Source organism: Struthio camelus, chromosome 5 (genome assembly GCF_040807025.1).
Source record: "Struthio camelus isolate bStrCam1 chromosome 5, bStrCam1.hap1, whole genome shotgun sequence".
NCBI lineage: Eukaryota > Metazoa > Chordata > Aves > Struthioniformes > Struthionidae > Struthio > Struthio camelus.
In genome coordinates, this window is record NC_090946.1 from 51084492 (window position 1) to 51228670 (window position 144179).

The 144179-nt window shown below is 35.8% G+C and overlaps 1 long non-coding RNA gene across 1 annotated transcript; it reads left to right on the top strand.

Moving 5' to 3' along the window:
- The first annotated feature begins 3927 nt into the window (after positions 1-3927).
- LOC104145939 (uncharacterized) lies at positions 3928-92356 on the top strand. Its single transcript, XR_694491.2, has 3 exons — positions 3928-3996; positions 7461-7504; positions 91779-92356. It is a non-coding gene; the product is annotated as an uncharacterized lncRNA (long non-coding RNA).
- Positions 92357-144179: the final 51823 nt, after the last annotated feature.

The window sequence follows — 144179 nt, forward strand, 5'->3', positions numbered from 1 at the left end:
CTTCTTAATAGCGGGGGTAGCAGTCATATCCCCATGACTTTGCTGGTACTAAAGGTTAGCATTCACATCATCAGCTGAAGCATAAATATCTTTCCATGTTGAATAATATTGTCATAAAAGTCTTGCCAATGAGTGTGTAATTAGCAAAGAGTTTTAACAGATCTAATGAAAAGGTCATATGAATAAGCTGTTCATAATCTGTATTAGAACAATCAAATGATAAAATGTAGTCATAATGATGATAAATTAGGTATATATCACCCATTTTAGACGGAAATGTGATTCTCAATAGCACAAATAGTAAAGAAAAAGCGAGAACATGAAAAGATGCTCCTGTAGTTTTAAAAACTAACTGGTACTATTCAAGAGAAGTGAGTAAAGGTGCCAGAGCTTGCCTGGAGCTAGAATTCTATACAGCTGTTTTTTTGTTTTTTTTAATTAAATTTTTCTGTGCCTATCTGCCCACATTAATTGCAATTCTATAGAGTGCTGAAGGCACTATACATAATAGAATGAATAAAGCTTGAAAACTTATCTTCCTCAGAAACTCATTCTCTCTGGACCCAATACCAAAGTCATTGCAATGGCATTGGAATTAGGCCAGGATTTTGAGAATGGTTGTCCTGCACTCCATTTTGAGGATTTGTTTAGCTTAGGCAGAGAGTAGACAGCCTCGTGGGGCTCAAGATCCAAGGTTACGGAGTTTACTGAAAGTTCTCCCTTCTGTGGGATCCATGTGCTTTTCCTCCTCCTTTGACTTTTCTCACACTTCTCAGAGCAATATTAGTAATCTAACTCGGATGAAAACTGTCACACAATTTCCTTGCTCTGTCCTCCAAGTTAATACCTAAGATAAGTTTACGTATACCACTCCTAGAGTTTTTTTTTTTTCTGGCATGCCATAGATGAAGCTAGGGGTACTCGCTTTCCTGGCCATCGTTTCAGATGCTCTAAAGAAAAGTTATTCACTGGTGAAAATAAGGAATAGATGACTTTATATGCTTTTTCCCGGTTGATTTGAAAAGACCTGTGCAGATAATACCTCCCTCAGGTTTATCAGCTATAGTCCTAGCAGGCAGCAGATACCGAATATTTTGGGCAAAGTCAGCCTGGGCAATGATGAGAAGAAATAGTCAAAATAATCATTTTATTTTTCAAAACAATTTTTTTGCCTGTATTTACGTCTATTTCTGTTCATTGTCCAGAAATCATTTTGCTAGCAACAATACACTGAGAGAGCAAATTTTAGGTATATATTGCAAAAAGCACACAGACTTTCAAAGCAAACTTGCACACATGCACACTTCAGCCAAACGTATTTCTTATTCCATCTGCTGTGTGTGTTGCTGTACAACTGATCTGGGGCCTGTTTGAGAGTCTCTTGGCAATAGTAGAATTTTAGCAGTTATGTTCACCTACAAAGGGAGCAGACATATCTCTAACCAAGGAATTTAAATGTACAATTCTTCCAACTAATTGCTTGTGAATGAGTTACAGATCAAGAATAATTCACAAACCTTATTTCACAGATAATGATAAATTCTAGAAAATTGCAGTCAGATCACATATAATTCCTGAGTGGAAGACGACCTGAAACAAATCAGTGAACCAATTTGTTCTGATTACTTTCTCAAGCCTCTTTCTAACACATCTGAAATCTGTTGAATGCTAGTATGCAACATGCAGATATAGCTATGGTAAAAGCTGCATCCAGTGTTTGAAAGATAGCTTTGGTCATGGTTTAACGTCCGTATGCTTTACAGCTGAAAGAAAAGGAAAATCACAGAAAATCAGAACCACAGAAGAATGTGGTCCTCGGCATACTGAAGACAATTGCTTAACTTTTCTGCTTTTTAAAGTTACCTACATTGGCAAGGAAACAAGAGACGGTTTGGTCCATATGACAGAAGAGCCAGGATCTGACTCACTATCTTATCTCTCATTGTAGTAAACTACCTAAAGAACAGAAATTTGATTGCATTTCATCAGCCTCAGGTTGCTAGTCAGGCTAAAAACATAAGACATGGCCACACCACTGTTTCTAGATACAATGTCTTTCAACAAAAACAGCAAAAGACTTACAGAGCAGTCAATTTCAAACCACCACATTGAGCTGAAGTAAAACTCCTTTTCTTTCCAAAAGTTCCCAGTGGACAGAAGATACCCTTTGAATTCCACGGTCATCTCACAGACCTTTGCATTGTAAGACTTTTTCACCCAAGACATCTGGCTATTTGGATGAAATTCAAAAAGAGGCTTATGCTTCAAAGAGTAGGAAAGCTGACTTAAGCTTTAGAATAAATACCTAAAATTTCTTATCTTTTCATATTTGTCATATGTTATAATCCTTGCAAGAATGGCCTCTGCAATAATAGGAAAAAAAGTCTCAGGATTGGCTTGACAGACTAACAAAGGCACAGCATACATAAATGCTGGTTAGGGGACAATTATGGGGGTTTTAAGCTTTAGAAATGATAAATCCTCATTTATATTAAAATGTACATGAATTTCAAATTGGAGTATTTCATGGCATTTAGAAGACCTGCTTCTGAGAACTGACTTAATCTCTAGCATATGTGAAATAGAAAGTTCCTCCTGGTTCCTTCCAGGGCAAGGACAGAAAGTTCTTACATCCAAAATTTTTTTTTTTTTATTAGATAGTCTATTGATGGCAAAACTTATTCTTAATTAATTTTTAATATTCTTAATGCATACATCAAAATAGGCTGCTCTTTCTTCCAATTTTGTCTTGATAATGAAATTGCCAGCAACAGATCTCTGGATGGAGTACTGTGGAGGCATTTCTTACTGAATCAGTAGTTTGGCTATACATGCAATGTTTAATACACTAGAATTAAAATATAACATTTTCCTCCCTATTCACAGAGTAAGTTAAGTCTCCACATTAAAACAGAACTACTTCAAAATAACTTTTTATGCTTTCTTCAGATAAAATACTATTTATTTTAAAAGAAACTTTTGAAAGAGATTCAGTTTAGGAAACTCCCCTCTTGAAAAATCTCACTCTTCAAATATTAGTTCCACAGGCTCACTTGAATTCCACCTTATTCCCATGTTAATTTTCTTTACAGATCACTTTTCATATCTGTCACTCCGATTCATAAGGAACTGCTGTTTTTATACATCATAGCTAAATAACTCCTTAACTCCTTGGGATATTGTCCAAATAGAGACCTCTACCTTAATGCATTTGCTCTAAATCCTACAATTAAGTTACCTTGAAGTTAACCTGCAGAGCCAGCTAAGAAGCCTTGGAGAAATTCACGATTCCTGTGAGAAAGCAAGGTGTGTACTCCTCCCCAGCATGATCTTGATTTACCCTTACCTTTCTCTGTGAGTGAGGAGGATGCTGACAATTTAGCCAGCGAAAAACTGAGTAGGTATTAGAAATGAACTTCAGTAACTTTAACTTTTATGTCACCATATTTATATTTCTTTTCCTATTTATGACAGTTTTTATGCAAAACTATTTAAAGTTTTACTCTGATCATAGCAGATATAATTTGCTATAACCTTTGAAATACCTGAGTATTCTTAAACCAATAACATCTTTATCATTATTATCATTTTTAATCTGAGACTGCAGTTATTCTACACTGTCAGTAGATTTTTCAAAATACACATTGTACATTAATATTCATATGCCATGATGCACTCCCCGCAGCCACCAACAGAATCTACAGAAAAATAAACACAGGAAGGAAAGCAGAACTGTTCTCTTTTTCTGCATGTTGCTACTCGTCCATCACTCATTAAAGAATTAATTAGTAATATTTTTCTGGCAATTTTTTTGTGATGTACTTCCATACTTTAGGTTGCTATCTATAATTATATAAGAAAATGAAATTTTCTTATGACGTTTTTCTTTTGTAAGTAACATCTCACTAAAATACCACAAAGAGGTGCTGTAAACCCACAGTAGCTATTGAGAGTAACTGCCAAGAACAGATAGGACTGCTGTACGCTCGCCTTAAGGTAGGAGCTTCTGATTTTAGTACCCTTTCTTTTTTCAAATATTTTTCGTAGCAGTCTTTGCAGTAAAACTTGTGTCCAGCACTCTGAACTTAAAATAAGAAGATTCATAGCTGTTACCATATGAACAAATGAGGTGAGGTTTGTCTGACGGAATAGACTTCAGTAGAATACTCAGCTATCCATCACCTCATTTGTCATAAATAATCTACTCGATTGAATAGTATACCATTTTCCCTGCAGCTATAACTATGTAACAAGTGAATTGTTTGGGACTATTTAGCAGAGGTCTCTGTCCTGACAACTGTGGTGCATGTGTTTAAAATATCGTTCCTGTGAGTTATTCTGAGGACCGCAGCTGCCTTATTTGCACAAGTAAGGATCAGCATACGTACAAGTGTTCACAGAATCAGCACTGAAGAAATAGCAGTTCCCCTGAGATCTGACTTCTTAATCTTCCTTTAATCCAATTGAAATTAGTTTGCTAATCTAGGATTAGTTTTCATGAATTGTTTGAATCTTAACACTATTTTGATTGTCAGATGACAAGTTTGGCTGAGACATAGAACTCAGCACTGGATTATTCCTCATGTGCGTTATATTTCACATTAAAACCAATGGGAATGAAAGCTGACTGCACTCTCTGCAAACAATATATGGCTTTGATCTATTCACAGAGTCACAGAGTGGCAGAGTCACAGAATAGATGAGTTTGGATTCAGTCAAAGGAAGATTCACCTGCTGTAGTGGCATCATGCGGGTAATCTTAATGTAGGTCTGCAATTACATGGAGGCTACAGAAGGTGGAAAATCTGAAATTCTGATTCTGCTTGAAAACTGTACCTATACGCTGCAGAAGGATTTTTTTATTCATTTTGAGTTTGAAGAAGTTTGGATCTGAATCCAGACCAAGGTTTATAGTTCAAGTTTATTTGGAAAGACTATCTGAACAGCCCCATGTTTGGTCTTCATTTATTAATACAATTTATAAAGCAGTGCACATAAAAATGTGTATGTCTCCTGATCTATGTTCATTTTACCTTATATAGGCTAAACTTTGTTTATTTCACTATACTGGTAACAGTCTCACTAAAAACCTCTTTATGTATGAAGAGATATCTTTAATTTTCATACGTATCTGGATTCGAACTTCAAAATTCAGATTTGTTTTTGTACTCAAATGTGAAATACTTTGGTTACTTCGGGGCACTGCAGACTTGGAATATTTCAAAGATGATTTACATTTTGGTTCCAGGTTATTTCTGGCATAAAAGATGAATTCTATGTTTTGAAAGCTTACCATCTACAAAAATTAATATTTATACATGTTTAAGAAAGAAAAAACCTTCCAAAATGATGTTTCTGCCAATATGATCTATATTTAATAAGTGACTTTTCAAGCAGGTTTTAGTTTTACTTTAGCAGGCTCTGCCCATTTATAATTGAAATATCACTTGTTCTTGTCAAAGTCTGCACAGTGCTATAATTCTTTTTAGAGCTATACAGCTATTGAAACAGGCAATTTGCTCTTGGACCCCTAGGTAAGTGGGTAATTCAGCTTGGATTCATCAGCCTAAAACACAAAAGCTTATTATACAAGTTATATCTAAACACAGGGTAGATGAAGTATAACTGTTTAGAGACGTGAAAAGTTAGATTAGAGACTCCAAAACACATTTTGTCACTGAAGTGAATGAAGATAAACATTATCCTTTAATACAGTTCTCAGACTATATATGTGCCTCATATATATATATACAGGTGAACACACTGTTTTAGCATTTTTGCCTAGTTACCCTGATCAGGTTCCTTGCTAAGTATCTTATTAAGTATTTTTTCTGTTATCTTTTATGTACAGATGCTCACTAACTTGAGGATCTTTAAAAGCTGCGGTGAATACTATCTGGCTATAGAAAGCTTAGGCTGCTATCAGCAGTACTGCATTGCCTGAAGTTGCATTAAGCATAGCCTCATCAGCATTCAGCACCACTATCAAAGCACAAAGCCTAGAAGTGGGAAAAATACCACAGAAACACAAGAAGAGAAGATGAAAAGAGGCCAGTGAGCAGAAAGAAAAGCTCCTTATGTCTCTTCTGAAGGTTCTTTTTCTAATGGATCCCCCTCCCAAGCAATGTTGCAAGTGGCAGGTGATGTGTTCTGCAAATAGATCAGCAATGCCACTTATAAAATCACACCTTTTTGGCATTCAAGTGTCAAAGCCATTCAGCTGGTAGCCAGGCTTTACCCAAGGCTGTATTATAGAAAAATAGTCTATGTTAGATCATCTAGCAGCAATTACAGTAAAACACCTCTGGCTTGAGCCAGAATCACTGTTGCTTCCTAGAGTGAATTCTCAGCCACTATCCTATTTCCTTCCTTTTTCACTCCCAAGTGTCAGACTTATTTGACTGAAATTATTTGGCTGGGCTGAGCTTGTTCCATAACTTCTCCAGAAACTGAAGTGATTGTTAGCTCTCCAGCACTTCTCAAACACGAAGAAATCTTAGTGAAAAATTGCAAAGATTTATATCAGCCTATGTTTTGAAAGACATTGCAAAATGCATTAAATAAATGATGAGGTACCCACTGTTAGATCTGCTCTGGTCGTGAATGTAATATTTTTCTTCTTTCCCTTTTTCCTTTCCCAATAATAATTGCTGCAGCAAGCTGTAAATGCAGTGAAATCCCCCTGCCTATCTATGATGGAGAGAACAGAGGAAATGATTTATGGTATGACGTTACTGTGCAAAGCTCAGATGCAACCATCAAATCCGTATAGTTTCAGAAGCCCCTAGCAAGAAAGAAAGCAAGGGAGAAAGACAGAATTTTCACCTTCTCATATGTGCAAAATGTATAAAGGAAATTTGAATGTGCACACATACTGTAATGGAATATTCAGTCATGTTATTTGAACTATTTGTACGTCATATTAATTATCTAAGGTATTTATATGACCTGGTACTGTTCTGTGTGTGGTAGATACTTCTACCTGTCATGTTTTGGGCGACTCCATGAATTATTTTTCACAGGCTTTCCCTAGATGCTGTGAGGAAAACTCAGTCTTCTTCCGTGAAGCTTTCCCCTGTGGTGTCTTTAAGGGTTCCAAGTGCTGGTGAACAGAGCTACCAGTTCGAGAGAAATTTGAGGCAGTCATTGGAACACAAATGAGCTTGCTACACGGTGACTGAATTATGTACAGAGGCTGGCTGATCGTATGAAGGCTTGTAGCTGTAACAAATAGAGGCTGGGGAAGGTTCATTAGGAAAAGTGGAAGAAAGGATAATAAAAATATTCATGTAGAATGAAAAAAAATGAGGACCCCTCTAGCCTTTTTTCTCTCTAGTTTCTCTGCTGCCTTGTAGGCCTAATCACTTTCTTCACATCTATAATGACATCTCTTTGCTGTTGATGGTAGTGTGTTGAAAAGATGTTGCCTTTACTCTTACCCAATTCTTCATTCCACCAAGGTCTGACATTACTTGGAAGGCAGAGAAAAACCTCATTGATTCAGGTAAGCTGCTTTCACATCTATAATAACAACATGTTAGAATTCTCTGATTTCTCATTATGTCAGCAAATGTAAAATGTTCTAGGAAGCTACAGATCAACGCCTCATCAGGGAAAGCATGTTTGCCTAGTCTTCCAAAAAAAAAAAAAAAAAAAAACCCTGAAGGAAGTACCAGCAGTTTTCTAGGAGAATGAATTAAAATATTGTTCCATCAGTTCAATGGGGCCTTTAAAGCTTCAATTCAGTTTTACTAGCAGAAATAAAGCCAGCTGAAAGACCAATCCGAGGATGGGGCTTATGCTAGAGCTTTGTGATGTTTATTTTGTAATTTTCTAGTCTCATTTAAATAACTGATTCAAATAGACATGGTTTTTCTGACTCCAAACCATCCCCTCCCTTTCACTGTCAAAATATAATTTTCAGTTTTAACTCAGGCTCTAGCCATTTACAGTTGGAAGAATGAAAATGACTATTGCCATCATTCTCTCGTAACAGTTTATATTAAAAAGTTTCCTCCTGGTCTGTGCACACTTTACCCATCTTAACTGCACTCTCTGTTGGTAAAGGCATAGGAAAAGATTACACATACTGAAGTGTTCTCTACCAAGACTAAAACATATTTAGGAAAAAAAATCCAGGTTTACTGTCAACTTTGCAAAATGTAAGAAATGTAATGATCCTTTTGAAAATTGAATGTTATGTGGTTCCATATTCATGTGTCCTGATTTTTTTTAAATGGAAGCATTATTTTCTCAGATGTTGAAGTGTCATTCATATAACTTTTACATCAGCTAAAAAACAACAATCAAGCAATTCCTGATTTGCTATTTCATATTTTAACATCCATATATTTGCCTTTTCACTCTCTGCAGAAATTGATACATGATTATTTTTAAATTAGTTTAAATTAGGTACGGAATAAAAAAGAAATAGGATTGAGAATTGTATATTTTAAAAGCTTTAGATATTTTAGCTGATATTTTGAGTTTGACACAACATTAACGACTTATGAATAAAATATAACTTCTTATGTGATCTGAAGTCTTATACGCATGTGAGGTCTATATACATGTGAAGTGTCCACAAGTCAGTGGGAATATATGAAGCACTGATGCAGGAATCAAATTTCAGTATAGGAATCATGCGCAGTAAAAGCTGTTCAGATTAAAAGCTAATAAAAATTAAGTCTAAATCGGTTTTCGATTTACTTAGAAACTGCGTTTTACTTCCTGATAACAGTAATTCTTTGATCAGTTATGACATATCTTATTTTTATGAGTTATCCTCTGATTGGTTGAATGATAAAGGAAGATTGTTCCCTTAACCAAACAGAATACTGCTATTTAATACTTTTCCATTAAGCAACTTATTCCTACCGAACTAAGATCCATTAGAGAAAATTATTAAATCTGCATGCATCATTTGATATAACAGAAATGAAGTCCCAGTAGATGAACACTTTCTTAGGAGCAATGTTTCTTAGTGTGCCTCAGCTTTTACATTCATTAGAGGTTTGGCAACTCTGCCTAGATATTTTTTTTAACAACATGCTAACACCCTCCTGTGACAGTGTCTTAAATTAATTCAGCTTTTCCCGTGAATTAAAAAAAAATGTTATTAATGAAAATATAAACAGAAAGAAGCAGGCTACTAAATAAATGAAGATGACCAACACATTTTCACTTTCACCAATGTGCGAATAGCATCCAGTTAGGTATAGCTATTACCTACCAAAATTTCACCAATGTGTGAATAGCATCCAGTCAAGTATAGCTATCACTTTCCAAAATTTCACCAATGTGTGAATAACATCCAGTCGGGTATAGCTATCACTTACCAAAATTTCCACTCCATACTCAGAACAGGTTTATGCTTCAACAAGTCAGAGCTATCTGAAGGGACAGGAAGGGTAATATGCTCTTTATGATGCCTTTCCAGTTACTCGAGTCAGCATACTGGAAATGGTACCTGTGCCTCTACAACAGTAGTTCAGAGTGTTTTTAACTAGCTCAGACTGCTGATTTGTAGAGAAGTAGGACGAATCGTTCAGGCATGTCCCATTTCTAATCATAGATATGGATGTTAGAGCTGGCTACTCCCACTCTTATCTGAGCCTTCCAAGATTACAATTAACTGAGACTATTCCTTCCTGGATCCAGGAATGCTAATAGGAAGGGGAAACTGTCTTTAGAGTCCAGTCCTCCATAATGGAGCCCTATTAAAGTGTGGAAGCCAGGTGTAAAAAAGGACTTTCTTCCCAGGCCAATAACGTATGAGTTTCTATGTGAAATTTCTATTCTGATTCTGATTCTGATTCTTGCACTTATCTTATCAATATTGAACTTCAATATTTTCCAGCAAATGACTAAACAATATGAATAACATTTGTTACCTGCTAAAAATAATAGTTCAACTTCTTTGTTTGTTTCTTTATTTGTTTTCTCTATCATGCATTGATTTGTGTATTACTATAGATATAATTCAATGTCTCTTTTGAAAATAGCTATTTTCATTCTTGTGTATGGATTAGTAACTTTACCCTCTTCAAATTGCAGTTCTAAGCAAAGAGAAGGAAACCACATAGCTTTGTGCCAGCTGCTAGGATCTGAGGCACCATTTCAGCATTGAGTATAAAATATGATCTATTTGCAGTTAGACTATACAATGTGTTATGTAAATGAATCAACAGCGCTTTCGTTAGAAAGCCAAGTAGACAGGCAACCAGCTTTTAAATGTTCCAAAATAGTCTAATGGTTTTAATCATTCTAAAATAAAAACCATACTTTTTCAAGCATTGCATATGAATGGAGAAAGTAAGATGAAGAGGAGCAGGAAGAACTTAAGAAGATCACACATTTCCTGCTTCTGTCCAGGCTTGCCTAAATAAGGTCCTGATTGTCTCTTTGAAATACTGGCACAGTATGAGAACCTGTTCTTGGCTTTCAGGTTGTAGGCACACTGCACTGTGTATCTTACGCATAGGACTTCAAATGCAATAGCAGATTAAAAAAGGCGAGTGGCAATGCAGACACGCTTATCTAACTGAACTCTCTGGATCTCTCAAGTACACTAATTTTTATATGGGAAGTTAGATCCTGTGAGAGAGAGATCCTGCTGTGAGAGAAGGTGAGCTGCCAGGTCGAAATAACAACATGGATAATATTAATGATGAAATAATAGGATTTAGATGATATAAGGCATAAGGGTTAAAAACAAAAGCCAGGAATACTTAATACTGTTTTAATTTGCATATGTATTCTATGGAGGTTATCAAGGCCTGATGAACTGAACTGCAGTCAGAAAATGCTTGTATTGATGGGGTGCTATTTTATTTAATATTGCTATATCTAGTTAAATTAAACCACATAGCATTTATTGCTTCTTCCCTGAGATTCTAGACTCTTTTTGACAAAGTGAACAGTATCCAGGATCTTATCTACCAAGGATTTAAATGATCGTGTTCTGATGTGGAAACAGGGTAGGTAAAGTATTCAGGATACTCCAAGCAATCTCTGTTCCATTAGGAGAAGATAATGTGTCATTGCTCCACTCCACTTTGTCACTTGCTTAGGTAAGTGTGTTTGATGTTAAAGGATAATATACAAATCAGATGAATTATGTATCTGCACTTCATGAAGAGGAAAAAGATCCTGAGTGATAATGCATAGGCCATAGAAATTAAATATTCAAAGTAAGAAAGTTCTAAAAGCCAGTTAAGCATTTGCTTTAATCTGAAGGGTTTTTTGTATCAATACAGTCTTCTCCCTTTTTAAGTTTTTGTTTTATTTTGCTTTTTGCAAAACCTTACATAGAATATATAAAGCAGATTATTTCTCAATCTCACATATTCTTACTATTAAGGAATATACTGAGAAATGCCAGACAATAGGTTTTTCAGGAAGTCTCAGGCTAGTGTACGTCAGGGTAAGTTTACTTTAAGACTATGCCTTTGCTGAATGCAGAGGTCCAGATGAGAAATTTCTGAGTTGATACTGAATAAATTGGCCTAAGTATCACGAACAGCAGAGCTATAGCAGAGTGACGCTTCAGATGAGCTATTTCCCTTCTCAGCAGGGTCAGTTAACTGATGTGTAGAGTACAGCAACTAAACTACTCTGATACTTAAGCTGGCACATTTATAGCTACAGTGGTATCTTTCTCTACACTGCATTGCAGTGAGGAATGTAGACATACTTTAACTTGAAATATGATTAAAGGGGCTGTGATCTAGCTGAGAGTTGCCTGAAGAAGGGGAGGTTCCCTTCACTTCCCTAGTTGCACTGGTTAATGTTATACCAAGCATGCATAGTGACTGGCATAAGAACTACCCTGATTGCTTTTCAGTCAGCTATGAGTTTCCCTCTACTAGGAAAAATACACGCTGACCACATTTATCATCAAATGGTGGAGGGAACAAAAGTCTGGTTATTCATGTGCTTACTATACTACTCTGTGATTTGACATAGTATATTACCTAGTGTTTACTTTATGGGTGGTTTAGTTAATTTCCCTTTCTCAAGATAAATCCTAAGGGAAAGAGTAAGGGGGAAACTTTGCGTAGGTTTTATCAAGTTCATTCCTTTCTTCTGATACAGTTCACAATAAACCTAAAAAAAACCTTCCAACGCCATAGATCAGTAATCTGTGGAAAATGGGTTTACAGAATAATATACTTATTTATACTGACCACAATACTGTAACACATTCCAACCTTAGGGAGGTTTCCTCTCTTTTCTATGGCCTGAATGCTAAAGGGTCCTCATTTACGTGGAATTAGCTGACATTTCCTTTTGTACTCAAACCCCTATGATTTTTTTTTCCCATGAAAAGTAACAAATCTCAGTATGCAATCTGGTCTTTAATTTCATGGGTTTGTTTTCAACAGTCATATGTTGAAAAAAACAGCTATTTGTAAAAGATTAAGAATACACAGCATACACAGTCAAGACCATTTTGCCCCAAAATTTCAATTTAAGGTAATATAAGGCTGTCATATCTTGCCTCTACCTCTGGTTAATCTCTGCTTAGTCTGGTGTTCCATTAAATTGGAACTAAACTGTTTGTTTTAGTAACAACACAACTTTCACCTCTTCTTCTGTGGAAATGTCTAGAACCAGACATTTCAAGGATAGAATATAAAAATTTGCCATTATTAACATGGAAGGCCACAATTTAGAATGAGGGAGACTGGGAACATAAGATTTTTACTACAGTAGCTGAAAAATTCAGAGTAACACAATCTTTTATTGTTGTTGATATTGGTCCATATCATGCTGTTTACCTGAAACTCATGGTATGCAGATTTCTATGATTTATTGCTAATCATTATTGAAACTCATGCAGTGGCATGCTTTTATATTGTCCTTTATGATCTCTAATAAGATATGCTGCCTCTCTCCATGAGTTTACCATCTAAGGGATTGGGTTCTGCAAACATTTGTCACTAGTGAGGTTCTAGGGTCACTTCTATTTCCCTGTTGTTATACTTAAAGAATAGACATCTCAACAGAAAAGGACTCCAGTTAGCAGTTAAAAGAAAGAAAACCTCAATATTCAGGCTCAAAACCATCTGCTGATTGAAAGACATTGGTGAGGTACACAAACTGTCAGCAGATCCTGTTTTAGGAGGGAGATGAGCATATACTATCGGGAGAAGCATTTTTTTTCAGTCACTGAAGTTAGGAAGTTGAGACGTTAAAATGGAGCCATGGTCCAGGGATTAGGGAAACAAAAAATACAGTGAAAGGATATTTTGAAAACACAGCTGGGACTTCACTTGGACTGGTTTCAGCTATAAAGATTTTTAAGAAAAAGAGAAAGACAATATTTTTGTGTCTCTTTTGGTGAGAAAAAGGGAGACATCATTGAAAGATCAGCAAGCATAATACAAATCTATAAACTGGACAGGATACTAGGAACTGAGAAACACTGTGGATGCCTCAGAATTTAAAACTTGTATTTGATACTATTTGGTTCCTCAATTCAAAATCTTTTAAGGATTCAAAATTCCCCCATCTGGTATCTTTCCTAAATCCTGAGAGCAGATGTTCCACAATAATTGTTATGTTTTCTTTTATTCATGATAAAAAATGAGCCCAAGTTAAGAGAAAAAGATGAAAAATATGGCATATAATGAATACAGATGCTCTTTATTTCCTGATTTTTATAGAGCAGCTAAAAGCTCCCTTTCTTCAAAATGGAGTAATGACACTAGTTTCCCTTCTCAAATCCCTCCGCCCCCACTAAACACTGAAGATTAATTTAAAGAATTAACTATGACACTAAAACTTGCCTACAGAAAAAAGCTAAATGTTTTCTTTACAATAATGGAAGAGATTCATTAGGCTATTATTTTAATTCAGCGCAATGCTGGAATTTTTGAAGTTGACTGCTGAAGGACAAATGTTTTATTTGCAGTATTTTTACTTTTCTCAAGTTCCTATTTATGCAGAGAACTGCATGGGTAATGATTTTTCATATAGATATATTCAGAGCCAATAAATATTTTTTAGAAGGCTGGCTGTATAATGAGGAGGACTTTTTTTCTCTGTTTTGTAACATGATACCAAGTTTTGCCAGTTTGTCATTTTATAATATTTTGCTTGGAGGTGATTTATTATATTTCTTCCTCTCTTTTGATTTCAACATGAATATTTCTTAGGTTTAATATATATATAATATTTATACATTTTAATAATTATTTTAAGAGTTTTTTTGTTTGTTGTTATTGCTGAACTTTATTAGCTACAGTTAGTTCTGTTTTAGGCTGAATTCTGAGCATAATTCACCAACCACCTGAGAGTAATTAGATTCGTGAACATTTATTTTCTGAATACCATCATAAGTAGATTTCCATGGTGTTACTTCTGATTTGCACTGATATAAATGAAATTTGAAATCTCATTCATTTTCCCTGAACAATTCAGTGGAGAGAACAGAGAAATTTACTCTGCATATTGATCTGAAATTTGTTATATTCAATTCTTTCAATTTTCAAGTGCACTATCTTTCAAATATTTGGAAATGAGGATGAAAGAATATTTCTTTGAAGAAGTAGAAAGCCAGAATTCTTTATGGGTTCCTGTGACAGTTGATCCTCTAGTTGATTCCTGTATGAGCAGTCCTTTTGCAATGGCTGAATTCTGCTGAATGCTTTAGTTCTTAAAGAAAAGTATCCGTATTTTTTCTTCTATTTACTAGGTTGCTTTTATTGAGTAGAAAACTCTTCTGGAAAAGCTTGATGTTAAATTCCGACATTGTAGCTTTTAGAGCACCATCCAACATGAAAAAAAAAAGAATGTATGACAGTTGGGAGCACAGCTAAAAGAACTTATTTAGGATGGTCTCCGCAATCCACAATATGGTTTGCTTGCATATAAAAAGCACATTAAGTAAAACAGGATTGAAATATCCACTTTGGATTAAGTTTTACTCCATCAATGTTTAGAGCGTCATCAAGCTGCACTCTCTCTAAGTTTGCAGGTGTCAGCAAACTGAGGGACCAGTTGATACACTTGAGGGCAGGGCTGCCCTTCAGAGGGAGGACCTTGAGAGGTTGGAGGAACGGACTGACAGGGGCTCTACGAAATTCAAAGAGAGCAAATGTGAAGTGCTGCACCTGGGAAGGAAGAATCCCTTGCAGTGATGCAGGGAGAGGACTGACTGGCTGGGGAGCAGCTCTGCTGAAAAAGATCTAGGTGTCCTGGGGACAGCAAGCTGCACAGGAGCCAGCAGTGTGCCCTGGCATCCCGGGCTCTAACAGCAGCAGAACCAGTAGGTTAGGGAAAGTGATTATCCCCTTTTACTTTATACTCATTAGACCACACCTAGATACTGTCTAGTTTTGTGCCCCCCCCCACCCCGGTACATTAAAAAACTCCAGATGGCCATCAGGATGATCAGGTGGCTGGAGAACTTGCCCTGTGAGGAAGGGCTGGGGCAAGGGGACTTGTTCAGCATGGAAAAGAAACAGCTTTGGGGAAACCTGCCAGCAGCCTGCCAATACTTCTGAGGAGGAATGGAGTAGGAGGCTAGACTTCTGCAGAATTTATTTCCAGTTGGAGGGCTCATAATATGACACCAATAAATTTGTACAGTATGGTTTGTCTAACATAATGCATAGAATAATATTTATAAAACTATTAGATATAATAATAAACTTAATAATAAACTTTTAACAATCTTTGTTGATTTTGACATAGTTCTAATGTTTGAGGAAGTGTTTAGTTATTATTTTGGAGCTTCTAATTTTCATTTCTAAGAAGTCAGTAACAACCCAAAGTAAAATAAATCTGATTCACAGAAGCCTTAGTGAGACTGTTTTCTATGTATTAAATAGTTACGTATCTCTTTTCCTTGGTACCTTTCAGCAGCAAACTGTCTTCCAGTGTAGCTATTAATACTTTTGAGTAACCAAAAAAAGAACTTAAACTAGATTAAAAAAAAAAAAACAGGCTTTCCGTACCCACTATGTCTTCATTTAACATTCCTGATGTTAATAAATTATTTCAATGAATTGTAATAACAGTAGATTTCTGTACGACAGGAGCAAATTTTCATTTAAAGTAAGATCATCCATTATAATCAGAGACAGGGTACTTGAACTGAGATCACCATTTTGTTAAAATAAAAAATAAGGGAAGTGGCATCTTTAATAGAAAATGTCAGATGGCTACATGACAAGTGATGCATATTTAAAACACTTTCTAGAAATCATATATGCAATTTTGGATTTTAGAATTTAAGAAACACTTTATAGCTTTTTAGTTGGCATTGGACCCTACATCTTTATTTGAGATACCAGAATCTATAAACCAACTTCACCGTATGCTTTATATGACAATAGACAACCACTGAAACAAATTTGCACTTAAAATATAAACTCTAATTGTAAATGTAAGTGGGCAGCCAGAACTTATATATACTATAATTCATTCTAGGGACTCCACCAACATAGCAAATTAAGAAAGAGGACTTTGAGCTGTCTATGAATAACAGTTTGACTCTTGGACTGAAATATCATAACCTTGTGCTCACTTGGAAAGCAATAATAAGTTTAAAAACACACACTAAATAGAACCTCCATTATTTGACACAGATTTGTAAAAGAAAAATTGCTGTCTCAAACAGATGCTTTTGACATGGTTTTCAAAGCCTAGCACAGCATTTTATAGTTATGTGTTCAGGATTATGGAAATGATACATTTAAGATTTAAAGTCACAACAAGCTTCTGGAGAAGCAAAAAAGGGGTAGAAATATTTACCAACTTTTTTTTTAATTCTACTATAATCATATAATTCTACTAATCATATTATACTATCTTCTACTTATGTATTACCTGCTAAAAGCCATACAATGGAACACCAAGAATCGTAACACCTTATATTTTTTTTTAATTTGATTTATTTCCTGCCCACATAGAAAAACATTTTGTTTTTCATTTCAGTGCCCGTCCTCATTAAATCAACTGACAGGATCTTCCTCAAACACCATCTACAAAGTTATCACCTTCCTTTGAAAAGAAAAGTACTATACACTGAAGATGATTGATGATTATTTAGATGATTAATTGTGCCTTTTCTGTTCACTGTACTTTCCAGTATTTATTTGGTTACTAGAGAGTAAAAGAGAACCAGTGATAATTCCAGAGAAGCTCACAGAATGTATTGCCTCCTCTTTCTTCCCAAAGAAGTTGTTAAGGGGACACTGTAGAAAGACAGAGATACAACACCAGAGCCCAATAGTATGCATTAAAGCTTTCTAAATAAATTTAAGAACGAAATAGATAAAGAGGTTTCAAAATGGTATAATCTCTCATTACAATCTATATAGGGGAGCTGGGTTGTGGCAAATACATAAAGTACCTTATAGAAAATACTAGATCTTGAGTACAACAGATCGGTAATCCCTGTACTACAATAGAATTGCTTAAAATTAGAACTAAAGAAAATTGTAGAATGGTGACAGTAGGTACATATAGCATGATAGAGAAAATCAACACAAAAACCAATGCTTCTTAATTTTATGGAAAGTTTTAGAGCATATTGACAAACAGATGCTAAAAGAAACAAAATACATTTTCTGATTTGGCTATTAAAGGAAGCCTTGAGTAAAGACTCTTTTAGCAAAGGTTGCTAAAGAAAGTCAGGAGTGCCTACAAGAAGTGAAGTTCCACCATGGATTATGTTATATTACAGAAGCAAAAGGCCAAAGAGTTGGTTGTGGTCAACAAGAACTACAGCAAAGGTCAGAAAATTATCCCTGTCCGTGCAGGAAGGTCATATCAGCCTGAAAGCATGTGTTTTTCCCTAATCCCATCTAATTAAGGTCTCTTCAAATACTATATAGGGAATTATAAATATTTAGCACGTTTGCACTGCTTCTCTGTACTGATGCTAAAACTTGTAGGAAAGTGATGTGAGAGCTACAGCTGTTAGAATACTCTCATTTCTCTGTTTTTGCATGAAAATTTAAAGTTGTAGTTTGGGTTAAAATGAAAGCAAAGAAAAACAACAGACTGGAATGATTCAGATATGTAAGCCCATCTTTGTCCATGAACTGTTTGGAAATCTAACCCAAGCTCAGGAAGAGATTTTCAGTAACCTGAGCTCAAATTTCAGGTGAATAGTGAGACAATAGAACAGGCAACTACAACTCCATAAGATGTTTGGCCAGCCTTTCTTTCAACAACCTCATTAAAAACTCTCATAGTATTTTCTTTTCCTAATCCAAGATTTTTCTCAGCTTTTACTATTGAACTGAGGTTTGAATTACTCAGAAACAGTTCTGAAACCTGTGTAAAAAATGAAAAACTTAAAAATACCACATTGCTCATGTTCAGACAGTAACGCTAAAGTTTCACTCTATTATGCTTCCAAGATTAGAAGATCTAGATAATTCATTCACTCAACATGACAATGCTCCATAGAAATATGTAATACTATGTCAGTCTTTGTTTACTAATATAAAGCTCTGATTCAAATATTTTTGCTGAACATACCATAGATAAATGTATATCAGGTACAGAAGTACAGAGTAAAAACTTACCATGATATTTAACCACAGAAATGTGTTCCTGGTACTAGCACTAAGACAGGAAGAAAATAATTTATTTGGATCTTATGAATACAGTCCAAAAGCTATGCTAAACCTTTATATCACTTAGGTGTATGCCCCACTGGAAGCATAAATCACTGCTGCCAAAGCTCTCAATTTCTCATTCCCTAATCCTAATGCTTCTGAAAAATTGGCTCCTTTCTTTTGGCACTTCTGTCTGTTGATGGGCATGCTGTTGATTCTATATCTTCCAGGCTGTGAGCTTCTCTGAAAAACCTGGGGAAAATCCAAGAATACATAGGTTCTTTGCACTCAAGAAGGGAGAAAATAATTTGGTGTCATATGCACATTCATCCCTGGCTTTCTTTGTACATGGGGTTGCAGTGTTTGGTGACCTTCCCTCTGCACCAGTAGTTCCACTTTCTCAACACAGAGTTGGATAGCACTTTTTGAGGTTGATTCAGGTTACTTAAGAACACTTTGACAAACCTGCAGTCCAGCGGTAAGATCAAAGGAAGATGGGATCAGTAATTAAAACTCTATTCAGAGCCATCCTGGGCATGAGAGGGCCAAAGAGCAAATAATTCGATGTTGCCATATGTCCAGGCCTCCAGCACCTGGCTCCCCTACATGAAGAGAATTTGAGAGATGGGATGGGTAAAATGGAACTCTGCCTGTCAGATTCTTCTTGAAAAACATTTCTTATCTTAAAAGTCTAATATCCTTAGGTATTAAAATATTCCAGTATGAGCATCTTTAATCTTGGCATATTTCCCTAGATTTCAAAAACTATCAGTGTTGCATTTACAGCCAAAATCAAACAAAAATTCATCAACAATAATACATTGTTGATCCTATAGCCTACAGGTAGTGCACAATAAACACGAAGCTAGAAATAAAATATTATCTGAACATATACTGTAGAGTCAAAGCTTCATTACTGCTTATTGACATATAGAGAAGAAACTAAGCAGCTAATAACACCAAATATTAAATATTCCTTTGTTTTTATGCTTTTCTACTTTCAATCTATAATTTTGGATTGCTGTTTAGAGCTGTACCCATTCATCTGACTAGAATTTTCCTCTAAACATATTTTGTCAGATTTACAATTGATATATCTCCCTCTGCTCCCAAATCTAGCTTCTTACAAAGTCCTGTCTTTTTGTTCAAGTGAATTAAGCTATTGTTTATTAGGCTTAGGGTGGACCTCACCAATATGTATAAATACCTGATGGGAAGGAGTAAAGAAGATGGAGCCAGACTTTTCTTAGTGGTGTCCAGTAAAAAGACAATTGGCAATGAGCACAAACTGAAATACAAGAAATTCCATCTAAAAATAAGAAAAAAAAATTTTTTTTATGGTGATAGTGGTCAAGCACTGGAGCAGGTTGCCTAGAAAGGCTGTGGAGTTCTATCCTTCTTGATACTCAAAACCCAACAGGACATGGTTCTGGGTAACCTGCTCCAGGTGACCCTGCTCTGAGCAGGAAATTGCACTAGACAATCTCCAGAGTCCCTTCCAACATCAGCAGTTCTGTTATTCTCTGAGGGTTGCCAGAAGCTATTGCACCAGGCAATGAAAAATGTGTAACACCTTTCAGGATTTGGCTATAGTTGCTTAAATGAGACACACTTTATTAGCATCTTAAACTAAAAATGACTGCAATTCATAAGTTATCTCCTTTCTAGCCAACAGATTTTGCTGAATCCCCAGTTCAGTACCTTGGAAGACCTTGTTAGAATAATTAAACTGCTAAATATTAGTATCTACTTTTAGTTTTTGTTCAAGGTTACAAATAAGTAAAACTAAGTTTCCTTATCTAGGACTAAAAATATAATATTTCTATTAAGCTCACAGAGGGAAAACCTCTTATCTAAGAGCATCAACTTCCTTGATGTTTCATAAACACAACTGCTCAACTGTGTTTTATAGTCACTTCTCATAGTTGTATACAGTGACAGATTATCAGAAACAAATTTCTTCCAACCATATTCTTCTCTCTGACAAAAGAAGTGTCAGAACTTCCAGATGAGGGTTTTGGTCTTGGTAGTTCAGATCTAGAGGATAAGATTTCAGTTGTAATTTTACCATATACAACTGAAAAGGTTCATTCATTACATTTGCAGAGTACTAAGAATATGTTTTTAGAGAATACAGTATAAAATATATTATTGAATATATCAGTTAGATTTTTAAAGTTGACTGTTATTCTGCATTTTGTAACATCCACCGATGTGATGGAGAGGAGAGAGAACTCCTGGCTGTTATATGGTGCAATTTCAGTCACCTGTGTTACAAATATGTTAATTACTGCCATCTGCAAATAGATTTGACAAGAAAGGCAATTGCTAATGACTTTAAGGTCTAACTGAAATTCTCCAAGAAGGATCTATACATGCAAACAGCTCCAAAGGAGATGTTACAGTTTATAAAACTGATTAGCAGATTAAAGTGTTTCCTGCCATTTCCTTGACATGGTAGCCCCTAACAACCTGTACACAACAGTAGAGAATGTTACATCAATAATGTCTGTATTTAAAAAGCTAACAAAGCTCTCTAAATCATACTTGATTCAGAAAACACTCCTGTGCATATATACATTCGTTTTCCTGCACTTGCTCTTCCTTTCAAGGGCCTTTACAGAAGACACTGAAAAGCATTCTACTGAGGTATAATTTCTACTCATCGGTTTCCATTGTCTTTATAGCACAGGGCATTTGCAATGGAAAGAGGAGTTTTATTTTTTGTTGAATAATCCTCGTCCAAAACTATAATTTTCAGTGTCATTGCAATAGTTTGTCTAATAAATTATTAAAATTTAGAGTCACACAGGTAAGAAAGAAGATATCACTGAGTGCATAGTCTCAGCCATACTCAATCTGGAGAAGAGAAGACTGAGGGGGGAATCTTATCAATATGTATAAGCGTCTGAAGCGAGTGTGTCAAGAGGATAGGGCCAGGCTTTTCTCAGTGCTGCCCAGTGACAGGACGAGAGGCAATGGGAACAAACTGAAACACAGGAAGTTCCGTCTGAATCTAAGGGACAACTTTTTTACTGTGAGGGTGCCTGAGTACTGGAACAGTTGCCCAGAGGGGTGGTGGAGTCTCCTTCCCTGGAGATATTCAAAACCTGCATAGACACAATCCTTTGAACTAGATGATCTCCAGAGGTTGCTTCCAACCTCGACTATTTTGTGATTCTGTGATTCTGTGATAACACAAGCAATTCATTTCACCTATTTTCCCAAGGATGGATGCATCTTAATTGAGTTTTTTTCAGATACAGCTTCCTAAAATTCTCCCCATTTTATCCAAATTCATTATGAGATGGGGAGTCTGCCACTTCACACCTGGTAGCACAAAATTCCTGTTGAGACCTCCTCCTCCCCACGAGACCACCATGAAATGACTTCCTTCTCGTTTTACTCAACGAGATTCAGTTTCCAGTTATGTTCTTCTTATGTCTTTAAGCATTAAAGACCTGTTAACTATTTGAGCATCTTATCCCTTGTGTACAGTGTAATCAAGTTACCTCTTAGCCTTTTTGATGAATGAAACTTCATTTTTATTTTGGATGAATTAGGTCTAGGTCTTGAGCTATTTTCTTCAGCTCCTGAAATCTCCAGCTTTCAAATGTCCTTTTAAAAGCTGTAGGCTTTACAGCTGCATACAATATTCCACTTAGGGTTAAGAGGAATCAGGGAATAGAACACAAATACAGACAGGAGAAAGGCTAAAGATTTTTAAGACTATTTCTGTTAAATATCTTGGGAAGTAAAAGAAAAATTCTTAACCACAGACAATTGTTTTCCCAAGAAACAGTATTTGCAGCTGTGAAGGTGTTCCCTCTTCATCTTTATGATGTACTTCCTGGAGGATACACTTAGAAAGTATTCTGCAACAGTTTTTAGGATTGCAATATGTCTTTGATCTGAGTGCATGCAAAAATTACTTTGCTGCAAAAATTAGAACTTTTTTCATATGTATTTGATTGACGTTTCATCACCCAAGTATCTGGAAGAAGAAATTTTATGGATAGATGTATATTTATCTGTAACAGCCTAGTTCATTTGACCTTTCTGCTTGGGCTGGAAGTCTCTGTGTATGAATTCATATTCATCAAGCCGATATTTCTTTGGAGTATTTTTGACTCAGAGAGTTCTCAAAGGTTAATGTTAGCCTAGGTAGGTCTTAAATTGATGCCAAAGGCACTTTTCTCCTTTCATAGACCAAAGAGGGAAACGAGGGAACTTAGTCTCACCAGGCTGAGGTATGCCATTTTGAATATCCACTTGAGTTACTGTCTCTGTGAGTCATGAGTGGGAATGTTTTTTTATGGTTGTGCATCATAATTTTTGAGGGCTTGGAAGACAAAATAAGTTCTAGAAGAAAAAAGGAAATAAAAAGCTCAAGCAATTGAATTCTCTTGTGTCTACTGTTCTTTTTCTGTGATTTTTGTGTCAGGGAACATAATACAGTGAGGTTTAAATAACTAATTACATATCTGGAGCAATAAGTAACAGGACGAATTTCAGGATAAGTTTTAGAATTGAATCTATCAGAAGTTCTGTACTAGTCACAAAAAATTAAGTTTTTGAAGAGTTTGGGCTTAGAAAAGAGAGAGGCTTGCACACGCGGAGACTATATTGGAAAGGGTTTTATGTACTGAAACTAAGGATAACACACAAACACTGGTTGTTAAAATAGCGAAGAGACTAAAAAATTAACCTTAGGGATCTAAGAGAATGTTTCTATAGCACATTGCAGTATCAAGAAAAATGGCATTTGTACAAGAGGCACTAATGTTACCTTAGGTCTCAAAGTTTTGTACCCATATCGTTAGAGTGCTGTGTCAAACAAATTAACCCTGGCCCTCGGGTTATAGCATCAGCTTAATCAGCTCCATTATTCTGCATATAACTGCTACTTATGAGACCTATATTACTGTACTTACTTGCTCTTCTATTTACCATATGTCACGTGTAAACTCACCCAGTATGTTAAAGTGTATGCAGTTCAAAAATAAGGCAAGAGAATTAAAAAAAGTTAACTTTGAATCTTAGCTTTTTTCTTTTGAAGTCATACTTTGATAATAGAGGTTGTATTTTAAGTAGTTGTTGTTATCTATTTACAGCAAATCCCCCAAATGCTGTAACCATTAAATATTATCAGTCTGGATACTCCATGGATTACTGACACAATTTACGATAGCAGCTTACATTTTGAATAAATAGCACTTTGGAACCTAATAACACAACGGATGGATGTTACAGTGTCATGATTACAGGCACTCAAATTATTCACTGCAAACAATGCAATTTTTTTTATAATCAATTTACAGCTCTTACAATGTGCAGCCTTGTTTCCACTGAGAATCAAGAGTGGGAGAAGCAGCCATTTTTTAAAAAAGAGAGTTCCTCATGGAAAGCTCAGTTAAACCGTGAGCTGTCAGTTTAGTCTTAGTTCTGGATCCCCCATTTGACACCTTAACAATATAAATCATGGCTATTGTCAGTAGAGTAGCATTAGAATTCCTCATGATCAGAATGTTTTACTTGACTGTAAACTACTGTGTTTTCTGTTAAGTTTCAAGTTAGTTTTGGCTCTGAAGAGAGTAAGCTTTACTAGAAATGTGCCTATGTCCTGCAGATGAATAATAAATCACTAGACGAACACAAATTTGGAGTAATGTAACTTACATCAGAATCTAGGCCTTAATGTAAGTTTGGTGTGTGGTTTTTTTCAGGTTTCATTTGAAGAATTTTTAAAATCATTAAGTGGCTCCTAATCCATTTAATTTATGATGATTCCATTTTCACTTCTTCAGATAGGATTTGCAGTAACTATCTAAGACCTCGTTATTGTTCAACAGTTCCCTTGCATTTTATTTTTTTGCATATTGTAACTATGGATAGCATTAATTGTTCACCAGATCATATTTATTATTTATATTTTCTTCTTCGAATGTCTATTACATATTTTCCATATATGGCATATAATCTTGTTTTATGTGGTATCTCAATCGGCTTCTTATTTTTTAGTGCTATACAGTGAATATATAAAAAAATTTCTTAAATAAAAGAGAATTTGAATTTAGTGGTTTTATTGTTAGTGGATAACATTAAAAGTATGATAAAAATATGTTCTGAACTGTTAAGAGCAAAATGTTTGAAAAAAAGAATTTGAAAACTTTACTTTATTAGGTTTAGTAGGGTTATATGTTAACAGAAATTTCAGTAGCTTATTCAGGATCAGACTATTCGTCTTCGCTTGAGTATAGTATGGTGTTTCTTTATTTTTGCATGCACAATGAGTACAGATAAAGGAGCTCTTTTGATTTGTTTTCTGCCTCAGAAGGTTGATCCAAGGCCAGATCCAGTGGAAATGCTCCTATTGACTTCAGTGGCTTTGGATCAGACCTTAATTCTGCTGGATTGGAAACCAATACATCTTTCTTTGTAATTCCCCTTTTCCAGTTTTATTTAGAAGATTTTATTTAACTTAAATTCTTTTCCTGTTTCAGTTCAGGAAATGGTTCACATAATTCAACCTACTTCCTATGCAACACATATTTTACTATAAGCTGCCAAGATAATTAAATATTCCGTATAAATTTAGGCACTTAAAATGACAAAAATGTTGCTGATAAGAATAATGGAAGGAACAGAAAAGCAGAAAAAAATTACAAGGATAATTCAAACCGCTTCATCTGTAAATAATGAGAATTTAATGAGGCTCATATTCAAAAAGGCTCTCACTTCTTAGTGCATAAAACATTCATTTTTCACATTAATTGTCTTTTCAGTAACATTCTCAGGACACTACTTGGAGAGAAAAGGTTAAGTGAATAGAAGTAGTTATCACACAACTCTTTTTTTTCCCCTTCTTCTGGTTTTGAAAAGAAAAATCAACTCACCTATATATTGCAGGTGTGGTACCAAAAGGAAGATGTCATCATGTCTGATCTTTCAAAGAATATTGCAAAGTTCAGGGGACTCATTCCCTTGAAATGATACGCTGACTCCCTTAAGTACAAACCTAAAACTCTTTGAAGTCTTGTGATATAGAACATGCCTTTAGAATACTTTTTGTAAAATATCAAGATGTAGAGCCAACAGACATAAAGAAAAACAAATAAGAAAATGACATTATGGCATTAGTCTATACTAGGTTGACAGTGTTCCTTCAGGTCAAAATTTCACAATAATTGGGAAGGAATTCAAGCTGACTATTAAAATGATTGAAGCACATAGTAATCACCTCCACTGAAAGTCTTGTTCCATTTCTGCTAGGCATTTATTGAGATGAATTGTCATCTAGAGGTACTAGGCTTTCTCCATTTACTATAGGGTATCTCAATAGATAGTTTAAATAAAATGGCCACCTTTTAGAGAGAAAAAGTTAGGTGAGATAAGTCCCACCCCGAAACTATTTCAACTGTGTGGAATATCTGCTAAGAGCTTATTAAATAAGTAGGAACATAACAATTATATATGGTTTTATGAGAAACTAGAACCTTATTTACTTGCTTATGGGACATGAGAATGTTTGCGTCAGGAGGATATTAATTACATTCAACTCTGAAAGTATTTCTTCTGCTTTACATTTGCTGCTCAGTATTCCCTGTCAGCAAACTGTGGTATCTGAAGGATGAGAGAAAAAACTGTTTTGCGGCTGGGGAAGATTAAAAAACAACCAAACAAAAGCAAAGGAACAAAAATTCTAGGAATTATAATACTGAGGAAAAGATAGATTCTAAGATTAATAACAAAGCTAGAGGAGAAAGAGAAAGATACGGTGCAATACTGAAAAACAGATATGGGGGTCCTGTTACATAGGTCTGAATAACAACTTCAGTTACCTATAGCGGATACGGATAGTACAGTGCCATAGACACTGAGGGTTGCAATTGAGAGTCCCCAGATGGCTCTGAATGCTCAAGCAAAAGGGAAAGATTTATTAAAAGGATTAGGGTAAATTAGGGAAATGAGGCAGAAATAAATGCAAACTTCAAATAATAAAATCTTTAAAGATAGTGCAAAACATTTTAGGGTCTCAAATACAAAAAAGGATAAATAAGAAACAAGAAGTTACCTAGTAATTTTAAGAAGCATCAAAAATAATCTGCATGTTATCTCTTATATCATAAAGATGTAAAGGTCATTTCAATCAATATTCTTGTTATGACAGACAGTGTTGTTCACAGTTAATTAAAAGTATCAGCAAGGCTAACGCTAGCAGGTGTGGAATTATATCCTGAAAACAAAATGAAATCTGGCAAACTATGGTGGTATGAGTGAATCAACATATCATTTCTATAACTGTTAAAAGGGCTGAACGCCCTGTCACAAGAAAGAAGGTTTTACAAGCAGTAGAGAAGACATATTTACTATTGTGCTATTACAAGAAACACATTTACAGACCGCTGATTGAAATATTTCAGAACAAGATGAGTAAAGAACCATATTGTTCCCCAAGACAAGTGAGTAGTGAAGGAAAGGGAAATTTTGTTATTTGAACATAATCCTTTGTCCTAAAGGACAGATTTTGAGCAGATTAAATCTATAAAAAATCACCTTTAAAAAGAAAATGAATATTAGTAGCTAAAGCCAATCAGGTTTAAACTGCTTATTTTTTAAGGCTGTTAATGAAGGAACGATGAGGATGTTATATAGATGGACAGAGGAGGAATGTTAGTGAGATCATAACCTTGACTAGTTAAGACAATTGACAGTTACATAGATTGCCATTTTGTAAGAAGAACATGTTCCGAATGACTCTTGAAAGTTGAAGAACAAGATCATATGACTACATTTTTTCTTCTGTACCATATATTTTTGATTAATTTGTTTTCTGTCTCTAGTTTTATGTTTAGTCAGATTACCTCAGTGCCCATGTAAATGTTCAATCTGTTCAAACATTCACTAATGTATATCAGGTGTAGATACTGAGAGTCAAAATACAGAACGGTAAGTATCACTATACTCTGATTGACTCTGACTCAATGCTATGACCTCTTCTGGCTGAAAGAGTTATGCACAAGTCTTCAGAAATCTCTACAGGAAAATACTAAAGACACTCAAATAGTAAAATCTGTCATAAGATGATGTCAAGGTAAAAATTATTATAATACTTAAGCTTCCCATAAAAAAAAAAAGAAAGCACTAGCTTCTTTCAGTTTGGGATTATAATTTAATAGTTTAAATGTTTCAAAATAACCACTGGAGGTAAATTGTGTCCTCCCAAAAATGGTAAGGGAGAACAACTTCAGTTTGTATAAAAGTATTAGGTGAAGAGTTATTACTCTAGCTCACAGCTAGAAAGCTGAAGAGAAAATGAACAGTATTGCATAATATTAATCTTAACTCAGTTAATAAGGAGTAGTAGTAGAGCTCCTTTATGCCTGGGATAAAACTAAAAAGCAGAAGAATATTTTTGTTATAAATCAACCCTTTGTCATTTATGAGGAGGAAATGCAAAATTCTCAGCTAAACCTGCTACAAGGGGAAAGTAGACATCGTCATGAGAAATCTGGAGAAGTCTAAGGTAACTGATCCAAATGTTTTCATTAAGTCTGTAAGGTACTAGTAAAAGCCTTGCATTAACTGACCTTCTTGGTGTCTACAAAAGCACTGCGCAAGAAGTAAAAAAGCCATGATAGCTGACAATTGCTCATTGTACAGATTTACTTCTGCATACAGTATTGATGGAAAGATTTTTGTTAAGTTGTTGGCAGACAGAATAGGGTGCAGATAATCACACATCAGACAGGATTTATTGTACGAGGACAAACTGCAATGCCTTTGATTTGGTATGTAGTATGTATAAAAACAGGTTGCAGTAGTATCTTACATTTGTGAATGAAAATGTCATTGATTGAATAAAATGGGAATAAAGACACTAATTTAGCACAAACTATTTTGGAGGCAGGTTTAAAAATTGTATTCCTACTTTAAAAATGCTTAAGAAACAATAGTTCTGGGTAGGCAGTATAACTACCACTAAAATGAACACTTCCTTACTACCTTCCTATTCCATTATTTACCTATCCGCATGTTAGGTAGCACTTAGAGACTTGGCAAGCTGTTCTCATGAACTCCATTTGGAAAATACATATTGGTATTATACAAGCTTTTTAAGATAGAAGGTCTCACAGTTCCCCGATACAGCAGCATGCTGTCATACAACACATTCAAAGGATTTTTTGTTTTGGTGCTAAAGTGTATTCAAAAGCATGGATTGGTATTAAATAAGATCCATTTTAGGCAAATAAATATGAAAAAAATTAGTCTTACTAACCACCTTTAATCATCTTTAATTAAAATAAAGAAAAAATATGTTTTCCAGAGGTTAAATTACCTTCTCTTGGAGTTTCATGCTAGCCTGGAGGTAGGAAACAAAAACAGAACAAACTCCTTCCCTCTCTCAAAAGAAACCTTGCCCCCTGCCAAAACCACAACAACAAAAATGGGACCTAAAAACCACATTCCAGATGAACTCTGCTATCTGACACAGGTATATTTTTACACAGTTTCCAATATCAAACAGAATAGAGTGCATAAACCCTGAAGAAGTTTACAGAAAAACATTCACGAAACGTGTCCAAACCGGTTTGATGGAGACACATTTCCCTATCTGTCACAGCAAACACTTGTGAACACTGCATAATTAACAAACAAACAAAGAGCCAAAAACCGGAACAATTTTGATTCAGGAAGCCCCAACCTATCAGCTACATGCAGTTGCTTCTTGTTTTGTGCTTATGAGAACTTCCTCACCTCTTTGTTTAGATCAGGTGAGAGCCTCCTCTCCTTGCAATATGAATTAGTCACTCAAGCTACAGAGCCCAGACATACGACTGAACAGCAATGCAGTTTGTGACAGATGTGGTTATGTTCAGGAATCATTCCATTATCTTGATATATTAGCTGAAAAAATCCCAGTAATCTGGGACTTTATGGAAAACTAATGATTATGTATCAGAATGAAAGAAATACCATGAAAGCATTGAGAACACATCAGGGAACCTACAGCCACAGAGAAAAGCAGTTAAGAAGTCAAAGCATACTTTTAGGTCAAAAAGGATTTTAAAATTGTCATTTTTCATTACAATTTGTGATAGCACAAGTCATCTAAAACCTGAATTTGACCTCAGAAAGCAGCTTTATTGGTATGGGGTGTAGGGATTGAGCGTAACATCTGTTAAATACAAGCAAGTGAGAAGCAGCAACTACTTACCGTTATGTGTGGGCGGACCTGACATCTCCAGTACTGACTGTTTTGGTTTTGTTACAAGGCACACTGATTTTATTTTGGGTTAAGTAGACTTGTCATTACTTAGTCCCATAGCTTTTTCAAAACTGGCAGAAAACAATAGCAATGCATGATGAGTGAACTAGAAAGACCATGAAAGCTTCACCTAATCTTTCTCCTCCGAGTCCATCATGCTTCAATGATGACTCACTTATGACCTAAATGACTCACTTATGTCCTAAAACTGCTGAGGTTATACAAAATCTGTTTTTCTACTCTTTCCAGAAGCTCTAAAGCTATTCAGCACGATCAGATGGTAAATGTTAATTAAACATTTAAAAATGTATTGAACTTTTGTGTAATGCACATCTGCAGCTTCTTTTTCTTTCCTGTCTTGTGTCCGTTCATATGCAATGAGTAGACACAGACAATCTTCATGCCTATTAAGTATATGGGCACAGTTGATGCCATACTCCTTAATTCACTTGTACGATCTGCTTTTCCAGTTTTAGTAGGATCATACTGTTTCCTGAGTACCTGTGAAGCTTAAGCCTTTTCTTTACATAATGATGTTTCATGCGGATCAATTGCTTCTTGAGATGAGTGAACACGCTGTGTGAAAGAGAGACAGAGATGGAGTGGGAGGACAGTAGACAAAGATAAAAAAAAAATTGAACAGCTGCTAATTGAACTTACAGAAGAAGGCAGATTTATTATAGTTTCCAAATACTTATCATTTATTTAAATTCAGATTTTAGGTTATGCTGGATGGCTTAAATTTGTAGTGGAATATCAAACTTCTTAACTTCAGTTTTATTGGATCTATGTGATCTAGAATAGCAATGGCTGAATTTCATCATCACCTACGATAATTCCTAGAACTACAGCTCTTAAAGCCAGAAATAATCTTCCTGATCAATCAGTCTAATATCCTGCATGATAAGGGCATAACAAGGGAAACTCAAATAGCAAAACATATGTCTAGCTCAACAGCTTGTATTTCAACCAAAATAACAGCTAATGGACTATGTTAACATGAACAGAAGTGAGTTAGATAGAATTTACTATGTGTTCATTAGTGGTTGCCTTTTCTTTGATTCACAGTTTCTATATGAGGAAGCGTCCAACATTACAAAACCTACTGCTCCATTTTGTCTATTGTTGATGCAGGCAACTGGTGTCTTTATTAGTAGATTCAAATGGAAGATCAAGGAATGAATAAGCATGTAAAAATGAAGTGCTTTCTTGTTCCTTAGCTTTTGGGTGCTAATTCTGGCTGCTAGGGCAATGAACTTTTTGTATTAGTCTCTACTGTTGAAAATGTTGGAAAAAATGTTAGAATATTATTTGAATCTGATAAGTCAGAGGGGCTAGAAAAATTTGATGCAAACATACAGGAAGTTTAAGAATAAATAGCTAAGTTAGAGTCAATAAGTTACCAGGACTGAACACAATTTACTGAAAAGCTGGAAAACTTCAGTTTGGTGAGGAGAAAGTTGAGGGGATATGAATGATGTTCGCAGAACACATGAAGTAACTCTTCACCAGATCACACAAAACAAGACAGATGGGACACTCAATGAAACTGGTAGGAGATAAGATAGATAAAAGAAAATACTTCTTTAGAAAGCAGGTAACTATAAGTGAAAATTGTGCTGCAGGAGGCTGGGGAGGCAGACAGTGTCTGCAGGTTCAATAGAGGATAGTAGAAATTTGTGAATTCGGGTCCAAAACGCAGACTACAGGGCCCAGTAGAGATGTACACTTTCACATTCCTATTATAGCAAACTGTATACAGGGACTTCAGGAAGGTGATTGCTGGCAGAAAGTGATTAGTCTCCTGTCTTCTTACTTTCACTAATACTAGAGTCAGAATACTGGGCTATACGGATCATCAATCTAACTTAAGTAGACCTTTTTAATTTTTTCTCTGATCCAAGAGATGATCTTTAGAAGGCCTACTTGAAGCACATTAGGTATGTGAAAAAGAGACTGGACACAGCCCTAGGATAAAGCAGAGGCAGCATGTTCAAAGGGATAATATCTACATTGGGCAGGCATGAAAAAATTAAGCCTCAAAGCTTACAAAAAGCCTTCCAACTGCTAGCCTGGAAAGTGAATAGCTCTGGGACTTTTGAAGCCCAGGGTCTCAATTTTATAATCACCATGCAGCCCAGATACATACAAAAGGTTTGACTGGGACTGTTCCAGAGGAAAATTTGAAAATAAATCTGTTTCTAATGTTACTGACAGCTATAGAGAAGCATTCACTGTAGATACCAAATCCCTTTGCGTTGGAAATATTGCAGCTCTCTTGCATTCTTTATTTGTTTTCTCTCAGCACACTTTGTAGCTTGATAGCTTGATCTCTAGCACGTGTTCAGTAAAATGCAACAGGGATTCTAATGGCTTATAAAAAAAATTAGTAGCTGATTTTTGAAGAAAATCTCCAACTTTTCTTCAGAGGTCAGATACAAAGGTAACTGGTGCTTTTGTCGAAGTAACTAATATGCCACTCATATAAGAGCCGTGTGTTTTTCCAAGATATCATAATTTTCTTACCCATGCATTATTTTCAGTACCCGCCCTATATAGTCGAACATGTACCAAATCCTGTGACCAACAGTTTCAGCGCATAATAGTCCATCAAGAACCAGAAGTGGGTTATATAGGGCAGCTGAGCCACTTCAATATGTGACTCTTCTGTTTTCTCAGTCTGTTGTGCAAACAGTGGCTCTGTCCTTTGCAGCATTTAAGCAGCTCAAAGGGAATAAAAAATGAAATAGTTCAATCTAATACTTTAGTATGTTGAGTCAATGATAGATGAAGATAGGTTTATTTATGAATTTGAGGCTAGTGTTCAAATCTTAATTAAGATCTTAGCAAGAAAAAATCAGTTTGGCTTGGCTGTCTGTTTCTTACTTTATTTTAGACATAAAATGGATGTGTTAGAAAAGCATTCAGGCATGCAGGGAATACAGTATATTGTTTAAAGATGGTAGAACTTCCTCTGTACTGTGTAAGAGATGCTTATATATCTCTACTCTACCATTCCTGCTATGCCTTTGAGACAGAATCTGGCTCTAAGTCTTCTCCTAAGATAAGGTTGCTTCATCGATTCCAGTGATTAGTCTCTTTACTTTTCTTCAGCATACAGGACTAGAAAGGACTTGGGTTATCAATCCCAGGCCCCTGCTGTCATAAGCAAACAAATGATCTAATTCCTTTCTTACACTTGTCTAACTCCATCTCAAAAGGAGTTTCTTGCCCCACTACTCCTACTAGAAAGCTGTTCCAGAACCTGGTTAACTTGCTTAAATCTGTTAGTTTTTTTGAAATTAATGAATTTGTAACAACATAATATTGAAGGAGGATAGTGTCAGTGAATCAGGCTAAATTCAAGAGCCTTATGACTTTGCCCATGCTAAAGAATAACATACATACAGAATGCAGCATAGTATCACATCACACATGGTTTAGGTTGGAAGGGACCTCTGGAGATCATCTAGTCCAACCTCCCTGCTCAAGCAGCGTCCTCTGGAGCATATTGCCCAGGATCACATCCAGACGGGTTTTGAATATCTCCAGCAAAGGAGACTCCACTACCTCTCTGGGCAACCTGTTCCAGTGCTCAGTCACCCTCACAGTGAAGAAGTTTTTTCTCAGGTTTAGATGGAACTGCCTGTGTTTCAGTGTCTGCCCATTGCCTCTTGTCCTGTTGCTGGGCACCACGGAGAAGAGGCTGGCCTCATCCTCTTGGCACCCTCCCTTCAGGTACTTGTACACATTTATGAGATCGCCTCTCAGTCTTCTCTTCTCCAGGCTGAACAGGTCCAGCTCTCGCAGCCTTTCTTCATAGGAGAGGTGCTCCAGCCCCCTCATCATCTTGGTAGCCCTCCGCTGGACTCTCTCCAGCAGTGCTATGTCTCTCTTGTACTGGGGAGCCCAGAAGTGGACACAGTACTCCAGGTGAGGCCTCCCCAGGGCTGAGGAGAGGGGCAGGATCACCTCCCTCCACCTGCTGGCAACACTCTGCCTCATGCACCCCAGGAGACCAGTGGCCTTCTTGGCCACAAGGGCACACTGCTGGCTCATGCTTAACTTGTCCACCAGCACTCCCAGGTCCTTCTCGTCAGAGCTGCTTTCCAGCAGGTCAACCCCCAGCCTGTACTGCTGCATGGGATTATTCCTGCCTAGGGGCAGGACCCTGCCCTTGCCTTTGTTAAACTTCATGAGGTTCCTCTCCGCCCACCTCTCCAGCCTGTCCAGGTCCCTCTGAATGGCAGCGCAGCCCTCTGGTGTGTCAGCACCTCCCCCCAGTTTAGTATCATCAGCAAACTTGCTGAGGGTACACTCTGTCCCTTCCTCCAGGTCATTGATGAATATATTGAACAAGACTGGACCCAGGACTGACCCCAGGGGGACATCACTAGCCACAGGCCTCCAACTTGACTCTGCGCCATTCACCACAACCCTCTGAGCTCGGCCATCCAGCCAGTTCTCAAGCCACCTCACTGTCCACTCCTCCAACCCACACTTCCTGAGCTTACCTACGAGGATGTGATGGCAGACAGTGTCAAAAGCCTTGCTGAAGTCCAGGGAGACAACATTCACTGCTCTACCCAGCCAGTCATTCCGTCATAGAAGGCTATCAGATTGGTCAAGCATGATTTCCCTTTGGTGAATCCAGGCTGACGACTCCTGATCACCTTCTTGTCCTCCACATGCTTAGTGAGGACCTCCAGGAGGAGCTGTTCCATCACCTTTCCCGGGATGGAGGTGAGGCTGATAGGCCTGTAGTTTCCTGGCTCCTCCTTCTTGCCCTTTTGGAAGACTGGGGTGACACCGGCTTTCTTCCAGTCCTCAGGCACCTCTCCTGATCTCCAGGACCTTTCCAAGATGATGGAGAGTGGCCTAGCGATGACATCCGCCAGCTCTCTCAGCACTCACGGATGCATCCCGTCAGGGCCCATGGATTTATGGATGTCAAGTTTGGACAAAAGATCTCTAACCTGATCCTCCTCAACCAGGGGAGAATCTTCCTTTCTCCAGCCTTCCTCTCTTGTCTCCAAGGTCTGGAATTCCTGAGGACTGGCCTTAGCAGTGAAGACTGAAGCAAAGGCAGCATTCAATAACTCTGCCTTCTCTGTATCCTTTGTGACCAGGGCACTCACCCCATTCAGCAGCGGGCCCACATTTTCCCTAGTCTTCCTTTTGCTATTGATGTATTTGAAGAAGGCCTTCTTGTTGTCCTTGACATCCCTTGCCAGATTTAATTCCAACTGGGCCTTAGCCTTCCTCGTCGCATCCCTGCACGCTCTGACAACGTCCCTGTATTCCTCCCAAGTGGCCTGTCCCCTTTTCCACATTCTGTACACTTCCTTCTTCTGCTGGAGTTTTGCCAGGAGTTCCTTGCTCATCCATGCAGGTCTCCTGCCCGCTTTGCTGGATTTCTTACTCAGAGGGATGCACCGATCTTGAGCCTGGAGGAGGTGATGCTTGAATAGTAACCAGCTTTCTTGGACCCCTCTTCCTTCTAGGGCCCTACCCCACGAGATTCCCCTAAGTAGGTCCCTGAAGAGGCCAAAGTTAGCTCTCCTGAAGTCCAGCGTTGCAATCCTACTTATTGCCCTGCTCCCTCCTCGCAGGATCCTGAACTCCACCATCTCATGGTCACTGCAGCCAAGGCTGCCCCCAACCTTCACATCTCCAACTAGACCTTCTTTGTTCGTTAGTACAAGGTCTAGCAATGCACCTCTCCTCGTTGGTGTCTCCACCACCTGGGTCAAGAAATTATCATTGATGCTCTGCAGGAACCTCTTTGACTGTTTGTGCCTAGCTGTGCTGTCTTCCCAACAGATGTCAGGGTGGTTGAAGTCTCCCATGAGAACCAGGGCCTGTGATCGTGAGGCTACTTCCAGCTGCCTGTAGAAGGCCTCATCGATGACTTCTTCCAGCTCAGGTGGCCTGTAGTAAACACCCCCACATTGTCACCCATGTTTAATCCTTACCCATAGGCTCTCAACTTGCTCTTCATCCACCCCGAGGCAGAGCTCCACACATTCTAGTTGCTCCCTCACATAAAGAGCAACTCCACCACCTTGCCTTCCTGGCCTGTCTTTCCTAAAAAGCACATAGCCATCCATGACAGCATTCCAGTCATGTGAACTCTCCCACCATGTCTCTGTCACTGCAATGAGATCATGGCCCTGCAACCGCACACAGATCTCTAACTCTTCCTGTTTATTCCCCATGCTGCATGCATTGGTATACAAGCATTTCAGAGAGCCAGTCAAGCACGCAAGCTTCCCAGAAAGGTTCAAGAGGATCCTCCATAGCCATGTTGCATGCTGTCTCCCCTGGTTGTATGCACCCGCTGGAGGCATCCTGACTTGAGCGGTGTTTTACTGACTCCCCTGCCACTATACCACTCCCCTTCCCCCATCTTTCCTAGTTTAAAGCCCTCCTTACCAGGCTGGCCAATCTGTTGGCAAAGACGCGCGTGCCCCGCTTGGTAAGCTGGATCCCGTCGCTCCCCATCAGCTGTTGATCTTCAAACAGGGTCCCATGGTCATAGAAACCAAACCTGTTGCCAACACCAGTGGTGCAGCCAGTTGTTAACTTGGAAAACTCATCTACTCCTCCTCCTGTCCTTTCCCCTCACAGGCAAGATTGAGGAGAAAACAACCTGGGCTCCCAGACCCTTGACCACCATTCCCAGAGCTCTGAAGTCCCGTTTGATGGTTTCCAGTTTGCCTTTCGTGTCATTAGCGCCGACATGGAAGATCAGCAGAGGGTAGTAGTCTGATGCATGGACAAGCCTTGGCAGACTTTCAATGACATATCTTATCGAGCCCCTGGCAGGCAGCAAACCTCTCTGAACAAGAGATCAGGTCGGCAGATAGGTGCCTCTGTCCCCTGCAGCAGGGAGTCACCCACAACAATCACTCGCCGCTTCTTCTGGCTGTTTCTGCACAGCACAGGGTCTGCCAGGCCAGTTGCCTCCCTTGGAGCCAAGCCCAGCTCCTCCTCAGCTTGGAGGGCGCTAAACTTGTTCTTCAAGGGTAATTTTTGAGGAGGAGCAAGAGCCTTTCTCCTTCTACGAGAGGTCACCAGCTTCCAGCCCTCTTCAACAGTGTTATGATGCACCTTTACACACGGTGCTGAGCCCTCTGACAACTCCGCTGCAGTGGGGGCAGGGGACTCCTGGAGCTGAACAGTCTCCGAGAATACCCTGTCAATCTCCTGCTCATCTTCTTGGATGCTAAGCAGCCTACTAACCTCCTCCCGTAACTCCTTTATCTGGTAACGCAACTGGTCAACCACAGCACACCTCACGCAGGAGAGCTGACTGTCAGCCCAGGCCCCACGGAGAGGCCCCAGGCACTCCCTGCAGCCTGACACCTGCAGAGCTGCATCTGCTGTCTGAGGGTCTGTCTGGGTTGAAGCCTCAGACACAGCCGATGCAGCACCTCCAGCAGCCACTGGGGAACGTGCTCTGCGGCGTGTCATGACCATGCCCCGGGGAAGGACACACCACTGTGCAAAATGGAGAGGTGCCTTCTGGCGCCCTTCTGCACAAACTGCTGCACAAACTGCTGCCTCTGTTGGCTGCGCTCTGGGAGCTGTGCTCTAGGCCTGGCTCTTATATAGGCCTCTGCCTAGCAGTACATACAGTATCTCAAAAGCCCACAGTGCAATAACAACTTCATTGAGATATTATGATTAAGATCAACTTTACAATCTCATTTTGAAAATCCATTTACTCTAGGCCTCTTCCAGGATATATTATTCAGTGATTTTATTGGTTTATGTTTTATGTCCAGTAGGCAGTGGTGTGTGAACTACTGGAGCTTCTTTTCAGGTTTAGGAACAGCTTCAGTGAGAAGATTCATTTCAAGGTTCATTAAGAGTATATTTTTATTGTTGCAAATTAGTCAACAGCCTTCTCTTTTTAAGCATTAGCTGAAACTTTGAATCAGCCAGTAATGTGTAATTTTTGCAGCAGGAAAGTCAAATTTTTTTACATTCTAAAGCATAGCATTGATTCTGTACTGAAATGTCTAAAAGGGAACATTAGATCCCAATTCTAAACAATTATTGTGTGTTTATGCCATTTGCTGAACCTTAATCCTTAAGCATTAATTGGCAAAACTAAGATCTGAGTATTTTACTGGTCAGTTCTTAGGTTGCATATACACTTGTTTTGGCAGTAAGCTTATTTTTAGATTTTTTTTTTTAAGTGAAATAGTTACCAATACCAATATACTGATACCAATATAACTCCTAGTATGAGTAAATTATATTCTTGTAAGAGTACTTTATAATGATATCATTATTTTTGTGTAATAGGAGAAGTAAGCTTAACTAGTAACACAATTCGTGTAGTAATAATTAAAACAGTCCTTATTCCTCCTTCTTACTGAAACTAGCACCTTCAAATCAATGCCACTGTACATATAATCCCTGTATTGCTTGATGTATCTGTGCTCGGGGATCCTACTGGATTAACTATACTGGTGTGGTTTCTCTGACATTTTTCATCTTACCCATGAGCCCTATATATATCTCTTTCCTTCTGCATGGCGTTGTTAGAACTTTACTTACAATGGGTTATGTGCAGCAGAATTTCTAATTCAGCCAGTTAGAATACGGATAAAAATCAGAATATGTAACAATATGTAAGATAGAATGCATACAATATACCTTATGATTTTCATATTACCTTACTGTTTCAGACAATCAAATATCTTATGCTTTCCTTCATTTCAACAAACACCAATATTTTAATTTTCTAAAATATTTTATATCCATTACTCTCATATATGTTTGTCTTGTAAGATTTCATGCCAGCTTCACTGGGATCTGATGTTCAAAAATGATAATTTGTTCATATTGGAGACTATTTAGACATTTCAATGGTATTTTATGTTTATAGTCAACATTAGTTCAACCGTTTTTGAAAAAAGCATCTTTTATTTAAAATCAAAAAATAAAATCATTTTCTGAGATCCTTTTATTAACTGGGTGAATCTCTTTGGGGCAAGAAATGTTAATTTGTCAATATTACTATCATGTCCACCAGAAGGCTACAAGTTTGAATGAATGTGCGGCTGCAGCTGTGAAACACATGGTCAAACAAAAATCTATGATTGTCTGGATAGTGTAATGTCCTACAACAGAAATTTGACACATGGTCGTGACAAAGGAAATGGAGGAGAGCAGAGAGAAGCATAATCAAACATTAAGTAATATATGAAGACTATCCTATTCCTACTTTCTCTGCTTAAGTGTTAATAAATAATGCTGAAATTCCTCTCCCGCTTGAGTTTTATGAGTTGCTGTTGTGGCTGCTCATTTACATGTGGGGCTTAGTCTGCATTGCTTATATGGTAATCAAATAACCCCACAATCAGTTGTTAGTCATTCTTATTGTACCACTGTGACCTATTAGAGCTGTGTCACCAAACATTGGACAGTATTAGGATTGTTATTTAGTCACTAAGAAAAAGTTCTTGCTGCTTGTTTAATTGACAGCTTGAAGCATAAATTTTGTATAGCTGGCTGCTGCATATAAAAGGCCAAACTTATAATTCACTTCACACTATTGCCTTTGGATTTATTGGTTCTCTTTGTCGTCCTTGGGGAAACACTTTGAACGCAGGGAACTACAGTTATAATAGTTCGAAAGAAATCAGTGGTTCCAGGAGAGGTGATCAAACAGTAAATAAAATCACCATTTAGGGTTGTTTTCAGAGTATGCCTTTATGTGTGCTTGGAATTGCGTCTGAACAAAGCATTAAACACAAATTAAGATTTGAAAACACCCAGTTTCCAATGTAACATACAAAACAATTTAACTCCTTTGCCAAACTCCACCCTGAGGGTAATGGTGTGTATCAAAATATTACTTGGCTAGGCTTTAATTTTTGGCAAAAAAAAATCTTCTACCAAATTGTTCTGTTCTGCAGCATAGCAGCTCTAATTTATAATCTGTGCTTCAGTAGCAAGAAGCTTTTTGTCTTTCCCTACCCAATTTAACATTTATATTTACTTTGTTCCCACCCCTCTTTTATTCTAGTTACTGTGGCAACTGCGTTTTGAAACACCTTTAAGCAAAATTGGGGCTTACAAAGGGCATTGGACAAGAAATAGCTGAAAAAAGAGCTTTCCTATGAGTCTATTGGACACCATGTATAGGGCATCATAATATAATGCTGAGCTCATAGACTATATTTTCTACCCAGAGACCTCTGGGCAGTTTGCACAGAAAGGGATGCTTCTGATTTGATTTTATAGTTGGAGGAAAGAAACAGAAGTGGAAAAATTCACATACAGTATGTTCTTGAGCACAACAAAAAGAAATCAGGTTTCCTCATGCTGCTTTTCTATGCCCTGGACCAAACTGGCTTTGCATGTTATCTTTGCAATTTTCCTTAGAAGTATCTGTTACATACCTTAGTCATGGTTTGGAGAGACTTTCCAGCAGCTAGGCTGGAAAATGTGGTAATCCACTAGCAAGGGGAAAAGATATGATATGGGTAATCTGTCCACTAGGAATTGGAATTAAAACAGTAATTCAGTACTTGCAGAGTACTGAACAATTTAATTTGGCAATAACTTCTGGCTTTTGTCAGGATTGCTGGATTAAAAGCAGGACTATTTGGTGACTTCCCAGCATATAGCCAGTCCAGTGTCATTCATCTGACTGCACCTTTGCTCACTAATAGCTGCATTATCACACATGTTCACTCTTCATTGTCATATGCAATACCATCGTCTATGACTTTTTATCAGGGCATTGTCATGAAAAATAGTGCACGTCCTCAAGACCAGATGAGTGATTATGTGTAAACTATGCATTATCTAATCTGTAGCACAGAGGAATCTAGGGTCACGCAAACGCCTGTCTCTTCAAGGAAGCAATAGAAGCAATTTATGCTCCTGCGCAGCATTTCCTCTCTCATCAGTGAGGCACTTACCATTTCCCTTGTTCTTACAGGCTTTTTTTACCCTTGTTACACAGTTTATTTTATTGCTGGTGTATTGCTTGAAAGGGAACTAGCCCACAGTCTGTGCACAAGGGAGTAAAATGCAATAGTAATTTGAATTCTTTCAGCAGATTAAGTGGATTTTTGAAAATAAATAAATTATCTAATTAAATTCAACGCTTATGGATTTGAAAATTTTACAAATCTATTCATTCATGAGCAGATTCCAATTTTCTCACAGTCCTGTGTCTGTGATTCCTGATCTGATTACTGATAGAGGGAAGCAAGCTTCCTGAATACCTTCCATTTTTGACATAATTATGTTTTCTTATTTGTTGTTATTTGCCGTTATTTGCCACCTTTTCCAAATCTGCTAAGATATGCCTTCTTCCTTATGTCCTTTTATTAGTATTCTGTGTAAAGTACACTCTTCATTACTGCAGATAGTGATGATTTATCTTCATATATACTAGCTGTCACCTGGGAATTTTAGAGTGATCTAGTTCAGAGATTCTGAAGCAGCTTGCTCGATTCTCATTTTCCCTTGTTTTTGTTATTGGCAGTATATCTGCCCTGAAATTCCTTTTCTGCCCTTTTGTCTGGGATGCTTTCGGATACTGGAATGCTAAAGGGACTTACTTATGGGGAAGGAGGAATAGAAGCATAAACCTATTCTAATAGAAGATCCAGTTTATTCTTCACATATCCCTGTCGTTTTATTGATTTACTAAACAGAAAGACTAATCCAAGTTTACATCATGGATATTTTCTCTGGTTTCACAGGAATTTTCCATCCTCCTCCAAGATTAAACAAAACCATTTTGTCTTGGTATCTACCAGGTACAGTGACAGTTAAGTAACCACCAACCAATCAATTTTATTGCAAAACTAATTTTTTACTTTAAACAAATATCACCATACTTCGTTGACACAATTAAATGATTTCAGTGTTATGCCATATATCTAGCATGCACTCTAGGGAGCAGGTAAAAGCTACTGCAGAAATCATGACACACGTGCTTCCGCATCAAATTAAATATTTTCCCCTTAATCCTAACACCAGCAGCTGTTAGGTACCATGGCTTACTGCATATGGCCTATATAATGAGACAGATTCAGGCAGTTCAAGTTCCTCTGCTGAATGCTGAATAAGGCTGTTCTCTCCAAGGACATCAAGACATATTGCTGTTGAAACTGTCCTCCTCATGCAAATGAACAGATTTAGCATTCAGGTTTTACAAAAAGGAAAAACAGCATAGTATTTTTTATTACTAGGGGAAGAAAAAATAAATCAATTTCGTACATGAAATGCAGGAAACCTCCCCAGAGTTTGGTGTAAGGATCCTTGCTTTCTGTTATAATTGTCCGAAAAGGAGTTAAATTAGTTCTTTACAAGAACTAAACAAGTTCTTAGGAAGCCTAAAATTTGAGACAGTTATTCCTAACAGTTGACACAATGTCCTGAAAGAAGTATAATAGGCATTTATTGATTGTGCAAAAGAGCAGAACTGTCTGCAGGTGGTTGATACAGCTAATTGACCCTTGGTATTAAAAGCAAAAGTAATCTGGTTCCAGCTCCATTTTACTCATCTCCCTTTTCATTGCTCAGTAGACTGTAAGGTTAAGGGAATTTTTTTCACACTGCCTGACAGCATGAAGACAGTGTTTCCACATTTGAACAATCAAATCCTGTTAAAAGGATTTCAGAAACACCAGTTAAAACACTTCAATAAAAAATAATCTGAAAATATGATCTATAATCCAGAATAGTAAAAAAACAAAGCAGATCCACTGACTGAAGCAATGTGATTAATACTTCTCTACTGTAATGCCTGTCATCGGACTTCATTACAAGTGTGGGAAATAAGTGGAGGGTCTTTTTGATCATGTTTGGGTTTTGCATATTCAAGTAGATTAGTCTAAATGGAAAGAATAGTACTATTGTGTTTGTGTCAAGCTGGGTGAAAATTAATTGCGGCAGTATAACCGAAGTTGCTTGTGCCTGTAGGGCCAAATCCTCTCCCTCCTCAGCCCAGATAAATGACTTGTTCAATGGAGGTCAAGAATGAATTGAAAGTATTTCTACAGACCACGGAGCACCCATAAAACCAGAATACAGCTGCTATGCTACACCTGTGCTGTCTTTTGCAGCTGCTCTGGCACGTATCTCACTGTAAGAATTTTCCCCATATGCTAAGATATACAACTGTCACAGAGCTTCTAGCCTTTCCATTGCTCTTTTACATAGTGATGAGACTTTCAGATAACAACTATAAACCTCCCAGGCTGGCTCCGGGATCCTGCTCATAAGGTGTCCTGCACATCAAATTTTACCACAACTCTGCTGGGTTCAAAGTTTCCATTGATCTTTCTTGGTTTAAAGAAATGAATTCAATAAAAGAACATGTCCATGATTGGCTAGAGGGACTTTAAACTCTCTGTATTGGTGAAGTTCAAAATTGTTGCAGCTCCTTTCTCTACTACAATTGCATCTTCTAGCCCTAGGTACAAAAATTCACATGCAAAGGATGTTTCTTGCTTTATGCAAAATTTAAATATATCCAAAACTTCATTATTTTGTTTAAAGCACAATTGGTTCAGTTCTGCAGTGTGGTTGCTGTGAGCAACTGCATGGAAGAGCCAATTTATGTAAAAATCATGAATTTTCAAATGTCTCTCCCAGTTTATAGAACATATTTTGAGATGCACTTCACGCGGCATGAATTTGCAAATTGCTCTATGAAGTGGAACCAAATGAGCAGACCTCTGTTTAAAAGTATGTTTTGTAAGTATAACAATGCAATAAAAGTGATATTATCACACATTCAACAAGGTAAAAGATATATTTATCTGTCGGCTTGCCATTTTTGATTCCAAATCTCAATTGGGATTGACAATCAATAATGAATAACAAACTTCAGTAGCTCTGGAACTCTAGTAATAAGATATTTGACCTTCGTCCCATATATCAAATAAACATAATCTGTTTTACATGTTAAGATATTTAAATCAGTTCTGTTGGTCATGGTGTCACAAAAAGTGGTAGATAACATTGGCTTTTCTATAGACATTTCAGTTCTTTCAGGCATTTCTCGACTTCAGTCCAAGAATAGTAAATAATAAGAGGAAATATTTAACCATATATGACATTATGTTCAAGCTTAAAAGTATAAGCAAAAATACAAAACATATCCCTACCTTCCCCACCTCTGCCCCAACACACTCTCTGTGTTTTTTTGTGGGATTCAGCTAAATCTTACTTCATCTTAGAAATATACATACTCAGCCTCCTCAGCATTTACTTTCTAAGATTAGTGGATATCAGTGGATATTTTTGAGTACATTTTTTTTTCTTTTTTGGTAATAATTTGCACTATTTTGGACAAATGTAACCTTCAGATGCTAAACTTTACTGTGTCTAATTGCATACCCTTATACCTTCTGTTGTGGTATTGATTTTGATTTGTTCAGTATTTTCCTCTTATGCTGATATATATATTCTAGCATTGCAAGATTATGTTTTGGCAAAACACATTTTTACTTAAGGTATCGTGGTCTTGACTGAATTTCTGAATCTTGATTGAATTTAAGACCTCACAGCTATGTTCTGGCTGAGTTAGGTAGCTGGAAGCAGGTTTTTGCAGTGCCTATGTGTGAAAGTGGAACTTAACAGCACCTCTTTTTTTTCTGACTTTAGCAACAATTCCACACAAACAAAGGCATGAATGTTGCACAGTTTGGACCTATCTAACTCCAATACTTCAACCTATTAACATTTTTTAAAACACTCTAATACTTAAAGTATTCTTTAAAGCCAGTGGGAATTCCTGCATTTATCATCTGTGGCTGTGCTTTGAATCAAGCCGAGGTTCTGCAGCCAAGACATACAATATTGTTGCAGTTATGACCACAACAAGAATGGGTTAATTTATCTGGTATATCTCCCATATAATGATCATCATCACAAGAGCAGATTAATCTTATGCCATTTTCTATTTTCATTACAATCTTTGTCACACGAATAAGGTAGCAGAATGTTAATACCACATATTATGTCTGAAAGATAGCAGTATTCTCCATTGCTTTGACCTTTTCAGGGTTCTGTATTTCAGTTCGATTTGGAAGCTGATGATTAATGATAATTATAATAATTAAAACAAGAGCCTTGAAATATAAATTGTCAAATGAACTTAAAATTGTATCAAACGTGCTGCTCTATTTCTCAAGTTTTCTCTTCTTTTCTCCTTCCTTTATTTGCAGGTTTTCTTAACAATAGTGAATAAATAGATAGCTACAGATAAACAGACAGACAGTCTTAATCCAAATCTGTAGATATGACTATATCTGATTTGGGGGAAGAGACCCAGATCTGTTATGTCTTAAATCTCTCACAGAGGACACTGCCTGGACTGCTGCAAAACAAAAAAAAACACAAAAGCTTGTGATAGAGAGCAATCCTTTAGATGTACCGAAAAAAGAAAAAGAAAATCAATTTTCAGATCAATAGTACGCTCTTTTGCCCAAACAGCTTTGCTTAACAAAGAATGAGCATTCCATAAAACAAGGCTGGGCTCTGGATTCAGATCATTAGCTATGATTCCCATTATACTGTAGGTGCCACAAGGAAAGGGATATTTACTTGTCTTTTTGGCTTTGCTTTACTGGTTTTTAATTTTGGGAACCTAAACTTCTTACCAACTTGGCTGATGGATTAAGAAGCGTATTCATTCATCGGAGATGAAATGATAGTTGCATAACAAATGGATTTCCCGCCTGCCCCCATGCTCTATGATCATGTTTCAGAATCACCTTTTAAAGCTATCATTATAAAGACCCAGAATTTTGTTTCCATATGCGGTTAAGGTATATGCAGTGCATACAGATTCAGTCCCTGGAGTATATTAGTTTGTTTTATTTATATAGGTTAAATTCCAACCCTCTTTTCAGTATGGAGTAGAACAGGTTGTGATAAAAAGTAGGATATATGTGCGTGTATGTATTAAAATATATAATATCAGAGCAGTGCAGAAGTAGGCTCCTTCTAATCCTTAGCTGTTTGAGGAACATCACATTTCAGGCACAGAGAAAAAGGTAATGAATGATGAGCTGAAACAGGAGATGCACCATCGTATAAAACAAGTCTTCCTTCTGAAAAGGTTTCTTAAGTGTCTGTTGTTAGACCTTATTGCAGTAGGGTCTTACCCTGGAGATGGCTGCATTTCTGATGTTGTAACTGCATATTCTAGGCTAGATGCTTGGCTGCTGTACATTAATTTAGCATCATAGAGCAAACTAGTTGATTTTGAAAATATTTGTTAGTTATGGAAAGAAATGGGACAGTATTATTCCCACGTGTCACCTTTCTAGCCTTTGTCTTGCTTATATCTTGCATTATTTTTAATAATCAATTCCTGACTAACTTGATACTCAGTAATTATTTTCTAGGTCATTATATAGTAAGTAACAGACTCATTTTGCTATCCAACCACCCACATACACGTGGAATGAATCCGGTATGTTGCATCCTTGTTTTTAAAATATTTAATTAGTTGCAGTAAACGCGGCACTGTATTACACTCTTGTGTTTGACCTTTCTTTTTATTGAAATTGCAATAGTATTAAGTGGAAGCAGTAGTAAACGCAGTTCAGACAGATACTACTGAACCTAGCTCTAGGACAGCATTACTCAAAGTGAAGAACAGAAGTGATTTTTTAAGAGAGAGCCATTACATGAAGGTAATGGTGGAGAGATTAATGACTACTGATTATTATCAGTGATTCACACCTACAGGGAGTTTACATTTGTAAAACACTGAGGAAAAATTAAAAGAGAAAAATGCACAGATATTAAATAACTTAGTTAAACCACAAGAAGGCCACAAACACACTAAATATTCTTCAATAATCTAAAAGATTGTAAGGAATCTTTGCAAAGGTCATTAGGCAGACGGAAATTTTAAGAAGTATTGGGGTGACAGTGAAAAATTAAGAAAATTAAGGAAGAAAGTAGGAGGATGCCCCCGCCAAAAGAAAAAGCTTTACATTTCACTGAATTTAGTGTTCTGAGTTAAACTCTGACACAATCTCTGTAACCTAGTGGATGATTAATATTTTCATTTGCTTTTTTTTTTTTTTTTAAATAAACCATAGTCAACCTACTGATTTGTTTCAAAAAAGTGTGTGTGGGGGATCCTCCCACAAATCCTCTCTAGATTTTCTTGTGGCAGATACAGGTCTTGCACAAGTTCAAGCCTCCCTCCTAAAGTTGCGCTGGAAGTGAGAGGAGAGGGCTGACACCGGCTCTTTCTATCTGGCTGACAGTATATGTTCTGTGATAGATCCTAGAACAAAAAATACTAGCTTACTTCTCGACATGTACTCATTCTTTGCACACAGTCACAGGGAAGAAGTAGAGAAGAGGAGCAAAACCTGGTAGGTTCCAGTCAGGGTGAAATGATGCATTCATCTGCACAGAACAGCAGACAAGAGAAAAATAGATAACATTTCTTCTGTCTTTTTCTACTGTTATTTAGTGAGCAGGAATCAAAAAGTTGTTGAGCAATTTAGAAGATTCTGAATTGGAGAAACCAAGAGGTGGTTACTGAGATGGAACTGAGATGAGTTAAATACGTCTAGATTAATCCAAGGCAAGCTGATTTGCTTTAGTTAGATACCACAGTGCCATCATTAGCATATCCTGCATATCCTTAACTGGACACTCATTTTCCAATGCTCCATAAGGGATGCTATGCAGGGGCTTTTTTCCTCGTTATTTTATTTTTGCGTGTTTGTTTTTTATTTTTATTTATGTGGTAGTTTTACTTGTCACACACTTCCTAATTTATTATCCTTCCCATCCTTTCCTAATAAATTTTCCATGACGTTTAAAGAAACATTCTGCCTAATGTATATTAGCAGTTCTATGTATGAAATGTGTGTTGCATAATAGACATTTCTAGGGAGGAACTGAGGAAGTTACCAGTAAATATCTGAACTGATTTTAGGTATGGAGTACCCCACGTCATAGTTTAATTATAATTTGCAACCTCTGGCATAAACTACTATATTGTCCGTTTTGTCAGGAGCAGTCATTAATCTATATTACATTTGTCTCGGTCAGGAATTTTTATCACTGTTGATTCAATCTTCAGGTAGGTCAGGTCATAACCCACTGAGAGAGAAAAGTCCCAAGCCTGCAATTACTAGTCCTGCATGCAGAAATCCAAATAGGAAAACAAAGGGGAAATTTGTTCCCTCCTTTGTTCTAAGCCTACCCCAGTATCCCAATTCTAGGCAACTCCACAGATTCTCTCCTCATTCTATACAATGTCTTCCTACTATAGAATAAAATAAATTCTCACTGTACCACATAGCACCAGTAGGTTGAAATAGATAGACTCATTTTTTGCCTCTTTAATGTAGGAAACACTACAAATGGAGAGGAATTGAATTATCCAGGAAGGTAATCCCTTGAGCTGGGTAGAAAAACAGGTTTCATGGCTGATGCTATCCACATACAGCTCTCTCGTATCTTTTAATATTTCCTTACATTCAAACTGTTTTTTGAGAAAAAATAAATTCTTAAGCAGCATAAAATTATATACGTAACTATTTTGCTCAGAAGCTCTATGATTGCTTTGTGTAAATACCTGAACTTTGGTAAGGGTACTCAGAGTTCAAGAAGCATGCTTTCGCTGTTCTGTCTGGTTAGAATTTCCCCAATTTTTACCAAACTACAATTTTTATCAAGTGAGAATACATAAAAAAGCAAAACAAAGCAACACCTCACCAGAGCAGTATGGAGCAGCATGGAGATCTGAATGCAAAGGAGTGATAGAGAAAGAATCATAAAATTCTGCAGAGAAATGTGAGAATCCTAAACTCTGACTTGATTTGCATTGCATTTAATAAGAGTGTATGGGGCTTTACAATGTTTGGGGATTAAAAGAAACTGGATACTGTTTTATTCAGGAGGTAGAGTATATTCTGCAAAGTGAATAAAAGGCTGCAGTGCTCTGAAGTCCTGGAACACTTTGTTCTAGAGGTAGACCTCAGGAAAGCTTTGGAAGTGTATCAGCTAAGTCAGGCTGAAATTCAGCAAGAAAAAAAAAAGGAAAGGCTTTAAGGGAGTTCCTGGTTTGGGCACCCTGCCTACAACACTACAACAAACAAACAGGTATTTCTGTGAACATTTATAGAGAGAGTAACTTGATCTTTGTAATAATATCAATGAAAGAAGGGCCTGGCTGATGTTCTTCCTAGACTGAAGTCACACTCATGAGCAAGTTCCTATCGCACAAACCCTGAAGGATTTATTTGGAATTTGTGCTCCAGAACACAGGAAAAGATTTATTTAAATCCTTGGCAACCTGTTCGCATCTCATAGGGACTTGATTTACTAATAGGATTTTTCACTGCTGTTTATTTTATAAACATTTGGCAAGTATTGCTTACATGACATTCTCCTTTATCTCCTTTTTGTTCTGCATGTTCAGCATTTTCATTCAAATTCTTTTAAATCTAACATTCTTAAGTTCCTATTCTTTTCTTTTCCTAGAAAATAGACAAATTCAAATTTGAAACGAGATACTACCCTACTAAACATTTAATCTTTTTGTGACTGTTGGAAAAACAGAAGAGAAAATGTTTTCACTGTATTTTCCAAGTGCATAGAAAACAAGTACTTTTTCAGCCTTTCATTTGAAAAGCTAAATAGATCTCAGTCCTAACCTCCCATTGTCAACCTTATTTTCCAGTTCCTGGATCATTTCTGTGGTTTTCAACAGAAGTGCTTTCACTTCATTTCTAAACTCAATTCTGCTTTTATGCAAGTTTGTTCTCTTTTTCAGCTCTGAATATAATAATTATATGTTTAACAGCTGTTACTTTTAACTCATCCTTTTCTGTCTTTCTTCTTCCTCCCCAGTTTCCTTAGGTTTTACTCAGTCCTGTATGTTCAGAGTTGTGCCACAGTTACGGCTGTTTTTTTACAGAGAAATTCACCTGAGCTGTATAAGTTGGCACAGTGATCTGTAAGCATTCAAGATACTGTCACATTCCAGTCAACTGGCTTATCATATTAGTTTTCCAAAATTCCAGTTATATCTTCCCTCTGATTTTACTTCACATGCTTAAGCTGAAGAATTGACATAACAGAAACTTTTGTCTTTGCATTCTTTGCTGAAGCTGTTCATTTTATTGGCAGCAAAGGAACTTGATTATGTTCAGCATTTGCCTTCACAGTACATCTTCTTGTGTTGCTAGTTGTACATCCTCCCGTCTCTGGCAGATAGTGCTAAATCTCACAGATTAGCATAGGGGCCCACTTGAACTATTCCTTTTTGCCAGTGACACATTTTTTAGTGTTTCATAACACCCACTAGCTAATATGCTCAGTCTTGACCGTGCTTGGAGCAGGATGTTGGACTGCATGATCTCCTGAGGTCCATTCCAATCTGTATGATTGTAAGATTATAGCTGGTGTAAATCATTTGTGAAATCAAGATCAAAAAGGTCTTATTTGCAACTTGCAAATATTTGGAATTATTGAAGCATGCTAGACATAGTTCCAAGGCTGCTTACATTTTAATTATTTCTAACTAATACATGCTGTGATACTCCTTGAATAATTCATGTTTGATAAAAAGTAAAGGCAGGCACACTTTAACGTCAATCTGTTTGTGTGTTTCACTGCTGTTCAAAAAACAAACATGTAATTCTATCTCCTATCCTGACTATTCCTTTGATTACAAGGGAGAAATTTTCATTCTTGCTGTTGAAAAAGACATCAGAATTAAGCTCTTATTTGTAGAAAAACACTGACATATGAGAAGGAAATATGAATCCCTAGCCTTGAAGCAACTGAAATTCCTTTTTTCTTTTTTGTAGCAAAAAGGGAAACTTTCACAGAAGCCATCCAATGACCTGCCATGTTGTTCACCAGATAGCCATGAATTTTGAAATAGGCAGATCATTTTTGGGGCTATCATGGTAAAATCAGTCCATGTGCAGTAAAAATGTTATTAACAAGGATCAGAATGGTATTACTGGGTTTCAACAGTCCAATTTTAGCAAGAATGGGAGGGCAGTGATGCTATATATATTCCTAAGGATATGCCTTGAACAAATCAATATGAGCTTGCGTCCTGCTTCTGCCCCCCAGCACAAACAGGCCACAAAACTGTAATCAATATGGAGTAAAGATATCAGCTTATTGGAGGAGTTTAGTGTGGTTTAAAGCTGTCTATTGGCATGGGAAAGACAGAGTCACTCCTCATCCCCTCCCCATAAATACTCATTTCGAGTGTAGTGTTTTGGCTCACACATACAACATCCTCTGTACAAAGAACAACATTTCTTCTCTTCCTGTAGGCACACCAAGGAGAAAAAGACAGAAATAAAAGAAACACTGTCTCCACAGCACCTATTCAGGAGCTCCCCAAAAATATGCAAATAGATGTCATAAATATGAGGATGAGCAAAAAAATCCCGTGCTCTTCTAGACAGCCTCTGGTTACCAACAAAATTCTGGGGGAAGATTTTCCTCTCAGAAGAATTCCTCTCATTAGACACACCACCTCAGCAAACTCTTCCTGTAGTGAAGACTATTTTTCAAACCTCAGAGTAGGGACAATTTTTCTCCTTCCCTCCTTCAAAGAATTTACTGCTCATGAAAGTGCTGGCTCAACAGTCCTGAGGCTGAAGTTGTTATCCACAACATTAATGAATAATGCAATATAGGTTCTCAAACTGTTTCCGCAAAATGAATGAGGTTATTTGGGTCATATCAGAACTACTAAGCAAATTATAATGTGTATAACAAATGTCTTTTCTATATTGGATGCTAGTAAGTTGTAGAAGAAAAAAAAATATACATATATATATTTGCATTTAAATAACTGAGTACAATTTCATCATTGTAGGATTTAGCAAATACACTGGAAATGAGGCAGTTGCTGCATTTGTGATCATTTTTTAAAGGCAGACTCTTATTAACAGTATTGAGATACAGAACTTTTATGTTTGGTATCTAGAGTGGAGACAACACATATGCCTTTTGTTCTTATGTAACAGCTTATGTAGATACAACTGCTATTCCAACAAAAAGTTATCACAGCTGCTGTTAATTATAATGTATTATATTGTTCAAAATATATATGTTTTTCTAGATCTCAACCAGTTCTTCCTGGGTGATTTTTGGTAAGTGATTCAGGAGAATCCATTTTTACTTCTTTATTGGCAAGATCACACAAAAGAATATTTATAAGATAAAAAAATTAAAATAATTGTTTAATAGAAAGAAGCTGAATTGTTGTCTTCATAATTGACAATTCTAAAAATTATATTTCTTGCTTTTCAAGCATTCTAAAATCAAAATTAAAATCTAATCTTATTCAAAATTCATCTGTATTAAATCCGCTCTTTTTCTCGAACACAGTTCAGAGTATGTGGCTTATTATTTACAGTTATGTTACTCCTCCCTATAAGTTTTGAGGAAACTAGAACTGTGTCATGAATTAGAAATAGGAAAGGTAACTTTTCTTGGGATAAATGCATGCCTGATATAGATAAGAATATCTTTAGATAACAGTTTGGTTAAACTTAGAATGAACGAATTTTCAATTTTTATCTTCTATAATAACATCAACATTTGTTAAGCTTTAAGTTTCACAGACAATATGCACCCTACAGGCTACTGGAGGAGATACTATATTCTAATTTTAAAGGACGAAAAAATATTTTATTCTTTAGAAGATGGAGATCAGAAAAAAAGATGAAAAAATAAGGGCTTAAAGAATTTATGCAATTCACTGGAAAATCTCTTAAGAAATATTCTAACCATCTCTTCTCTTCTGTCAAGAAGAAAAGGAAGAGAAACACAAACAGTCTTCTCCTCTTTGCCCTCCAAAAGATGCTTTCTAAGCAAAGACCTCAGGCATTACAGATAACTTTGAGGTTTGGAAAAGGATACAGCTTTAGCTGTTGGTAATCAGTTCAGAGACCTTTGACTCTCTTCTAAGTTTTTTATTTTTTAACAACAAGTGGGCTTTGAATTTGATGTTTATTTCTAGTTGGGAAGGAAACAACATATTATTCTAGTGGGAAGGAAACAACACTTTAGATCGTGCAATATCCTTTTGTAGTTTGAGAGATGAAGGATGCCATGTGGAAAAACAGCCTCTTCCAACTTGAGAAATTATGATTTGTCAAATAAACAGCTTGAGATTTCAAAATGAGCTCAATACTACTGTAAAACTCTAACGTTAAGATTCATTCCCTCCTGACTTAGCCCCATGTTTAGCTTAGCCAAAGAACATGTAGGTAGCTTAAATTAATTGATTAGCTGCATTTTAGTCAGAACGCAGTTCCGCCCAGCTAAGCCTCTTCACACTCAAAGGGTAGTTCTTTAGCAAGCTAGTGCCTTAGCTTTAACGAAACTACCTTTTGCTCTTTGCATTGCTGAAGAGACTTAAGACTGCATAATACCTTGAATCAGCCCAAGTCATTTTTTCCTGCCTTAGCATAATGCCTCACTTGTTCATTATAACCATTACACTCCCTTTTAAACACACCTTGAATGAACAACTGCTCTCTCTTCTCTCACCTTTCCCCTGAATATCAAGGATTACCTAGGAAACAATAGCACAAAGGAAGCATAGATTAGCCCTGTCAAGATATAATATAAATTAAAGCTCCTGAACTCACTGTCTGCTGGAAAGTGTGGCTCATGGACAGGTATTATCTTTCTTACAAATACTGTCCTATTTGAAGTCCAGAATCAAACAAAATAACCTAATCACTTCTTTCTAGAGTAGCAGGACTGCTACAATGTCAAGCTGATGTTTTCATGGACATGAAACAATACCTGTATAGATAGAAGTTCTCTGGGACAAGAGGATGGCAAGGGCCTGGGTCAGTGAGTTTAAATGGGTAAAGTATGCCAACGTACCAGAACTGTATTCTGTTTAGAGGTGGAAGGGCCTCAGAGAAAGTGTTCTACATCTTCTTTGACAGCAGCCACATCACAGTCCTTATCTTACCTCTTTATTGCTAATTGGCAAACCTCAAAGAGAAGAAAATAGGCACTTATGAGTGCCAGAGACATTTTCTGACTATATTCTAGGAGAGGCCTTGCTTATTTGTTCCTAGTAGGAGTTTGTTCAGGACCTTTGTAGCAACTAACTAGGTATAGCTCTAGAAAAGAGTTGCAGAGACTTTGGACCACTGCCCTTAGGACTGATCAAACTGGAAAAATACAATCACTGGAAAACTCTGAAATGGCATGAAATGAACTACATGCTAGAAGACTATCTGAATGATTGTTAATAGATCTCCACGCACTTTCCCGTCTTGCAGCTTAAACAAAATACAGTTCTGGTACATAAGCACATTTTTTCCATTGAAATTCATCGAGCCAGGCTTTTTGCTAAAGAAAAGTTCCTTGTAACAAAGGGGGATGGGAAGAAAAGTTTCTGATGCAGTAGAATTTCCACTGCTCAGGATCCCAAAATATGGAAGATAATTTTCAGGGCCCTGAGTGTGTTACCCCCCTGGGGGTTTAACTGCCTGGACTCAGGGATGACTTGCAAGTGTAGGTGTGAGGCCTTGAAGAGAGCTCATTGAGAAAGCTCTACTCAGAAGCTTCTGTGGAGGTTCCCCACAACCAGCTCTGCTAAAGAAGCCTCAGCGGGGGCCCCTCTCTCTCCAACGTACATATGCACGCACTCACACACACATACATACATACACACCCCTTTTGCTCAGGTGACACAGCTCTAGAAGAAAAATAACCATTGGCCCAACTGGACAGTAGCTTCAGGTAAGAGCAAGATATGTAGGCCTTCCTCATTTGGGTTAACAATTCACTAGAAGGATGGTAGGAAACTAGAAAAGTGCACCAAAACAAGTTCTTCTAGCTGTCCTTGTAGCAAACAAATTCTTTGTACTGATGATAGGAGATTGTCCTTTGTCATCTGTCTATGATGTCTATCACCAAGAACAATTCTGCAGGCTGCCTGTTCTAGGAGCAGTCACTACCAGCCTTGACTGTAATTAGGGGTTTTCCAGACAGCTGGCATAGGGTTTAGATGTTGGCATGATGATGTGAACTGAAATGTGACATGCAGAGAGGATAAGCTGACATAAGGATATCCTGCACATGTGAGTAATCTTAAATGCATGAAAATTTGTGTGGCTACTGAATTTGGATGCACAAGGGATTCTCATGTTGGGTGGGGTTTGTAGGATGAATCAGAAATCAAAACTGTTCTTGAAGTTTTTTTCCGGGACATTTAAACACATCTTGTCAATTGAATTGTAACCTCAGATCATCTTCTCTGAGAAAAACATGAAATGGGAAGATCACTAAGGAGCTAATCTAATAACACCCATCCAATTACTGAAGAACAGTACAGGCTAAATATTCGTACCTAACAATGATGTTCATACCAGCCCAGCATCAAGATAATATTCTGGACCCACCAAGCTCAAACTATCATGAAAACTAAAAAACTTTCATAATAAAACTGAGTTATTTCAGTGTCACCTGGAATCACAATCCACATTTCTATAAAAGAGAACAACCACTGAGAAAGTAAAAGCTTTAACCTCTTGAAGTTAATAGGGTCAGAATTTCAACAAAAGCATCAAAACACAAGTGTTACAAATTTTTATGTTTAGAAGTATATACATCATAAACAGTATAGGCTAAACTCAGTCATCCTCCTGACCACAAATGGCCACCTTTTCTCTGTGCAAAAAAAAGAGGGGGGAGGAAGGGAGAAGGGTAAAAATTTTAACTGATTACTAGTGATAGGGAAATGTCTCTCCTACCAGAAGGATGAAGAACTAGGGAAAGGAAGCCAACTATCTGTAATACACTTATGGTACACTTACATGTCTTTTTTCTCTGTCCCCTGCAAATTCCCTTCCAAATAAAACTTAAGTAGTATATAAAGACGCAGTATGGATACCTCTTGCTTCAAGAGGATGAGATTTAACTTTCTTGATAAATAACCTTTAATGAAATGATGTATGAATGTAAATTTGCTATATTTGCAGAGTCATCACTGAGGTCTATACGAGGAAGAAAAGCAAGTGAAAATGCTGCATAAAAGTTAGTGAACTTGAAAATAGGAGTATGAAAAAGTTTATCATGTAGCTGATTCTTGTATTTTACTAATGCATAATTTGACATTATTGCAAGTTAGTATCTGTTTGACACATCTAATGTGTCCTTCCTATTTAAATCCTGGTCTCCTTTGAACAACGGCTGCCTCTGTGACCTATACTGACATTTGAAAGGCTGAAGAATAATTAGTGAAATAAAAGCCTCATAATGACTATCCAACACCTTCCCACACAGAGTCTTTTCTTATACACAGACTATTTCCCATTGTTGGTAATTTTTTTTGTTTTTTTTTTTTTAGTTTTTTGCTCTTTAAATGCCTGGGCATAGAAATGCAATCCACTGACAGGAGTTCCATAACTATATGATATGGTCTGAATATTACTAGGTAGAGGCTGCATTAACCTCAGTTACATTTTTCCTAATCAATCAATCACTTTCACTGTCAAATAGTTGAATATTCCAGTCATAAGGCCTTTACAAATACAAGGAAAAGGTGGAGGCAAGAGAGTACTCTTTGTACCCCATTCTTTAATGAGGTTCATTTGTATATAATGTAAAAAATATGTCTATTAAATCTGAACTGAATTACACCTACTATTCAGACTTCTAGCAAGTAGTAATATCATATGCAAGGTTTTCCTTCTGTCTAATTTCAAGACATTATGTTAACTAATGAAGAAGTTAGAGGAGAAGAGCCATAAGGATATCTACTTTTTCTTTTGAGAAGATAATTTTGATTTTACTAAATATTATTTTATGATATAAAACAACATAAGCTATATTTTAAGATCAATAATCATTATTCATTTGTAGTATTATGCTCCTCAATGAAAAAATTCAGCCTTCTCTTCTTTCTTCCTTTCTAATTTTAGGATTGCATCAACATAGTTGAGGAACTGGCACCCTATTTGCTTTCTATCTGAACTTACAGGCAACTTTTTAGATAATTCAAAATTGCTCAAATTAAAGATTTTAGCTTCTCAAATGCAAATTTCATTTTTTATTTTAAAGAAACAAGTTAAAAATATGTAATTATATATAGGTCTCATATATAGCAGAAAAATGTGGCTCCATATGTACCTTAAAAGTTCAACTATCACAAGAAATACATCTTTTTATCAAAATATCATTTTAAGACCATTTTATAGTTTTGGATAATTTTTGGATTACTATAATTGGCGATATTGCAACATTATGATGCCGTTGCATGTTGACTTAAATATTCTTGTTCTTCTTAGTCCCAGTGGATTTGAGCAAATGATGAGGGACCTGAATGGAAATAAATTTTCAATCACTAACCAAATATAACTTAAAACTTATGCTCTTATGAAAGTAGCACAGGATGAACTGGCTTTTGATTCATTTCAGGTATTCCCTGATTTGGGAACTGACTATTTACACATGACTGACTTATGACCCAAGTAGGGAAGAGTGCCTGCCTGTTTATATCTCTGAACACTAGGCTAGCACCATCAGTTTGCCTGTGAAGACGGCATCGAAAGACAAAACTGAAATGGTCTACTTCTGTTTGCATTATACGGTACTTTTTAAAAATTATGTGGGAAGTTACATGTTCCCCACATTCAACTATTGCGCAGAGGATAAAGCTATAGGATACTTGGTATTTAAATAATATGCTTTCTAAACAATCTGTTTTTTTTAGCCTGCTGAAGGCAAGGCTAAGGATATATCTAATTACAGTATTCCACTCTCTGAAGGGGGGAGTCACTGAGGTGATGGTACCAGACTCTTCTCAGATGTGTACAGGGAAAGGAAAGGTAATGGTCAGAAACTGCAATGTAGGAAGTTCTCTTTGGACCTACAGAAAATTATTCACAATAAGAGTGGTTCAGGACTGGAATAGGTTGCTCAGAGGCTGTGATATTTCCTTATTCAGAGATTTTCAAAGCTTGACTGCAGAAGGCCCTGGGCAACCTGACAAATCTTTGAAGTTAGCCCTGCTTTGAGTAGGAGATCATTCCAAATGACTGCCAAGGGTCCCTTCCAAACTAAAATTTTCTGTGATCATCTGATAGACTTGAAGAGAATTTGGAACTACAAAACTTGTCAGCTAAGGCTCGGGATCATAAAACAGAACCTACATCATTCTGAACCTAAGCTGACTAGGATATCAGGTTACTGTATTTATGCAGGGATGAAGTGGAGCTAAAATGTCCTATTGGGTGAGACCAGCTTTAATACCTGTGGGTCCATGGCACTATTAGTCTAGATAAACCTACCACAGCTATCTGATATTGATTGTCTCTTAGGAAAAGATCCATCTTTTCTACAGCATTAACTTTTTGCAATTCCCAGCAAGGATAAGTTTATTAATGGTCGAGAATACTTGTATTTTAGGATTGTAGTGCTGCTTTTATATTGATTAAAGTTGACTGGAATGTCATGATTCTTTAAATGTTAGAGGTGCTTATATTTGCTTTTTACTAGTGTTTATCATAGCCAAGTTATATTTTTACCGTGTAACTCTACAGCTGGAATAACCTACTAAACCTCATTAAAATGAAAGATTATTGTTTGCTGAGCAGCTGGGGATTAGAATTAGATCTGTAGCTGCTCCTGTCAGAACACATCTGTTTGAGGAAACACTGGGTGAAAGTAGGATTTTTATTTGGTGGAAATTGCGGTAGGGAAAAGGACGAGAGTGTATGTGAAGAAGTCACCGAATGAATGCAGATGCGTAGTAAGGTAAGAGATGTATGAGTAAAAATAATGCCACTGCCCTAGTTTGAAATTTATCCTTGGTATTGCCTACATTTTTAAACGCATCTGCAAGGCTGCAGAGGTTTGATGTCAAATTTCTTTAAGTATGTGGTCTAAATAAATTCTAAAAAGTCAGATATTGTTCATTTGTTACATACACACGTTCCCTATAGTTTTAATGAACCTCAGGTCATTTCCCTTGGTAGCTTTGTTAACTAAGCTTGGTCATTTCCCTTGGTAGCTTTGTTAACTAAGCTTGGTAGCTTAGTTAAACAGTTTTCTTGATAGCTAACTTAAACTTTTCTGTGACAAACTTCACTACAACATTTCTTCCTTTAGATAGGCCTAAGCAATTTGTTACCTTTCAACCCCTACACGTACCTTTTAAACCCATATGCAACCTGGGCATTCTGTGAGTTCCACAGATCATAGGCTCTTTCACCTGCTTAGGAGCACCATATCCTAATCCCTAAAGGTAGTATTAAATTAAAATTTAATTTAATACTACACCTAAATGTAGAATTAAACTAAATGTTGGTATTAAATGAACTCAGGTTAATGCATTTTTGGATATTTATGGCTGACAAAAACTCATTTAAGGGAAATAAAAAAATACAAGACACATTAGGAGCAGTATTCTTACCATGTTGATTTTCTGTGTAGGATGAAAAGTAAAGGGAAGCACATCATTCTTAAAACTTTTTATCTGTGTCTTATAATTGTACAAGATTACATGCAAAAAAACTTGAGGGAAATGGTCCTAAATCTTCCCCTTCAGATTCAGGAATGTCAACCATTTTGTGGCAGGGAGGGTATTTTTCAGCTCAGTGAATCTTTTATTCTTTCAAGTTCCCAGCTTTCATAGGAAGATTAAAGGTTATAATTAGACTACTAGCTGGGATCTAAGTTTTTTTAACTGGTGCTACAGGCTTAAGGGAAGGAGGGGGAACCAAATTCAGGTTGCTCACATCTGAGGAAGTAGGCAGGTCATTCTCCAACAGCTCTGTTTTAGGAAAATAGTTTACAATATTTGTAAATCCCCACTTTCAGGAGATATAGTAGGTAAACACTGAAAGACTGGCAAGGAGATAGAAGCATGCTGACTGTTCAATTATTCCAGCTGTCAAAACAGCTGGTGTGCAGAATCCATGAGAAACAGCAGGTTGCGACCTTTAGACTTGCACCACATAGGCACCAGTCTGGACTTGTATACTCCCAAAGAGTTATTGCTTCCCTTGTTATCTGTACACTTAAAGAATTACTGCTTCACTTTCTACCTGTGGCACATGTGCAGTACCCCATATTGTAACCCATTAATTCGTCTCAAACCCACACCCTGCCTAACCTTGCCATGGACTGATGCTCCGCGGTGCCTGGGACAGCCCGATCACTTCCCCGCAAGGTTCCTGGGGTTCCCTCGGGGTTCAGGGTTTTCAAGGTAATAAACACCTAATAACTTTACTCCAGAGTGGTGTCTTCTACCTCTGTGCATGCCAAGTGTCAGTTACCAGTGCTAGCAGAAGAGGATGCAAGACTCTGCAACTAAAGCGACACCTTCTTTAGTAAAATCCTTAAGCTCTGGGAAAAGGAAAACTTTCCAGTGCACCAACGTTCACTTCACACCGTTTGGCTCTAGGTACTTCAGAAAGAAAATGAACACTGAGAGGAATCACCCTGCCCATCCCAACCTTTGTTATTTACTTTACAGAGAATTTTGGATTCAACCCTAGTCCATTGATAGTTTGAGCGATACTATGGATACTTTCCCTCCCAAGTTCCCTTGATTGGCCATAAGAGGCAATTGAATCAGCACTTGAACTATTTCAATAAAATCAGCAATAAATATCCATCAAATTTAGTATTTCTTGAACTAGGGTATTAATTGAGTATTTAGCATGCAGCCTTTAATAGAAGTATCAAATTTTATTTGAGGAGCCCCTTCCAAATGGAACTGGAAGAATACTGGATGGATATTCTTGTTTTACAACTACTACCTCAAAGGCAAGTTATGTTATTGAAGATAGGCTGAGTTTAAGTCTCATGAAAGCCTTCTGATCCTGAAGATTTATTTTTTTTGGATTTGTTTTGATATAAAAAAATGCTAAATTCAGTAGTTCTCAGACATTATCTTTGCCCAAGGACATTTTGGCCAGCTGAACATTGAAGTTTAGAGTATAGATGAACTTGGACTGGAAGTTTATGTGAACTCATGGATGTTAAAAGTATTAATGGAATCTTTAACACATTCTAGAAGCACTGTACAAATATAGTGTATATATTTTATTATCTGAACACGTTCTGCATTAGTAAAATAAATGTTTCTCTAATTACAGAGAAGGGATCATCTGTTTCTGTTGAAATTCCACTAAGTGTACATGAGATTCAATCAAAATCTGACAGCATTAAGCATTCTAAGTTTCTCACATTTCCTGAGACTATATTGCATATCTAAAAATCTGCCTAAGATTTTCGTGAGATAGAGGTGAAAAAAAGGCTGTTGCAATCTGAAGAAAAAAATTCTCAAAGTTTTAAATTTAGGTTGTTATAAGTAAAATTTAGGTCTATGGGGACTGGATTTGACTGACAAAATTTGGTAGCTTCATCGTATCAAATACTTATCCGTATGGCAACATTTGTATTGCTTTTATGACCGTAAGCTGACTATGTGCTTTTTAGACCACAATAAATTATATTTATACCAAAAAAGGAGATATTGAGTAGTAATCTTTATTTAAATACATTTGATTTATATACTTTCGTGGTCAATATGCCTAAAAATATTTTTGAGGGGGAGATGATTCACTTAGAATCCAATAGGTAAACTATTATCTTATTCTTTAAGTATTTATTTAAAAAGTAAACTTGGATAAATGAGGTATAACTAATGAAGTTTGTGTACTATAGATCTCAATGTTTTAAATACAGAAGAAGGTTAGAATTTCTAAAATATCTTAGGTGTTGTTCTTAGCTAGGAAAAAAGTATTGAATAGATAACCACGTCAAGAACTATTTCAGTTAACAGTAGAGACTATAGAAGGAATCAAAGGAAAAACAGATCAACAAGGAAGAGTTTACCTTAAAGATAAAGAGCATCGAAAGAAACTGAGATCTCTGAAAGCTGAGTCAGATCTCACAAAGTCTTTACTTGCAGTGAGGATAATTACATAAAGGCAGAAAGCTGGAAGCAGAAATGATTTGAGTTGAAGCAAAACTCAAAGGTTTGAATAGCCACCATCCTAAAGTACTAACAGAACTGGAGGGTGAAACTGAAGGACTAGAAGTAACTATTTTAACTATTTGAAATAATATATGAGTCAGGAAGACTACTCTGTATTGGAACAATAACAGATATAATGTTTATATTTAGTTGTTGTTGTTGTTGGGGAATACTCCAAGTCACTAGAGGCCAATTACCTGGCCTCAATAGCACAAAAATGTTTAGAATACAATATTGGTGCAATAATTAGAGCCACACAGAAGGTCAAAAAGCTATAGGGAAAATAGCATGGGTTTACCAAGGGTGTGAGGTTAACCTGATATCTATTTTGACACACTCACTCACTTTCTGCACAGATGAAACACTGCATCCAGTCTTCCTGGCATACAGTAAGACATCTCTTTCTGTGTTACTTCGATATTTAACAACTATGCGAAGTTGGAAGGGTACTGGCTGGGATGAAACCATGCTATATTCTACACTGGTAGACAGGGGCCTTAACACTGGCATGAAAGAAGGATAATAACAATACTCTTTGAATATTTGTTTTGAGATGGCATTTATTAAATACGTTAATACATTATGTGTTATCACAAGTCGCATTAGGAAGAGCATTCAGCCCTGGTGAGGCCACATCTGGAGTACTGTATCCAGTTCTGGGCTCCCCAATACAAGAGAGACATGGAGTTCCTGGAGCGAGGCCAATGAACACCTAAGTGACAACTAACATAACGAAGGGACTGGAGCATCTCTCATACGAGGAAAGGCTGAGAGAGCTGGAACTGTTCAGCCTGGACAAGACAAGGCTCTGGGGGGAGCTTATCAAAGCACTTAAATATCTGAAGGGAAGGTGTCAAGAGAATGAGGCCAGGCTCTTCTCCCTGGTGCCCAGGGACAGGACGAGAGGCAAAGGGCACAAACTGGAACACAGGAAGTTCCATCTAAACCTGAGGAAAAATTTCTTTCCTGTGAGGGTGACTGAGCACTGGAACAGGTTGCCCAGAGAGGCTGTGGAGTCTCCTTCCCTGGAGATTTTCAAAAGCTGTCTGGACACAATCCTGGGCAACGTGCCGTAGGTGGCCCTACTTGAGCAGGAGGGTTGGACTAGATGATTTCCAGAGGTCCCTTCCAACCTCAGCCATTCTGTGATTTATGATAACTATTTGGATTAGAATGAACAGCTACAACTTTCTACACCCAAATTTTGCCACCTGAGGCATATTAAACATAGGAAAGTTCTAGTAAGTAGAATAAATCAAAATAGGAAGAATGTTTTCTGTAACATGTTAAGAACGTTCTCTTTCACTTTTAGGTGAAATTTTCACTTCATGACATAAATTGTGAAATCCTTCTAGTACGTCATGTGGCAATCATCACAGTTTCTGTTCAGCAGCTCAAAGTGTTTCCTAAAATAGTTCATTTGAATAAGCTTCTGGATTTACATAAATGAAAATTGGAGTGTTAGGTCTCTTTGGCAGTCCAGAATTTTCTGTTTTTCTTAATCAGACCCATAACATTCTATTAAGTTTTACATAACTGGTATCATTGTGATAGCTGAGCCCTTTAGAAACATCAACAGCTAGAACGATTTGCAAACAGGCTGGGTACAATATCAGTGCAGCATGAAGGCTTCTCGCAATTCATTTGTGTATTGAAATGAGTCCTATAACAGATGAGTGCCCTGAAGACAGCTGAGAAACATAGCAAAAAGCAATTTTTTTGTCATTTGAATGGGTAAAAAACCCCTCAGCCATATTTGATACATTGACGCACTGACATTTTGTATTCTCTGGCTGTACTGCTGCACTTTTACACTCTTACTTTCATTGGTATCAGTGCCTGATGTGGCAAGTTTTAGAATATTTTCCACACTAAATGTGTGTAGCTGTTTTTTCACAGGTAAGATGAGAAATCACTCAGAGGGCAATGGAAAATAGAATCACTGTGCGTGTCACTGTCTAATCCAGCTAATCCAGTGCTTGACTTTAGTAGAGAAAAGAGAAGCAAGCTCATACTTTGAACAAAATATTAAAAAAGATGCAAAATTGAAGCAACATTCTACGTATTTTAGTTTCATTCGATAAAGTGAGATGTTCAGAGAAAGAATGAGTATATTAAAATGACAAAGAACAAAATATGTTAAGATTTATTTTTCCCCTTAAGGAAAATATCATTTAAAAAGGAAACCATTTTAAACTCATAAAGATATATTTACAAGTGCCCAAACATCATCTATGTTTATATACCCTACCATTAGGATAATGCAGAATAGCCATGGATCCATAATGTCACTTCAGTAACTGCAGGAAATTGAAAATATGTATGCACATAGCATTGATAAACAAATTGAATATCTGCTCTCACGAGTGCAAGGAGCAGAGAAAGTATCAGTTAGACATCTATGCACATCTTTTCCATTCCAAAAATTTGATCAAATGCATCCACTGTAAAATGACTAACCCCTGCAATGCTTTTGTTGACTGTATGAAGACAGATGTATAAAGCTGAAAAGAGAAATCAATGTAAAGTTGCAAAGAGAAATTGAGTTTAAAAGGAACTTTGCTATCTGGAAGAAATGTAAACATGGCTTTATGGAAACTGCATATAAAATATGCCGTTAAGTGGTAAAGACCTTCACAGAGCAGAGGGGACAGTTCAGGATTTTTATTAATCCCTGGCTGGGTAAGGAAACAAACTTGTTAACGAAAACAAACCAAAAAAACATGCAGTTTTTTTAAGGTGAGAACACAGAAATAATAAGATTGTCATTAGCATGTGACTAAAGGCATCTGGAGCATACTTATAATACATGCTCAGAATATCAGATGGGTTAAACCCCCAAAAAAGGTTGGGAGGGACTAACTTGTGCTAGGAACTCATTCAGTCCCACAACAGCCATAGTAGAATACAGAGAGAAAAGCCAATGGTCATAGCCTCCCTGCCTTCTTCCATATTTGACTGCACCAAATGTGAGCCCTGGACACACGTTTGACAGAGCCATAGGCTCTGCATTAGTCTAACCCTTTGATATTTTTAAATTTCTGTTCTGATTCTTTTTTTTTTTTTTAATCTTTTAATCTGAACACAATGCATACACACACAGAAAAGAGTAGGAAATTCACAGGAAGAAAATATACTCTTAACACTCTAATTTACATAAATACTAAGGCTTAGTTCTTTCCTGAGCTGTTTGAGCTTCGATGAACGTTGTATATTTTTTTGGCACTTAGTAACTTCTGACACATGAGGGAGGGGTACCAGTCTGTCCATGCACAAATAGGGCAAATGCAGAGAAAGTATGACCAAGAATCAGGTCTCAAGAATATTTCTGAAATTCAGCTGGATCCCCTAATATCAGAAGATGAGAAAATATGCCTGTGCCCTGTTAATATAGTTCTGACAGGTAGGACAGTATCACCTTTTTGACTAATACTGCTTCAAAACAACCTGCCAGGAAGGCTATTAGTAACATTGATTACACTGAGTGCCAAAAAGCCTCTGTATGTCTCTTCTGAACCTATTTTTATTTAACATCCATTCATGCCTCCTCTGATCTTTTGTGCTAAAGCTGAGAAAATAACCTAAGGAGGTATTATCTTTCCTATTAAGATTTCTACAGTACTATTGTAGTCTCTCCAATTTTCTTTCTTTTCCTGTGAAAAAACAAATTTTTTTGACCTGTCTTAAAATCATTCTGTTTTATGAAAAGTGCTACATAAGAACAAGATATTGCTATTAATATTAAATTCTTTTGCCTTTATTTGAGTCATATTAGGTTCATCTCTTCGCCTGGTAATGAAACTCAGTATTAGATCAGAAAGCCCTGAAAGTTTTCATTTCAATCCAGTCTGTGTTCTATCATTTGCATCTTTCCTAAAAGCATCTGATCGCTTTTCTTTTCTTTTCACACCATTTCAAGTTACTGCAATTCATCCACACTTTCCTTTAAGGTTTGACTGAAGTCCTAGTTTCACTGCTGTCCTTTCCCAAAATAAGTTGATATGCTTGGGGAAACAGAGGGGAGAAGCTCTCTTCTAAGGGTCGCAGTAGCGAGAATACACACTGGCTGTGAAATGGCTCATTTTCTTTTTATCTGTCAGTGTTGCCTCTTTCCTCAGCAACTTTTGAATTTTAAAATGGTGGAAAAAAACCAAAATTGTCTTTTATGCTCAGTTCAGTATTGGTTCCTATGCCATAAAAAGGCTAAAAACTACTATCTCGCCCCAGAGAGAAAACACTGGCTGACAGGAAACTTCTTTTAAGGCATTTGACGGGAGCACTTTGTTCCCTGGAGCTGGTCCCAGAACTCCACAGGTTAAATAATAAGATCTCTTTGCCTTGACTCCATTCACCAGACTATCTTCTGAGCTCTGTCTCTTAGCTCAGAATTGTCATCAGCCCATTTATTGTTATTGACAAATGCTTTAATCATTTCAAGTTGTTTTCTTTTGTGTGCCATGATGACAAGCACTTACGAGTTGAATACATTCAAATATTATTGGCAGACTTTAGCAGATAGATTTAGCTGAGACCAAACAGGGTTTAAACCACTGCCTCCTGACTCCCATTATCCCCATCAGGACCAGCCACTTCCATAGCATGACATCGCAGCAAGGCTGACAACTCCTCTTAACAAAACTGGTACATTCATCTGTGCTTTTATGCAGCAGTTCTATAGTTTAGATGATATTTTCTCCCCTGAAGATTGCCAATCTGCCTCATCTGTTAGAATTATGATGTTTTCGGAAAGGTCACTCTCCCTTAAGCAATATGATAAATTATTTTTATTTTATTCCTCCTTCTCTCTTTCCTCCCTTAGAAAAGCCTCTAAACTTTTGAGTGAGTATGGAGAAATATGGCAATTTTACTCCAGGTGTATTTCTAATCACTGAACAAGCAAGGTATAGAACCGAAGTGTAATGTGGGCTGGAGATTTTCCAAAAAATCTATTTTTCTTTTTTTTTTTTCCTTAAACCCTCAGAGATTTCCACAGGACTGCCAGGAACGTAGTCAAGATTCATTAACACAAACAAGTGATCCTACAAAAACCAAACAGTGAAAAGCTGATGTTCAAGCATTGCAGCCAAATTCTGCTCCCCTGTAAGACAGGTTTGCGGAATCTGACTACTGCTTGGACAGCCCCCTTGTTTAAATCCTTATCTGTGCCTGTCATATATTACTGACTGAAAAATAGCAACTACCAATGTTTAAAAAGTTCAGGATTTGTTCACTTGGGAGTTAATGCCTATAACATTGATTTTGCATATATATTCACATAAACATTTAATAATTGGAGTCCCAGAAAAAGTTAATGAGTGACAGATAAGAGAACCTCACAGGATTTTTAAAACCTTGACCCTCAAGTAATTAAAGAAATAAAATAAAGACAAAATTTTCATCTCTCCTAACATTAAGATAGAAGGCTTTTGAGAAACCAAGCTTCGTTACTGCTTTAAAATAAGATATTTTAATAAAAACCTTTAAAACTTTTGTCTTTGCTTCATCATTTCTACAATTGTCCTTGATGATTTGTGACCCCAGGTCACGATAATTTGAATACCTTAACTTCGGAACTCTTTACACCTAAAAATCTCTCTCTTACCAGTGATATGATAGGCTTAATATTGTCAATAACAATGACCAGTTTTTAAGTTTTGTAGCTTTTATTACACCCTTGAAAGAGATATAAAATACAGATTGTAGTAGTTTTCTAAACTGACCCCACTTTACCTGTGCAGTTTTCTGTCTCCTTCCTAACTTTCAGGGTTAATGTGTTTCAGGAAGTTCTGTAAAGGGCAGAGCTCCAATTCTGTGATTATATATTAAATGTCATGAGAAATATTTTACTGAATTTTGTCTGGTCATATATAAAGCCAAAAAACAAAAAGAATGCAAGAATATATCCAATAAAAATACTACCCAATAAACAACAAGGAAAAAAACCAACAAATCTCTCATGTTCTTTTAATTATATTTGACACTAGGATATAAAATTCAGTACAGATACAAAGTATTTTTATTAGTAACAAGTAGGGCTTGTAACATCTTTTTTTCCTCTCTCAGCCCACCATATGTTGAATTTGAGATAGAGTAAAAAAGAAATATTATCAAGTCAAAGAGATATTCAGCAGAAAATTGAAACATCGCCGCAAGAGTAAAATCAATAGATAGCACTTTAGACAGACTACGTATTTTCACTGCTTACATACCTGCTTATAAAGATCTTTAAGAAAATAGGCGTTAGTTAAACTGACATTTTAGTGCTTAAGAAGTAGAGGCTTGCAACACCTAATTCCTGTAAGTAGAATGCAGCTTTGTTAGCAATACTGCATATAAGGTAAAGGATCAGAAAAGTACCCCAGAAACAGCAGAGAAGTGGGACTGAGTAACAAGTAGACCTGACAGGGAAACCTAATTCCCACTGCACATTGCTGACAAGATGTTGTATTTGGTAGTAAGACAAAAAAATACACATCCTCTCCCTAAGGTGGGGGTTAGAAAAGAAAAAGCATCTCACGTATGGAGGTAAGCTCCCGCTTAACTTCAAGGTCCAAGTATCTCAGCGCTCTGTGCAAACATACAGCCAAAGATAAAATCCTAATCTAATTTCAACACGAGAGGCCCTGTAAACCTAGAAGTTGCTTAACCACTGATGCAAATGGCCATTTTTCTGCTCTCTTCCTTGTCATACTTTACCAAGCAGGTTTCAAAGGTTACTAGAAATTTGCAATGTGTATTTGGATAGCTATTTTAAGTTCAGGGTCACCTATAATTAAGCCATTACATTTCAGCAGATTAATACTAAATTTTTACAATGCAGGAATATTAACAAAACACATCGTAGAACTACAAGCGGATTAGAACTTGCATGTGAGAGGCACGTTCATATTTTTCTTAATGTTTGGCTTATTAAAAGTCACCCTTAACATTAACAAAAACCCCACCAAACTTCAAAATAAAATCACAAAATATGTCTAAAGCAAATAAGGCTTCAGCACTGTCAGCTAGTATCAGCCATTTTTAGTGTCCGTGATATTCTAATGGAGCTCTCCCCAGGAATCAGTACTTATCACCATCTTCACATTACCCTCTAAAGCAAACAAGCTTGAAAGTTAGGTTTGCATCCTGAACAGATTCACCCATGGCGTCATGATCACTTGATGACTGGATCTTGATTAGCTACACATTTGTTTTTATTATCCACCTGCTTTCAACTAAGAACCAAGAAATCCACCCTATTAACAGTACAAGCTAATCACCCTTGTACAAAAACAAAAGCTCTTTTCCTCTCAGGCTGTACCTGAAGGATAAAACAGGATAAAAACAGTTAAATTATATATTTTTTCAAACTTATAGCCTTCTAGTTAATAGCAGTAACAAAAAGCCTTTTTAAAATCTATATGTTAGTACTGTGAGCCAAAAAATAGATTACCACATCTCATTGTGAGGGCCTGCTGAGACAAATTCATTTTAGGCAATAAGAGTTCCATTTTGAAAACAATATGCAGGTGGTATATGCTCAGATCCTAAAAATCCAAACTCTGCCACCGAAGGTATGGATGCCTTTGTTCCATATGCTGCTTTGAAAACATGCCATTTAATGACCATAAGATCAGTTGCTATGACCAGCTGTGTGAGCATGTTCCCCAGATGTGTAAAATGATACTGCATATCTAAATACTGAATTTTAGAATCTGAAAATCAGATATTAAAAGTGGATTTTTAAAGCATAGAAAAGCCTAAGATGCCTGCCCTGCATTATTTTCCACAGTCCGCAATTTAGTACTTTTACTAAAATCCATGCTGTGGACATGTTTTATTTCATAGTTATTTCCTCTACTTATCCTGAAATGTTTTGGTAAAAAAAAACGTAGACAATTTAAAATAATAAAAAAGAACTAAAGAAAACTGAAAATAACACTATGTAGATTAGTATATCTTTAATAAAAATAAAGTATATGTAAATAAGAGCTGTTATACATTTTACAACATATAATGAAGCAAAATTTACAAAATACATTACAAAAATACATTATGTATTTGTATTTAAATGCATACTACAGCTTTTTATCTTCAACAGAAAACAAAAATGGAATAAAAAATCCAGCACTAATAACATATAATACAAGGACACTAAACTATGGAAAAGATGTCTGATTTTTTACTGTAATGCTGGTCAAAATGTAAATTGCAATCAGATCAAATGTAAAATAGTCCTAGTTGCTAAAACTCCAGTGAAATCATATTTGGAATTGCATCTATTTTGGAAAATAATAACTCCCGAGAGAAAAGGGATATGCTATTCATTTTCTACATTCTAAGAATGTTTACAAGACACAGTAGAAGATGACGTATAGCGGGATGGTATTATACCTGATAGTTCTTATATACCGGATGTAAGAGAGCTCGCCATAAGATCTAATTATCAAGAATTGCCTTTTCTGCCCCAAAGCAATCATTTTGATGACAGTCTTCTATGCACTGTAAAACAAAATGGGAAGTCTGTGCTATATAAACTGGCTCAGTGCTTCCTTTTACTTCCTCTGATATCAGCCTCCCCATCTCATTTATTTTCCACACATTAATGGTAGCAGTCACCTTGAGCTGGTGATGCAGAGTAATTTTCACAGAAACCTTGATCAGAAACCATAAATCAGCCTGATGTGCTTTTATGGTCTAATAACATTCTGTCTGCTCCTACAGGCCCTTATGTAAAACTGCATTGCGGAGAACCCCTCAGACTGGATTTTTCACATGCGCTCCTGTATGCACCTGTATCTGTAAGACACAAAACGCTTGCAACGTAGTAACATTAATATATTTTGTTTAAACCTATAAACATGAAAACATTCAAATATCAACCTGAAAATTTCTCTGTAGATCCTTCTGCGCTTTGCCGTGCTTTGCTTTTCCCACGTTAGGTCACAGAAACTAAGTATTCTCACCCTGCTCTTCCAGACACACTGCATCAACAGGCAGAGCAGGCTGACGCTGAATGCTTTGTCTGATTCGGAAAGGCCAACTTGTATAGCTGCATCAGCAAATCGACCTACTGCAGGTGCCTCCTATACTGACAGTGGAATGCTTTGTCTAGTATATTTTATAATAGTTACCTGACTGAGGAAATGAGTAACAGCAGAAAACTTTTATTCCCAGTATCTCCATATCTATAAGACTTCAGTAGAAATATAAAGCTTTCAAAACATAAACATATATAGAAATTGTTAGAAACACAGCTTCTGACTCTACTTACAGAGATGTAAAAGCCTGGAAGCCAAGGAAATTATATTTAACTAAAGATCACAGCTGGGCTGGTGTGAATTTGTTAACCCTCAGAAATGTTGTGCTGAGTCCGATACAGAAAGATGATTATAGAAACAACCAGACTTGTTTGTGGGCTGACTAGCGTGATAGGTCTAGCTTTGTTTTATTCCACTGAAAGAGATATAACAATGTATGAAAACTGGGGGCCCGGGTTGAAAGGTGCTATTAGCTCTGACTTCCACTACTGAGTCAAGCACAACTAATTAGAAATATACTAATCAAGAATCCCATTCACAACTAATGTCATTTAAATCTTTACTATCTGATAATGTCTGAAAGAGAATGGAGCTGAGTAAGAGTTATGGTTTGCAATGGAAAGAAAGCTAGTTTGAACACGGAGCAGGGAAGAAAGGAAGAGCTGGGGGAAAGGGACATGGGAGGCTCACAGAGTTGAAGTTGTGGAGGTTTCATGAAGAGTTGCTTCTGCTTTGAAATGAAGATAGAAATTATTATGAAGGAAAGAAGGCTGGAAATGACTAGTAAAGGGAGAGATGAGGAGGAAAAGAAAACAAGAGCAGATGAAGAATTAAAAAGGGAATGATTAGATGACTGGTCACGAAGAGAGGCTGAGGTGATGGAAGAGGGTAGAGTTTAAAAAAAAAAAGAAGGGATGGGGGGGGAGGTAGAGCAAGGAGTAATGGAGCCAGAACATTGGCTAGGGAAAGGGAATGGAAAGAGCTGGAGGACTAAACCTAGGGTTTTCTGTGAGTTCCCAGAATTAAGGGTACCTTTAAAATCTTAACTTCTCCATATAGCTTCATTCTTCTAGGATTTTAATTAGATTCAGACTTAAAGTGGAGAAAAGGAGAATCTTGTCTTTAGGCTTTCATCCTCATTTGTAGAAAAGATGGAAATTGTTTTATAAATCTATAACCTCAAGAAAAGAAAGATTATTTTCACTGTTAAAATAGTCATATTCTTGTCTGAAGAACAGAATTTGTATTTACCTTTAGTAATGCTTTCCTATATCAAGTATTCAGATTATATAAACCACAGATTCTTGTTTTTTTAACTGTATTTTTCAGTGCCTAGTTTGAAAAGATGGAACCTGATTTGAAGAAATGTTCAACATTTACAGTTATGTATGATATTAAATACTCTAAAAAATCTTTCAAATTGAGTTTTCAACATTAATTGATACCTTTGAGATTAATCTCTATGCCCCTCAGTTCTCATCTGTTAGAAAGATTAATGCCACTCCCTCACCTTGTGAAGATGATGCAGAAACAAATATATGAATATATGCATTTTTATATCCTAATTACTTTTCTTTAATACATGTTTGTGCATCTAATACATGTGAAAACTGACGTGAATAGTCTAAGTCACATATATATACAGGTCTTCTTTACCAGGTAGGTCGTTTATCATTTTTGGCTCCTTATCACATATTTTTTGATTGAGTTATCCTTTCTTCTGTTACTGAAAATAGTGCTTTTTTTTTTTTACTTTTATGGCTCACTTTTCTGCAGATTTTATGAAGCCCACTAGTCAAGCAGCATAAGCAGCTGATAGCTGTAATCACGGTCCTACCAAATGTCCATGATTCACGGTATCTTTCATGTTAGAGTTCACAGATAAATCCCCAGCACTCAATAGAAAAATGCTAACTTATAAAAAACAAATCCATCATTTCAGGGCCTGTAGTACTAATGTCTGAGCAGAAAACAGGGTAGGTAACTTCTTCCTCTGATACTTCACACAGTCTGGACAAAAGCGTGATTTGTTGTCTGTTTGCAGAAGCCTTTTGAAAACTATCCTATTTGTGAACAGAGTACATAGCATAGCAAGGAAAGAGCAATGAGGGGAAATGAAGTAAAGAAAGATTTCTTACAGATTTGCTGACTCATGCTTGTGAATAATGCATTGATGGCATTAAAGCGGACATGAACAATTTAGCCTTAGCACTTATTCAGTGAGAATTTTCTTTTTCCATCAAAAATAGCTGCATTTTCCTGCAGCACCTCTTTTACGAAGTTGAAATTAAGGAGGGAAGTATAAAGTTAAAATGAACCAAATATCAGTTAAAATTACAGTAGGAATGGTTACAAGATGTGATACAATTTTATTGTAAACTTCCATGACTTTAAAGAAAATCACTACTTAAAAATGTAGTAGATACTACTAGTCTTATTTGAAGACCTATCCTGCTTAGTTTAGTACAAGGCACATCAGTACGAGAAACAGGAGTTACCCATCAAAAGTAACTGTTTTAATTTGCATGGAATCCATTACTGTTCAGCTAATAATTTAGTGCAAATGCTTGTATCCTTCAGCGGTAATTTCTATAATGATGTGAGTTAAATCCAGCTTTTCAAATGTGCACTTTATGGTGTGCTAATTTTTTGTATTGAAATGTACATGGTGTGGATGATCAGCATTTTTTGATAAAATGTTTGAGGCTGAGCTCTTTCGACACTAAGTAGAGCTGTTTTAACACTAAGGAATCTATTATTTGTGAGGTCATTGTGACTCTAATGATAATATGAGTATAAAAACAATGTAGAGATAAATGAAACGATATTTAACCAATGAAGAAAGTACCTCCAAATGCACTATTGGAAATAAATGGGTATGTAAATGATACTGTATGAGTTATAAAAATGCATATTCTTCAAAACTTTTATCCCAAGGTAGTATCTTTTATATCTGCGGATCATAACTTTTTTCTAAGCCAAGAATGAATATGAATATGTGAGTAGGAATACAGTTTATGATTTTTACCACTTTTTTGATTCCAGTAACAGCATTTTCAATATCTCTTGACTTCTGGTGAAATAAACATATGTTTATTCTGTATAACTTTGACAGGACCGGCCACAACAGAACCTACCAAAAGCAGATAAAATGAATAAGTTTTATCTCACTTTAATTTTACCTAATTTGCAACAATTCATATGAGGGAGTGATTTTTTTTTTCAATACCACTGTAATAGAAAGTATTATATAGCCTGACAAATATTGAACTGGTGCATGTGTGTATGTATTCTACATATATACGTATATTACATATGTAACTGAAAAAAACAATGGATGATGTAATTTTGGGGACTTATCTTGCATTATATTCCATGTTGCATCTGCAGTAGATTCCTTCCTCCATGAAATGTAACCATTGCCATATTGGTCACCACAGCTGTTGTATTTGTTTTTATATTTAACCTTCTATAATTTGCAAAACCCAGTGTTCTGGAGCTTGGTGATGGTCAATGCTTCATAGATGACTTAAATTGTCAGCGTTTCACGCATGGAAAGAAGTAAAATGCGAGCAAAAGTACTTGCCAGTTTTGTTTATTAAATTATCTGGACTAAAAAATTTTTTTCTTGTTTATTTACAGGTTAAAGATGGTAGTTTGTCTTTGCAGCCATGTACCATAATGATACTTTCCAGGTGTTCATGCCTGAAAATAACTATTCAAATCCTTTTGTATGCACTTCAAGAAACTGAACAGTTATTTCAAGCTCTACATTTATTTTAATAATTGCATACTTCAAAGAGCACCTACTCAGATCTACTTCAGAGAAGGAAGGCTATGACATCTATAAAGTTGACCTACATGACGTTTACTGGTCTTGCACATTGTCCTTTTTTGTTTGTTTGTTTTCTCCTGAAGGGTCCTCCTAATCTGATTTAAAGTAAAATGCTGCTGTGTTTTTTTCAGCTCTTCTCTTGTGAAGAGTTTGGTTCACTTTTTCTCTAAACCTAGAGGATTCCTCTGTCAGTGGTCAACAAAAATATCTCCCTTATCTGTCCTGTGGATCAATCCTATCTAAATAATTCCCCTTGTTGTTTTGCTATCAGTAAAGCAAGAATCTTCTAGTAATGAGAACTTAAACATATGCAAGAGGCCAACACAGATGTATTGAACTCCTGTGAAAGGCACCAGAAACACTTATGTTAAAAGGGGCTATTTAGATAGCAAACAAATTGTATAATGTACAAATTTACAATTTAGGAATTTTGTGCTAGGAAGTAATGTGAATAAAGAAGTTCTAACCAAAAAAAAAAAAAAAAGACTGGTAGCTAAAAGTTTGGCTGTCTTGTTGATGATGTGTAACATGAAAGTATTTGAAGGCCCTTTTCCAGTTGCAGTTAAATTGTTCTCATGTACCAGTATCTTTAGGTGCATGGCAATCAACTGTGCATACAGATGTTTCTTAAATACAGGTCTCTGGTCCTAATATCTCCAGCACAGAGAACAGGCTGCTGACCTGACTGCACTTCCAGGAAGTAACCTTTCCTAGAAAGCTTACGTGTGCTGTTTCTAATTCTGTTATAACTGAAGATCTTTTCTGTCTTAGCTTGATTTTGCTAAATGGAATTTCCAGCTCTGTCTTATTGCACTTTGTTGCATATATTTAACTCTAGTTTTAGTTTATAGCCCCAGTCTAGCCTCTAGTTCCTAAACAGAGGGGAAAAAAACAGATTGAAAGTGACTAATGCCAGTGACTCAATGGTAGCTGACCTCCTCTTCAAAACTCCCTCCAGAACAATTTTTCTCTGCAACTATTTACCTTCACCGAGGGAAGAAGGATGAGTATGGAAGTAAGTGAGTTTCTATTTAGTCACTGAGCAGCAAATAAGTCTGGCAAATGTCATTGGGGATTCCAGAAATGGGCAGGGAGGACTAATATTCTTGTTTTGTTCTGTTTATTGCTTATAACTAGAGACCTGCAGCTCCGATATGTATTCAGTACTGTAATCCTCCCATTTCTAGTTCTCATTATAGATCTCTCACAGAGATGGCTAAAATCTAATGCAGTATTCCACCACTGTGGGACTGGTGACTCTGGAAAGAAACAAAACAAATCTGGATGTTGTACTATAGGCCACAGGCTTCAATGCCTGTTATAAGTTCCTATCTAATGCTATAATTTTGAAAGCACTGTGGAACCTAGGGAGGGATTTGCTGTGTTGTTGTTCAAATCATGGGAGCTTCCCCCATTGTTTTGTTTCCAAATATTATAAACTTTAGAAGCCGACACATCTGAAAATCAGCTTCAAAAACATGAAGGACAAAATAGATGCAGTGGCTATGCAATAATAATTAAGGGAAATAATAATCTTACAGACCATTATATAAATTAAAAGAGAAAAAAAAGAGAGCATGTTATATTGAAAAGTTTTTGAAAGAATTTCTGAGGCAACAAGAAGAGAACCAAAAGAAAATCAAATTGCAAGTTCAAAAGGTTGCAATGCCTCCTACTTGAATGTTTCTTAGTGAAGAACTGAAATGAATCTGAACTCTGAACCTTTTGAAGTTCACCTATCACTAATGTAGATGCAACTCTATTTGTGAGTGGGTAGTACTATGATTTCAACTAATTGCATTCGAAAGTGCTCAACAAAACTGAGACACATTCCAGCATACTGCGCATCTATAGCGGTTTGAACTGAATTCACATGCCTAGGGGACCCCTGTTAATTGCCAAGCTCACAGAATTCTATCTCAAATGACCTCTTTCTTTTCTTTGAAGTGTTATCATTTATTAGTAAAATTGTGTCTATCCCCTGTTGTGCAGGTCATGCTCTAATTACTCTAGACACTTTAAAAGTGGAGAATAGATACATTTCAGGAAGCTCAGGAGAACCTCATTTAGCAGTTATCTGGGGAAAAAATATTTTGAAGTTGAAGAGTATTGTTTTCAATGATAAGAAAAACACTGGCTTTCAAGAAAGACATAATTTCTATTAATTGTAAGAAAATTACTGCTAATTTCAGTGTCTTTCTTTTTGGGTTAAAAATAGAAATTACTTCATAAAAGAATAATTACGTTTGATCCTTCACTTTTCAAACTGAAATAAGGCCTTTTTTCACCTCTGTTCACTATGCCTTTATGAAACTGTAGAAGGAGGGATTAAGCAAGGCTTTGAAATTTTCCAAATCTTTTACCTCATGCTATTTGAACCAATGGATTAAGATACATAAAATCCCAGAACATGAAGTGGCAACTAGATTAGATTTTACTCACACTGGTGGTAGAAAGGGTTTCATTTTGTTTATTCAGATTTCCTCCTTTCTTAAAGCAAGATCTATATTTTTTTATAATAGAGTTAAAATGGGAAAAATCTAGGATGGGTTTTTCGCTTAATGGACAACTGTTAAATGCTAAGTTTCAGGAGCCTGTTATGTTTAAGGAAGGGATTTCAAAGCTATTTTAGGTGATTTTCAGAGGCTTTTAAGTGTCTAGTTCATTTGAGGTCACTAAAATTCCTATCTTAATGTTTGTCTCCTTTAATAACTAAACAAGACTGAAGAATACTTTTAGCTTCTCCACTAACAGAAATGAAAAGCATTTTGTCACTACAGAATGAAGTGGAAAAAGTTGTGTTCTTTAAATATATGTACAGGTAAGGATTTTGTTAAAACACTACTTTAACTGGTTAACATAAGAGACCAACATAAAGACTTGGGATCAAGTTCAGAGATGCATCCAAAATCATTTAAAAAGTTAGTGTGAACTATATTTGTATATATCTTACATGTTCTTTCTGGGCTGTTCAAGCATGCAGACACCTATTTAAGGTGTCTTTGGGCTTTACACAGTATATTTGTTCCCACTTTCCGGTATATGATATATACACTTACCCTTTACTCATCATATATTAGCTCAGTGAATCTAGTAAAGTTAAATTTGGAAAATTCCCTCAATTAGGAATTAGAAAAGAAGATCATAGAAGGAAATCAAAGAAGAATTGTGTAATTTTAACTAGGGCAACCATTTCTAATAATTTCTGGAGTGGAATTACTATATAAATTTACATATTGGTAAGTGATTTTAACCTAGTGCAAAAGAATGTACCAGTCCACTATCTTATGTGTCACTATTTTTGGTTCACTGTTTTATTTGTACAGATAGCATATAAGAAATGACTCAGAATCTTTATTCTAACTTTCATCTGGAAGTTACTAGAATTACGGCAGCACATAATACAAAAAGCCTTAGCCCATTATTGCTTAAAGGCTGATTGCCTTGCATAAGAGGCAAGGCTTGCTCCTGTAGTAAAGCACTTCAGAACAGGCTATTAGTATTTTGGATTTTGTGATTTTTTGCCTATGTAATTAATAATCTTACTTCTGTCGCTGCTCAAAAGGTGTGAAATTTATCAAGTCTGGATTTATAACCTCTCACTCTGGGAGTAAAACACTGCCTGTTTTGGATGTCTACCGACCATTGTGCCATTGAGAACTGTAAAATTCAAAAGCAAATCAGAAAATAAGGAAATGCCATGTTCCCACAGAACTCTGTCTGGATTTTGGAGATAAATATTACATCAGATCCTAATTTCACTCTTTTCTAACTTTTATCTTTGTAATAATTATCTGATAAAAACTATTTTCCTTTCAAAAGGGGGAAGGACATGTCTTTCTAGCCTTAAATTATTTAATTGTCTAATATGAGGCAGAAATTCAGTAACAAGACAAAGGTAAATCAGATTTATGTCATATACTGAAAAACATTTAGAAATAGTTTCTGAGTTCCTTAGCTACCTCTGTTGTGAAGAGCATTGGTACCTACATAGACCCAAATGAAAGGAAGAGACGGTTCTTCAGTTCTTCAAGCTCCTTGATGCAGCCACATTCCTACACTGTATTGCCCTGCATGGAGATTCTCTTTAACAGTCCAGGTATGTGTGTGATATTCCAGTATTTCTGGAGTTTGCTTCTCTATGCTTCTAGTAGCAGTCCAGATTACTAAGGTATATTTGATTAAGATAAAAAAGAAAAAAAATATTAAGCTTAAGACTGTTACACATATTTCAAAAGATTGCGCACACATATATGTTTATACATAGAGACTGTAATCAGCTATGGCTCTGTATATATTTCTTCATTGGATCTTGAAGGTCCAAAAAGTTGCTGTAAGACAAAAGATTCACATTGCACATCATATAAAAAAACTCTTTTAGTGTTTTCCCTCATGCTTCATGTCTCTTTTCCATATACCGTCCCACAACCTACATGAGCCCTATATATGACACTGTCTGTTTATGACCTGCTCTTGATTTCAATCTATTTAGCATTCTCACAGTCAATATTCAATATATTTCAGGTAGTAAAAGAGTAGAATATGGAGGATTCAATGGCATATAATCAGAAGGAGAGAAGTAACCACTATTACCACAGATTCAGAAGTCTGATTTATCTAAAATCCAGACAAACCGTGGTTCGGGACAATGAAAAACAGCCAGGTTGCTGGAACATCTGCCACTGAGTTCATGTTAGTATTTCCTATAGTCCTGAGAGTACCTGATTAACACCATGAAATGAATAGGCCCTGAATGAATAGACCCTTCCAGAATGTGAAAAGCTATACTCTACTATCCCTGAGCTGGGGCTGTTTTGCAAGCAGGGGCATATCACTAGCTCCCAACAAGGTTTCTACTGGTGTAGACAAAAAAAAAAAAAAAAAAAAAGAGGGAATCACACTGAAGAAAGTGTTTGCCTGCTCAGACGGTTTCTTAACAAGAAGGTCAAGGAATTCTAACACTGGTGTCCAGGGTGGTCAGTTTTCTGCCCGTTGTTATGGCAACAGCAGAAAGAATCTGCCCTCTACCTCATGTGAAAAATAAGATTTGTTGAAACCGGAGTGTGTGAGAGAAGGTATGACAGTCTTCAGGCCCGAACTTCCACCGAAAAATGTTATTCATATTTTAGCATGGCTTTTTACTTTGCAGACAAGTCCACCAAGAGTGCAAAAGATATTCAAGCACTGGGCTGTTTGAAGGACATTTTCAGTGCCTGGTTCTGACAGATTCTCCATGCAACAATGAAGCAGATCTTTTGGGCAGAGCTATCAACAAGTTCCTCCTTGTAGTAATGTGTCAGGAAGCAGAGACTCATTTGATGACCTGTGGATGCTGCAGTCACTAGCTGTAAACAGAAAAAATTATATCAGTAACAATACGGACAGGTACCCTTATGCCATGGATACCTGTATCATGTAGTAAGAACAGGTTAACAGTTGTTCTAGGATGTGGAGAAAAAAAAATCTGACACTCACAGCTATTATGCAGGTGACTAATGTAGCTGCTGCTGTTGTGATGAGCCGTCAGGCTCTGCAATATGATGATACAATTATGTCTATGATTATGATAATCATGAGTTCTCTTCAGTGGCTCCTGGATGGAAATGTGTAGCTCTCCATGGGCATGGCAGAACTGGCCGTGTTGCACCTCCAGCCTGACTGTAGTCCAGCCTGGCTATGGCCTTGTAGCACTCCCTGACAATTATGCTAACAGTAGCTGACTACTCACTGCAGTCTTGCTATTATGTACTGTTGTGGCACAAAGTAATAAAACCTGGTGCGATCACTAGACTTTCGCGAGGTCTTGACAACCACAGATGAGCATATGGCCAAATGCACACACAGTCGCTTCCTGCCTGCCTTGCTTCCCTTCCCTGCTTACCCTTCTTCTAATAGTTATTCTGCCACTGTGGTTTTTGATCTAACAAGTGTGCTCATGTTGGGTGAGAGAAGAAAGAGGTGGAAGGAAACTGATGCTCTGCTCATTCCTGGGGGAGTGAGATAGTGCAACAGGCTGTGAGTAAGTTGTGGCACATTCTGCGCTGTGTGGCATTGTGCTAAGGCAGGTTGTTTGGGATAGGTGCTTTTCCAGATCTCACTTATCCAGTTTATTATCTGTTGAGGGCTTGCTAAAATGTCAACTTGGGGAGAGTTTTAGGAGCAACATATCGATGCTGATCGTAACAGCCAGGCCACTGTGGAAGGACAGAGTTGATCTTTACAGACCTGCCGAAGGTATAAAAATGTCGTACCCGGGGCACCAGGTGGGAATTGTTTATTACAATAAATCTATTCAGCAATTAGAAGATTTCAGGTTCCCATGCATCAACTCCAGAGGTTTCATTTGTAGTACTGGTTAGGTAAGCTCTCGGAGCTGAGCTGATTCTGGTAAGCCTTTCTTATTGCCAGTAGCTGACCTAGCATCATTTATCCATTGAAATATTGGCGCCACAATCATTCCTTTTGTTCTGTCTTTCTAAAGTGTGGATCAAGCACTGAGAAGGCCAAATGATCAGGCATGTAATTTTAAATTAGAACAAGGACAGTGCCAGTGAAGCTGCCAGTACAATAGCAATAATCTTCATGAGGTGCAAGAAATATATCAGAAAGTTTAGCAATATAGCAGATTATTGTAACTACAGCAGTACACTCTCGTGCATGCAGGGAAGTCTGGTTAATCTGCCGTGATGGGACTGACTGCTTCTGAAAGTAGCAAGTACAGTGGAGTTTACCTTTTTCTTAAACATAGCAGTAGACAGCATTTTGCAATTATCTGCTTTAGCCCCATTGCCTAGTTTTGTACTTTCACATCATGACATTCCAACACAGGAAAGAAAGCACTTTAGCCAGCAGCAGAAGCATTTCTGGTCTGTGATTACAAGCATAGCACATAGGTATATTTATGTGATAATAAAAATGCTAGGGAAATAAAGACAAAAGACATGCTGTGACAGTTCCATTTTTTTAATTCGAAGCACAGTAGCATTATTTTTGTGCATAAGTACGTGAAAGTAAAATTGACTAACAAAGAGAGATTGATAAGAGACAAAACTAAACTTAATGTTTAATTCTCACTGGCCTTGAAAAGGTTATAAAGATAATTAATCTGTGTATTCTTTAGTGTCATTGGGAACAGAAATGAATATTTAAAAAGTTAACCCTTCTCTCAACAGCTGTCCTTTAGTCTGCATTACTAATTGTGTGAACTAAAAATTATGTTTGGATTTGTTTCTACATGAATGAGTATTATTTTAATCACACATAGAAATAGAAATGATTTCTGAGGCAATTTACCATACTTATGTCAGATTCATTATATGACTTTATTAAAAAAAAACAAAAAAACCCCCAAAACCCAACAATCTGAATCTAATTAATGAAGCCACTCGTGATTTTCAAGCAGCGTGATTGCATGGCACTTTGATATTTCTGTTACTCTGCTAAATTATTTCACATGTTAATTATAAATATCCAAAATCTATTTCAGAAGAAATAGCAATATATGCAGAACTGTTATCCTCATTAATATTCTAGGTTTTGAATACGGAACCATCAGATACCAAGGCCATTGGTGGATGCTTGTTTGTATGGAAGACAAGGACAAAATATGTGCACTATCACTTCTGTAAATATCTGTAAATAGGTAGAGTGGCAGGCATCTCACCTCTTCCACACAGTCATTATTTTCCAGATCACTTTCTTTCTTTGCCTCCACTGTTCATTTTACTCACTTCAGATTCTTAAAGTAGCACAGCAGGAAACAGGGACAGCCCTCCCTGTTACAGCGACCCACGATTTGTTAATTGCAACTCTATAGGTAATAGTACCCAACAAAGTCAGAGGGTTCAGACTTTAGGGAGAGAATTTTTTAACCTCAGCTTTTAATAAAAGGCAGATAAGAACCAGCATTATGCTTTTTGCTGTTTAAGAAAGACTTAGAGAGAAACACTTTTGCAAGGTGGATATAATTTCCTTTACTAAACAATGATCAAGTACTTCATGTGTAATCTGTGTGGGAATGAATATTTTGTGCATGAGTTCAAAAAGGGATTTTTTTTCCCCACAACTAATATAGTTGCATCCGAAAAAAAAAAAAACAGGTTAGTTCTGATGAATGACCAGTAATTCTTTGCAGGGTATAGTTTCAGAGATACTGTTGTAACTGCGGTCACATAAACATTCTTCACATACCTGAGGGAATGTCATGACTGACATAAACATGTAAACAAAATTTGTTAATAACAGATTATTTAGTCTATGTAGACAAAACTAAGCAAATCAAGAAAAAGTTAAAACCATCTCATGGTTACTGTAATTAATTACCTGTGTTTCTTTCATGAATGTTTATAAATTCTACCGTCTGTGTCATCAATGGTGAAACATTTTCATGTCATGTGAAAATAATCTTTCCACATTTGTTGTACTCAGGGTCTGCTATATCCTCTCTTCACACTTTTCACCTTCCATCCACCCTTCCTCCTTCCCATGGCCTGTTATTATCAGCTCTGTTTCCTTTCTGCAACTGTTGCTCCACCAGTGTACTTTCTGCACGGTGACAGCAGAAACACTGTTCCAGTCCTGTAGATAGTATTGCTTATTGACTTACCCAGGATTTATTCTACTTGTTTATCCTTATTGCTGTTTTGGCTTGACTTCAGAGTCACCCAAGTCACCCTCTAATAATTTTCTGCACTGTAGAGGAAGATTGAGCTATCTTGACCTCTTGACAGGGTAAACTAGTTCATATTGAGCTCTTTCTCACTAAAGCTACATTGCTACTAGTAAATGGGCTTGCTTAGCTAATGGTAGTTCTACATGGAGACCACTCTCATAGTTTGTGATGCTAGGTTTTGTTACTATTATTTTGACTTTTTTTTTTTTTTTAAGTCAAGACAAAGGCAGGGATCTTTATGGCAATAACACATCTTCATAAATTCAATTTCAATTTTACTCAGTCTTTGCAATTTTGCATGAGGAGCCAGAATCTGTATCTGGCACTGCTGGACTACTCTGTGAAGCTGCACTATCTTCTATAGCTGAATTATCCAGCCTTTTCTTTCTTTGATATAAAATCGAAGATCATGCTTTGTTTTTCTGCTGGATTTCTACCAGGGAGTACTACTGGGAGAGACTGAAAAAATAATAATGACAATCTAGGCCATTTTAACAGTAGTAATTTTCTCTGCCTACTGGATTACATATTTGTTCCAAATGTCTTCAACTTTTTTTTAATTTGCTGCATCAGTGGGTCAAAATTAAAGTCACACGCTTTTCTAAGTCCTGTGAGATATACCCACCTTGGTAAGAGTGCAATTCCCCACATAAAGCCTAATTTTCTTTACATATATGATTATGTTCATGTTCAACTATATTTAATATTATCATTTCTAACTTATAACCCATCAAGTTTGAGATTAATTATTGATTTCAGTTTTCCTTTGCTACAGTTACCATTACTTATTATATAACATGCGCATTATTTATTTTCTTTGAATATGTATCACCATAATGTGGAAGAAAATGGTAACAGAGAAAAATAAACATACTAGTTTGATTTCAAGTTCTTTGGATTTGACTTGGGATTTGTGTAAGCAGCCTATGCCTAGACATGTTAAAACATTCATTAATGTATTCCACTCTTTTCCAACATTTTTTGTCATGTAACAAGCCAAAAAAAAATCTTTAGCTATTTCTCACATAAGCAAAGGATACAAAGGATATAATTTCAGGAATCTTTCCAATAATATTCTGACATATTTCTTTCACTGATAAGTCCCAAATGCTTTCGATACATGTAAATAGGTCCTGGGATATTTACATTCTTGCTAATGTTTTGACACTTCTTGGTTCAATAGCAAAACAGAAGATAAAAGAGATGAGATTTTCATCCCTTAAGAAGTACTATAGAAGAGCCTGTTGTAAATAACAGTAATGCAGTGACCAGCAGCCTGACATTATCATGCAAGATCTGTATTAAAACATCTTGTAGAACTGTACTGGATGCATATGAAGCGTTTCTACTTCTTATACTCATTTATGTTACTAGACATAATTCTACATTCACTAAGGGAATCCCTATGCACATTATGTCGATGGAGTAAAGAAAATCCTATGCTTTACCTGGTAGCTAGAATATGAGGGAAGTACTTCAGACATTTTATCTGATTTAGTTAAAATACCTGTTGTTTACTTCCTAAAGTAAGCGTTTTGTGTTCTTGTAGATTTTTCACATTCAATACTGATTTTTATAAAGTGTTCTGTTGAATGCAGACCTTTATCAGGTCTGCAAACTGTCATAAGATATTTTATTTGCTGTTATATTTCTCAGCTATTTAGGAACATAATTTTTCTGAACTTGAAGAGCTGTTATTGTTGTCAGCCTGGAGGAGGAAGAGAGGAAAAGGCTAAGTTTAATTTATTCTTACTCTTTTACTTCTCTTTTTTCAAATGAGTTCAGCTGTCTCCTAATCACACTGGGATTCTCAAAATATACTGCTTTCACTCTCGTTTTCATAATTCATATCGATGCACTATTAAGTAATGTCCTCATAAACTGTTTTTTTTAACTCAGAATCCTGTGAAAATGGACAGTTTAATCTCTATAAATTTTGTCTCACTTGTTACCCATTCGCTTCACAAACAGATCTACGGGAAATGATCAGATTAGATGGCATATCTCACACTATCAGAGTTTATCATTGAACTTGATGTTAAGAATATTTGTCTTAGAGCATAAATCATGTGTGTTGGGATCACGTGAACAGCATCTGCATTTAGATTTAGGCCTAGAGATTTGATTCAGATCTGTATTCAAGAGCCTGTGCTTCTTTATGCCAGATTTATTTCAATAAAGTGTAGTTGCATAGTTACAATTACCTACAATTAATGCTTTTCTTTCTCCTTCAATTTTTTGGAAGAAGATTCCTACTAAGCCACTTTTAACTTCACTTGGAAGTTTATTTGAGTCCAACTCTAAGCATATGCCCTTATCTGTTCATTAAAAGTAATCTACAATCACTGTCTCTGAATTGATCTTTACTTGAAATGGTGCCCTAGCTACTATGCTTTCCTCTTTGCTTTTGCAAACAGGAATAGTTGGAATTACATTCGCATTCTTGCACCAATTTCTTGGTCTCGTACAGTATGATATTTCTTAAAAATGTAACTTACTGGAACTTTCATTTGTCTAATTTTAAAACATTCCTTAATTCTTTAAAGAATGCTAGTATTTTTTTGTCTAGTGATACACTTCAAAATCTTCAGTGGGATTCAGCCCACTTTATTTTTATTTTTTATCATATCAGTTTAATTTTCCTTTTCTAGTAGAGCTAGGCATTCCTATATGGCTCAGTTCAAAATACGGAGAAGGAGCATTAATCTATTCATTTTTTTTGCAGATACTTATAAAGAACAGAAGACATTTATATAAATTGATAGTAATCTTAGGAAAAATCTCAAACACTGTAGCAATGAAATAAGGATGCTTTGAATTGTTTACCCAACATAATAGCTCCTTATGGGAGATAGTGTCAAAATCTTTACTACAGTTGAAATAAACAACATCCATTGCTCTCTCCCCATCCACCAATCCAGTATCTCTTTGTAGAAGGCTAACAGGTTGGTTATGCATGATTTCCCCTTCATAAATCCATGCTGAATACTCCCAGTCACCTTCTTGTCCTTCATATGTTTGGAAATATTTTCCAGGAAAATTTATTCCATCACCTTCTCGGGGATTGAAGTGTGGCTGACTGACTAGTAGTTCTCTGGATCCCTCTTCATGCCCTTTTTGAAAAAGGAGTGACATTTTCTTCCTCCTGGTCCTCAGGAACCTCCCACGATTACCTTGATCTTTCAAAGACTATCTAGAGGGGCTTTGCAATGACATCAGCCCTGCTCCCTCAGTACTTGTGGATGCATCCCTTCAGGTCCCATGGATTTGTGTATTTCCAGTTTGCATAAACTTGATCTTCTTTCTTCCTCTGTACCGTCCCACTGGTCTCAAGGGCCTGGGATTCCTGAAGGCAAGCCTTACCAGGAAAGACTGAGGCAAAGAAAGCATTGAAAACCTCAGTCCTTTCCGTGTCCTCTATCACCAGGACCCCTACCCCATTTAGCAGCAGGCCTATATTTTCCTTAGCTTTACTTTTGCGGTTTATGTGCTTGTAGAAGCCTTTTCTGTTGCCCTTCATGTCCCTTGGCATATTCAACACCAGATGGGCTTTAGATTTCCTAATCTCATCCCTGCTCACTTCGAGAGTGTTGGTATATCCTACGGGATTTTTCCGAGAAGGTGCCTGAAAAGGCCAAAGTCTGCTCTCCTGATGTCCAGGGTTGTGATCCTTCTTTTTACTTTGTTCCCTCCTTTCAGGATCCTGAGCTCCACCGTGTTATAGTCCTTACAGTCAAGGCTGTCCCCAGCCTTCACATCTCTGTTCCTTGTTTGGAATTATGAGGTCCAGCAGGGTGTCTCCCTTCATCAGCTCCTTGATCACCTCTGTTAGCAAGCTGTCATGAATGCATTACAGAAACCCCTCTTGTATTGCCTGTGCCTCCTGTGTTACTGTGTTGCTTCTGCAGCACATGCCGTGGTGATTAAAGTCCCTCATGAGGGCCAGGGCCTGCAAACATGAGGCTTCCTACAGTTATCTGAAGAAGGCTTCATCTACTTCTTCCTGGTCAGGCAGTCTACTACAGATGCCCACCACAACATCGTTCATGCTGGTCTGCCTTCTAATCCTAACCTAAGCCCTGCAACTGCATGCAGACCTCTAATTTCTCCAGTTTGCTCCCAATACCATATGCAATTGTGTACAGGCACTTCAGAGAGGCACTCAGTTGTGCTAATTTCCCAGAAGAGTTATGAAAGCTTCCCCCAGAATGATGTTCCATAGGCACTTCCTTATTTCTGTGCATAATGCTTGAGATGAAATCCTTTCAACCCTCTTTTCTTGTTTATGAAGTCTCTCCTCTTCACATTACCCTGCATATTTTGCTTACCAAACTGGTCCACCACTTCTTGCTTGCAGATTGTCATCTCCCACCTCCGTCATTTCTTATTTAAGTTTATGCCTTTCATAATTAGTAGGAGTATAGGTGTATAAAAATTACTTTTGCTATTGCCAGAATTGTGTTTTCCTGTTCTTTTATGATATTTATTACCTGATCTTTTTAGAGCCCTCTCTTCGTACTCCAAGGATAAAAGAGTTTTTGCCCTTCTTTCACAATTCTAGTGGTACAAACATGATAGCTGAAGGAGGGCTGCAGAGGAAGTCCAGTCCTTGTGTCCTTTTGTCAGGGCTTCTAGTCACTTCTCTCATCTCTTTGTGTAGATTCAGAGTTAAAACAGGTAGAGTCTAGAACACCCATTTTTTCTGATTTCATTTAGTAGGTCCCTTTTGATCTCCTGGCTTCCTTAAAAACACTTCCTTTGCTGAAAGTAATGCACTTAGCTATTATGGCAACCTTGGGTGAGTGCCTACAATTGAAGGAGAGAAAAAGCTCTATGGGATCTCTCTGTGACATGCTATTGATTGACTCACAATTTTTCCTGAGTAAGTTTTAAGCAGTAATGACAAAGTTCAATTCTCCCACATTTTCTGGTACCGCTTTATTTCAGATATTTCTCATTTCCCTGTTCTCTGCAAAAACAGATTTATTTTCTGTGTATCTCTCTCCTGCTTCTGTCCAGATGCTCTAGCTCCATATACAACTAACATGACATACCTAATCACTAGGCACATGCTGTTCTCAGTGTTCCTCTCCTCTGTGAATTTAGTTTATTTTTATTTTTTTTAACTGCTGCATCTTTACATTTCAGTCAAAAAGCTTTTAATTCCCTTGGCATTTGCTCAGTAATAAGGAAAGTTTAAGAGCACAGAGAATTCCCTTCTCAAAGAGTGTAGAATAGCATTTCAAAAAGTGTTTCTTTAAGAGGAGAAACAAGAAAAAGTAGGACAGTGATAATCCAGCTGTTCCAGAGTTTGAACTCATTTAAAATGTAAACAATTTTTGAAGTTATAGTTATATTTTTTGCAAATTTTCCCTATCAAATGTTACAAAAGTTACAATAAATAAATCTAAGGATAGGACTGTGTTTTTCTTTTGTTCCATAAAATTGATACTGAAACCCTGATATTTGCCTTTATCAAATGGTTCCTAATACCTATACCCGTAATGGGCTTAGGTTCTATGCATTTTGCAGCAAGGACGTGAAACTGTGGCATCTCCTTGAAAAAAATCTCTTGAGGTAGATTTGTTTTCTTACTGTTCTCCTTGAATGCTTCTGTACTCTGTGGCTATAACCAGTAGCATACTTTCATGGCAGAAAGTCACCTGTAAACCAAATGAAAATTCAAGCTGATGCTTGCAAGCAATATGTAATTATCTGCTGCTATATTTTCTGGCCACACTGAAAAGGAGGTTATTTTGCCATTGGCTACAACAGAGAGTTTCAGTCAAGTTATGATCAGTTTTACTGTGTTACCAGTGGGTAGCCAAGGGTTTGATTAGCCCTTTGCCATTCTGTTTCCTTTACAGGGTTGTATGCAGATATTTATTCTGTGGTGGATCAGCAGGTTTCAGATAGGGCAAACAAGAAGACAGACATTTAAAACATAAAAAAAAAAAAAACCAACCCTCCACTGTTTTCGTATCTCTTACAACAGCTATGTAGATATAGAGTCAATAGCTGCAAATCAGGTTGGGAAAGATTGCTCTGGCTTGCTTCAAACAAGTTCACAGTCTTTTTTTTGTTCTATGCATTGTACGCTTTGTGGCTTTGACAGATTTTGGTGTCGATCAAAGATGAATCTTTTCCATTACTTACGAATTATATTTATACGTTTTTGCTATCTTTCTGTTTCTGCTTAAGGCAGACTTCAATTAATTTTGTAATATAATGAATGGAATAAAATTTAGGCAATGGATTTGAGCTGAGCTGAGTGGATGTCTAAATATAAAATTATGAACCTGTATTTTTATGATACTCTGCAACCATTAAACTGTTGAGTAATTGTTGCTGGTATCCTTTCATACTCCCTAATAGATAATAACTGGTTCAAGGAATTAAAGCAGCACAAGAATGAGAAACCACTTAGAAAGTAAATTTGTGATGAGCATTACAACTTAATCTCTGAAATATTTGTTTTAAATCATTCCTTCTTCTCTGAGTAATAGAAGCTTCCATTCAAACCTAGAAATTTATTCTGCAAAATAAAATTGTATTGATTTTTTGATCTATGATGGTCCTAACTGTGAAGTAGATTATATAATTATTTTGTATACCAATTAAAGCTGAGATACAGGTGCATTTTGAGCAAGATCTAGATGTTAGGGAGTATGGTCTGCACATACGTCTGTTTATACGCCTAATCATGCAGTGTTAAAAACCTTTTCAGTTATAAGATCTGTGTCTGGGGCTGATGCTCACTAGAATAGATTTAATGAATTAAGAATGATTCTTCATATCCTTATGAAGAATCCTCTGAATCCTTCAAATTCAGGATTTGTAGACATCTTGTTTTTGCCCAGATGGACCTAAAAATGTCCTTAATGCTAGACTAGATTCTGTTTTGCTAGCAGTGAGTGCAGTGGAAGGCAGCTCCTACTTTGATATCAATAGGGTAGCTCAGCTGTGGGTAGCTCCAAAATTCCTCTCTAGAGCCCTTCTGTAAGGGGGCATTTGTAACTTGGATAACTGCAGACTAACCTCTTGTAAAACATGCACCTCTCTTTATTTCAACTTCGCACCCTACAAATCCTTCCACTTCCTTGTTTAATCTTTTCTCACAATGCTACTCCGCATGAGTAAAAGTATCATAACGTGGCTCAACAGGGGCAGATATTGTATAAAATGAGGCATTTGGTATAACAAATAACTGTTACTCTGCCCTGTTTGCTCTCCAAAACAGTATCCAAGCAAAGAGTTTCTGTTCATACACAGGAAATGGTGAGAAAGCAAAGAAATTCATGTAGGAAAGTTCCTAAAAGACACTGCAACTCCAAAGGGTTAGTGTTCTGATGGAAGAACTGCTAGAAAAGTGAGCAGATAAATGATGAGGGAAGACTGATTATCACTTTAAGTTTTCCTCTGTTTCTAGCACTGTTCAATAGGGAAAGTCAGTTAAAAATATTTATCATTAGTGGTAAGATTTTTTTTCTCCTTTTCTTAATTTTATTCTCGTTTAATTTTTTGGAAATGAAGCTACACCATTTGCCTTTCACATAAATGCTATATTAGGGGTTTTAATTGGTTTGAGATGGACTAAGAATTGAAATCTCTTTGTTGGTTTGGAATGTGTTTGTACTTTGCTAGTGTGATGCCATCATTAATGCAAAGGAAATAATACAAAATAGATTATAGCGATGATGATAACAATAAAATCCAAATGCAGATGCTCACTTTGACAAGATAAACCTCTGTATAAGAGACTTCTATAAACAATACCTAAGCTACATCGAGTACTAATGATGGAGAAACGTGAAAGTGTTTAAATAATTATTTGAACTATTCACATTTACAGAATAAATGTTATCTTTTGCCAATACATGGTATTAATACTGTCCCCATACTTCCCAAATTCTATCAAGTCGTGGACAAAAGGACTAGTTATCAGATTTAAATTTTTGGCTCTGGAATTTCTCTAACCTGTGAATCATGATAGTGTCATGTCCACATCAACTATGACTTAAGAAGGGTAAATAAAACTAGCTTCACCTTCAAAGACCTGACTGAATGTGACCATTGGACTTCATCAGCCTTTGAACTCATCCTTTAAAGATATTTTCTTGACTGTGAAAGGTCACAGTATGTGAGGTGATTTTAAGTCCTACTCACTTTTTTATTTTACAGGATGGGCTGTATGTGTCAAGCATTGCAGTATTGCACCGATTTCAACAATATTCTATTCAGTTTATTTATATTAACAACCACTGGCTTGTTTTCTTAGTCTAACTAAAAATTAGTCTGGGAATGGGAAAAAAGGAACACATTTGCTGATGCTTTTATATTTTCAGCATAATTACTTATTTGTATTCTATATTTTCTAAGGTCAGGACTACCTTTCCATAACAGCTGACTGTATGAAGAGAAGTCAAGGCATTCTTGCATTGCCGTGACAGATTGCTCCTCAGGACTGCTCCAGTGCTTCTTCATACCGGAGCGCCTGGGACACATCCACATTGAAAATCCTTCCAGTCTCTCCTTTCTATGGGGGATCTGTCCTGGAAAGTGGAATTTGCGTGAAGACTGAAGCAAATTTGGAAGGTAGATTAGGGAATGAGATCAGCCTGTAGTAGATATTGAGCATTAATAGAACTGATCAAAATAAATGCTATAAGCGAATATGAACGCAGTCATCAGAAGCTATCATGCCAGTGTTGTATGAACGAGCCTGCTCTTAACTGTACTTCTAACATGAGATGACAGATAAATCTCACCAGAACCTAGTTCATGAGCAAGGCATCTTTGTGAGAGTTATGTGAGATAAACTTCCTTCTGTCTCCTCTGCAGTTTCACAGCTGAATTGAAAGAAATAAAAGAGGCATGGGCAGATTGAGACCAATGCAGAATTGTGGGATGTGTGCATAACATTGTATATTTTGTGTGAAAATAAAGGCTAAAAGAGTAATCTCATTTTCTCTGATTGCTTCTATCTGTGAGCCAGTGCTCTCCTTCATATTGGCTATGGGCAGTACTGTTGCTTGCTGCAATATGAGCACTACAACTGAGGAATATGAGGAAAAGATCAAAGTAGCCATCTGTTATAGCTCCTTTCAACAGCTGTCAAGGGGCATTAGGAACATGCACTTTTGCAATACTTCTCATGCGGGCATCTCACTATTTGTAGATTCATCTAAAGCTCTAACTGCACTGCTTGAAAGAGAGGACTGAGTCACTTACAGCCATCATCTTGTTTCTTGGCAAGCGGTATTGAAGTAGGAACTCCTAGCCATTCTCATCCTTGCAAGTAGTTTTCCACTTTGTCACTGTAGCTGTGAGACAAGCTGTTAGCTGCAGCCATATATAAAGCCCTTCTGCAGAGAGGGGCACAGGTACACTGTAATTCTGTAGCCCACCACGAAGGCATAAAGGTGTGTACTCTCTGGGATGTCTGATAATGTACGCAGGCATGTGTGAGTTTAGACTGCCTTTCTGAAAATACGCTGGAGAATGTTGACTAGACTTGATATTCTCCCCAAAAGAGCACTGTAATTGATGTGCAATTACACTCCAAGACTCCAGACCAGCAGGAGAATCAGGGAAGCTGGCTATACAAATACCTTTGAGGGAGAATGTAGACAGCCTGAATCCATGAGAGTTAAACATATAAGAACTAACATTTGATTCATTTTTTTTTCCCTAATTCTTTTTAAGAAAAAAGCTAATGAGTGACTTTAAATGTTGTAGAACATGATTTACCTGAAAAAGCTAAAATCAACCTTTCACCAAATGGCTTTTATAACACCTATTTCTACTTATTAACGTATAATAGATGAGAAAAGTTTGGTGCAGTTAACTGCATACAGATAGAGTTAACTGCAGTAAAGATACAGATAAATGCATTTTTAAATTAAATCTCTTTACAAAATATATTTGTGCCTAACTCTGAGGGATAAAATGATGAGCCAAACATTTTTGTTTTAATTTCAGTTTTATTTTTTCAAACTCGTGTCTAGAAAAACATACTTATGGTAAAGTGGTCACATATCTGAACATGAAAAATAATTTTCCCTTCACTATCCAGTTTTCCTGTTGAATTTCCTGGCATTAACTATTACTTAAAGCCATTCTTTAATTTTGTGTATCATGTAGAAATAATAGGATAAAAAAAAAGAAGGCTGTTGTCTTCTTTTCTGCTTAACATTTAATCTTTTACTTCAAAAACAATATATTCTCACAGAACAAGAACAGGAGTCAATCAGACTTTAAATGTGTTATTCCATTGTTACTGCCTTTATTTGGTACCCTTTCGTTTTTAATGGAAAATAATCTTTTCAAATAGGCTAAACGAGGCATAATCTGAAAAGAACATAAAATATAACGGAAAATTTTTCAGAAGTATTTATGTGCTTTAAGATTACATATTAAAATAAAAATAGGCATTTTGGAATGTAATTGCCATTGACCTTCAGCGAGACTCAGCTTCTGAATAATTAAGCTTTATTTTAAATCATTGATAATCTGTTATTTCATTGGTGATTATTATTACCTAATGAATAGTTTGGCCCATGTTTAGGATCAGTTTTCAAATGTTTCCTTATAACATTTCCATTTTAGTTTCTCAGTAGGATATCTAACAGAGATATTTGTTTTAGTCCTATCTGTTCAGGTTTGCACACGCATTAGTAGAAATTAGTCAAATCTGTGTGTGGGTGGTCTCTGCAAGATATCTGTTTCTGTTCTGAGGAAACAGAACTAGAGCTTTTATAGCATTAAAATTAGGCATCAAACATTAAAATTGAGAATATTTTAGAGAGTTAAGATACCCAAAGGAAATAAAGATAACTATGAGAAAAAAAATGTATATACATGCATGTATATGTAGTTGTAAGTTTAGATTTACCTCCAGTTCCATTATGAGTAATAGCAATACTCATAATTGAGTACTACATAAGTGGGTACTCTACTACCTGTAAACAGAGACAACAAATTTTATTTTGAATTAGAGAGAAGCAAAGAAAGAGGAGTATTTTGATTGTTCTATACAAATGTCAGTTAGCCAGTGTTAAATTTAACCAGAAAAAGCAACAAACCAGCTAGAACTCAAGTACTGCTCTATGCTATTTCATGCATTCATATTCCAAGACTAACTCTGTATCACACTATTGCACAAAATTTCACTATTTAAAAGATCTAAGATATAAAGAGAGAGCGACGAACAGAGAACAGAGCTTAAGTCTTTTGTGTTGGCTTTTTGTGGGACAGCTTAAGTTGTGTGTTAGAGTGAGTTAAATCACTGACATTATTGAAGTTTGTTTACTGTACTTAATTAGAGTCCAATTTCTTTAGAGAAAGGCCTTTACTTTAAATTCTAAATTGGTAATATAGTGTTAGAGAGAAATTCAAATCAGGTGTGTGCTTTATTTGACCTACGTAGTAATTTGCTTTAGAGATAATTGTTTCTGTTGTTTTTTAAGATACAGCTTTATGAACAAAAAAAGATTTGGAATTTGGGGAGATACAGTGTGGAAATACAGACGACTAAAAAATCTTATAAGATCACAACAAAAACTTTAATTACACTGGATGAGTGTAAATCATGACTACAAAGCAGCTGAATGCTATGAAAATGTAAATGCAGTCTAATTTGTAGAAGTAGAATAAATCTAGACAAGTTGTAAATCAGAATGTATATTGGAAAAAAAATACAAGGGCTGATATCTACCACTTTGACATTTTTACACAATACTGCAATATAAAGTCCAGCGACTTTATAGCCCATATAAATAGCTGTGAGAAGATTGTAACTCTCAATTTTGCGCGTATAGCCACATTAAAAATGATTTTGTGCACTGTGATTTCCATGAATGGCTTTTTCTTAAAGGGATACCCAGTTTACATTTGTGCAGACACTGAGCTACTCTTCCAACTCCCAGTGCATTTTGATGCACTGGAAATGAAATTTCTGGATGGAGATTAACATGCATAACTTTCGTGGAGGAATGAAAAGTGAATATAACATGTGTGTTTTTGAAAAAGCACCACAATTCTGTGTATTGTTTTTAGAACGAACACTATTATTAATCCAAAAGCTCAGACATTCACAGGTTCTTCCTCTGCAACATTAACATTTTCTTTTTATTTATAAACTTATTGAAACTTAGCACAGAGGCTTCTTAGCATGTTATCTAAATTAATGCATTAATCTTTACCGCACTTTTGGGAAGTATGGAATTAAGTTAATTTTGTTATTATTCCTCTTTCATTATTGCTATGCCCACCTTGTAGCTGTGATGTGCAGAACATTATGGATATTTTCAGAAGTGTCAAAGTCTTTAGTAGCATATCTCATTGACTTGTCATTGGAACTGGTGGTCTTAAATCACTCCCTTCTTCTGAAAAACTCCCTTGCAAGTAACATTCCCAAGAGAGCTCTTTGGGAGAGCAGTAACAACGCCCAGTTAGTTGCTGGCATGAGAAGTTATTGCTTCAACTGGAAAATACTAGAAAAGAAATATCAGAAGTTTTTGTTTTCTTTGTGCCATAAAGTGAAGTTCGTTGAAGCTGAAAAGTACTAAATTCAAAATGACTGCAAGATTATTAATTTTTTCATATAGTATATAATTCAGCTCTAGCACTCATTCTCAGAGGTTGTGCTTGCATTTAGTAAGATTAAAAGAGAAGGATTATGTATTTACCATAACAGCTAGAATATCCTATTATAATTTATATTTAGAAGGATATAAAAACTTCATGATTAAGGGCTTAAGCCTATAAATATTAGGGTTTATATCAAATCTTTCAGCAAGTTTAAGTCCTTTTATCTGAAGGATTTTTATACTTCTTAGAGGCACCTAATAATCATCACCGTTGGAGCTGGGATCCTGAACCGAATACTCCACAGATCTCATCCAACGGGCTAGCTTCTGTGTGACTGGATTTTCAAGATTAAAAATTTCATTATTATTCATATAGAATATAAAACATGACAATTTTGCATTATGTTCCACTAGCTCAATATTTGAACAATGAATTTGAATTTGAACAATTCAAATATTTCAAAAATATTTGAAAGAGGCAGAAGACTGTCAGGAACAAAATTGCATTACCTGTCAGAGTTCTTTTTGTCGTGGGAGATTAATCAGGAGATCATATAAAGAACAGGAAAGAGAGAGAATTCAGAAGTAATAAATAAAACAATGTAGATGCTATATCTTGAGATTATAACTAAAAACTGAATCAGAAAGATGAAAAGATAAGTTTGATTGTTAGGCCAATTTTGCTTTGGTTATTGCATCTGGAATGAAAAAAATAAACACAGCCAAAGCTAAGCTTTGAGCAGCACAGTTGTCAAAAAAAGCAATGAGACACTAAGCATTTTAATGAGAAGTCTGTCTATCAATTACCATCAAGCATATATTTGATTTTTCTTTTGATATATGTGAAATGTAAAGCACATTCATAAGGTCTAGTGACTATTGCACTATTCTGAGGATCTCTCTCACTCTCCAAAACAGTATAATATGGTTAAAATATTTGGCTCAGTGCTGGATAAATATGTCTACACCTCTTGAGGACTGGAAAAATAGTGAGTATGTATACAGTGTCTATGGATGTGAGGAGAAGGTGTAATAAATATATGCTAAATTAACGTATCATTAAGTGTCTTTCTTTGTAGCAACAGGCTAATGTAAATGCATTAATGTAAATTTGGTGTAAAGCCAAGTTAAATTATGGGGTCTTTCCACTTTTGTCTTCAAAGTCTGGCTTCATTCCATTAACTGTAAGCCACTAACTGTGATGCTCAGGTTCATATAACCCGATATAACTGGAAGAAATCCTGATCTCCAAGTTGCAAGTCTATAAACTTAAAATGTGAATTGCCTTCCAGAGGTGCCTATCTCTTTCTATTCATGATAGAGAAAACTTACAGAGACTCTACAAATAACTTTAACATGTTAGTTAGGTTTTTAAAATTACAGGGGACAAACTGAGGTACTTTATGTAACTATATTACGTAATACTAAAATATGTTATAGGAAAACATGTCTTATCATACTAGTTTTGTGAAAGTTGAAGGTATTAGCTATATGATATCAAATAAAGATGGAAAATAACTACAATTTTTTGGTCCTTTTTTGCTTACTGTTTCTCTCTCAGCCCCTTGCTAGGTATATTCTTGCTTTTGGCAGTTCAGAGTAGGTTAATGTTATTTAGAATTGCTTGATGTTTCTGCTATTCAAAATGTTTTAAATTGCTCAGTTTTAATTCTAAACTGGAGTGTTTGAAAATGTATATTTGCATATATACACACAAACACAAAGGCATATTGTTCCCTTTTCTGAGTAGAAGAAATGAAGAAAATATAAAAAGTGAAAAGAAAGTTTTAGAAAAAGGGTGTTAAAAATAACAGCAATGTTAAGAGATAAATCTGACACATGCGTTCACTTTCTTTCTCTCTCTAGTTGTGTACTAAAGAACAATTACAGAGAATAAGAGCCTGAGTTTTCAAATATTCAACCAAAACTCCTCAACAAGCATAAAATTATAAATCCATGTAAAAACTATCTGATCACAAAGATCTTGAACTTTAAATGTCCAAGAGCATCTCCATACCTATTAAAATTACACATTTATAGAAAATGCATTTAAATTGTCCTTGTCCAGGCCAAATACAGTGGCAACAGTAGCTGAATGTGCATAATGATTCAAGAAGGGCGACAGTCTTTCATGAAGCCTAATCAGTCCTGCGACTGTATGTATGGCACAGAAAGGTCGGGAGCAATCTACTGAAGTGCTGGTCTTCAGTTATCATCATCTTTGACTTGTTGCTTATGTACATACAGTATTCCAGGATCAATGCTTACGCAGTCTGAGTTCCTGTTTAAATAACTATCTTTGAGGGCATTTGGATGACATTTTTGTTGCCTTTTCTCCTGCTTTTATACAGTTCTCCATTTCAATAGTTAAGTAATACAAAAAATCTTGCCACAGAATGACCTGATGCACTCTCCAACGTTCTTCACTACTATTTTAAAGCATTAGATTATTCTTAGATAATTAAGCATTAGATAATGTTTTATTCTAGATTCAGCATTAGATAATGCTTTATTCTAGATTATTAGATTATTATTAGATGAAAAGAAATATTTGTGGTTTCAGTTGCCTTGGAGGCAGGAGGTTACTTTCTGAACTGTATAATTTGGGCAAATCCAGTTTTAGGACAGTAACTTGTTTTAATTGGTTTTGTGGAATTACACCCCTGCATTGTATTATTAGACTTTATAGATGTGTAATATACAGTGTAGATTATTTAATTTTATGGCTTTCATTGACCTTTTTCCACCTTTTGAATATTTTTGCTTACTCCAGCAAACTTTTGACATAGCTGCTTGTCTTGTTAGGTAAGGAAGTCTCCCGGCAATTTTTTTATTTCCATAGGATGCAATTTCAAAATGGTAATACTATCCCTTTTCAAATACAATTTTAACCTTATGTTATCTACTATTTTCTTAGGGCTTAATTCGTAGTTAAAAAGAATATCATTACATTATACTTTCTTTTTTTCTCAGCAGTTTGTGTCTTTTAGCTGTGTGACCCATTTACAGCTTCTAATCCCCTTTATTTCTATTTCTACTTCACAATATTCAGTTTCACATCCTACACTGTAAATTCAAATTTCTTATTTCAGTGGCCAAGTTTTTCACATTTTAGGGTACAAATATTTATAATGCTGCTTACTGATCACACTAAGACTGCTAATAACAATAGGCATAGTCAGAACTTCTTAACTACCATTTCTCGTCCTGATATTCTTCCATAGTATTTGATTGCCATTTATATATAGTTTTGTTTATATTTCCTCTATGTATTAAAAATGCACGGAAATCATCTGAGTCTCTTTCTCAGTCTTCTCCTTGGTTCTTTTGCTTTACAGTTCCTCTTATTGGCTGAGCCAGCCTCAGTCCTGAGGAGCTGTGATGCCAACTGCTGTCCAAGAGTACATCCATCAGTTCTGTATCTCAATAGATATATGTGCATTCTAAAAAACACCTGTCTTTGATGCATCTGTTGATTTCAATGTCTTGTTGGCTTTCCTCTCCTCCCTGAAGGTTCAAGTGATTGCAGCTGAAAACTATCTGAGCCACCATTTTGCTGGGCTGTTTAGTCATGCTTTATCTACTGCACTGGGGAATCCTGGAGTGTTATTTGTTGTGATTTGAAGAAAGATTAGTGATTATGATTATTTATCTTAGAAAGATTCTCTCCCCTGAATCCTTTTCCACTTCAGTTCTATAGCTCATGTCTTCGTTTCTGTTATGCAGCACAGTCTTGTAGCCTCTAGGTTATCAGTAGCAAGAGGTGGTTAATTCTCCTTAGCAAAGAGCACTGAATCACACAGACAGACTCTATTTGGTATTGGTATGACTCTTGAGTCATCTGCGATTCATCCATCTGCAAAACCCTTGTGATATCTCTAAATATCTGTCCTAGGTGAATATCAACAGAATGTAATGTTCTTCAGACCTGCATTAAATCTAAAATCTTGACTGTTCTTTCATTGTGGGTGCTATGGTGTGAGAGACTGAAGGTTAACGAGAAGGGTAAGTATAGAGTGCCCACTTGCCTTTATGATGGTGGAAAAACATTGAGGTGTGTGTGTGGATTCTGCAGAGGATCTTAGCTAGGTCATTTACAAAGCTGAAAGGAAAAATCCTCAAATAAAACTATAAAAGTTCAAAGTGGCAGAATGTTTTTACTATTCTCTCTATAAAGAAAACTTATAGAGGTAATGAGAAAATCTTAGTACCAGATTTTTTTTTTAAATGAGATCCTAGGATTTGAGTAAATATAGTATATTTATTGCCACTGAAATGGTTTTATTTCAAATTTCAAAATTACTTATTAAATAAGATTTGTATTGGAGAATGTTCTCTGCTTAATTATTTGGTTGTCTGAGGAAAATTTCAGTGGATATATTAATCAGGCTGCTTTGTCTTTCTAAAACTTGAAAAGCGTTCAAAAATGCAGAAAGGGAATTAAAATAATAATATTTTAAAAATTCAGCACAATTAAAAGGCAATAGTAAAAAGGGAGAAAAAAGAACTGACAAATTGCTCAAAACTTCTGGAAAAGTAATTTTGCTTTCAAATAGTCACAATGAGTTAAATAAAACATATTGAAGTTTGACAATTGTTCAAAATGGATGAAAAAACTAAAATAATTTTAAAAGGTAAAAACTGATGAAATTTCATGAAATTTAAAATACAAAATTACAGAAGTCAAATTAGACTTTGATTCTGATTTCTCTTCTTATGCTATTCTGAGTCTGGGGGCAAATAATCATTAACAGAATCCCAAATACATTGTGTAAACAGAGTGTAAAAGTACTCGGAGTCAGAGGTTCAGAAACATTCCTGTAAATTCTTCATCCCATGGAGATGCCTAGAGTTTTACTGAGGAGTGTACAGCGACCACATATCTAGAAGGTTGCACTTGTTTCTTTCTCCTTCCTGAATATCTCTTTTGATAGTCCCTTATAAGAATAATGACTCTATTTCTGTTGTTTCAGACTCTAATTCAAGTGCGGGTGGAAAAGCAAGAGAAGCAGTGGAAATGCACTGCTGACATGGAGTATGCATGTATATTTGAGCACACATTCAAGCTATTGAAGTTATTCTGAAGTATTTCAGAAGTTATAATTTATTCTATATTTTTCACAAAGGTATTCCCAGAATTGCTCGTTTTCTACACTGAATTGGTCTTCACTGTGGAATACATTATTTGGGAAATCCTGATCCTAATAGCAAACAAGCATACTTCTCTACAGAGCATGTAGCTATATATTAAAGAAGGAGATCTCTCATTGGTCAAGTCCCGCATCTCTAAAAACTGGCCTGGTAGCCAATTGAAGACGGCTGTTTTATGATGAAATATAACACTAATTATATTTCACTAAGAATTACATAAGAAATGCAATACTGATCAATGTATATATTATACTAAAGCTGCACTGACAGGAAATAGATTGCAAGAAGAAAGATCAGTTTGATGTAAAGTAGACCTTAGAGCGACCTGTGGGCAAAAACATAAATAGCCTATCTGTGTGTTTTACATGAAGAAAATACTGTGGCTTGACCATCCTTTTTCATGAGTCCTCCTAAAAATGTGATTTAACATAAACGTATTAATTGGAAATGTAAAAGAAAAGATTCATGAATTTAAATAAAAATAGAATTTGGCTATTAAAATGTACAGTCAGTATGAATATCCTGGCGTTTAAGGAAATGTCTTATCATCATGTTGATATAGTTCTTGGCTGAGCAGAGTATAGAGCTGAAATTCTCAATATTAATTTGAACAAATTAGCAGCTCTGAGGATTTTCTTTTCTCCTTTTCATGTTCTCAGATTATAATTCTTCCACTCACTCTTTAGCTACGCATTGGAAATACTTCTAGCCACCTCCACAGGTACTGGGTGATTCCAGGACAACTGAAGGCTGACGGTTTTGTTTCAATACGTCATTCAGCTGAATGACTAAAGTAAACTTAGATAGAAGACTATAAATGATATAAAAATAGACCTATTTGTTTTCATCCTTTTTAAATTTTGTATACCTTTCGTCAGATGTTCTGTGAATCAAAGATTGATTCTTAATTGAACAGTATAAGACAGAAAAAAGTGTTTCTTTTTTTCTTGCAAGTGGAGAAAGTGGGCTGGGAAGAGGCTGAAGCTTGCAGGCATTTGCAGGAATTTGCAGGTTTATGCATTAGCTAAACAAGTATATGGGATTCAATCTTCTGAACTTGTGGCTACTCCAAGATCATCAGCAAAGTATCAGAGAATTCAGGGCATCTTTAGGGGAACCAGATGTTCCTAAGAAATCTTCACTGTAATTGCACAGGCTCCTAGGGCAATTCTCCTTTATAGGCTTACTCAAGGAAATCTCTCACATAATAAGAAAAAAGAGGTGCATTTCTCTGTTTCTCTTTCAAAATCTCCTTCCCTTTGCATGCTTCCTGCTTCTGAAGGCCCACTTTTTCCTCTTTGCCTGTGTAAATATGGCAGGATACAGATATAACTGCTGCTGTGTTCTGACTGTAGGCTGGGACAAGACCAAAGTATGTAGAAAACTAGACTGAATCTTCTCTTCTCCCTCTGTGCACACACTGTTTTCAGCGTGAAGGAATCGGAACTGCTTTGGCTGAAGAGCCACAGAGAACCTGATAAATCCCCCAATTCAGATAACAGAAGGAGCAAGCTGGTGTCACGGTGTATAAAGAGCCTCTACAGCTCTATATGAGTCATTGGACTGTCTGTAGATGTGCAACCCACGCACCGTGCTTGTGAATGTGAGGTTTTGACCAACAGCTAAATTGAAATCTGGTATTTCTCATACAGATGTGTCAGATGTCTAGAAAGGTAAACTCCAGAGTCTTGAAACAACATTATGGTTAAACAATTTTATATTTCTTTCTTATCTTTTTTTCTTAATGTAAGAAAAAATAGCTACAGTAAGGAAGATACCACAAGAAAAGAATTGTTTTGTTTTGCAATTTCTTCCTATGGCAGAATTCATAAACAGAATACATACACATACTTCTTAGTAAGTAGTCAGTCCATCTTATAGCTTATCAAGCCATTGTAGCAATAATTTTTTATGTTACATATATATTTAGCAGAAGTAGTGTAATTGCACTTCAAGTAAGTATATAAAATATAGAAACTGAATACAAACAACAAATTTTCAAATTTTAAATGACCACATTGTATTAAATTGCATTTAATTTTTTGAATTATATTTAACAAACTCAAACATGTGTTTAAAAAACTCAAGCATGCTTTCTCAGACTTAAAGGATTAATATATGCAAAATTAATCCTACTCCATATGCAGCAGCCTGATGTTCTATATCCTTGGGCCTAAGTAGAGTGAGAAGCTACTAGAGAAAGAAATGGATCATTAAAAAACACTTGGAAGTTTAGTTACTACGGTGTCAGATTGCTGAAGATTTGGTGCCCAGGGAGACCAAGTACCTAGGCGGAAATAGAGATGTCGAGAATAGACAAGGTTACATTGTCACTTTGTTTTGATTTCTGTGCTTTACCGATTTCTTCGGTGTGTGATAGTTTCAAGATATTGAATGCACTTCAGACAAAATAATAAAGGCCAGACTTGAGACTGTTCGTTATCCTGATTTTTTTATTGTGGTAGTCTCAACTGTACTCAAAACCTTAGTGTATAGCATGCAATAGAAATTCTAAGACATGGGAAAATTAATAATCTGATCAAATATAAAATTGGTTCCACAGGTCTGCAGTAGTAGCAGTGTTATAAAACTAGCTGGTGCTGGACTATAGCTCTGTTAGACCTCCTGTTGAAGCACCTTTGTGCTTATACGGGCCCTGTAATCATAAAGCAGACATGACTGGAAAATCCTTTAAACATATCATACAAAACTATTTTGTTGTATCCCCAATAACTTCTACCAGATGATGAATTAACCTTTCCCAAAAGAACTATATAACAGGGTACTCTATTTATAAAATATTTCCTTTTTAAAATGTAGATGTATTCTTTTACTGCTAGCACAGAGGCAGGCCATGGTCTATGACCGACCTTTCATTCGTATCATAAATGATATATTAATCATCTTCGTGATAAACAGCTTCTCAAGTTAATGCATATACAATTGTCTACAGTCCTTATTCCCGTTTCAAATAAATCCTAGAGGCTTTTGCACTCTTACGTTTTATGCAGCCTAATGTATGACTGAGAAAGTTGGGTTGGAGAAAATGTTTACAAGCTTGCCAGCACATTACTTGGAGCAGTTACTATCTAGTAGTATAGAACAGCTTTGAAAGGTATGATGAGGGTGCCAGCATGAAGATTAGAGTTTCTCAGGATTGGGCTGCTTCCTCTAATTTTTTCTGTATTAAAACTGTGACTCTTTTCCTAGAGGACTTCAAACACTCTTTGTGCAGTTATAACAACTTAGGTACCCCAGCTGAGGGTTGCAAGCAGACCACAGGCGTATATACTCTCTGGATACCTTGCTCATGGCATGTCTTACAGATATTCTGACCTACTTAGCAATTTTGGACTAGGTGTCCTCTTCATCATATTTGAACCCCTTTTAGTCTGCTGACCTTTAGTTTTGCATTCATCTGCCATGCTTATCCGCAAAATTAGCACATTTATTCATTTTTTTGTAGCAATCATAGGGTTAAAAACAACGAAGAAAGAGCAACTTAACTAATGCTTTCTAGCTACTGAACAGATCATCCGTTATTTTCGCACACTGGAGAAAAAAACATGGCCCTTGTCTTCCTGATAAATTTTGTTACAAGCAGTTTTAGGACAGCTTTATCAGTTTGGGTATGGAGTCTTGTTAGATCATTTTTTAAAGTTTTATTTTTATATAAAAATAACTGTTATATTTAAAAAAAACCTCACTATGTAAAGATAATTGATGATGGAAATATAAATTCTCATGTCTTTGGAGATACCTATTAGACAGGCTAATGACATTACAAAAATTGTAAAGAGTAGGGTGTTACTAGAGCAGTAGAGTATTCCTAGATAAAGTGGCCTAAAATTAAGACATAGCCAGTGTTAAAAAATACTTCATTTAAATATTGTGGCATTATTAAATACTAAGTGGGCAACTCTTTAAAAAGAGTACAGTATAAAAATATCAATAAAGACACAAGATATGAACTGCAATTTGTATTTGCAAATTGTCCAGTAAAAAGGGAAACAAAATTATGCCTTTTTTAATAATATACAGTATTTTAATATATATCTACTGAATGCAGGCTTTTAAAACAACTTTGAATGAAATTATAGATAATTTTTAAAAGTGTGACGTATTACTGAATAGATATCTATATATTGTATGTTTATTGCTCAGTGTTGGAGGTTAAAAGATCAAAGGTAAATGTATCAGGGTTCTGATCAAATTACGGCAGCATGAAATTGTAGGCCTAGGACTGTTTTTTTTCTGGCATAAATAGTTATGCATTATTTTCTAAAACATGTTGAAAAAGCTTACAGAAAAATTACATATAATCGTAGTGATGGTTTTGTCTGTTCATAAGGTACGGAATAAGTTTTCTTTCTTATGTTTATTGAGTTGGCATTAGAACCGATAAAGATTAAATAAAATCACGTATTCAGCTAAATAAGCCAGCAATGGGAGACATCAGATAGCTGACAAATCAATGCATGTGTCCAGATATGCAAATAGAGTTATCAAGTCAAAAGGCATGAGCTCAAATATTTGGATTTAGCTGACTCCAAAAGACGCGAGTAAGAGTGAACATGCAGGAAAGAAACCCTGGGACTTTCAATCATCCAGGAATAGACAGGACATTAGATCAAGGAAACAGCAGATTAATAGTATAATCGTTTGGATAACCATGTTATTGGTTGCCTGGATAGCATCAATGTTCTCCTTTCCCAACAAAACATCTGGAAGCTAGTTTAACTTGAAGATGAAAGGATTTTACCAGAAATTATGACTGGGAGAGTTCTTTTAACTTGTTCTTATTGAAGCCAACCAAGCTTTTTTCCTATATACTTATTTACTCTTTTTTTTTTGCTTAAAAAGAGTATTCAGATATTCTGGCATATACATGGTGATCTATTGGGTGAAGTTCATCTAATGAGAAGTAAAATAAATCTTAGTAATTTAAAATCTTGTAATACTGATGTTTCCAGTCTCTGATTGACAAGCAATCTCTCTTGATTCCAAGAAAACAAAAAAATTTCAAAAGGAATTCAATTCAACATTACAGTCAATTAGAAAATTATAAAATGAACCTATTCTGAATAATCATGTTTGTAAACTCTGTGATATACTGGGACAGATCAGTCAGTCTTTGCGAACATGATTTAGTCTAAATTCCATGGTAATTTCAAGCTGTCATTTCCGGGGTGGGGGGAAAAAGTTCCTACTCTCATTAAGTTCTCGTGGCTTAAAGGAGGGTTTTAAGCATTATAAAGTGGTGTGACATCTAAATTTTTGAAAAACAATGGAAACATTAGTTCCTATTCCTTAACCACTCTCTGTGCATTTGAAAATGAAACTTTTCTTTCTTCCATGTTTTCTTCCATGCAAACATACCTGTGGAGGATTGGTTATAATTTAGCTTAGTAGTTGTGCTAAATGCAATTTTAAAAAAAAACCCTGGAAGTCTGAGAATAGAACTTTTCCAGAGAGGGAGAAATATTACTTAGATGAAGCATTTGAAGTAATTACTGAAACAGTTTTAACCTGATATTACAGTGTGGTTTTATTTTTGCTTGACAAGTTTTTTGTCAACATAGCTGGCACTTGCTCAGGGTGAGCAAATCTTTGTGAAGACTCCTGAAACAAAGGAAGAACTCTCAGCTAATATATTGTTCTCTGAGAATAGTGTTAATTATCCTTGATACAATGTTTAAAAACTTTTTGGGAATTCCTTTGAAGTATGAAGACTGAAAACCAACAGTGTGAATCTCAGATTATATTAATCTTTTTTTTTTTTTTTTTTTTTACACATACACACTCTAAATTTTATCTTACTGGCCCTGAAATTCATGAATGTTAGCCAACTAAGGAGGCCTAAGTGAGATCAATGTCAGGAATTTATATAGTAATAACATTTTCCATCATCATGATTTAAAAATATGGTTACAAATATGTTTTCCTGAGTCCGTTATTTGAGGCTATTATTAGCTTTTGAGGGCTATGACTTTTGATCTTTTATCAATTATAAGAGGTTCCCTGTATATCATAATGAAGAATACAGAAAAGGGAAATACTTCATTAGCACAGTTCCAGCCTTAGGATATTGTATCCAATCATTGTTAATGTGTTGGTTAAGATAGTGTCTTAATTCTCTGAGTGGCTTACATATATTTGTGTTGTATATTAGTGTTACAAATTCCAATTTATCAGCTTGTGCTTTCTCTTTATCCATGTTTTGCTTGGGTTATAAATTTGTGTAATATTTTTCCAGCTGTTACTTAAACTTGACTTAGTTTCAGAAATGAGCTAGATCAATTGTAGGACTTCACCAAGGTAATTTTAAATTGTTTCAATGTGCATAAATTCTACATGAAAATTTCAATACAAAATCATCAGAACTACCAAATGCTCATACTTAGAAATACTTAGAACAAGAAGTTCATGAAAATATACTTAGATTTATTTGCTCAGAATATAATTCAAAACTGACACAAGATTAACATAATAGTTTATTGATAAGATTGTAAAATTAGAGTGTTAAGCAAAAAAAAAATAAAATGAACTGTTCATGGAAATTCGTAAACAGGAAAAAAGGACTCAATTCATAGAAAAATATTCTTTTTGATTTTGTAGCAGCAGAAAGATTTTGACTTTACTTATTAAGAAGCAAACTTATGTAAGCAGGTTGATTTTAATAAGCAAAGTAAAATGACTCTTCATATTGAGAAGAGTCATTTCAATTGTGTTTATTAATTGCAATCAAATAGTATGTGAGCACAACCCTGAAAAGCATACTTGCTGAATAAAATGATCAATCGGTGTATATGAAAAAACATTTTTCATGTAATGTTTAATTTGTTCCAATAAATTTGCTTGTGTGCACACCTATTTCATGTTAAAATAGTTAGTCTTTATTAATGTAAATTTCCTTGACATCTTTGCTGACGTGTAATATCCTGCTAGAGTTTGTAAGTGATAAAAAATGTCTTTGCTGATCTATTTTGGCTGAATGAGCTGCAGGTTAGTATTCCAATGATTCTAAAAGACACAGCTGAGAAGAGTTATATCTTCAGGAGTCTGCATTATCCTTTCTGAGATCTTGTCATCTACTGAAAGAGGATTATATAGAAATATGAATACAAGCGAGGCATAACAGAAAAGAAAATTGGTCATGACTTTGCATACACAGCTAAAGTAAGTTTAACCCAAGTTCTGAGGCTTCAGCCTTTTGGGTATTGCATTCTTTGAATACACACTTAGCATGATTAATAAAGTATGGGAAATTACTGGATATGTTTGGACTTGTGATGTTTAGCGTAAAGTAATTAGCATAATCTGGAAAATATACATAAAAACAACAGAAGATAGGATACCAATTTTAAAGGTGCCATGCCAGATTGTTAAGTATTGTATGTGCAACATAGCATACAGTTGGCTTAAACGGTTCAAATTCCTGCAGTTGCATAGAATCAGCTTGTGTGCTACATATGCATGAGGACAGAAAATGTAGTTGAAGGAAAAGAATATGGAATTTTCTTAAAGCATGAGAGTGTCCTTGCCATTTGACATTTTAGACATGCTTGTAGCTTATGTTAGCTAAAAGGGGAAGATGGTGATAAGCAGAAGTTATAAAGGCTAAATATACAGTAGTACTGACAATAGCATACCTATAGCCTGGACTAGCTTTCTGGTAATAGGCATAAGAAGAATAAGTAGATCCTAGAAATGCTTGAGAGGAATTGAATCAGTTTATGGAATAACATACATGTGCATAATGATGCGGAGGTAAATTTAATGTTTGTAAGAGAGTGTAAGCATAGATAGAAGAAAGCGTGGGAAAGGCATGAAGATTGTCAAACCTTCTCCCAGACTTGTAGTACCAGCTGAAGCAATTTGTCGCTCAGCTATGTCACCAGTTGTGTGAATGAATCTTGTGCTATCTACTTTTAAAGAACAAAAGATGGTTATGTATAAATATTGATTAATATCCTTTCTCCATCTAAAACACAAATAATTTTACCAAACAATCACCATAGGATGTTTTTTTGAAAAACTGGAGAATTTCTAAGATGTGTGTCATGAAGAAGTAACGAGGAACTCCATCTTTTATCAAACCTGACTGGTCTGTGTTGTGATTTTGGAGAAAAGCTAAAAATTGGTGAATTTCCCAGATCTGCTTATAACTATTTTCAAATAATCAGTCATTACAAAACTATTGTATATAAAATTGTTAATTCTGAATGTCTATTAAGTTTTATTTATGTTGTCAATTTCTTTTTCAATGCGGGATAAAATTACACCACTCAGATATGAAATTGTATTGCTATATCAGTAAACTGGTTGTTTTCTACAGTTTTTTTTTAACTATAAATAATCCTAATCCTCTATTTTTGTGTCCTCCTCCTAATTTCCTGCATCTGTTGAATAGCAAGTATATAAAGAATTTTAAAAGGAAACCAGTTAAACCTATCAGCTGAAATTAAGACTAGTACAGTTAATCCTAGTACAATTTACTCAACCTAGTACTAATAATTTATCTTCCAAAATTATTGTCATTTCTCAAATTATATTTTAAATGCATAGTATGCAAGTATTAATCTATTATTATACAACTAGTAATATTGTTACAGCCATCATTATAGCAATCACAATCTATTCTGGGAAGCTTTTTCAGGCCTGTCAAATATTTCTCTAGTATTCTGAGGGAAGGCCTAAGAACCACAGAAACACGCTAACTCAAATGACTGATGGGCTGTCTGTGTTCGGTGTACATAAATTAGACTGTGTTTTCACATTCACCATTGGACTATGCAGCACCCAGTGCCTTTGGTCTGCATTTTCTCCTCTGAACTCTGAACAAATCTACATAAATAAATAACAAATATTATTTTTAAGAGAGCCATCCATGAATAATCCTTCAGCATGTAGGTCTGCGTTTTGACAGTTCCCCTACTGTTTTTAAAATGTGAGCACACCTGTTGCAACGCCACAGTGTGGTTCTCACACTGGTTCTTACTTGCAGTGTGGTTCTCATTATTTCGTTTATTGTTTTATTCTTATGTTTTATCCATCACTATAATGTCTGAAACCCTGACTACTTTTGCTGGATGATTAGTTTCTTCAACGATTTAGGCTTTCATGTGATTATAATTTTCATTAACAAAGAAGCAGTCTGTTGGGAAACTCTGTGAAAAAAGGTAGTCTATACAATGAATAAGTTGCATATAGAATGCCCTCAGTACATAGAAATAAACTGTGCATAAAATGCCTGCCTTTCTCTACTAAGTTCAGAGACATTAGTAATGCAAAGGTTCAAAAGCATAGGAGAGAAGCACATACCTGCTATACTCACAACTAATAAAATAGCTCTCTGCTAACAATCACATCAAACCCAACTATAATCACCTCCACTCTTAACTCTTTATAACTCACCGAGTTCATGTCCTGAAGGATAACATATATTTTATTGTGCCTTTTTTCTGATTAAGATGGTAGATTTTCCACTACCTTCAGGGCTGCTATAAATTCTGCATTACAAATGAGGTGAAAAGATAGGAAAGGAGTAGCTCAGTATCTCCTTCTTCTGAACACAGTAACATCACTGAACAAAAAAAAACTTACCACTCAGAAACAGCTAAGTAAAAAGAAGAAGTCTCCATTTCAGTTCTAAAAGTACATCTCTTAGGTGGCAGCATAATTTTCTTGCTGTCTTCAAGTAACCTGACAGCTAGCGTCAATGTTAACATGAACATTTTCTACTAACCTCCCACCCTTTGTCAATATTATGGGACTGTGTGAGAATTCTTTCTTTTTTTTTTTTTAAACTAGCTGAAAATTTGCTCTTATGATTTATGCGATTTCTCCTGTGGGTGTTCAAGAGCTTCAGCTGTCTTAATAAGCTTTCCGTGCCTCTCATCAATCAGTAAAGATGAAAGAAAAAGAAAACCGCAAAAGAATGGTTTCTAAATCCTGTAGTCCTATCATCTTTTAAGGCTCTTCACCATAATCAGCTCCATACATAACACTGCTTTGAAATAGCTTTTTCTTACTAAATGTGAGACAACATATATCACACACATAAAGGCACTGCATGATTGTCAAGCCTTTTCATGGTGGAAGATATTTTCTTCTGTGAGGAAAGTGTTAAAAATATAAATAAACTACTATCACTGGCCCAGTGATTCTTTCAAAGCAAAGATACCCTGATAGTTTGAATGCCAGTGATATTCTTACAAGTAGAATCAAAAAAGAAAAAAATTAGGCAATATCTAATTTCTACAAATCGCGACTACCAGATAACAGAAATTAAAATGGATCCGGGGACCAGTTTTCTGCAATATTCTAAAGCTAAGTTTTTTTTCCAAAATCTTGAGTAAAATACCTAGGAAAACAAACGATTTTCTAGTTTTGCATCTGACTACCACTGCATTGCTTATTATGCTTCCCAAAACCTTCATGAAATTTAATATTCTTTCATGCTTACAAGGAAAATATGTTTGTGATGCTAATAGATTCATTTTGTCAAATTAACATTTAGAAAACTTGTCTAACATCACTCTTGCCGCAAGATTAATTTCCAACCTGCAACAATCACCCAGCTAGCACTTACAGCTGCCTCCTTGAGAGGCTACATGGCTTCTTTCACGAGTATGTATTTATATTCACAGTGCACGTATCAGAAAAGAACATATTAACATCTCATTTTAATAACAGAGGACTAAGACACAGAGAGAAGTTGTTGTTCGTATGGTCATGCAGGAAGAGCATGAACCTAGAACTGAACCTTTGCGTTATTTGGCAGTGTCATAGCCCCGGAAATACTCATCATACCCCACTTACTAACAGCTAGTATACCAGTTCTCTGGTCCTTGACTAGATAATCCATGCTGATACTGTGGACTTGTTTGATCTCATTTTATCAGGAGAAATTTCACTCTCATGTACACATCTATAGCTATACAGTACAGTCTTTAGTTTATACTGACCTTAGAGGAAAACAAATTTAGCACTATAGAAATTATCCTTGAATCTTTAATGTCACATATAGACTTTCATGTGATAAATAACAATATGCTTCTGCCTAATGAATTTTCAGGTATACAGCTCACGAGGATTTTGCGCCCTCAGTCAAAATTCATGTCTACATTTTTAATATTAATAATTGTTAATGTTATATATAGAGGTGGATTGTGCTTTCAGCTTAAATTTGTACATGTTTTGTCCTAATATGTAGAAAAAGAGATCATCCACAAACTATAGTCAACCTTTACTAAATAATTTTTAAAATTAATGACTAGACAGGCAGTCCTTGATTATTGTTTTTTCTATGTGAATGTAGCAGTCTTTAAAGTGAATTTTTTTCAAAAATAGAATAAGTTTGTTAATGGAATCATATTATATCTTGGAGATTAATTTAGTACATATTACCATATAGCATAAGAAGCTATTGTTGCATAAATAAAATATTGGAACTACAAACATAATTTACCATATAGTATTTATTTTTTAAGTTAATAGTGTTTGTAAGTTGGCATCACCCAGGATTATTGTCCCCTCCATTCTGTTCCATATCTTCCCCTTTTCGTCTATAATGTGGTGCCATGTATCTAAATTTCTGTTCAGCTGTTCATTGTATTTTTCATTCTTTTGCACAACCTTCCTAATTGCTGAGGACAGGCAACAGGGTAAATATATAACAGATGAGTGAAGATAATGAAATCATTTTGCTTTCTTCCAGCGATCTGTATAGCATCATTTTGCTGATACCTTGCAATGTCTGACCTTTTAAACTGACAGGATGTTCACCACTGAAGCTTTTTAAAGACAGCTATCTCATCTCAGAAAAATGGAAGCCAGACATCCCCAGACATCCAAGACCGACTTGTATTTGTCTCTGAATCAAACTGTCATTTTTGCCCCGTTAGTGTCTGTTACCAAGTCTGGACAAGCAATTATTCTGTAGGTTAGGTTCATACAACCTTGAATTTTTACAAAAGTCCTTGAGAGTTAATGCAGCCGGTTTATGCAACTACAGTTCATGTATATAAGGGAGTTATACAGCATCTTGGCAGCTAACACAGCTAATAAGCATTTAATTTACAACCCGTACAGTTCTTTTAACTTTTCAAAGTGCTTCATGTATCCATCTGTTTCCTCTGATTTATTAAGATCCCTGTTAGCTCCACTCACATTTAAGGAAAAGGCTGAACATTGCATGACACACAAACCAGGACTAACGGAATGAGCAGTTCATGATTTAGTAGAAATCATGTTAGGATTTTAAACTAATTTAGTAAGTGAACCAAAAAAACCCCAAACAAAACAAAAAAGATGTATCAGTATCCTTTTACCAGTATTATGAACCTTTATGGCTGAGACCAAGCAACCCATTCCATTAGTGCAAAAAGAAGAAATTAGATCTTTTATACTGATATCATGGAGCCAAAGTATAAAATGTTACTGAGTAGCAGAAGTATCATGCTCTGCACTATACATTTGCATAATTCACAACAAAAGGTCTCAACCAACTTGCTGAATTGTGAATAGCAATCTAGAATCCAATGTTTTCAGGGAAGTACTTTAGGTCAGAGATCAGAAACCAGTCTCTGAAGAACCTAAATAATTTATAAGGAACAAGCTCTATATTGCATTTTGTTTCAAATAGATTTTTTCTTTCAGATTTTAGTGCCCTTTCTCTTTATTTGCCTGGAAAGATAATGCAATAATGGCTGTATATAATTTCAGCACTGATCTACTCTGCCTATTTTGGTAGGTAGTATGTTCCTAAATAATCTTTGCAAGTGGCAATGGGGTACTAAAGGCAGCTTGTGTAAAATTGCAAGCACGTGGAAATGGATTTAAACAGGATATTTTCATTTAAAGAAAATCAAAATACATATGCTTTGTTAGAATTAGAGTTCAGAATACCATGCTTTTCTTAAAAAATTGTCATAAAAAAATCATTGTCTTAAAAATCATAAAACCACAGTGAGATTCTGGACATCTTCATTACTCTGATTGCTGTTGTGCTTGGAGATTGCAGAGAAAAACAAAAATTATTGATAGCTGTACAAAAAAAAAAGCTTAAAAATACACATGTCTGCGTTTAATAAAACCTCTTGGGTTTGATCACCAAGAGCAGGCAGCAAACATTAAATCTGGCTTTGCTTCTATGTTTTCTATAGAAGCATTCTAGAGAACCTGACCATACTCTTCCTCTTGTCTGGCCTCTGTCCTAATTTTGCTCACTGCCTTTCCACTTTCTTAGTGCCTATTTCAGTGCACAATTACAGACCTCAGAAATGCTGAGATTCTCATATATTTCTTGCTTCTCTAGCACTGACAAATGTTACAGAATATAAATAAGTTTAAAGATATATGCATGAAATGGGTCTAAAGAGTAAGGGACTTGCGGCACATTTTCAGAATATCTACAGTTGTTAAAAACTATTTTTTCAAGAGTTCCTAAAGTTGACTTTTTGAAGTTTTTAAGTTGTCTCCAACAAAAATCTGTCCCAAATGTTATTGTGTTTTTTTGTCAGTACAAAAGCAGTAGGATACTGTAACTTTAGAATTTAAAGATATTTTATTCGCAGTCATCACTTAAATATCTGTTACTTTTATGACTCCTCATTATGTGAAGTTTGCTGACATCATAGAAAGAAGTAAGAAAAGCTGATGCTTAGAATTTTTTTGTTTTCTTAAAACAGTGAATTTTGTAAGCATCATTGTTTCGAAGGGCTAAAAAGTTAATTAGTGGAAAAAGTTCTTCTCCAACTTGTAAAATAAACATCTCTACTGTTTTTCTTCACTGATCCCACAGCAGGAGCTTCCTACAACATGACAAAATAAAGCCAGGGAAGGATACCTGACACTGAATAGGTTTAAATCTGCAGAGAAACTAGTATAATCACCATTTTCTCAAGCCCTAGAACTTAAATAAAGAAGATGAGAAAGTCTAAAGCACATTTCCTCAGAAAACATGGCACCCAGAGTAAGTCCTATAGTTTTGTAGCAGCAATCCTAGTGACTTGCAAGGACCATATATGGTGCTAACATTACCAGAATCTGGACTTTTAACTCTATCATGAAGTACAACAGTTTGTAACATACAGCTGTGCTGAATTCTGCTGTTACCGCTGGTTCAGCAATGAGTCTTAATCCCCTTCACCAAAATAATTTTTTTTTCTTTGTTTCTATAAATATCTCCTGTTTTTCATAAAGGGAGAGGACAATACAAATTGAAGCCTGTGGGAAAAAATTGTAACTACATTCTTCCATAAAAAAAAAAAATAGTCTTTCTTATGGAAATATCTACAATTCAAATCACAAACCAGGTCAATGTCTTTTTGGATAGACATGGGTCCATGGTGTTCCTGGACTGTGGATAAAACAGTTTATAGATTAATTCTGAAGTTTTTGGAACATCCTGTTTTGACATTTTAAAATACAAACCCTCCTTTTTTACTTAAAATCAATTTTCCAGTTTGAAAAATAACTATAGCAAACTGAAAATATAAGGCAAAACGTGCCAAAGCGAATGTTTTAAGTTACTGCCATTACATCCTTCTTCCTTTTTTATTATCACCAATGTGAATTTCTTATACTGATTCAGCTGCTGCTTTTCATCCAGTCTGACTCCTAGAAAGCCAATTTTCTGGACAAAATTGCACAGTAGTTGCAACCAGCTAAGTTGTTCAAGTAAATTCTGTAGGGTGTTAAAATGAGCTGATGTTTTTAGGAGGAGCTAGTTCTACAGTATTCTTCCTGGGGTTTTTTTTTCCCCATGGTAGCAACTGAAATATATTGACCTCCTCAATCAGCTGCTTGGCATCCTTTTTTTTTCAGTTTTCTTGGTGAATCCACATAAATAATTTTGGAATTATTAGCGAAGAAAATTCTGTTTTGTCCCTGAGTAAATAAATATTTGTCCTACATTTAGTAATATTCCAATTATTTTGTGAATATACTTAGAAATCACTGAATAGTACATTTGGAAAACACAAATAAATGAATATATGGCACAAGCTGCTCCTCTTGCTTGTTAAAATGAGCTCAAGTTTACCCATAAAAACTTAACTTTTAAAATGGTAGCTTTCAAGGAGAAGCTATTTAGAATATCAAGCAGTATCAACTTTTCTGATAGTACCTAATGCAAGAATTACATATAGAATCCCTGTGCAACAGTGCTGAATAAAAGTGCAACAGTCTGTTAGCTTATTGTTTCCAATGTTGAAAATATACACTTGGGCAGATGTTACAAACCTACTAAATTCTGGCTGCGTGTTGAACGAGGAGCGTAGACTGGGAAGATATGTGGGTATTACTGCTTTACTGACTTCCTCACCTCAAAATACCAAAAGATGGTAAATGGCATTCTTTGAGTGAGTTCTCCTTCCTCCATTTTGTATTAGTAAACTTCTTTCTTAACTCCCCACTGCATCAAAAAGCAGGTCAGGTAGGCAAACTGCCACTCATGCCTCTGAGTAAACACAGAACCCAAGGGCAGGAAGCATCTCCATTATTTTGAAATCAGCACAACCACACGCTTTCAGTATGTGCTGTAAAAGGCTCTCAAGGTAAGTCACTATGCTTGTACACAAACAGTGATGGATAGCTTCCATGATCACGTCTGTCCAAAACAGATCTAGCTATCTCCTAGCCTGCCTATTCTAATTCCCGCATATAGATAACGTCAAGCTGTGACAGTCAGGTTGTCTGGAGTGCTATGGATACTTTATTAGTAACTCAGTTGCAGACTTCATGGTGCTCTAACTTTTCAGGCTTTCCACGGGTTCAATATCCAGAAGTCCCTTTTATCATATTCTCATCAAACTCCCTCATAGAGTCTGCTTTCTTCAGCCCCTTAGGTCCAGTTTTTTAGATATTGTGTAGTGGTACCAATCAGAAAGATCTCTGTGTATAACGCTATATCTCTGAGAATAGCTCTCATTAAAAAGATGCATGTAGGACAGCAAAAGATAAGATCAGACCCTGGCTGATTCAAAGTTTGCTACTGAGAATACTCTGTTTTTCAGCTTTATTAATGATGTAAAGGAACTATCCTAAGACTGCTGTGTGATGTCAGTTACACTGAAGGGAACGGAAATTTCTCTGTCTCATTACATCTGCTGCTATATAGCCTTTGTGGACTTCTTTTTAGATGCACAAATATGTAAGCTGTGTTTCCTGGGCTAGGCTTGTTTCAATGAATGCTGATGCAGGAATGTAAATGGTTACCACTCTGAAAGTTTTCAGCTACGTGGAGGTGAAGCAGTAAGGAAGTGGTTTTCAAGTACAAACAAAAACATTTATGTAAATCCAGAAATAATGCGAAGATTAAATGAGTAGCAATTTCTTCAGAATAACAACGGTAATCTATGTAGCAAAAAAAAATCTATGTATCCTTATAATAAATCTTTTACAATCTTTTTTCCTAAAGTCTGGCTACACTTGGATGTATATAAAAGCAAACTCTAAAGGATGAATGCATAGACTTGATCAATTTAATGATTACAGGTGGCAGCAAGTCTAATAATAAGACTACTGCAGAGCAGTTTGATCTCATAGATGAAGGGATGGAAAGTTTTGGCTTAGGTTTAATATTTTTCTGTTCAAACACTCCAACATTGTGCACCTTACAAAGTTGCCAATCTTCACTTCAACAGTCCTGATCATGCTGTATATCCCTCTTCTTCCATAAAGGTCACTTTCTTTGTTCTCTCATGGACTTGAAGTTTCTACAGAAATTAATTCTTTCTTTGCAAGAGGAAAAACATACCTGTCAGGCTTTCTACCAGAATCACTGGAAATCTTGATCTCCTGAACTGCTTCAAATTCTGAATGCTTACGTCTCTCAATGACCTAGCTGCAGCAGCTCTGCTGGCTTTGAGACCTTAACATTCACATGGGTATTCACATTGTGTCAAATTTCTCTCAGATCAGCATTTAAGCGTTTCAGACTCTGGGAAGATCCACAAGCAGAGCAAGGAGGTTGGGAGAGGGTTCTTACAGCTTTCACAAGAAGGACAACGATGATATACTGAAGAGCACAATTTTTACAGATGGTGGCCTATTAGATTGTTAAGAGGGATTCTGATAAGAAAGGACTTGAAGTAAACAAAGTTAATAAGTCAGTAGGAATGTTGCATATTTTGCAAATGCATTCACCTTGGTGATTTCTCAGCTTCCCAGGTCAGAACTGAAAAATATGTGATTTATAAGACTGCTATAGGTTCTTTGAGGGAAAATTAGATACAGTTAGAAAAAAAACTTTCCCCAAGATTGTTTGTGAAGGTAAAAGGAAAATTCATATATAGCATACAGTACTTAAAATAGAGAAAGCTTTGCAAATTTTGCTACATCTAGCAGCTAAAGCTGGGCTTTTAGTGAATAATAATACTAAAAAACAACAATTATTACTACTATTGTTATTATTATTCCAGAAATCTTTCCTCATTCACTTTTCAGAAAGAAAAGAAAATAGTCTAGAAATGGATTCCATATTACTGAACTTACTTAATATTATTCTTATGTTACTCTGATAAATCATTCAACTCTTGCAGGTAAATTACAAATGGAAGATATTTGAAAGTTTATATCTAGTAGTCACAGGGATTTAGTTTTTCTTTACTGACTGAGTGACTTACATAGATAACTAATGAAGACCACAAGTTTTAAATCTATTACCTTATTCATAGCTGTTTAGACAGAAAAATTCAAATTCGTGCTTCCTCGTGAATAGAATGCACCTGCAATAAATAGTATGTCTATACAACCAGAAGGATGGAGCTCTGATATAACTGTACTGTAACTTCATGTTCAGTAGTGTAAACTTTCTTGAGTTCAAGGCTGTGCTGGCTGTCCCTCAATGCACGCTCCATTTCATTTGGGAAAATTTAAATAGAAAAAGGATGATTTTCTTGAAACTGACATTTTGGAATCTACTTTCTGTGGTACTCTCAGAATGAAAATTAGGATACATATATATTCATTTATAACTGAGTATTTTTCAAGTAGCTCAGTTGATTCTTTCTAAAGCAATAGATCTGTATATTTCTCAGTCATATACATTCCACTATCCCAGAGACTTAGGCTTCTGAGTCCCGTCTGCAGTCACGATTAATACTTGGAACCTAAAGACTTACTCTTATTATCATTTTTTCTAAAGAAGCAGATACAAGGCTGAGATCTTGAATTGGCTAGGTCTATTTAGGAGTTTTAGGGAGGAATGTCAGTGAAAGACTATGTATTCTATTGAATGCTCCTGATATCTGAGGGACTTCTGTTAAGTCAGTAAATCAGTGAATGAGTTCCAATTAACTCTGACAAGCAGTAAGTGTTAGGACTGAATCAGTAGAAAAGAGGTTGGTTATTCTACTTCAACTAATAGCTCTCCTGACAAACCGTTTATTTTGGCAAAATCTTGAAAGTTATTGCTGTAGCTCCAGTAAAAGCTATCAAAGGAATGCTCACTTCTTGAGCACTGTGCATCAGTTCCACTGTGAATTTTAGAATATAAAATATCTTCCCTTGTCATTTGTATAGTAGCTCTCATTACTTCTGAAAATATTTTTGAGAATGATGGAATGAGGAGTCATTTGACTAATATGCACTTACTGCAAAAGTGAAACAGTACCAAGCCTGTTGAGATTCTTCTCTATCTAATCAAAAGCATTTTAATTAATATTGGATCTCTAGTTAGGATTTTTTTTTTTTAATTCTTAATGTGAACTCAGCTGTGATGTTTTTCATAGACCATTTTCAACCTATTGAACTATTCCTATTCCCCACAGTCTTTTCCTCCTACTGTAGAAAGGTCAGGGTTAAAGAGAATCTGCTTTATTTTTTTTCTCTAGTATCTCTGCTGGCATTGGGAATGATGCAAGGTGCTGTGATGCTATTGCATTTGTTTATGCTTTATCCATCTCTCAATGGTAATTTTTTATTACAAACTGAAGAACCTTTAGTTTTCTTTACTCTTCTTTTTTTTTTTTCCATTTACTGTTGTAATTGTTTACCTATTTTCATTTCCTATTCATTCTATAGTGGTGAAATATATACATAAGTTTTCATGTCAATTTTAAGATTTCTCGATCTTTTTTAGCTTCTTCTGAATATAATTCTTCTTTTTTTTTTAAGGAAAGGGATTAAAAGATATATTTTCTGTGTGACTGCAAAATTTCTGTCATAGCTAGTTTATTCAGTGCACTAAATGGAGATAAATACATATTTGAGTTATACTTGATACTGTCATGCTTTCTGTCATTTTCATCACCATAGTTGTCTGTGCTTGAGATGCAAGGTAAATCTAGTCTGAGAAGAGTTCATTGTGGTATTAGGAATTCTTTTGTTATCAACACTGCCCTGACTTTAAAAGCGTATATAATAGTCCTATTGGATAAAACTCAATTTAACAAACAATTAGAAATAAAATATTATAAGCAACAGTATTGAAGGGAATTCCATCAGTAAAGTACAGGGAAATCTTTACTGCTCTTCTAAGGCTCTGTTTGCAGATTGCATATAGGACGTGTTGCAATTGAGCTGCAGTTTCCTCTTGCACAGGAAAAGATCTGATTTTTGCCCTCGAAGGGAAGAGATGGGAACTGTTAGCGCTCAGTACTCTACAAAGTCTGTATGCTACTAAAATAGATTAATTATTGGTTAATAGCTGAACTAACTGTTTTGTTATTGCCAGATTGTGACTACATATGACTTCTGGCTTTTCTTAGCAGTGCACTTCTGGCTGCGCTGCAGAATGAAGATCTAGATTTAGGAAGCTATGTATCTTCCAAAGGTAAGTATACATTTTAGGAATAACTGAATCATACTCTGACCTCCACGGACTATATTGACTAGAACTCAAATGCAATTTGGGCTGACTTGCTCAGGTGTAACTTTCTATACAACAGAAATCTCCATTTAGTCATACCAATCTCACCTTACATTTCCAGCTTCAGAGAACTTAAGCTGAAATAGATAAATTACCAAAAATAAGAACTGTTGAAAGACATGACTGCATTTTAGCATGAGGTCATGTTAAAACAATAGAATCAGTAAAATTAGTAATGATTAATGTAACTAGGGAATTTCTGACATTTATGCATATACTTTCTTTTTGCGCTTACATCTCCAATCCAATGCACTGCTATGGTTTTGTGAATGGATTTTTTTGGTTGTGTTTGTGAATAAAGGGTATATGCAAACACTTACAAAGACTGTTAAAGAAACATTTAGTCTGTTTTCTTGCATCTTGGTTGTGTGATAGAGGTTTAAATCACATTCCCTTATTATTTATATCTAGTAAGCAAGTTTCTTACCTCTTAAAAATGTGCAAGGAAAGCAAAAAATATCATTTCCCTTCTGTTCTAATCTTATAAAGTACTTGCCATTCAACTATTTTTCATTTCCATTCCCCTATAATAGCATTTTATGATCTCTACCAATGTGGTTTTTAGTTTAGTATCCTCCAGCTTTGCCAAATCAAAGTGGTACATCTGCAGCAATTTTGTTTTTCTCAAGTGCACGAATACAAACAAGAAACATGAAAAAACAAATCCTCAATTTCTATTTGATTTAACATCACCAGAGCTACATACTCCCTTATGTATCAATTAGCTGGTGAGAATTATGCCTCTTTTTATTTAATATTGAATTCTGGCTCTTCTTTGATTCTTTTTATTCTTCATTATTTATACTTAATACAGTCATATTTCCAGTTCTTTTATACCAGTTTTTAATTTTCATAGATTCACAGATTATAAAGTCTAGTGGGACCATGCTCGTCATTTCTTGTCGCCTCATGTACTACACTGGCAACAGACCTTCTCTGAACTCAGTTCTGTTCTGAATGAAAGCATATATATACACACACTCATATATATATGCTTGCAATATAAATACATTTTCTAATACATACACATGCATAAATTTTAAGTTTGATTTTGATTTTAAAAGCTATGCTTTCACAGACCTGTTATACTGTCCAAATGCTTTATTTATGACTGTTATACTGTCATATATGTTATAATTTGCATGCTTTATTTCTAATTCGAATTTTTCTAGTATCAGCTTCAAGTTAGTTGATTTTTTTCACTTTTATCTGGCAGCCTGAAGAGCCTTCTATTATCAAGTAGACATTGTTTAGACTTCTGATTGGCAAACTGAACAGAAAAGAAGATAATCTCTTTCTCAGGAAGTGTTTAGTTATATTTTGTTAGTGCAGTCTTCCTTTTGTGTGAGGCAGTATCACAGCTTTCGGGAAATAACAGTGAAAAATTACTACTTGCCATTCATATTCACATGCCCGATGTGAAGCTTCAACTTTTAAAACCTTATTCTCTTGAAATGCGTGCTAAGAATCCTATCTTCCAATAAAAGATGATGGTTACAAGTAGACAGTACTGTATCTTTTTAGACCATATTCCACTGAGGTCTTCGAGTGACAGTGACTTAGAAAGGTGTAATTAAAGTTGCCCATTGTAGACAACCAGGAGAAATACTTAAACTTACTTAATTAAGTATCTCTTCAAGCATCTTGGCTATAGAAACTTGCCATTGGACCACAGGACTTTCCCTCTGCGTATCACCTCTTTCCCTTTCAGATCCCTTCTAACCTTCTAACTAGGTTATAATCAGTTATTTGAACATTAGCCAAACCATCTCATCAGATTGCAGTAATATCAGACAGTGGAAATGTATACTTACAGATTAACAATTTACAATTGCTATAATTTATTGCTCAATTATAGCAATTAGCTATAATTTGAGTATGGTTCTCCTTACTAGTATTTGTATTTTTTAAACCAAAGTCTCAACAGTTAACTCCTCCTTCCTGCTTTCATGTAGAAAATAATTACTGATAAACTTGAATCTTGCAATTGATCAAAGGTCCAAGACGCCTAGTCATATAGCTATGCACATTAAACTGAATTGCAAAAAATGAAAGATCATAGTATGATTTTCATGAACTACACTCAGGTTTCGCTCTCATCTCAGTTTTCTGAGGATGCCTGGTGGAGCTCAGCTGTAGATATATCTCAGCACACAGTCCGGAGCATCAGGAAACCTGGCCACACTTTCCGCCTACAGTATCCAGTTGGCACAGTGCTGAAATACATACACTTGCTGCAAAAAGTCGGAAGCATTTTTACACCCATCCACTGAGGAGAGGAACACTGCCAATATAGTCTTTTGTATCAGCTTTCATGAAGCTTCTTTTATACTTTTACAAAACTACTTTTTTTCTTAAGGAGATCTTCTGTAGCAGACAACCAAAGTGAAGAAAAGTACCCACAAAAGTTTGAACAGCTTGTTGCATCTGCTTTACTTTCTCAACAATATTATTACTATATGCCTTTCAAAAATTCAGTATATATGGTGTCATCATGGTGCTTTGTCTCCCGTAGTCATATTCACATACCATCTGCTTCCAATTCTTCCACTATATTCTATATTTTCTTATTCTTTGTCTATGATATTCATAACTAACTTTCTACTTAACCTGCAGCTTCTGGACTTTAGGCATTATAATTAACCTGTGTTATGGAACTCTGTCAAAAATGTCTTCTCAAAGCCATGTTGCATTAGAGAAATTGGAGTTGTGTTGAGCAAGACTTCTTTTTTTAATCTTCAAGGTTACAGTATTAATCAATAAGCACTTGATTCTTGGATGAAGGTTAAAATCATTTTCTCTCACTGACAGCCCTGGGAGAAAAAATCTTTTTTTTTTTTTTGGCACTTCTGTTACTTAAAACCAACCTAGATTTTTATGAGTGAACGAGTAGCTTGCCAGAAAAGGGTCATTCTATATTAAATAGAGAATAGAGAAATTTTAATGCCATTATTTGTACATAGATATTAGGGGCTCTAGATGTCCTATGAACTTTTCCTTTGAATCTATAATTATGAATCTGTAAGCCACCTCTATTTAAAAATAAAAGCGATAGTGAAAATTCTCAGATTATTTTAATTGGTGCACCACATGAAAATCTGGCTCATTTCAGGCAGTGGCAATATGCCAGCTGAGAATCTAAACCAGCAAAGACTAAGCATGAACGAAAATGAAATCCCTTTGTCAACATTTTAATGATTTCAACTTAATATTTTTTTAATGGAAATTGATAAAAATAAAAGATAGCTTTGGTTTCTAATACCGTTACAAAGAACAAACAGTTGTTTAGGGATATATGCCTCAATAAATCATTTTTAGTATATCATGTAGTCCATGGACTAGTTTGCTAAGCTATGAAAAAATAAACTAGCTTTAAAAATAAATTAACTTTAGATACAAAGAATATACTTCTCTCTACTCATCCAAAACTTTAAGGGGAAATAACTACAGCTCCGAAAACTGCAGTTTCTCTCAAGTAAGGGAACTTGTTTTATAAAAGAATTGGGATGGGGTTTGTATTTTTAGTATTAATCCTAAAAGTGAAACTTTGAAAACTTACTAACACTTTAAAATTAAGCTAAAACATTATCATGCTAATATCTCTTTATGACATTATTCCCCGGAAATAATGGAAATCTGAATTTGAAATATAGATAACAAAAAGTTAAGCTGGACGCTTGTATTAGACAAGCAACTGTATCATAGGATTCTAGCTCAGATTTTATATGCACTGACTGCTTAAAGATATGCAGAATATAACCACAACTGCCCTTTTAAGTTATAGGGACTAAGAGTTTAACATTGAAAACAAAATGTAGCAAAATCTTGCTTCATAATGCTAAGTAACCTGCAAATACAACTAAATAGCTGAGAATAATAACTATATAAAAATCGCTCATGAGTGGCTTTGTGGTGGTTTTAGAAAATAACATCAATATCTAATGACAAATTACTGAGTAAGGTTCAGACTTTCTAAGTTCTACATATGGAGAAATTCAGATATAAAGTTAACAAAAAGCTTTGAGATTTCAGTTCCATCAGTTTCAGGAAAGTGTTTTATGTGATATCAAAACGGCATTTCATTAGAGAAATTGCTCATCATGGACATCTACCGGAAAATCCAGAAACGGTCAGACCTTGCATGCCAGCTGACTCTTAACTGTCATTTGTCCAAGTTCATCACTAGACTTTGTAAAAGAATATGAGTGAAATGCTGCCTGTATTGATGTCAAAACTGTATCATTTGGAAACTGTATCGTTTTCAAAGTTTATTTTTATACTACCTGTTTAAGAATGATCCGCTGCCTGTCTACCTCACTGGCCATTGCTACATCCAACATGAGGACTTTTTAGATAGGAGCATAAAGGCAACATTTCTGTATCATAACATTACTGTAAAGGTTTACCAAACAGAGAGTAGCAGACCAGAACTGAACATTCATGGTCATACTGATGTCTGATCACGTACCTGCCCTTTGGATACATTTTCATATCCAAAGACATATATCTGTAAATATAAATACATTTATGAATGATTGTAATGTGATGAACAAATATTTCCACTGAACTAGCCATAATGATGAGTATGAGTTTGAGTGGCCAATTTAGTTCTAGAACAAGAAAAGTATATAGGATACTTTTCTTTCCAATTTGCATTTCATTTCTAGTGGCAGCCTTGAATTTTATCTACCACTTGGCTACTTGCTTTTCTAATTTCCTTATATATAGTGGAAACCATTAGTCTTTCTAATTTTGAATAACTCCCCCAAATTATCCATCTGTTTTTGTACCTTAGTTTGTTTATTTTGTTTTCCAGGAAGGAAATATATAAGAAATAAAAAGACTTAGGGTTAAAAGATAAAAAGACTCTGGGCAATTTACGTGAAATGAAAGAGCAACTTTCTCTTAAAAGTCATATTGCTTGGAATGGAAATGAGGTCAATTATTTCATTACCTTTCTTTCCCAGAATCTACTAGTCTATTTAAACCTACATTATGGGGAGTTTTCTGTGTCACAGTAATTGAATGTTTGCAAACCTTACTTCACATTTAAGGAAGTCCTAAAAGTCACATGACTTGTGTTTAGTGGCAGATCATAAAATGCTTACCAGAGGTGTGGAAACCTCAGAACAAATTTCAGGAAAGTGACCTGCATAGATTTATATGGAGATCGAGGAAACATATAATTTATTTTGACTTCAAGAACCTAATGAGATGTTTTTGTTTGATTCTCAAGTTTGACTGCTCCTTTTATTTTTTTTCCTCATTGACTGTGATCTCATCCACACATACGTAGACTAGAAAGATAGTTCAATCAAGGCAGATAAATGATAATGAATCTTTAGGTAAGAAAGGCAGGCAAGTGTTCATCTTTGAAAGCAATGAATTAAAAAGTAAAAAAGTTAAGTGTGTGGAACTCTGCGTTATGGGTGATGAATGTAGAAATAAAACAAAGGACATGGCAGTTTGTTTCAGAACATTCTGTTTGGTGAGGTAGCACCCTCAACCAGAGGAAAGATAGCTCGCATAGGTCAGTAAATGTAGAAGAAGCACAGAGTTTATAGATCAATGTATTATGTGCTAAATAGCATTAATTTAAAGCCTCTTCTGAAAAGAAAGAATAGATAATACAACGTTTGATTTAAAACATGTAAGAGTATTGGAATAATTGTTTTTTCTTCTTTTCAGGAGGTTCCAAAAAGAGTAAGGTAAAGATTAAGCCTACCAGAAAAGAGGAGAAGAGTAAGACTATACACAGATAAAAAAAAAAGACTTGAAACATTTTAACAGATGAAATAGTTCAATGAAGATAAATATAGAATAACGACAACTTTGATGGGTCTTTATCACACAAGGCCATGTTCATAATAAATTATAAGCTATAAAAAGGAATTCTTCAGTCAAAAGACAAGTCTGTTTGTATCATTAATGAATGATGAGCAACAGACACACAAAACATAGATCTCTGTGTAGAGTAATGACAACTTTGATAAGTCCATTACACAGGCATCCTCATGCTTCATAAAATATGTAGAATTAAAAAGACAAAGATTTTTATTTTAAATCCCACAAGGGAAACCTTTGTGTGATTAAAATTTAGGGGCTTGTTGTAATAATTTTTAAATGAAGGAATGAAACTATTTAAAACTGAGGAACATGTAGATTACAGACTTAATTAAAACAAATCAGAATGAAAAGGAATCCAACATTAATTTATGTTAAAATGCACTTACCGACACTTCATAAATAATGTATGAGTATTTCAGTGAAAGATATCGTATTTTATACATAGTGTACAAAGTACATTCTCTTACCATGTGTTGACTCAAAGTAGAATTCCTCCAACATTTTATGCCCCCATATCCATTTCAACAGATGATAATTGCTGCTAATAGTTCTTTATAAACAATAGCTTTATATTCGACAAAAAGTCACTTTCTACAATGAGTTTTTTCCTCTGAATCAGATGTTAGCATGAAACTCAATTTACAAGAGTCCACCTATACTGTAGGTGTCCACTATACTGTGAGAGCAGCTCTCTTTCCTTTTATATGCTGGTCTTTGCTGTACCTGGGAGACTCACGAAAGGACAAATTGAGAGCTCCACATCAGCTTGTAGGAAGGAAATATTGAAGGATCTTCTGAGGAGGTAAAGTTCCTAATACTGCTCCTCATCTGGAGCTGATCATCTGTGGTCAATGGAGGTTCCTCTCACCTTAATGCTGGCCTTTAATAGGTCCAGGGAGCTGTCCTTTATGAAAGCCTATTTCCCTCCAGACACTACACCTGTTGCAGTAAGCTGGTTTCACCACAGGTAACTCTGATTAAAATGTCCACTTCATCTAAATTATTTTTGGGGAGAAAACAGAGTTCTAAGTGAAATATTTTTTCTGTGACAGTATCATGTTACTGTGGGGGAAAAAATTTACATTTGTTTTGAATAAGGGAAAATTGAAAATTGGAGATACATAGTATACTTTCTAGACATGAACTTTACGGTCATGTTTAAGACGATGCTCCTATGAGTTGCAGATCTCTGGGAGCTTGTCCAAGGCTTACTTGCAAAGGTAGTTTTAGATGATTTTTGATTATGGCTTATATATTTCAAATGTAAGATTAGTGAGTGAATATATCCTGTTTGTTCATTAGAATGTATTCTGCTTTTAATAAAGGATTTTCCATACATTTGTTTATTGCTTGACCAAAGTCAAGCTACTGCTAAGGAAAAGTTACTTTTGGCCTGGGATTATGATAATTTCCTAGAAGTAAGGCAGGGAATGGCTTTTATGAGGAAGAAACATGGTCCAGGAGGACCCCCTGTTTCTGGAGAGTTTCAGGGAGTTATATGAGATATATGATATATGATGTCTTGGTTTTTTGTTTAACGTTTTAGGGATTCTTCCCTTTAATTTTTTGTAATATTTTGATTGTATGTGTAACTTTGTGAAATTTGGATGATTATTTCTCATCTCTTGAATCATTTTATACCTAGCTATGTGAAAGAGTGAAGCAATGTTCATTTTTTTAAAGTGAGAAAAGATGGATATTTCTTTTCTGTGTATGTTGGGTGAATTTCTACATTGTTTTCTTCATGAGCAAAGACAAAATTATCAGCTTGCTGAGATGTAAAAGGAAGTGATTTTAGTTATAATTTTATTATGAATACAAAAAATTACTATTCTTTTCATGTGGGGGTAAAATCAGATATGAAGTCAGACATTATGGATTCTTTTGACAGCTTTAATAATTTTTTAGTAACATTCTCTCTTTTTTTCTCTTTTTTTTTTACAGTTAATGTTTTTGTCCCTCATGAAGGGGAAAAAAGGAGGAGGAGGCTGTTAGGCTATTTTAGCATATTGTTGATGCATGTTGTTCTAATTTAGGGATGCCTATAATTTTTCCTTGGTAAAAAATTAAATAGCAATCACTTGGAACTGCATATACTTTCTGATCGTTGTATTCTAATTATTCTACTGGACTCTGACCTGACTGACGTTTGACAATGTCTTCACTCAATTTTAACCAATTTCTACATTTGATAATTTAGCTTGACCAGCTATCTGAGTCAGGTGCTATTGCTAGCTGTTTATGATTTAACATGATGCTTGTATGTCCTGGTGTCATTTGCTTTCTAGCTTTATTGCCCCTATTACAACAGGGCAGGATCCATTGCAAGATTAAATCTTTCATTCCGAAAAACTCCAATTTAGAAATAAATATGCAAATATTAAAATATATTTACTCTTTCTGAGGCATCCAGTCTCAAGACTATTGTACCTTTCTTCTCAGGAGGCTGGGTTGCCTCAAGAGATGCTCTTTTAGAAAACAGTGGAATGAAGGCACAAATATGATGAAGTTCATGATGTCAGTGTTCTATGTTCTTATTTGATCTGGAGGAGTTCAAAAACCTTGCTGCTGGTTTGAAGTGGAAAGAGTAATAGAGAGAGTGTTTGAGCTCTCCAAACAGCTGCTAAATCTACCAGAGATTTTCAGTCTCCTTGGAGAAGTTTTCAGGCTCTCAGAACCAGCTGTGAACAGACCTGATCTTTATCAGACCCTCTTAGAAACAATTTGTATTTTAAGTGGCACCGAACAGCCAGATGACTGGCATGTACGTTTCGTTAGCAAGGATACTCTAGGATGCTCATAGGCCAGCGTCTTCAGGACATCACCAGAACGTGTTGCTTTTATGCACTTGTATCTTATGCTATTGCCTAAGAAGAACGTTCTAGGAGAGAAAAAGTCTTGGATGTCATATCTTTGTTTAGGTTGTAAACTCATCTCAAAATCTCAGACAAATTGAAATCTGCAACTGATTCATCTATAGTGCCAAATAATTCACTATGATAAGCTTTTGCAAGCTGTAACTTCATTAAAGAAAAAATATGTGACAAGCATATTGGCTTTATTTCCTTTGAGCAGAGAGGATTTCATAGTTATATGGGTAATAAATATTTATTTCAAACTCTCTGTATTTTCATGTTGGGCTATTGACATTTGGATAGATAATGATATAATGATGTGAATGATAGTCTGAGTGCCCCCTTTCCCCTGCTTGTCTTATGCTGATGATAGGGTGATAACAATTATGAGAATGACATCTGAATCTTTTATCACAGATTTACTTTTCCTAGATCCTAGGACAGCTGAGTTTTGACAATGTTTTTCTTCAGTTAATTCTTCAGTTGCCTCCTGACATTACTCTTGATTTCTTTATTCCCACTGTTAAGTGCAGCTTTGCAAGAAGTTATATCATCTAGCTTGTAATTGTTATTTTATGTTGAACAAAAATGGCTGTTTTTGAAGATCAGACACATTAATTACTTGCTTCGAAATCACAGGTGTTTCTTGAGTTTGTGCTTGCTTGTTTTCTGTTGTTTCTAGTTTTTCCAGTTTACATACTTTCCAGTTTACATTCCTTTCACCAGTCAGTTTATCAAGTAGTAGGGTACTGGAAATATACTATTGCAAATATAGTTGTTCAAGTTTTTCCTCTCTTTTGTGATTTTTATTTGTTTTTAATATAAGAACTTATCAAAAATAGCTTATTTCCTTTCCCTAAAAATCTCTTTTTAGGGAAACTTTCCTGAAAGAAATGTTTGCAGAAAACAAAATGTATCCATGTCATCTGTATAAGTTCAGATTTACTTTGTGGTAACTGGTGATGAGGCTGACAGTAGAAAAAATTCACTGTATGTGCCAGGTGCAAGTAGTAGTTAAGCAGTAAACAGTAATTTTTAAGTAAGTCATTTATTACAGGACATTTTTATAAACTACATACTTTTTTAAAGCAGCATGTTTTAGAAAGACATAGGAAACTAAAAATACATGTATAGCAGCTTTCCAAGGTAGACAGACTAGACATCTGTGAAACGTTCAAATTTTTGCTGGAAATTAACTATGCTCAACAGAGAACAGACTGTCTAAGGGGGGAAATACATATTCTTGGCTGGAATGAAGCTGGACACTTGGAGTTACTCTACTCTATTTTACCTAATGATCTGATATACTTTGTATTGTACAAATCTCTATACTAACTAGTCTTGTTGAAATTTCAAACGTTAACCTTCCAGATTAGATAATGCTCAGCTATGTGGATTTTGATTCTTAGGAGTTCAGGATGCTTATGAAATTGAGAAATTCCAGGCCTGGACTAAGCATCTACCACCATTAGCTCTGGGGAATAACAGACCTTTTGAGATCTGTTTTCACTAATATTTTCTTCAGCTGACCAAAGCATCAAACCCCACTGGTTGTAGGATCTTTCCTTTGCCTGGCTTTTGTAAGAAATTGTGTTTTCGTCTATGTGGATTGAAACTGAAGTCCAGATCTACACAGAAAGACACTATAGCATATCTATAATACTGTACCTACAAAAAAGAAAATGTACAAAATAGAACATTGCAGTTTACTGGAAGCCTCAAGGATGTTTAAAAAAAAAAAAACACCTTCCCACCCCAATCAAATGAAAAAAATACCATCAGATTTGAGGTTCAGTCTTTTTTACTTTAATAACAGGAAAGAGCAAAGTAAGGTAGTTTGGGTGCAGCATAAGACGAGTCTTTTATAAACCTACAGCTTTTAGATATTCAGCGATACTTTGTAGGCCCCTACATTTCTGTAAGTATTCTAGCAGCTTCAACTGCCCCTCAGCCACCCAGGAGTGCTCAGAGGAAGCAGTGAGTGTTAGTAGTGGGATGGAGTGTTAGTAGGGGATGGAGGCCCACATCTGCTGACCTGCTGCCTAGGGAGCGATGACTACATGGCTCTGGGGGGTAACTGTCAAAGGCATAGGGGCCCAGTGGGCAGGTGGTGTTGTCCTTGATCTTGCTACTGAGGGGGAAGGGCCTGAGGAGGACCATATTGACCCTGCGGGTCAACAGTTGGTTGCGCAGCTGGTGTCTACAACAGTTTCCGTTTCTATGACCGCAGCACCTTCTTCAAGTTCCAACATCTTGGTAAAAATGGGATCCACCTGACAAAATGGGCTAAAAGTATCTTTGCCAACAGACTGGCCAACCTGGTAAGGAGGACTTTAATCCAGCAATGACGGGTATGGGAGAGAATGACCAAAGGCCAAGTAAGGAGGTGGTGGACCAGGCTGGCAAACAAAGAGTCAGGGATAATGTAAACGGAAGGGACCTCTTAATCAGAAAAATAGCACTGAGGTATAATCAACCCAAGTGCATGACATGGGAAGGAAGAAAGTATCTTCAGGATCACATTATGGGGAAAGGTCTTATGCCCCTTCTAAAAAGACAGCATGCCAGGATGCCTCTCTGAAGCACCTGTAAACTAATGCAGGCAGTATGGGGAACAAACAGGATGACTTAAATGAAGTCTGAACTTAGTAATAATGTCTCTTTTTCACCAAACTCAGTTTTTACTGAAATTTCTTTGACTTTTTCTTATTTCATTGTATTATTATCCTTTATCTTTCATGGACTGTACTCTGGGTCATTTATCTTTTTACTTCTGAAAAATCTATAAAATTAATTACATGATGAATGCAGATGTTATAATACCCAACACTAATGATCCTACTGTGTTTGAAAAACTGTTTTGGGGCATCTGATTCACTAGTACACATTTCTGAAAAAGCCTGAGTAGATTTTTGTGTGTGTGTAACTTTTTAAAATTTTTTGTAATTAGTACATTAAAAAGATTTTTTTTTGTCACTTGGCCGTGTCTTTAAAGTAATAAAAAGATATACACTTTTAAAGATCTACTGTGAAAACTTCTGTATAGCAATTTTGTCCAATATGCTTAAGAATGTTTCCAGGGAAAAAGGGAGTAAGTTATTTTATTCTTGAGTTATTTTGTGATATCTGTCCTAAAACTGATTCCACCTGCCTCCCCCAAAACAGAATATTGTGCTTAGGATCAATTTCATTTGTAACACTAATCTGCACAAATTAAACTGAAGATAGTTTAGTTATCCTTTTTTGCACATACATTAAGTGATGTTCAGATATCAGTGAATAGCCATCATATCTTAATGAATCTAAGTCACCGAGCCAGATTTAAACCGCTGACCTGTGTGTAGAGGGGTTCTTCTGTTATCAGTTTCCTGACTAGTAAATGTAGGAAATGTAATATTCTTTTTTATATGGTACTATGCAAAATCAAAGTATTGCACAACATGAAAAGTGTTAAACTTAATATTTCAAACATCTGTCCAAAATGGGGGCAACACAGCAATGAATTTCTGGAAAGAAAGAAGGCTCCTTTACATTTTGATCACTAACTGTACCTTGATTTTGCCTTCAACAAGAACAAATAACGGTGACTTGTCTGGCTTCCCTTTAAGTCATCAGCACCTTGAAGCTCTGAACTCTGATGGATACAGGTGATAATAATGCCAGAAATCTACCTTTGCACTCTTTGGAAGCATACTTAACATCAAATCTATTATTTATTGTTAGCCTGCTTCCAGGCTTAGCACGGTTGAGAAGTCTGACTAACAGCTTTTTCATAGAGAGTGCTGACTTTCAAAAAAGGTCAGGTAAAGGTTAGATAAAGAATTTTCTCAATTTACAAAAACAATTATTTTTTAAAATTTTTAATTATGTCTTTTTTCTTATTTGGAATAGAAAGAGGTTTGATGGTTTAATTTTTGTGAAATCAGAAAGTCGTAGCTGATAAAGTGTATAAATTATGAAAAGGTATAAAAGATGCTAATGCAGAGTGCTAAATACATAAAAAAGTTGTAAACGTTATAGCCACACTGTATTTTAAATTTCTGTGGAAACATTTTGAATATACTTTTTTGGTAAATGCATAATATGAAATATAACATTATACTACCCATTTTCCAATCTTCCCTCCAAGAGTTCATTTGTAACAGTTACATACAAAAACAAGATTAAAAATCAAAACAAAACAAAACAAAATGGGGCTTATACAAACCTAATTGAAACTTTTAATTAGTCTTATGTTATTTTTAGACTGTCTCAAGGCTCCATAATTGAGCCTTTGCAGTTGTACAAACAAATAGAAGACCAGTAAGAACCTGAAATTCATGATGTTTACTAATGAAGTAAGCCTGGAAAACTCTTCATTGAATATTGCGATTTGATTGCCATCATATTCTGATTGGACCCTTGATTTGCATTTTAATGAGCACATAGTATTTGAAATGCAAAACAGAGTGTTATCAGGGGTATTTCACTAGAACTGACAAGATTAAAATGAAAAATATCTAATGTTCTGTTTTATCAAAATACTTTAAAAGGAAGTGCAAGGCAGATACATTTCAATTTATGAGAAACAGTTTATAATAACTGTCATTAATTAATTAATTTTAAATTACAAGAAATTCCTGTGGAAGAATGTGTTTTAGTCTCTGTACCAGTAGAGAAATGTATTCTTAAGATTATTGTTTTTACAGTGGACACCCAAATAGCTGTTTAGTCTTTTTTAAAAAATTAAAGAAACAGATGTCTTAAATCATTTTCTATATGTTTTGTCTCTCTCTACTGCATAAATATTTATATAAACTGTTTACTCTAGTTTCAAAAATTCATAAATTTCAGCAATATTCTATTGAATTTCTCATTTATTTTATTAAGGTATTTTTAAAGAATATTCTGATCTTTGCTAAAGCTTTACTTAGCAGTAATCAATTTTCCAGTAGAAAAATTTCTAAATGAAGATACATTCATTGTTGGACTGGAGCATGGAATAGTAATTTCCTATGCTCTTGTCTAATCTCAATTCAATCATTGACAAAAGTAGCTGCAGGGAAAGGTTGGTAGGTAAATACTCTGTTGGGGTAAATAAGCAAAACATTGAACTGAAAGAGCCTATAATGAAATAAATAAATAAAAAACAAATATTCATACTCACACCCACACATACCTAGCAGATGTGAGTGTTCTGACATTTTTAATAGGATTCTAATAAATTGGTTTGAGCTGGGGTCATTAAGCCAAATACTCTAATCTTGTAAATGAAGAAATTATCCGCTCTCAGAGATGCCCAGAACTCTACTGCAGTCAACGAATTTGTGTTCTAGTGGAGTTTCTTCTGTCTGTAACAATAAAAAGTTTGGTTCTGAAATGTTCACCTATTCCTGTTTTCCAATGCTTTTGAAAATGAGACAAAAGATCTAGAAAGGTAGTGTGGAGAGAAGGTTTTTTGGATGCAAAAATTTACTACTGTCATGGTATTTCGTTATTTTGTTTCTATTTCAGGACTTCTTATGGCTTAGTTTTAACATAAAGCAAGCAAGTGAATATAAAACTGTGGAAGAAAAATACTTTCTCCAGTGAAACACCTGTTTTGACTGATCTGTTACAGCCTTCTTTTCTGCATACATATTTTGCATGTATTTAACATTATTAATTATTAGACAATATTTTCTATCTTTCTATATGAAATATTTCATATAAATCTGCCCAGACTGTTGATCTTACTGTATAGGATAAGCACTACAAAAGAGTCACTGTACTGATCAACATTTTATGGAACATGCTTCACATTTCACTTCCGTAAAATAATCAATAATTATCTTTGCTAAAAATCTTTTCCTGTCGGCAATCACATTTTTTACTCTTTTTGTCATGCATATTTTATGGTTATCCAGGTAATACTACTTAATCTATCATGAGTTAACACTTTGTATAAAGAAACCTCCCATGGTTATTTTTTATTCTTTGCTCCTTGAAGTTTTGTGAAAGATTTAGTTTCTTCCTTTTTTTAGTGTATAATTGTAAGCAAGTTGGAAAGAGTTGATAAATGGCATTTCTTTTCAGGAAGAAAAGGCATTTCTTTTTCAGGATTAAGAACAGTTGAACTTTTCTCTATTTCTCTATGTAGTATTTTTTTGTTTTCTTTTCCATGTTAAAATATTGAGAATATGTTATAAATACACCCAGTCAACACTATAATACTCAGGCATCATAACAGGAAATCCACTGAAAACAAAGCAATAATAATAATAATAAATAATAATAATAATAATCATAGAAATAATAAAGCAGGTAGCTGACTAAAGATTTGGAAAGCTGCAAGAATAAAGGACTATGAATAGGCTGATATTTGAATCACACATCATCTCCACAGATAAGCAGTTGAATATAGCTTTATTTTCATTCTGTTATTCTGGAAAGGAAATCTCTGGTGACAATGTGCTGTAATTCACAGAGCCAGTCAATGACCTCTTCTTCTTTCCAGCATGGTTCAGTTGCAGCCCTTCTCAAAAATGATAGAAACAAATCGGCAATAGTTGTAAAAGGTTCCAGGTCCATTTACGTTGATATGTTGGGTCCGGTAAGCTTGCTTTCAGCTCATTCCACTTCAGAGAGCTTACATGAAGCAGAATTCAGCCCTTGAGAAAGGGAGCATTCAAATGAAACTTCAGCTTATGAACGGACAGACAGAGGTAACTGACTTTTTTTAATAAACAAGTAGTAATTATTACAACATTAGGTTCTATTGTTAACACAATGAAATAAATGCGATCAGTAATTACATTCAAATTCCATGTGTAACAGGTAGTTTAATAAGACAAAGGAAGTTTTTTTACTCACGTTAAAGTTGTCAGACATCGCCAGGGCTGAGAGTGTTGCAAAAAAAGCCCTCAAAGCTTCTGAGTTTTATTTGCCATTAAATCTTTAGATCTGATTTACGTTGCAGATTAAAGGTGCCCATGAGGTGCAAAATGGAAAGTAAATGGTAAAAAAAGAGAAAAAAGAATAAGCAATGTCACAGGAACAGAAACTTCACCAATGAAGGAGGAAAAATACCTCAGAAGATAACATTCAAAAGATAAATGCCATATTTTGCTTTTTTTCCTAAACATGATGGATGTTTTCATTGATCAGCACTATGTAAGACAAACCTGAACAGTATGCTGTGTTAGAGTGATTAGGAAAGGAAAGGGTCAAGGCATCATCTAGGCAGCATTACTGAATGTCTTCTTTTCTCCTCAAAATATCTGTGAGAGATTGAAATGCTGGGGGGGTTATTTTTAGATATACAATACATTGTAGCTAACAATAATCAGAATTGAACAGTAAAGTGCACAGCTTTCAAAGGCTTCTGGGTGACTTATGCACTGAGAGATGAAGTACATTCCCCCACAAAATATTTTGGGAAACATTAATGTACAGAATATGAAGGATTTTGTTTCTAGGGAGGAAGCATAAAAGTATGAAAGACGGTCAGTCTTGAGGTAGATCCCTTTGCAACCAATAAGCCCAAAAGATCTTGGAATATAGACCTCAGATTTGCTGGAAACTAAACAGTGAAAGGAAATGCTATATAATAGAGCAAATCTGGAGTGGGAAAAAATAGAAACAGAAGCATTTGTAAATATCTCTTGCTTGTCCAAAATGTCCTTGCACAAAGGGGGTTTTTCAGGTTCAGTCTCATTCCATCAGCTTTTCAGTGGCTTTCTTGGTTGCAACAGTTTAGCAGAGTTCCCTCTACGCCCAGAAAAATCCCTCTGTCACCTCTTTTTCTCAGCCTCTCTCTTCCATTACTTCCTTAAGCTGGACTACAAAACCTTCTTTCTTCAAGCAAGCTTGTCTGTCCACAGAAGACAGCTCTGGCTCCAGAGGGCTCTGTTTCACCCAGAAAACAGTACCAGAGAAGGGCAAGGAGCCAACCTTCCTTTGGCTTGGCAACTAACTCCATCTTCAGGAGGAACAATAACATATTCTTCCTACAGCAGTGGAGGCCATGAACAAATAAAATGGATGAAGTTAATTTCAAAGGAAAATATTTTTAAGATTTGGTCCAGAATTAATTAACAGATCAACATTAAATTTAACATTACCTGACATTTGATGGGCTAATCAACCTTCGTAAATGATTCTCCAGAATGCTGGCCTTTTAGCCCTGAGATAAGCATAGTATTTGTGTCACTTGTCTATTTTAGCTTTTTCTGAGAGATACTGCAATGAAAAATGAAAATTTATGAGATGCTCCTCAAAAATGCAGTTTTGTTTTGATTCAGAATATGGATGAAGACTTAAACTGCTTTAAGTGGTTCACTTACGCATCAGTACAAAAACTTAGCAGCTGAACTTATTTGCTATGAAAAAAGGGCATCTGCGAACATTGAATTGGACTTTTGAGGCTATATGAACCCAAGATGGTGATGAGCAGGCCAGCCAAATGTGTAGTGGCTTCTTGGTATGTATTCAGAAGTGCTACTGAAACAAAGGATATCCCATGAGAGCTCTTTCACATAGCAACCCTAAAATAATCCTTGTAAAGACATGCCTAGCCAATTCTTTGTCATTTGTCTGCGGGGTTTAAATAAAATTTGAATTCAGAGTTTAAGGGTAATTTGTTTTTGCCTGTGATATTATCCTCTAACTTTCCTTGTTATCTGGAGCTGTTTTTTCATTAATTGCATATCCTTTGATTTCGCTTTCATACACAGTTACTGATATGCCAGTCAGAAATCATGGTAAAACACACAAGCTCTTGTTAGGTCAGATTGTCATATTCTAATGAAAAAAACACTATATAACTTCATATTTTTAAGGATGCTTATTCATGCATACATTGAGCACATTAAACTGTCCAGAAAATACGTAATTTTTACTGATTTATTACTTTTTCTTTGGTTATAGAATTTGCCGTGAGCTTTACTGTATTTTTTGTGTTAACTACATTTATTATTCACAAGTATTTCCCAATGGTATTGATTAAAATAGTTAAAGAAAAATGCTCCTACTCAGTTTTCTCCTTTTAACTGACCATTATTCCTTGCATTGAGTTAGAAATTTAAGTTGTGTGGTATTTTTTCTAATCATTGACAAAGTGACGTAAACATTAAACATTATCTATTGTGAACAAGGAATGTCAGGAGAAATATGAAAACTAAAATTCGTGGGAACAATAGCATATGTTTAAATCATGATTTTTAATGGAAGTCATAAAAAGTTTCATAAATACCCAGCTGTTGTCTGAATTCTCACAATTAACTCGACCCTTAGTAACACAAGCTCAATGTTTTCATTGGCAAAGCATGTGTTTTTAAAAAACAAACCAACCCTTATTGAAACAGAATTTTTCAGTAGGTATGAGTAGGTAATCAATATATAATCAAGTCAATGAATATATGCAAAGCACAATGTACTAATTGTTAGTTCTGACACAAAGGAAAATCTTTCAAAAGAGATGACATTTTCAGTGCTATATTTATTGCTTATCTAACCCAATCACAGCCTAGCTCCTATGCCTGAGGGAAAGATCTTTACTTATGACTTGGCACAGTGTGAACTTAACAGATGGACAGAAGCATAAGTAGCCAAAAGCCAGTACTCTATGTACATTCAGGGTGTTTGCTGATGACAGGATTCCCGGATAGGAATTTTCATACAGCTGTCCATCCTAAAGCCATAACCCCATGTTTAAAATGATATGTCACTACTAATTCAGCTTTGAAATATTTCCACTTTCAAAAAATTACAGTAATTTCCAAGCCGCACAAGGAAAGCTTTTCATTTGGGTTTGTGTTCTGTAGTGCATGCAAGCTGTAGCAAAGGAAAGTACGTAAGACTTGAGTCCTCGAGCACTGCATCCTGGACATTATCTGTCGTGTGCCCCTGTGAAAAGAAACAATATCCCTGACAAAACACAGCTGAAAATTGAAGCCACTGGGACACGTTAGGAAGCCAAGCCAAGTAGAATGTTGTCATTTCACCACAAATAGATATATTCATGCAGCAAACAAAAGCAGTTTAAATCTCAGTGTCCACTGAGAGCATCAGCTCTTCTGAACTGTCACATTCAAAGTCAAAACAGGCAAATGAACTGATCATTTCAAACGTCTTGAAGATACTGCAGAAAGTCCAATCCCTCCCCCAAAATCAGCGTGTCTGGAGAGTCAAAGGATCACATACTGAGCTGATTGCTTCTGTCACAGAAGAGCAGGAGGTTTGTATTATCTGCAGATATCTTTGATAAATATTTGATCTGTGACATTCTGTTTCTGGGGAATGTTACCAAGAGGAATGCTAACAAGAAAACCTCTTGCTTGTAATCAGAGTGCTGCTAAGCAGTTTTGGAAGCTGTGGAGGGTGTTTGTGCATTCCAGTGCAGCACACAGCTCCATGGATGGGAATGCAATCATGTGGTCAGAGATATATTGTGGCTCTTGAGTCCTGTACTCTCATTATGTCCTTGGTTCCATTTTGCCCTGTCACACTGGTCCATTCACCTATCTTCTCTCTACTCTGATGTACCCGCTTACAAAGTGTCGAAATAAATTTTATTGACTATTTAAAGGAACTTTTAAGACGTACCTGCTATTTATGCATGCTCTGAGGTTCTACTTGTAAGATGCTAATAGATTAGTGTAAAATGATTAGTAAGAGTAAATTAAGATTGCTACTTTTGTGGAATGTATGTCATTACGTTTTTTCTCCTCATGGTGGCACTGAGAAGTAAATGTGGGCCACTGTCAGCAAGAGAATATAGTAGAATTATATCATGATTGTGATAATAACCATTCAGTATAAAATCTTTTCCTGAAGATTTAAGAGGTGCTGATAAACTTAAAATTTATATTTTAAATGCTGAGGGAATATTCTATTATTTATTTTCAGTTCTGAATAATTATTCTTTTACAAATACCTGGTACATTAATTTAAATTTCTTTGAAAATCTTGCATGAAATAGTAGGTTTCTGCTTGTGAAGTAAATGAAAGTGAGGAAATTAATTATTAGAGACAAAAAATAAAATACTAGCTTTTCTTTTTCTCAATGACTTCCTTACGTTCGCTGTATAGTTGGGTGCCTGCAGACGCAAACAGCCACAAGATTTAACTAATCAATACAACAACCCATACAGATGAGCTGTAGTATGCTTGAGACCCTTATGCACATCCAAAGTTTCTTTCAGATGGTCTGGACAAATAAGAAAATGACAGTTCTGAAAATGAGCGACCTAGTCTACCAGCATGTATTCTTGGCTCTACTATTCCTAAATTCAGCCTAAATACCGCAAGCCTGAGCTGTGGCTTGGCTATTAGGCAGTAGCATGTTTGGAAAAAAGCAGATCATGGAACCTGGCAAGCTTAGGCCACTCGCCAGCTTGCTCTTATCTCTGTTGTATGGACCTCTGCTTTGAAGGTAAGTGGAAAACCAGAGAGAAATGGGACTCTGACCTTGGAGACTGTGCATAAAACTTATTGGAAACTTTTAACGAGAAGGAAATACCCTTAATTCCCCTCAATGTAGAGAAAATAAAGTCTGATAAAAATTAGACCAGCAGAACTAGTAAATGAAGAATGCAGGTGATAAAGAATATCTTAACACAGTTTTAAAAGAGAAATATCATAACTCTAAAAATCTCATTAGAATGAATAATACCTTCTCTCACTAGGGATCATTTTGAGCACATTATATTGAAAATGACTTATTTTTTACTTACTTAAAGGTGTCTATTTTATGCTTCATGATGGAAAGCAGCTTCCTTTTCCAGCAGTCTCCTGAGCATGCAAAAAAAAATGGAACAGGATGTTCTATCTTACATTTTTGGCAAGTTGTTTAACTGCTTTTGCTGAATCACATTTTAAAACCTTGATAGTCACTTAAATGACCACAGATTTAAGCTTTGCTCCTAACATACCATAATGTCTTAACTCTGTTCAGCAAGGCAATGATGAGTAAGTTTAAGCAGCGCCATTCACTCTCTGCGTGCATGTAGTCCCTCATCCCGCTTTAATAAGCATGCAGAGATATATATCGTACAAGACACGGCAAGCTGAAGAAAAATACCCCATTAATCTCTGCAGCAACTTGAGCAGTTTGCTTGTAATGAAATTTTCTTCTGTCTTCCTAATACAAACTGGTGACTGTTTCCTATTACTTTTTAGGTTCAATGGAAGAGATGTTTGATAGAAAACTGCCCTTTCACTCTCTGCAGGTCATGCATTCTGCACACAAACATAGCCCTGAAATACTTTGCCTACAGAAAAGTACTCAAGGACAAAATAGTCTACTTTATGTTCATACTTCACATATCACTCTTTGTTGGCTAATTTTTTCTATATTTACCTTAATCATTATTGGACAGAAAGATTTTCATGCAGCATATGCATGAAACCCTTTGGTTTCTGTATTATTATTTATTTATCATTCTATACATTTACACATAGACACAGAAGACCCTAAGACTAGTATTCTGGATTGCTTTTCACTCCTTACAGGCATGGTTATATCGTTGATTGAAAAGACTCCTCCCCCAAAACAATATTTGAAATTATGCACCTGCTTTGATTTTCAGTGATCAGATAGGAATATTCGGTGTATACTTTGGGCTCCTCAGTGGTCTTTTTCTTTATTTAACGTCTAGAAATAGTTCCAATTCGTGTCATTATTATTTTGGACAATATTTAAATAAAACTCTTTATTTACCAACTGCAGTGCTCCTGTGAATTCAATGAGTTGTTCAGTGTGGTGTCCCAGTGCTTTTAAGTAATAGAATTCCTCTTTAACTTATGATCTCACCTCTCACTGGGAATCTGTTGCCTGTCGGAAATTTTTGCAGTAGAGAATGGAATTCTTTCCTTAAGCTCAAAATGTTTTTCTAAACCTCTGTTTGCCCCTTGCCATGGACCCCACAAAGAAATTCTTTAGGCCCTTACTAGCCAGAATCTTGCAAAAAATTTCTACCAAGCGGTACTTCTTAATGTATAATGATGGGATTGTTCAAGGAGCTATTATTGCTCTGTAATGGACTGTCCTTGAAGGGAATGGATCATCTGCACGTTGGAAGAAGTGTTTCTGAGGAAAGGAGTAGAAGAGAGGTACAAACTGCAGCTGACATCAGGTTTTGGTTGATCTGCTAGAAGTATATAATGTTTAAAGAAAAACAAAAGCGAAATGGCACAGTGCAAACTCTCCTGATGTAATACAGAGAATAGCAGAAATACTCATGGTTGGTAGGGACTACTTAAAATATCAGGACTTTATTACTGGATAGCAGAGCTTCATTCTTAAATAAAGTAGAAGTTGATTTGACTATAGTCATGGACCACAGTATTTATTGTGTGAGAGAATGCTGATGCTACTCAGAATTTGGGCAAAGGGTCAGAACCTCATGAACTTCATAAAAAATAGTACAAATACTTTTTGAATATTTCCTGACAAAATGCAGCTGCTTTTACTGTTCATTTTTCTCCACTCTGAAATGGTTCATGTGCTCAAGGTATATAAATAATATGATGCAATTCGGGTTACTGAATTGTTTGCAATTTGCAAATAATCGGTATTCAGAAAACTATTCTTCTAAACAATTCAGCTGTTGAATTACAAAGAAACTCCAAGGAAATCAGGATCAGCTGCAACTCACTGGTCAATCAAGTACATAACTATGATTGCCATTTTTGGGGGGGGTTTGGAGGATAAATAAGCATGGAAACAACGGACAAAGCCTGCAAGACGAGTGTACATCTTAGTACACCAGAAGTAACCAAAACCAGGATATTCAATCATTAATAACATTCTAAATAATTTATAGCATCTTTTTTTCTGTGAAGGTAAAGTACTGCCATTATTTCACACTTAGAAGGATTGATTTAAAAATTAGCCTTCAAACTTTAAGGCTTGCACACAGAATTTTTTAGCATGAAATGTAATGGAATTACATTTATTCCATAGTGATAATTCTGGATTAATGTTTTCATTTTTGTAGTGCATAAATGCTTCTAAATTCAAGTTAACTGAAGCTTTACAGATGATTTACAATGGAACATTAAGAAAGCGGTCTGAACTGTCATTCCGGATTAATTAAACCCTAATATAAAGAGAATTAATTCAGTGAATATCTGCAATCCTCATTTTGCTTGGAATTAAAAACAAGGAAAAAATCATGAATATGAGACTAGTTTTTTCTTTCAAATACTCTTTTCTAATCCTGTTTAGTTGCCTTAGAATCCCATTAATTCCCACAGAGGCACAGAAGTCTGCAGCTGTGGAGGCGTTTGCCATAAAAATAGTTCAAAAGGCATTTTGACTTGTTAAAAACAGATTCCACAAATCTACAGAGCTTTTGGCTAATGCAATTAGATATTACTGTTTTTAAAATATTTTTGTGAGTTTCTAGCAGGTTTTCAAGATCCAAAATGTTTTCCAGTGAAGAGTATGAAACAATGTTCCTAAAAGTATGAAAAAAAAGTCTTTTGTCCAAACTTT